At 35.0% G+C, this 142001-nt stretch overlaps 1 protein-coding gene across 2 annotated transcripts; it reads right to left on the bottom strand.

The window, feature by feature from the left end:
• Window positions 1–21751: 21751 nt before the first annotated feature.
• On the bottom strand, window positions 21752–82386 carry LOC118187114 (uncharacterized). 2 transcript variants are annotated; one of them, XM_035357311.2, is made up of 11 exons: window positions 82237–82386; window positions 77339–77485; window positions 67673–67723; window positions 64567–64636; window positions 55987–56119; window positions 50711–50795; window positions 46381–46654; window positions 40261–40407; window positions 37756–40108; window positions 37565–37633; window positions 21752–22025 (listed from the first exon to the last, which is right to left on the bottom strand). In XM_035357311.2, the coding sequence occupies exons 2-11, from the start codon at window positions 77473–77475 to the stop codon at window positions 21961–21963; spliced, it is 3384 nt and encodes a 1127-aa protein (XP_035213202.2). In that variant the 5' UTR covers window positions 77476–77485; window positions 82237–82386; the 3' UTR covers window positions 21752–21960. The 2 variants fall into 2 exon arrangements, with proteins under 2 accessions (XP_035213202.2, XP_035213201.2); XM_035357310.2 differs by lacking the exon at window positions 82237–82386 and adding an exon at window positions 81839–82226.
• Window positions 82387–142001: the final 59615 nt, after the last annotated feature.

Below are 142001 nucleotides of genomic sequence, written 5' to 3'. Positions count from 1 at the left end.
ATGAAAATTGAACCTTCATAACGATTTAAAATTCTACCAGGACAATGACCCCAAGCACACTGCTTTGAACGTTAGACTCTGGCTGCTGTATAACTATCCTGAAATAATAAAAACACCACCACAATCTCCAGACTTAAATCCCATAGAGAATATTTGGCAAGAATTGGAATCAAGAATTCGCAAACACACCATTTCTTCAAAACAACAATTAAAATCGGTGCTTCAAGAAGAATGGGGTAAAATCACTCCAGAAATCACAAAAAAATTAATCGAATCCATTCCAAGAAGATTAAATCATGTTTTAAAAGTAAAAGGAAATCCAACAAAATATTAAAACCTTTTAAAAAGTAAAAGTTTTGGATAAATATTTGATGGAAAAGTAAGTGTCCCATCATTTATGTGAGCCATTTTTTGCTCCGTTCTAAACAATTATATTTTCATTAAATTAATATTTTAATATTTTGAGAAAATGTATGTTATGTAATAATTGTTACTAAATTTAAGTATGAAACACATCCTCAAAAATTTTTTACATGTTTTCTTAATTTATTTTACTACAGTTTCCTTTTGTAAAGCACAAGTGTCCCATCACTTTTGTGAGACACTGTATACATATATATATTTAAAGCTGGGACATGAGCCAAACTGTCAACGTCCTGTTTGCTTAAAAACATTGTGAAAATGAACTTTCTCAGTTTTAGACAATTCAATTTAAATGAAGTAGTTAAAGTAAAGTAGCAGACGATAATATGGTGAAGGTAAGAATTTACTCTTAAAAATATTTTAAAAGAAAAGAAGAAAGAAGTTAAAAAAAAAAAATGTTAAAAATTTGAATAATATCTATAATTAAAAAAATAGATTCTCGTATAGTATTAATAAATATTTATTACGCATCATTGAGAGAAAAAATTTCATATAATTAATTCTCCGCAAAAATTTATTTGACATTTGAGGTTAAAAGTAGCTGTGGCAGTTCACCGTAACAAAATCGATAAACCGCATTTTTCGTTATTATCGCTCAAGAAAAAGATGCCAAATTTCAAAACGCGCCAATATGTAAATTCGTGTACAGTGAACTCTCGCTACAACGATACCCGATACAACAACTCCCTCTACTACAATAATGTTTTGTGGTCCCGGTGATTTTGCATATAAACTAATTTTAATCTCCCCTCAATATTGCTATATTCTCTAGAACAATAAACCTCTGTAAAACGATTTTTTCAATCTAAATTTCAGTATTATTTTCTTCCTTTATAATAATATTTTGATTTTCAAATGCTTTTTTTTTTCATTTTCTTTTGTTATTTTTTCCGTCTATTAAGACTCATTGTGGATATTCAACTTATCCCTGAATAAATAGCTATTGTTCAGATTTCAAAACAGATGAAGACCACCCTTTTGGGAATTGGAGTGGGTGAGGGGGGTGAAGTGTAAATGTATGCCTAGTCTCATTTCCCAGTAAGCTTTGGAATTCTAATAAGGTTTAAGGACATCTAGACCTGTCTGGTCACCTTGTCACAGAACAAGTGCCCTTTGTTAGAGGAACAGGGGGAGATGGAGGCGGGGTGTTGTTAAGTGACGTACTGAAAAGTGAGTTCAAAGGTTGTTTTATAGTCTTTAACGATTTTGAGTTCTACGCGAAACATTTGGTTTAAACTTTTCTTTCTTTCACGCGATATTGTTCCCTAAGATGGCAGGGCGAAAGCAACTATCTTTTCGAGATAAACTGAACGTTATCAATGATATTGATGAGGGAATGAAGCAGATTGATGCGGCTAAAAAACATGGATTATCGCAATCTACAGTTGCAACGTTCCTAAAGAAGAGAAAGCAAATCGAAGATGCTGTAACTTCAAATGAAATTAACCCAGAGCGAAAACGACTGAAAGTTGCGACAAATGAAAACATCGATGCTGCTGTTTTAAAATGGTTTCAAGAGATGAGAGCAACAAATGTCCCAATAAATAGGCCTTTATTATGTGCAAAAGCACGGAAGTTTGCAGCAATGCTAGGGAACGAAACTTTCAAAGCTAGCAATGGTTGGTTAATGCGTTTTCGAGATCGTCATGGAATAACTTTCCAAGAAGTTCACGGAGAGAAAAAGTCAGCCCCGATAAACGACGCAAATGAATGGCGGCAAAACAAGATGAAAGAAATCTTAGAAAAGTATGCTCCAGAAGACATTTATAATGCAGATGAAGCTGGGCTGTTTTTATAACTCCTACCCGATCGAACATTGGCATTCAAGGGTGAAAAGTGTTATGGAGGGAAGAAATCAAAGCAGAGACTGACTGTTCTGTGTACAAATAGCACAGGAACGCATAGAATACAACCTCTCGTCATTGGTAAATCATTGAAGCCAAAGTGCTTTAAGAACGTGAAAAGTCTTCCCGTGGAGTAAAAAGCAAATAAGAAGGCTTGGATGACGTCTAAATTTTTTTCCGAATGGTTACAGAAGTTAGACAATGAAATGAAGAAGAGAAAAAAAAAAAAAATCGTTTTGTTGATAGGTAACTGCGGTGCTCACACGTCATTTCCAAAGCTACAAAATATCGAAATCGCTTTTTTCCCTGCCAATTGCACTTCAATTTTACAGCCTCTTGATATGGGCATAATTAAGTGCTTCAAAGAATATTACAGAAAACGGTTGGTGGACTCCATACTTGTAAACTTTGAAAATAAAGTAGAAGACCCTTTCAAAGCTATAAATGTCAAGGAAGCGTGTGACAATATTGCTGGAAGTTGGTGGGAAGTAACAGAAAAAACCATTCGGAATTGCTGGAAAAAGGCCGGTCTTTGTGTTATGGAAGATAAGAAATCTGATAATGATGAAAATTCCATAGACAATGATCTCTCAATGATCAAGAATGTGTTTTGCACATCAAAAAATCCGTATCCCAACTTGAGGAAACAAGCGGTAAAAAGTTTGGAATTAGTATAGAAGACTAACAGCAGATCATGATCTTATGGTTTTCGCAGGAGTTACTGATGAAGATATTCTCTCTGAAATTACTGATGAGATAGGAAACAATGATGAAGATGATGATGATATTGATGATGATGATAATACAGGTCCATCGCAGTCCTTATTGTCATCCCAGGAAGCTCTTCAATCTGTGAATTCTCTACGGACATTTTTTTCAAGCCTTCCGTCGACAAATGAAGAACATTTTCGTGCACTAGACTCAATGTATACAGTATTGGTGAACTTAACAGTTAAAAAAATCAATAAACAAACAAAAATATTAGATTATTTTCAATAAAAAAATGTTTTCAGGTATGTGAATATTTCTGTGCTTATTTTCTGAATTTATCTTATTTATTTATTTTTTTAGTATTTAAACCACTATTATTAGTATTTTACAAATTAATTTCTTCTAAATATAGACTTAAAAGTAGTATGTTATGCACCTTAAACTAATAATAATAAAAAAAAACTCTCATTAAATGCTCAAAATATGTGGGCAATATGCCTCTCTACAACAATATATTTATTTGGTCCCTAAACTATTGTTGTAACCAGGTTTCACTGTATATCTTAGAAAATTTTAACAAAAAAACTCTAATTTTTTGCAGGTATGCTTAGAACTACATCGACAAGATGATGGTAAAAATTTTATGGGTTATAATTCAAAATTTTCTTCGAAAAATTTATAAATTTTTTTTAAATAAAAATTTTAAAAATAAAACAAAAAAAATGGGTGAATTTTATTTGGAATCAGCCTAAATTTCGAAATATTAAAGGAAAAATCAAAAAAATTTTAATAAGATATTAATAAATATTTGCCAAATTCAATTAACATTTTTTTTCCGCAATGGCAGCTTGTGAACAATTACAAATGTAACCCAGTCCATTAATCTATACAAGGCCGGATGTGGCGGTCTCTTTATTATGGAGGCACTTAATAGGTGGGCCACCATCGCCTTTCTTATGAAGGGGACGGACAGTTATAACCATGCCTTCTCCGGGATTCGAACCTAGATCCTTCGGCATCGCAGTCAGCTTCCCTGACCACTACACCGACTGGGCGGCAATTCAATTAATATTGAGGAGCTAAAATTTCGAGAGTTAATTTTTTAAAAACTATTCGTACGATTTTTACAAAACTTGGCAGTCTGGCATAATTAGTATCGAAATACGGGAAAAAATTGATGTTTTATTTCAGAAAAAGTCCGATTTTATGTCAAAATATCTATGCTAGAATAGTCCTATATATAAATGTAATATATATATAAGTCGTGCTTTCGAGACGTTAAAAACACAATTTGAATTTTGTCAGTCGGCCCAGTAGAACTGGGAGCTATAGAACTGTCCCATTTTTTTTTTCGCAGTGTACAGCCTATGTATAATATAAACAAAGCACCTGCTCTTTCCTCTAAAATCTGAGTTTCTACATATTTAGAAGAAGCATCATCTGTATAATTTTTTTTTTTCTTTTTGTGGCGATTTTTTTTTTTGCAGTTTAACCCTATATAGCTGATACCCATATTTCTGTAGTGTATACCTTATTTCTATACTCAAATAGCTCAAAACTGAAGTATTACTGGACATTCTTTGCTGTTCAGAAGCTAGTGTTTGAGATTATGCTTTATAAAGTTACTTTGCACTTAACACATAAAGCTCGGGATTAATTATCATAACGTATACCATCAGATCAAGGAGATGTGATTAAATTACTACGTTAATTCATAATAAAAATAAATGCAAAATATATATTAAATTGAATTGAAAATGAAGTTATAATACTTTATTATTTAAATAAATTTTATGATCGTTCATAGTATGAAATTTTTCGAAACAGTCCCCAAAGTATAGTGAAGGGGTTTGTTTTTCTTCCGAATCCGAGCTACGACATCGTCCAGCCTATTTAGGACTTTGTAAGAACCATACCAAGGTGAATGTAGTGTAGGAGAGAATCCTTTGCGTCGAATCTGATTCCACAACCACACCTTCTCACTTTCGTTGAATCGGTGTCCTGTAGTTCTCATGTCATATCGGGTCTTCACCTTCTGCATCGCCGCTCTCGTGCAAAAATATGCATCGCTTGAAACCGTGCCTGGAGATCTTGAATGTACTCCTCAGGCGATGAAGGCGCATCCGGAGGGCAACCAAACTAGAGATCACAACCGAAGAATATCTGGAATAGGCAATAGCCGGTAGTCTCGAGGAGAGCACTGCGATAGGCCAGTGAAAACGGAGAAAACTTCTCGTCTCAGTCTCCTTTAACGTTTCTTTAATAAGAAACATCACAGTCAAATAGGACTGATTTAACATACTTTAACCTATCAAATGAAATAAAACTGAAAAGGATTTTTTAAATTATAGCTTCTCTCTTCCTTTAAAAAGGAACTTTCTTAGGCGCTTAACAGCGTCATTTTTGGCATTTAAAAACCGCATTGAATAGCGGTCGAAAATGAAACTTCTCCCTCCCAGCTGATCACTGGCAAAACTCAGGGATAAATAGAAGGGCTAGCTCATTTCTTTGTTCGACTCCTCGCCGACGCGAGCCTAGTGGGGGGACGTAACAGGCAATAATCTGACGTCACTGTGATGCCACCTGTCCTGATTTCCCGCGTTTAAAACAGTATTTTCATTGAGCTGCGAGACGATTTTCTAGAGGTTACATATCCCAAATTAATTTTAATAATATATATATCTGTTTTCTAATAATGTATATATTTAAAATAATTTATATATATGTAATTTTAGTCAGTTTTTATTTTAAATTCTATATTGTAAAGTATCGTTTACGTAGTATGGCTTTTTGCGCTGCAGTAACGTGCCGTAGCACTTACAGAAGTATGAAAGGATGAGATATTTTATTTCATGGGACCAAAGGATCCAAATGAGAGTTTGCTTTTGAAGAAAGTATGGATACAAAAATGTCAAAGAGAAGATTCTATTAATGTGAAGAGCGGAAAAATTCGCAGCGAACATTTTCTATGCAGTGTTTATGAAGATGATATGAAAAATCGCTTGTTTGGATAGCCACAAAAAAAAAAAAAAAAAAAAAAAAAAAAACTGTTGGAATGGAATGCTGTGCCGAAAGTAAATTATGATGACAATAATGAATCAAATTTTAATGATTTTGAAATAAAACTCACAAATGAAAATGTAGATCATCCTGAATGTTTAAGGATAAACAAGAATGCATTGATAATTTGAAGAACAAAATAATATCCTTAGAAAATTGTATTAAATTGTATTAAAGTATTGAAAAATAGAGAAAAGAACAATTTTAGAATGTTTGTTCGGCGACAAAGAAGGTGGACGACATCTAGACAGAAATTGGTATCAGAAATTAAAATCTCAAATAGCGAAATTTGGGGGGGGGGGAGCACAAATCGGAGAATTTGGAAAAATGTCTAAAGCCTATTTTTATAAAGACGCAGATTAATGCATTACTGAAAAAATTACTGAAAAAGAAGAAAAAAATCAGGTGGACTAGTGAAAATATTTCACGTAGCATCGTCATAAGAGCTCTGTCATCTTAAAGCTATGATTTTTGGAAAGAAAAAAATGGAATATCTTTACCTAGTATTATCAAATTAAAGAAATGGTGTTTATTTTATTTTTTAGTGTTTTCTAAATTTTAGTGTAGTCCAAGAATTCAAAGTAATGTTCTGACACTAAAGACGGAAAGAGGCGAATATTTGTATTCTGTAGAAAAAATATGCGTTCTCAGTTTCGACGAAATGCATATAGATTGAAAACTCTGCTATGACTCTAAACTGGACTAAGTTGGTTCTTTTCAAAATGTGCAGTTTGTTTGAATCAGAGTCTCATTTCGCGCTCTGCCTCAAATTACTGAGAAACCGCGTTTTTAGATAGAGGATTTGTTTTAGAAGATGTAACTGTTTGAAATTTTGATATTATTAAAGAGGTTTTAAACAGAGATTGAGAAGAAATCAAATTGTGTCACAAACTAAAACCAAATTATTTAATTTCAAGGGAAAACCAAATTATTTCTCTCAAGGGAAACGAGAGACAAAAAGTCGCTCCAGAGAAAACATTATTTTCAAAAAGTACCGCAAAAGGTATACTCTACCCCACAGGAAATCAGAAAGCATCTGACTTCTATGAGTTAATCGATAATATCTTCGGTATTATGTGTATGTGTGTATTTAATTATGGCAAAGCACACTAGGGCTATCTGCCTAAGGGGAGGGATGCCTTCGTGGAGGACTTCCTAAGGAAAACTGGCTCGTATACACGTTACACATGGGGAAAAATACGAAAACACCCATGCAGCCAGCTCGTTCGCGGGATTCGAACCTCGGACCGAACTACCAGTGTTCAGCGACTTTACCGCTCGGCCGCTGGTGGGCCTCTTCGGTATTATGAATAGTATCAAAATAGTACCAACAAGAATAACAAGTATTTAACAAACTAATTTTGTAAAGTACTTGTTAAAGTTATTCTTATTGTATCCTTTGTAACTAATTATTGATTAAATTTTGTGCTAGATTAGCATTCTAGATAAAATATAATAGTATAAAACATCAAAGTAATTGGCATAAGAAAACCTGCTTCCTTTACTCACACTTTTGAAAAATTAAATAACTGTTTTAGGTACTCTGAATAAAGCTATTTTGTCAAAATTAAGGTAACAATCTTATATACATTTATTTAATTGTAATATAGATATAAGTATAAATTACAAAATTATTTAAAAAATATCTGTTATATTGAATCGGAAAAGAATTATAACAATGTAAAATTTACAATTAGGCAAAAAATCAAACGTAGGTTAGCAGAAATGTTGCCATATATGTCATATATGTTTAAACCTATGTCGATGTAAAGTTGTTTTTTGAGTAAATTTAAATAGCTGCTATCTTAGAAGCAGCATAAAAATTCTCTCAGTTAGTATGCAAATAAAGAAATGATTAGAAATAAACGTGCATTAAATAAAAAAACCTGCAAATAAAAATAAGAAAAACCACGGAACTTTATGTTAAAAGAGTAGCACATTTTACCTATTATTTTAAAATTGAGTAAGCATTATTAAATTTTTAATGGTTCAGTCTAAAATGCATAAAGCAGTAACATTGCCTCTTCCAAATTATAGCTATCTTTCACACACAGCTCATTTTAAACGCTGGTTCAAAAACGCTAATTTCCAAGCTGTGAATTATATTGGCGCGCTCAGTGTCATCATGGCTACGTCATCACTTCTCACTTTCTGTTTCAGGGGGAAAAGCTCTATGAGCTAGCCCTCCTCTTTTAAGTCCTGGGCAAAACTACTTTTTCGACCTGTAAACAGGTTCCCCCCTCCCTCCCACCTCGAAGAACGCGCATCGGAATTCCCCTGCGTATTCTTCATCTGACGTATGCAAAGAAAATGATTATCAAGGTTCAAGGAAACTTCACCTTTTATTTTTCTAGTCAAAATTTTTATGGCTGCCCCTATCTAAATTATTCTGGCTCTTTTTCGGCGCAAAATTAAGACCTTCTGAGTTTTTTGCCTTTTTTGACTCAGTGTGAAGGCACTTACTCCAAGTCATTCGGCTTATCAAAATTTTTACCCTATTTGACAATCCCCTCTTTCGGATGATTTAATTTCCTTTGAAGATGTGGAGGTAAAGGCGTAATTGCCTATGAACTCCGTAAATTGCACTTCCTTGATCCTTTATCCTTTCTCGTCCCAGTCCTGCAGGCTTCAGGAAACCACCAATGAGAGATTATTAAGGATGGTTCGATTAAACCTTTTTACCATGCCGTCTGACTGGGGTTGTAAAGGTGTCGTTTGGGTTTCGTCGATACCGTGTAGCTTGCAGAATTCTTTAATTAATGGCAGATAAAACTTCTTTCTTGTTCGGAATGTATCTGAAGAACTCCGAACCTGAAAATTGAATGCTGTATCATTACCTCTACTACCGTGATAGCCTCTTGATCACGAATAGGGTACACTACATGCCACTTACTGACGTAATCAATGATAACCAAGATGCATTTATTGCCATCAGTAGTTCATGGGAGATGTCCCAAAATGTCAAAGGCGATATGTTTAAAAGGCGCTCTTACATTATAACGTTGCAGCTTCCCTCGGCTGCGTTTCTTTGGTCCTTTTCGGCCCACACAGGCATCGCAAGATTGGCCCCATTTTTTAACGTCATCCTTGCATCTTCTTGAATTCTGTGTAGCGTTTTCATTATTCTGAAGTAGTCTCTGTAATTATTTAAAGATGTCCGGAATACTGAAAGTATGAGCTGCCATCGAATACCTTTTCATCATTCGATGCGAAATTCCGGTACAAGACGCCGTTTGCAATATGGAATGAATCTCCAGAGAGCCCAATATTGTTTTGTTGTAGGACTATAGACCGAAATATCCTGCCAGGTAGACTTCCTGCTTAAAGATTCTATTAAATCTATTATGGATTTAATGTCGCCGTCTGCCAACTGGTTTTTCCTTACTTCTTCGTCACTCCATGGGTCTCGATCAGCCGATGTTGAAGTTGTAACGTGTTGTGCGAGCTCCTGTTTCCCTTCGACCCCAGAATAATATCGGAAACTTTCTGGGCAGGGTCTTCTAGACAGGGCATCGGCGTTTCCATGTGATGACCCCTTTCGATGACAGATAGTGATATCATAATTCTGAAGTCTCTGTATCCACCTGGCTATTTGATCCACGGGATTCTTGAAGTTTAGCAGCCAGGTCAATGAGCGCAGTAGGAATTTTCTTCCGTAGAATTAATGATAGAAATTTGTACGGTGAACAACTATTTCCTGTGGACACAGTAATTCCTTTTCGGTTTAGATAGACACTTTCTTCAATATGCCACAACAAGTTCTTGATCGTCTATTTCTTGGGGCAAAACAGCACCGACGTTATCATCTTTTCTTTATATATATATAAGCAGCTAAAGTGTGTGTCGCCGATAGTTTATTGTTGCCACTCGGAAAAATGAGCGCGGAAATTAACGTTTCCGCAGTTTCTAATTAATATCTCGGCCGATTAAAGTCGTACGAAGATGAGAACGGTATCGATGGATTCGAAGAATTTTTTGGAATCCGAGGACACGCGTCTCGGATTTCATCTCGGCGCCGTTCCGTAGATATCTGAGAAAAAAGAATTTGACACGTAGCCAAATCCCTCTAATAGGGAAAACCCAAGAAAGAAATAGAAAATGTAGGGGAAAATTAGTTTTTAACTAATATCTTGGCTAATTAAAGTCCCAAGAAGATGCGAATGGTCAAAATGGCTTGCCTAGGACCTGCGGAATCTAACGGTTTCGGAGATGATGTTACTTCACCCCATATATATATGCGACCTAAGTGTCTGTTTTCGCCGATAGTTTATTGGTTGCTTGCATAATTGTACTAGCCAATGGGGTAAAGTTGCCACGGCACATGGTTGCCGTTTCAATTGAGACGTAGACAATTTTCCGTAAAACTTGCCTTTGCTATGACCATCAATAAGTCTCAGGGCCAAACGCTTAAGCGTGTTGGCATTTTTTTACCTGAGCCTTCATTTGGACACGGTCAACTTTATGTTGCCTGTTCAAGAGTTCGTGAAAGAACGGACATAAAATTAAAAATAATGGATGGTCCTCTGCAAGGCGAGCTTTAAAATGATGGAAAGATCTACACAAGAAATGTTGTGTACAAAGAGATCTTTGACGTGTGAATTAACATTTCATTATTTAAATCACCTCAATCAGTAGAGCTAGCGATAGGCTCTTAAGAAATGTACTGCCAGTGGTTTCCTTCATTGCAATCTAAGCAATTAAGTAAGTAGAAGGGGGAAACCCCGTGGGCCAGCAAGCAAAGGGGCGTCCTCGCCGCCTGCCCTGGGTAATTCAGTTTACATTAGCAGGCATCTTTGCACAAATCATTTTAATTACAATTTATAATATCTAGAACAGCGGTCATTTCGTATGACCGCCAGGCTTTCTAGTTGTTTATATCCGTGTCAAAAATAAATGGTATGTCGAATTGAGGATACGTCAGGATTGGAGCAGACGTTAAAGCCTCCTTTGCTCTGTTAAATGCATCCTCACATTCTTTTGTCCACAAGAACTTTTGCTTGCTTTCTGTCAGCTAATGAAGGGGGTCTTGCGATGGAAGAAACATTCTTTACAAGCCTCTTGTAGTAGGTACAAAGCCCTAGGAAACGTTTCAGCTGATGGGCATTTTCGGGGCGTCTCCAGTCTTTAACTGCTGATATTTTTTCTGCATCCGTACTTACACCTCCGGCAGAGATGACATGCGACTCCGGCGAGATAAGTCATTTCCTAATTGAATAGTTTACATTTAACGGGACCCAATTTTAAATTGGCTTCTTTTAGCTTCTGAAGCAACCTTTTAAGATTTTCTAAACGTTCTTCAAAACTCTTCCCAACGATCCAGGTACGTCAGACAGGCTTCGTAGGAAAGTCCTCTAAGGGGCGTCTGAATGTTGCCAGCGCATTACACAATCCAAACGGCATCACTTTGAACTGCCAAAGTCCTTGTCCGGTAGTAAAAGCTGTCTTTTTTCGATCATCAGCATATATCTATATCTGCCAATATCCACTCTTTAAATCAAGCGTCGAAAACCACTTGCTTCCAGAAAGAGACAGCAACTATTTTTTTGTTTGTTGCACTTCCAATTTATGAAACTATGCTCTGCTACCAAATGTTGGTTTGCGATTGGCATATAAATAATATTCTCTAAAGAATTATCTAACCTTACCGAATTCTACAAAACCATAACAAACTCTCCATATGCCAGATACATTTTTAACTCATTCTTTTTACAATTTAAGAAAATGTCAATGTTGCCAAAATATTAAAACTTAAAACTTCGTTAAAAGTCAGGATGCTTTGTAGCCATGAGATTTTGAATTGCTGATAGTCCCACAAAAACAGGCTGTAATCAAATGTGCATTGCAAATGCTGGACATTTATTTCTTTGAAGGAATATAAAACATTTTGTTTGACTTAGGGTATGAATCTTCCTTATAAACATGTTCATCAAACTTTTATTGTTATACCTTATATGACAGGATTCAAAAGGATGAGCAACTGTATTCAGCATAACTGAAGTAATTCTTATTACAGTTAAAAATATTAAATAATAATTACTTTAATATTAATTTATTTTAATAACAATTCACAAGACTTACAGAGACCTTGCATGCATAAATTACTTTCTGATTGTTTTGCTGATTAAAGAAAATAATCTTATGAAAAATTTGAGTATTCAAGTTGCATTGTGATTTTCAATAAACATACTTGCCAACTTTGGAAAATAGGAATAAGCTAAATTTTATGTGCTTAGGAGGTGAGCTTTCAAGCAACATATATATAAGGAAGTTTTATTTTTTAAAATAAAAAAGCATTAGAGTGAATATGTAAATATGCATTATTGTTTAATAACTTCTTGTAAATTAATTTTTTTATGTAACTTGTTTTAAAAACTGTTACTAAGGTATTCAAACAGAAGGCAGAATTTTGAAATAATGATAGATTTAAAAAAGAAACCAAATTTCTGAATGCAACTTGTATCTTTAAGAAATTATATTTTCTAACCTTTGATATGATAATAGGTATGCATTTGAATACAACTAAGAAAAAAAGGATTTTTAAGCAAATAAATCAAATTAAAATGCTTGAAAATATTAAAAGTTGTTATTCATAAAAACAGCAATTAAAAAATAATATGGAAAGCTGTATATCTTGTGAGAAATACATGACAGTTAGCAGATATAAATAAATTCTTATTTCCATAATTGGAATATCAGTTTAGTTTATCATTATGTTTCTTTATTATGAATGAGTTTTTGGTAGGTAAATTGTGGCTGTGCAATTTGTAAATAAAAACTGTTCTTTTTTTTTTAAATTTTTCCTGAGACTTTTACGAGTTGGACCCTTCTTATCTTTAAGATAAGATGGTTCACTAAATTTTGGTAAACTATAGTCAGAATCTGTTTTCGTGTGTCTAACATTATTTTGAAAAATTGATGGTCAATCAAGTGTCACTGACATCCCACCTCAGGCTAAAAATTTTCTGTGAACCTGAGGCAGAAACTTTAGGTTGAGTTTAAATTATAAGAAACATATGAAAACACATTAGGAGATGGATTGGATTATTTAATTTAAGAAATGCACAGAATTATTATCAGCTAAAATTATATCTTAGTTTTGATTAAAAGAATGGCAAATCTCATACCATTTTCAAGTGTACCTATTCACCAACTTTTTTAGAAGCCTTTTTGACTGACAGATTTTAAAGGTCCCCACTGCAGCAGACACTACATATGTTTATTTTTTCTTTTCCTGGAGCTCAAATTTGACCCAAAAATGTAGAAATCCATCAACCTGTATTAATCCCCATACAATCTGGGTTGGCATATTCATTTTACAATATTTCCAACCAGCTTTTCGATAAGTGATGGATTTTAAAAGTTTAAGTACACAAACAGCTACAACTTGCCATTCGATTACAATATTCAGTTGCTAACATTAAAAATGAGCAAATTCAGTAGCATTTATAGTATTACAAAAATCAATGCCAATATCGCTGTTTTCTTGAAATCTAAAACTCCCCAAAAAGCAATCAAGAGAGACAGTTATATTCAATGATGCATTAGAAGCCTGTGAAACATTCAGTAAAAGAATAAACAATAAGTATGTCTGATGACTGGGAATAATTTTTATTGTCCCCATTATATTCTGTACTAGCTGCTACGCAGCCAGCCTTAGTCTGGCTTTTAAATGTACAGTAAAAATGCCTAAAGGGAACACCAAACATTAAATTTAAAACCTGCACAGTATTTTACTCTGCAGAATAACTTTATAAAAAAAAGTATCACATATTAAAAAATTTACAATGAAATAAGCAATATCACTTAAGACAAATATTAATTATCCTAATAAATAAATTAACCAAATTTCCGTTGCAAAATCTTAAGAATTCAAATGCTATAAAGGGAACTAAAAACTTTGTTTCCTAAAAAAAAAAAAAAAAAAAAAAAAAAAAAAAAACTTTTTATATAATTAAAACATAATATAAAAAAATTACAATGAAATAAGCAATAAATCTCAGATTTTCAAGAGAAAACAGTCAGCACCCCAGTATCCAAAGCAATGAATTAAAAACTGTTGCCCAAACCACATTTCTAAAAGAATGAAATATATCATCAGAAAGCAATAATCAATCAAAATTGTGCTTTGTGGATGATATTGATTCAAAATATACAAACCTCTTTGCCATTAGCCAATAAAGAGAGAGCGAGAAAAAAAGGAAATTCTTTCTGTTGTGCCACGCGAGACACACGCACATCAGAATAAGAAGATTGCGATGTGCATGTTGCGTGTTCAAAAATAATAATTAAAAAAAAAAAAAAATAAGCAGCATGAAATAAGCAATATCACTTAATACAAATATTAATTATCCTAATAAATAAATTAACCAACTTCCTATTGAAAAAAAAAAAAAAAAAAAAAAAGCTAAATTTTTCAGTATTTTAAAAACAGTGAAATCAGCAATAAATATTTTATCTCATATTTTCAACAGTCAGCAGTCCAGGATACAAAGCATTGAATGAAAAACTGTTGCCAAAACCACATTTCTAAAAGAATGAAACTCAAAATGACGCGATTTCATCTAAAAAAAAAAAAAAAAAAAAAAAAAAAAAAATCTGATTCATATTTTGAAAAAATTGCTTCGAGGTACACTGGCTCTTGTCTAGATGCACCTACTGATCTTTGTAGCCCTGGGTCTATTAGCTTATGTGCAGCACAAACGAAAGATACACACACAGAGACAGACTCTTTCTTTTATTATATGCAGAGATTTAAAATTTTTCACAGATTCACCTTATTTTAAATAAATGCTTATGTCATGTATCTGGCAGCGGTGAGCCAATCAGCTGCCTGGCAGAGCCCAGCAAGTGAGAGAGATAACAGTTGCATATTAGCCTCAGAGGAGGCAGGTGGTAGGTTAATTATGTTGTAGGAGCGAGGTAGTGCTCCGAGTTTGCCATTATTCTTTAAATGTTAATTTTTTTTACCATTATTCTTTGAAAGTTAATTTTTAATAAATGTTGGTGTCGTTTTCCTTATGGTGCCTTATTAATCCGTAAGGTCATCACAGCACGCTCTCTTTCGAGAACCAGAGCTAACGAAGCCGACTGGATTTTGGAGAAAAGGTGAGAAATTTTTGTTGTAACTTTAAGGAAAATTTCTTCTAAATATGTTTAAAGGAGTAGTTAAAAGTGATTTGATTTCGGTGTTGAAGGAACTAGGTGAAGAAGCCGATTCTAGTTTAAAAGTTGTAGAATTAAAAGATAAGCTTTTAAGTTCTAAAGAATATTTGAAAGATAAAGATTTTGTCATTGAATTTCTTAATACTACGGTTGAAGAAAGGAAAAAGTCAGAAGAAATTGTGAAATTGCGTCTAATGCAAATTGAAAGTAGCAACATATCTAGTAATAACGTAGAAAATACACTTTCATTAGATAAGCTTTTGAAAGCTGTACAGGCATCGATTTCTGTACCTAAAAACGGTGAAGCATGGAACTTATTTTTTGATTCCATAGAAAGGGCTTTTAAGCATAAGAACGTACCAAATGAGTTTAAGTCTGAAATTTTACTTAAACTGATAGGTGATAAATCTTCTAATATTCTAGTATATATTAAAGATGATGATTTGAAAGATTATGAAGAAATTAAATCTTTAATTCTTAAGGAATATGAACCATCGCCAATTATATGTTTAGAAAATTTTCGCCAAGCTCAAAGGTTGACGGGGAAAACTCATTTGCAGTTCGCCTCTCGTTTAAGATCATGTTGGATCCATTATTGTAAAAGTAGAAACGTCAGTGATTTTGAGTCTTTAATTAACTTAATAATTTCTGACAAACTTTTTCAAACATTGGATAGTGATTTAGCGTGCCATGTTGCAGTTCGACAAGGTGAAAGTTGGTTCCGTCCAGAAGAACTAGCGAAGGAATGCGACACTTATTTCATCGCAAAAGTTAAATCTTTTGATGACATAAGAGGTGAAAAACGCGCTAATTTTCGTGATTCATACAAAAAAAACTCTAAATATATTCCACCAGCGCTAAGAAAAGATTTAGTGGTAGATGAACAGAAACATTCGTTTAAACCGCGAGAATGTTACGTGTGTAGTAGCAGTTTACATTTGGCTAAGGATTGCCCGAACAGGCGAAATAAATTTGAGAGGTCCAATAAACAGAACGATAATATCCCGGTCAAACCGAAAGTTAACACTTCAACTAAACCGAAGGACAGTGCGGTTGTTACAAATGTAAATTCTAAACATTTACAAAAACCCGAGTGATGGAAAAGATTACTATTTACATTGCAGGGAAGCAAGTAGAAGCTATAAAAGATTCAGGTACGGAAATACCAATTTTGAACACTACATTAATTCCTGATTTAAAAATAGAAAGTAAGGGTAAAATCATTTTAAGTTCCGCATTTGGCGACGTCATAGAGGCAACGTTAGCAACTATTCCCATTTATTACAAAAAACCAAACAGTTGTATATATTCGCGCGTAGACGCTCTTTTCGCGTTGACAGATAAGCTAAATGTTCAATGTTTAATTACACCAGATGTATGGGATCGCATATTTGAAGACGACAATGAATCAACAGTCTTCCCCGAGACGAAACCAGAAACTCATAAACAAAAACAACTTGAGGTTGGCGCCGTTGAACTGTCAAATGTAAATCTTTTTTATAGCTCAGTTGCGAATCAGAATGATGAAAGACTAAACAGTTATTCGGAATCGAATAAATTTAAGGTCGATCAGAGAAACTGCCAAACGTTAATAAATTCTTTTAAGGACGCAGAAGTAGGGAAGAATAATTTCTTTTTACAGGACGAATTATTATTTCATAAAGAAAACATTTGTGGGGAAAACATACAACAGTTAGTTTTGCCCGAGAATTATCGAAATAAAGTCCTTCAATTAGCTCATGATTCCATATTCGGAAATCATTTAGGTATGAGGAAAACTAAAGAAAGAATTAAGCTTTCATTTTATTGGCCGAACATATCCAAAGATGTAGAAAATTATTGTAGAACATGCGAAAGATGTCAATTAAAAAGTCCGGAAAGACAATCGGATAAAATTCCGATTACTCCTATTGTTCGCGCACCATATCCCTTTCATACAGTAAATATAGATATTATTGGTGAAATTTCACCTCCTTCAGGAAGGAAACATAAATATTGTTTGTGTTTGATAGATAATCATTCAAAATGGCCAGAAGTCATACCTTTAAAAAGTCTTTCTGCTAAAGCTACTTGTGAGGCTCTTTTAGATATTTTTATGAGAACCGGTATTTCAGAAATAATTTGTAGTGATCAAGGCACTAATTTTACCTCACAATTAACTCAAGAATTCGAAAAAAGGTTAGGAACTCATCCTCGTTTTTCGACACCTGGTTACCCAGCATCAAATGGCTCAGTGGAAAAATGGAATCGGGTATTTAAACAAATGTTACATCATGTAATTCGCACAGATCCTGTTAATTGGGACAAGCACATACCTTATTTACTTTTTGCGTATTGTGAAGTTCCAAATTGCACTACCGGTGTATCTCCATTTATGCTTATGTACGGTCGTGAAGCTAGAGGTCCCTTAGCTGTGTTAAAATCATCATGGTCCGGTGAAATACCATTACCTCTTAATCTGAGTAATTCAGCAGTTGATTATCTGCAAGAATTAAAGATAAATTTAGAGAAAGCATCTGATCTCGCTTCTATATCTGCCGCGGAAAAACAAGAAGCTTATGCATATTATTTTAACCGTCGCAAAAGTTTGAAAGAATTTAAAAAAGGTGATCTAGTATATTTACTTATACCAGACTCTAGCAACAAGCTATATGCTAGGTGGACAGGTCCAGGTGAAATTGTTGAAAGAGTGAATCCTCATTCTTACAAAGTTAAATTACCCGATGGGAGTGTGAGGCATGTTCATGTGAACAAAATAAGAAAATTTTATGTTCGAGCACAAACTGTGGGAGTGATATTTGAAGATGATTCTGAGTTTGGGGAAATTCATACCACTCCAAATAAAGGAGATTGCGCAGTAACTAGAAGGAACATCGAGGTGGATATTAGTCATTTAGAGGATAGCAAACAAAAGGAATTATACGAGCTCTTACTCAAGCACATCGCGTTATTTTCTAGTGAGATCCAAATAACCAGCGTTGGTGAACATAGAATTCGGTTGTTACCTGGAGCTGAAAGAAAAAAGCCATATATCTATAAGATCCCAGAATCTTTGAAACCTGAAGTAGATAAACAGATCGAGGAATTGGAGAGCTTGGGTCTTATTGAGCCAAGTGAAGCTGAAATAGCATACCCAGTCGTATGTGTTGCCAAGAAAGACGGAAGTATGAGGTTATGTATTGATTTCAGGTTGTTGAATCAAGTAACCAAGCCTGTTGATTTTCCAATGGAGAATGTGACTGATCTAATCAATAAAATTGGACACGCGAATGTTATCACCTGTTTAGATGTCTTGAAAGGTTACTGGAAAATACCTTTAGAAGAAGAAAGTCGTGATTTAACATCATTCAAGACACATCGTTCCCAGTATCGTTGGAAAGTGATGCCTTTTGGATTAAAAAATGCAGCTTCTACTTTTCAGCGAGTGATGAATGATGCCTTAAGAAAACATAGTGATTTTTGCAAAGCATATATTGATGATATTGCTATCTTTTCACCAGATTGGAATTCGCATCTCAAACATTTAGATGCTGTGCTAACTACATTAAGTGATCTCAGGTTTACGGTGAACATGAAGAAATGTGTTTTTGCACGTTCGGAGATCAAGTATTTAGGACATATAATAGGAGCTGGAAGACATCAACCTGATCCTGAAAAATTACAAGCCATTGAAATTATAAAAAGTCCTAAAACAAAGACTGCTCTAAAGAGTGCATTAGGCTTATTCAACTATTATCGTGATTACATAAAGAATTATGCAGAAATAGCTCGCCCATTGAAACGAAAAAGAAAATTCCTGAGAGAATTCCATGGACTGATGTTAAGGAATCAGCATTTCAAGAACTGAAACGTCGACTGTGTGAAGCACCAAAACTGTACACTCCAGAACCAGAAAAACCTTACACCATACAGTGTGATGCTAGTTCATATGGTGTTGGTGCTTGCTTGTCACAACGAGACAGCAAAGGCAGTTTGCATCATTTCAGCTTTGCCAGTCAAAAACTTTTGAAAACTCAGCAGAACTGGTCAACTATTGAACGCGAGGCTTATGCCATTGTGTGGTCATTAAAAAAGTTCGAGTGTTGGGTGTTTGGATCGAATATCGAGCTGATCACAGACCATAATCCATTATTATATTTGTATAAGTCGGCACCGCATTCAGCCAAATTACAGAGGTGGGCAATGGCACTTCAGCGCTATAATATTCAGATTTCTCATTGCCCTGGTGCACAATTAAAAAATGCAGGTGGTCTTTCAAGACTAGTGGGTGAATGAAATAGGTGTGAACTAAGTATGAACTAATATGTTTTAAAGCTTTGCATTAGGTACTTTCTTTTGTTCCGGAATTGTACGAGAGCTACTTTCCATCTGTTTTGAAAATCAAATTACTGGTTTCCATTTAATATTGCATTATAATAGTGTGTTTTGAAATAGTATTGCATATATGTTTTATTACAGAACTCCGGTATTGTATCAAGCCATCTGTTCATCTGTTGTGAGATGAATGTTTATTGCATTTATTTCAAAGTATGTTATTACATCATGTATACATGTTCATATATTTTGAATTAATTTGGTATGTGGAGTATACAATTTAAGTTTGTATTTGCTGGTTCAGTTTTCAGATTCTGCTTCGCTTTGGCGTAGCACAATCTTACCGGGGGGGGGTGTCATGTATCTGGCAGCGGTGAGCCAATCAGCTGCCTGGCAGAGCCCAGCAAGTGAGAGAGATAACAGTTGCATATTAGCCTCAGAGGAGGCAGGTGGTAGGTTAATTATGTTGTAGGAGCGAGGTAGTGCTCCGAGTTTGCCATTATTCTTTAAATGTTAATTTTTTTTACCATTATTCTTTGAAAGTTAATTTTTAATAAATGTTGGTGTCGTTTTCCTTATGGTGCCTTATTCATCCGTAAGGTCATCACAGCTTATTTACTCTTCCATTTACAATACTTGAAATACTGTAATATGTTTTCATATTACAGTAATGAACTACAGTACACACCCGATTATCCGTGGAATTGGGTGGCGCGGCCGCCGCGGTTAATCCGAAAAAAGCTAAAAACGGGTGTAGCAAATAAGAAAACAGTCATTCAAACTTTGAAAAATTGTTTTATGTACAATAAAACTTAAAATAAACAGCAAGAAATTTTTAACTAACGCTTAATATATTCTCCCCATGAAGTCCAATTTCTCGAATTCCATGTCGCTGCTTAAAACAAGTCAACCAGCCAGAAGACGCATCAAAATTTCCTTTCAGGCCTAACAACTCAAAAAAGGTTTTTGCCTTCACTGCAATGATAGGACCATTTACAGGAGTACCCTCTTTTCGAACTTGAGCTAACCACTCTGTCAATGCCATGTCTAGCTCATCAAAGGTAAGAACCCTTCAAAGTTTTTCGCGTTTTCATTGCGGAAGCACTGTTCGACATGGATGCAAAGTTCACCAGTTTGTCTTTTTGCTTTACAATGTCATACATCGTTGTTTCTGCGATTCTGTAATCCAATTCCATCTGCTGCCTTGTAGCTACTTTGGAAACTAATTCCAGTTTTTGCGCAATCGTCAACACAACCTTCTTTCGTTTTCCTGACATTTTAAATCAGACGAAATCGGTAACGAAAAACACAAAACCAAAAAGCACAAGCACTGAACTCAATAAAAGATAAGAAATTAACTCCAACCGGTTCGCAAGCATATCAAGCTTAAACTAACAATGGCGAGTGGGAGGAAGTGGACGTGTCAGTAAGATTAAGACAAGAGAGGGCGGCGGAGCGGGCACTGCAAGGGTGAGTAAGAAATCAATTACTCATCAGAGGGGAAGGTTCCGAGAAGGCCTAGGATATTTTTGCCATAAACAAGCAAGTTTAACGTTTAATGCATATTTAACGTTTCTCTCAGTTTTGTGAACATTTTTATTTTCTTTGCTTTACGCTTGTAAAAAAAAAACTTTGTGCAGCATACACGAATAATCGGGAGTCTACTGTATATTAAATGTTTGATTTTGAATTAAAATTGTATAAATTACCTTAAAAAATAAATATTTATTTCAATTTCAGTGTTAGTTTGTTCCTAATGCTTTCAATAATAATAATAAAAATAATAATAATAAAAAAAAAAAAAGATGAGGAATTAACCACTTGCGCTATGGCTAAACTTCATGGTTGTGGTTCCGTGCACTACAATATAACAAGCGGTTATTAAGTGTCTCATTTACGCTGCTCTGCGTCTGCAATCCAGAGCTGTTACTCGAGAAATAAACAATCTCATTGTTACGAGACGTGTGCACCATGTTATTCTCATTTTTACGATAAATGCCTATCGCTGTGATGTTCACGTCGCTCGCGATTTGAGCATCTCAACGTGCGTGGCACGTCTTTTTAGTGCAAGTGGTTAAAGGGGGAAAAAAAAATTAAGTCAAAAATACCATACACTCAAAATGAATATTGTTCAATTTAAGTTCATGAATTATTCTCCTCTTGATGGACACAGACTGTTATTGAAAGAGAAAAAGATAATAGAAAGTATTAAACCAAAATATAATCACATTACAGAATTAAAGCAGTGTAAAAATATTTTTATATCATTATTATAACATTAATAAATTCTGCTACATTTGACACATGATGCTACAACTTGGCAATCATGTCAGTGAAAATTCACACAAAACAAGATATTCTTCAGAGTTCCTGCCTCAATAAAACGTATATGAAAAATACAATTGTGCTATTTACATTCTAATTACATATAATACATATCTGTCTGTTAAACATCATCCTCTGAAAACCTTTTAGGAATATTCAATGATTTTCTTGACCGTAAATTATAACCTAGAACGATATGACATAAATACAATTAGAAACATGATTTATTCATTTCAAATACATATTTAGATGTATTGTACCCCTTTCTTATTAAAATCATTTCATTACTCACACATGAGTAAGCGGCAAGTTTAACATATGATTTACGTATTGCAAATTATGATATCACTTTTAAGCTTCTCTACTAAAGTAATAAATAATAACTAAATCCAATATCAATCCTAAAATACTAGTTAAAAATTATGCTAAAATGAAACTATTATGCAATTTTTAAATTTATTTTTTAACTTTTTACAAAAATATTTTTATAATCACATTCTTAACGAAATTTGTAACTTTTACAAACAATTATTATATCAGTGTTTCGTTTGTATTGTTCATCAAGACTTTTCAGTTGCATTCTCAGTTTCACAAAATAACTGATAATTTTTCTGATCAGCACATTTCAGGTCAAGAGTTTTCTTCGAATTTGTAGTGCTTTTCTAGATTCAATTGATGTTAACATATAACCACTTTTTTCCATACCACTCTCATTGTTAGTTTACGCAGTTCTTTTAACACTTTTTATAATAATGACAGACATATATCAGATGAAAGTATGAGTTGAAAGTCTTTATTCCAGACTTGTCCGGATTTCGGCGATTCCGGATTATCGGCTTTTCCGAATTATAGACCATCAGTTTAAATCTGGTAAGATGGTATGCAGAAACTATAAAACTAAAAATATGAAACCGTAATTTATGAAATAAAGAGCAATTATGATCTAAAGGCTATCAAAATTTACAAAAAAAAAATATTTATTTGTTTACTTTATTAAACATTTCTTTCAAAGCGCGCATGCGTCAAGTATACATTACGCATAGTCGAAATTAGAAAATTGCAACCAGAAAACTATTTGATGTGTATTCGTGATATTTATAATGACGAGGAATTTTATTTAAATCATATCAAAGACGGAGTACATCGAGATGAAATACTACATTTAGTAAGGAATTATAAGCTGAATAAAATAAAAACATCTGCCCTGAAGATAAGGATAGTGCTGACAGATCAACTTCCAGTTCATTGCGCGCCACGTCGTCCCCCTCGCAAAGCAGCGTGAAATTGATAAACATATTTCGGAATGGTTAGAGAATCAAAGGATATGCCTTTATCCATTTTTTGCAGCAATTCCACTTTTTGTTTTATGGACATCGAAACATGCTTTCGCTTTGTAGATCCTTTGGTAGCTCCAGACTCGGAAATTCTTTTTGACATAGTCGAAAGTTCAAGCTTACTTTTATAAAATTGCTCTAACAGTCTGCAAAAAATAATAAGCTGGATCCAATCAGAAGAGTAAGGAACAACGCAATCAGCAACATTAACTGAAATAGATGATTAGATAATTTTAGCTTAGCTTATACCGTCCGTTATACATTAAACGCGCATGCGTAAACGTATAAAGTTACGCGGAAAGTTTGTAACTTTGAGGTCCGGATAATAGTTCATTCCGGATTAAAGACTTTTGTACTATAGTTAGTTTTTACAAACATTGTTTTCACCTGATATAAAATACTAGTTAAAAATTTTAAAAATGAATCTTCATACTAATATCTGAAATAAAAGCTACAGTTTGCAGTTCTTTTGTAGTTTTAGTTTCAAGCTATGAAACTTAAAAATAGCATTTTTTAGTTTCATAGTTTGAAACAATTCTTGAAGAGTACCTTCAAGGTTTTTTGATTTTCCATCTTTTTTGGCACTTCCTTGAGGTATTTGCATTTTTTTTATTAGTTGTCTAATTGTAATTACAATTGTAAATTGCAGAATATTTGAGAAAATGCCAGTTTAAATATAATACTTTTCTAGCTGCAATTACCAAGAACATCAAGATCTTTTAACAATTTATTAATTTCTTTCAGGTTTAGATCTTTTTGCTTAGGCATTTTCCACATGCTACAAGTTAAGCACACAACAAATTTTAAAAAATGCTTTTTCCAGTGATTTATTCAATTTCAGAACTCATGATTCCAGCCAGCAGAAAGATTATTCTCAGTTTGTTTAGTCGATCTGTCACTTCATAACTACAAGAATCACATATGCTTTATTTGCGTTTTCTTCAGCCTAGAGTTATCATTCCCTTTCCATTCAAATACTATTAATGCATGATATAGCTAGGCAGTATTCATGAATTATTTGAGAGCTCTCTATGAACATAATATATGTATTACAAAGGGAAAATTCTAGAGGATTATTTTTGTTAACATTAAGATTAGAAAATTTTGTTGCTTTATGGTCCAGTATGGACAAAACACTCTGAAAACATAAGTCGCATGGGTACAGGCACAAGGGGATTGAAAACGTTTAGTCAAACACAGAAGAATTACAGAACTGAAATGATGATTTTTTTCCCATTGGTTAGTATATATTTGTTTTGGTTTCTGAAAATTTTAACATAACAAGGAACTGATTTTATAAAACATTGAGTTTAATAAGTGACAGGTGCTGTATTCAAGAAGGAATCCAGATTTAACAATTATTACTGTTTAATTAACAGTGAATTAAACAATTCATTACTAAGTTATATATTATAGCATGCAAATTAATTAGGACAAAGTGATTTTTTCACAGAATTTTAAGTTGGTTGCCGGCTGGCACCATCAGGTCCCTCAAAGCAGGTTTATCTGCCTTAATGTCATGTGGATGCCAGCTTTTGACTACTTAGAACTGGTTTAGACACTATATTAGGATTATGGCACCTTTTTTAAACTTATTTCTGTAATAATAGGAAGTTATTTTTACTTACTTTTTAAATATGTGTTAAAATTTTGCATTTGTTCATCTTAGCATACTAAAAATGGATATAATGCCTAAAAAGAGAGCAGAATATCCCAGTCACATATCCATGACTGTAAGAAATATTGCTTCTGTTATAAAGTATTTCTCCCACTTTCCTAGCGTCCTTTGTGGTGCAGTGGTTCTGCATGCTGGGCCGGTATTCCAGAGGTCCGTGGTTCGATTCCCGGCGAAGGCGGTTGCATATTTTTCATCTCTCTGGCTTCCAAAAAATCCTAATGACTCTACAAGTTGGTCTCTTTGCCGAGAATCAAAACACTGACCTCTGGAATATTGGCCCAGTGTGCAGAACCACTATACCACGAAGGATGCTAGGAAAGTGGGAGAAATACCTTAGACTGTGACTGGTGTTGGAAAATTTAGTGCTTCTTGAAGTCTAAGCAGATGCAATGAAAATGGATCATTTTCTCCAGAAAAGGAAGGGAAAGGAAAGCGACTCAAAATCTGACTGATTCCTACTCCAAAATAGCATAATTAATCCAACAGAAATTAGCAAAGACTTTAAAAGAGATCTATTGTCTATTGGTATAGATATTCATCCTCCAAATATGTGGCACAAACTTCTCACTGCAGGTCAGAAGGAAAGAAAGGCAATTAAAACAATTTTTGGCATGTCAAATGATTGTTGTGGGTCAAAAGATTCAAATCTTGAGCCATAAATGACTTGGAAAAGGTCATTTTTTGTATGAGATTCAATTACATGTTCTTGATTACACATCTAACGTAAGACAAAGCAAGGGTGAATTAATAAGACCTCAACATATTCAACAAACCATAAAACAGCCTCAAAAACAAATATTCTGGGGCTTTCTCACTGCAGATGGCACTGGAAGTCTGGTTCTTGTTGATAGAATGATGAATTCATCGAAGTATACAGAAATTTTAAAAACCTATGATTGTGCCATTTTTTGGAAACCTTAGCAGGGACATTTCAATATGACTTGGAGCCATGCCACAACTTGAAATCTGTCATAAGGTTCATGTCAGAAAATAAAATTACTGCTCTAAATCGACTTAGAAATTTACCAGACTTAAGACAATACCTTGCAAACTACCTGTGCAGGTCATGCCAAACCTTTTCCTTCTAACTGTTGAGCTTTAGACCAGCTTACAACAAGAAGTGACTAATCACAGCAAAGCAAACACAACATTCAGTCTATGATTTCACTGAGTCAGCTGTATATTAACCATCTCTAATAAATAATTATATGAGTCATGAATAATTGCATTGTCCCAATTAATTTGCAAACTATAATATTTATATATATATTTAAATTAAATAACTATTTACTATAATTTCTCATATATTTTGCTCCCAAGCTTTTTAGTGTCAGAATTTTAAATTCTGAAAATTAAAAAATATTTGCATAATTTTCTCCTTTCTCAGTGCATTCAGAGAACAAGTTCCGGTTGATCTTTACACTATGGTAACCTGGCGATTTTTTGGCGACCAACTCTCCTACAGCAACCCTCTATTTTTTTTTTTCCCGCCGCCATTTTGTCTTCACGAAGTAAAGACATGTTTCTTTTCTTTTTATCTACTGAACACTTCTTCCAACAATCTACTAGCCGAATTACACTTATGCTAGAAATTTTATCTAACAAAACTGCTTCATCATGACAAATATTCACTGCAAAATTGGGAAAAAGTGCACAATACCATACTCCTTACGCGTTTTTCAAAATAACACATACACATAAACCATGTACACGCCGACTTACTTTTACTTAAAAAAACATCCCAGAATTACACAAAAATGGCATTGCGCACACTCTTCACTATATTCATGTACACTGCTTTTTTCTCATAAATTAGAAAAATTTCACGAAAATACATGACAATTTTCTGAATCTTTAAACCCGGTAAAAAGAACATATATGAAATTACCTATCGCGAAAAAGTTTATACCCTTTCCAAATATGAACATTTCCACATATAAAATAAATAAAATATCCAAAAACTTTTACTTCTAAATCATCTATTATATTATACACGTCACCAACGAATTCATACCGCAAGCATTACAAATACTTAGTGTCAAATATTTAAATTGTTTCCATGCACGTTTACTTCAACTTAAACGTATACCAAATTCCTACAAACATAAAATTCACAAAATAACTATCATTTAATTAAAATATCAGTAAACCATGTACACGTCGACTTATTTTTACTTAAAAAAACATCCCAGAATTGCACAAAAATGGCATTGCGCACACTCTTCACTATATCCATGTACACTGTTTTTTTCTCATAAATTAGAAAAATTTCACGAAAATGCATAACAATTTTCTGAATCTTTAAACCCGGTAAAAAGAACATATATGAAATTACCTGATCGCGAAAAAGTACATACCCTTTCCAAATATGAACATTTCCCCGTATAAAATAAATAAAATATCCAAAAACTTTTACCTCTACATTATCTATTATATTACAAACGTCACTAATTCATACCTTTACTTCATTACAAATGGTTACAAATACTTAGTGTCAAATATTTAAATTATTTCCATGCACGTTTACACAAATTACTTTACCTTCCACCTTACATTTAGAACAATGCATAAAAATAATATCCTCAAATAATTAAAAATACTAACTTACCTATTCTTCTTCAGAATCTTGATTACGTGTCCGATAAACTTTTCTTATTTCTGTTTCAGGATCTTTAAAATCATACTTATAGTTCACACCAAGGTACCGGGTAAAATAAATAACTTAATAAAACATCTTTACTTCTATCTCGCACAACCTTAAAGAAACACTTATTACTACGCCTTTCAATCCCACTAAATACCCATTTCGAATTTACTTTAGTTAGGGCCATGGGATCCAAAAATTAACGAACACTGTTTCACACAACACAGAATAAAGGGAAATACAAAATTTCCAGATTTTTTCCCGATTTCCCCCCTTTTCCGATTAAAGAAACGTAATTCGTCCATTAATATCACATGACATATCACATGATCGCTCATTTCCCTCACACAAAATAATGTGTAATCGGAACTGAGTACTGCTCACATTATTACCACCCTCACACAAAATAATGCGTAATTGGAACTGAGTACTGCTCACATTAATTACCAAAGTCCCAGGTAGTAACCTTTATCGCCTCCAAAATGTCGCCAAACTACCAGTTACCATATTGTAAAGATCAGCCCAAGTTCCCTTAAATTTCGATATGGATGCATCCACATAATGATTGTTTTTGTCTTATTGATTGTTTTGTAACAAAGACAAACTCTTGAAAACTAAAAGGTCACACCAAACTTCTTCCTTCTAACTATTGAACTTTATGCCAGTTTAATACAAGAAGTGACCAATTATAGCAAAGTAACATGACATTCAGTCTATGATTCACTTTACAAGTCATCTGCACATTAACCTTTTGTAATAAAGAACTAGATAATTCATGAATAATGGACGATTTGAGGTCTAAGAAGTAGCAGAGACAGCAAGAAGAGGTGAAGTTAGAAGTGAAAATTAAAATGAGTTATTAGATCACGTTAATATTACCAAGTACAGTCAAAAGTCGTTAATCCGGACTCGTCGGGACTTCGGCGATTCCGGATTATAGATCACCAGTTTAAATCTGGTAGGATGGCATGCAGAAATTACAAAATTAAAAATATGAAACCGTAATTTATGAAATAAAGAACAATTATGATCTAAAGGGTATCAAAATTTACAAAAAGAAAAAGCTTAATATTTATTGTTTACTTTATTAAACATTTCTTTCAATGTAAGTCGTTTAAGTTGCTTCGTTTCATGTGATAATACTTTCTCTTTAATTCTATTAAACAGATATAATTTCTTGTTTAGTTACAAAGTTCCGCTATTCAAGTCCTGTAATTGCTGTGCCGAGAATACCGACTAACTTGTCAATCGAAATTTTTTCATTTTCAATAACCTCTGTTTCACTTTCTTCACTATCGAAAGTGAATTATAATGGCGAGGAACTTGATTTAAATCATATCAAAGACAGAGTACATCAAGATGAAATACTACACTTAGTAAGGAATTATAAGCCAAATAAAATAAAAACATCTGCCTTGAAGATAAGAATAGTGCTGACAGATCAACTTCCAATTCATTGTGCGCCGCGGCGTTCCCCCGCCGAGCAGCGTGAAATTGATAAACAGATTTCGGATTTCGAAACATACTTTTGCTTTAGATCCTTTACATATTAGCAAATACATATCGGAAATTCTATTTGATATAATCAAAAGCTCAAGCTTACTTTTATAAAATTGTTCTAACAATCTGCAAAAAATAATAAGCCGGATCCAATTCGAAGATTAAGGAACAACGCAATCTGCAACATTAATTGAATTAGATAATTTTAGCTTAGCTTATACCGTCCGTTATACATTAAACGCGCAAGTGTAAACGTTTTATGCGCACGCGCATATTCGCAGCCGTAAAAGTCTTACGCGCACACGTAAACGCCTATGCATTGACGCATGCACAGAAAGTTTGTAGCTTTGAGGTCCGGATTATAGATCATTTCGGATTATGGGTGTACGAATTAACGACTTTTGACTATACTATTATTGAGGTTTCTTTGAAAGAAATAATAAAGTAAAAGATAAGTGAAATAGGTGAGTAAAAGATAAGTGAAAAGGTTAAAGATAAGTGAAATAATATTTTGATAGTTATCTGTAGTTAATCCATGACTACTTTTCATATGCTATGTTCTTATTGCAATGGCAAACTTTGGAAATTAAATTATTCACATAATTTTCCATCAGACAATAAAATTAACAATAATAATTACAACAATGAGGAAAATACACAAGGAAATAGGGTATACATTGTGCATATATGTACAGGGTGATTATATTTAAAGTTTAAGTTTCAAAACGCTATAAAAAAAAGAACCACTGATGAAAATGATGTGAAATTTGAAAGGAATGTTATTGAAGAAGGCGGAAAGCGTATGGCAGAAGAAAAAATTTAGGTTCAAAAGTTAGCAATAGATGGCGCTGTAAGCGGCAGAATCACGATGAGAAACGAGAAATGATTCGTAAAACAACGGCTAAGGTGGAAGTTACACATTAAAAAGCATTGACAAATTAGAATTGTTGAATAATTTTATTTGCATGACTGTACATATGACATCGAAAGGGACAAATTGGTTTCAAGAGTTTTGTGGCGACTTACCGCATAAGAACCATTCATCAAAGAAGATCGGAACTGTCGTGAGACTGGCGCAAAACATGTTCAATATGGTGTCCACTGTTGTGTGCAACAAGTTGAAAGCGACAAACAGCATGTTCCACAACGGATCGCAGTGTCTCCGGGGTGATGTTCAGAATGTGTTTCGAAATGCGTGCCTTTAATTCCGCTAAATTTGCAATTGGAGCACGGAACACAACATCCTTCAGATATCCCCACAACCAGAAATCACACGGAGTAAGATCAGGCGATCAGGATGGCCAGGCTGTAGGGAAATGACGGATGATAATTTAAGCATTTCCGAAATGGCACATCAGCAGCTGCTTCACAGGATGTGCAATGTGCGGAGGAGCGCCATCTTGCATAAAAATGATTTCACCCAGACATCCACGCTGTTGCAGAGCTGGAATCACGTGGTTGTGCAAAAGAGATGCATACCTCTGACCAGTGAAGGTCGCGGTAACAGGACCGGAAGCACCCGTCTGCTCGAAAAAATATGGTTGTAGGATGAATGATGCCGTAAAGCCACACCATACCGTGACCTTTTCAGGATGAAGTGGTACGGGATGCGTTGCCAGTGGATTTTCTGTTGCCCATATTCGACAATTCTGGGTATTCACATATCCTGTCAGATGGAAATGGGCTTCATCTGTCCACAAAATTTTCCACGGCCATTCATTATTCACTTCTATGCGAGTCAGGAATTCTAACGCAAACGTCTCCCTAGCTTTCAGGTCAGACGGAAGCAACTCCTGCACATGGCCAATTTTGTATGGATAGCATTGCAGGATGTTTCGTACAATTTTCAGCACCGTGCTCGTAGGCCTGTCCAATGTTCGGGCAATTCCTCGTGCACTGCACGGTTGCACACCACCGGCCGACCCCTCCTGTAATGCTGTGGCCACTTCTTCAACTACTGTCGAATGCACTCGTTTTCTCCCTCTACCAGATTGCACATCAAATGAACCTGTTGTTTCGAATTTTTGCATCATTTTCTTTAGACCTATGACACTCATTGGACCAACGCCTTCCTTTATACCCTTCAGTGTCCTGAATTTTTGCAGAACTACTCTTGCACAATCATCATTCTTGTAATACAGCTTTACCAGCAGAGCGCGGTCCTGCAGTGAAACACCCATGGCGAACGTCTGAGACGTGAAATGAGGAACAGCCTGGTACCTGGCGGCTTTATAACACTGAAATTTAACTAACATTTTAATTTACGTCTTCTTCCGCTTGCAGCGCCATCTGTTGCAAACTTTTGAAACTAAATTTTTTCTTCTGCCATACGCTTTCCACCTTCTTCAATAACATTCCTTTTAAATTTGACATCATTTTCATGAGTGGTTCTTTTTTTATAGCGTTTTGAAACTTTAATTATAATCATCCTGTATATATATATATATGCAAAGCAAAAAAAAAAAAAAAAAAAAAATGTATGACAAAGGATTAACTTTAAAATCTGGTTTTTAAATTTCTTATTTAATTTGCTTATTTGCCCTTTTCGCCCTAAAAATAGTAACTTGCTCACAAGAAATATCTCTAAACTGCATCATTTCAAAATGAATCCTTCTCAAAATTCTTACATAATGACACAGGTACTCATATAATACTTTACTTAATGATAATTTTTGAACTAAATCCTTAATGCCCAGTAAGGATAAAGCTGAACCAAAACTGACTCATTCTGTACTAGGTCTTCATATAAAACACTAGGCATTTCTTTTGACTTAATTCTCTTCCTTGTTTCAAATGAATTAAAGGTGTGAAAAGAAGCACATTATAATTATAAAGAAAAGACACATTGCCTAGCACCAGTTAGTATGTCCGTACCAAAAAAAACTGTTTTTTCAAGAATAAAAATGTGTTAAATCAGCTATAGTTGCTGCTGCATCTTTACACCTCCACATCACCGACTTTTAAATCATTACACACACTTGTGTGCAAAATTAAGATAATTCACAAATTATGTCTATTTTTACAAAAAGTATTAAACCAAAGTATTTATGCTACCGAAGAATTATGCAAATATATGCAAGCGTGCATATCAGGAGCTGTGACCGTGGAGGAGATATAAGTGTACATGGTTTTTTTCGGTGATTTTTGTGCTCATATTCCTTCATGACATTCACCATGTTTCTCTCAAGAGTTAGATAAATTTTGTAAGGTATCAGGTAAAATGAATAGCTATGAATGTATGGATGATGGAATGAGATGGAGAACTGTTGGTAGACTGGAGACAGGCGAATCATAAGTGCAGGTAGCTAAAGAGCCCAGCGTTGTCTGCAGTTGGAAATAGGTTCAAGACACTATTTCCATATAGAGAAGACATGGACAAGGTAGACCAAGATCCATGATAATCAATGAGCATCTTGTCACTTTCAGCACAGTGACATGGCTGCTACAGTTTCACTGCTCTTATATGACAGGGTTCATAGCCACATTTTAGTTAAAAAAATAAGCACCTATAAACACTTTTCAAGCACATTTTAAGAAAAAAAAAATTAAGCACCTGTCTAATTACATTATACACAACTGCATAACCTTAAAAATTAGACTTGTAATTTAAAATATGAGAAATGCAGTATTTATTAAGAGAGAATAAGCATTACCTCAACCACGGAAAATAATTACTTTTTTTTAAATTTTAAATAACAGTTCAATTTACAGAACTATTTTACAATGAGAGAAAAAACACTATGCAGAACTAAACTATATTACAAGATTTAATGATGAAATTTCAGTTCAAAATACAGAAAATAAATAATAATAGGGCATATTTATTGTATTTGCTTGGAACCTAATAATAAATACAATTTATATTGATATTTAAATAATTTAAATCTAAATTCTGAACATTTTCTAATTTTTCATTGTATATCAGTTTTCCCTTAACAGATATTGCAAGCAAAGTAATTTAAGTAAAAAAGAGGAACATTTCTGAAATCAGAAGACAGAAATTTGCTTCATGCAGTCATCCTTTAACAGTAAAAGCTTAACTAACCCGCATACTTGGAAATTGGCGAATATTCGGACAGTCAAGCGTAACTTGAAAAAGGGGAGCGGAGGGGGGTAGACTGTAGCCGCTCTTTAGATTTTTCCGCTAAATAAATGCTTTTGACATTTCGATATGTGCATCAAATAAAAATAAACAAATGGAACTGAAAAATATTCTGCTTAACAAGCACAGTAAAACTCTTTTAAGTGTTTATAAACAAATCTCGGACAGAACATCAAAATTAATTATCTCTGCAAAATATCGCAAACTTTATTGCACAATACGTGTGCCGTAATTCTTCCCTACGTGATATTACGCAATTGGAATCAACAGCTGCTGGTATTGGAAGAATAAAGAACTAAATAACTGGGGTGTTTTTCATTCTAATTTTCAACAGACGGTGTTAAATTTCCGGAATAGAATTATTCTTCGCTCGGGTTGGTAAACCGCAGAACGTTTAGTCTCCAGATTGGAAAGTGACAAAAAAAAAAAAAAAAAAAAAAAAAAGTCTGTTGCTTGTTTTGCAGCGAACTGTAACAGTTTCAATATTCGAGATTTTGCGGAGAAAGGGAAGAACCTCCCAATCTTCGTACTGTATAATGTATTGGCCAAAAAAATGAAATTATTTTGACTATTCAATTGCTTTCCCTTTATTTAAGCCATTCTGAATATTATTCCTTAGAAAGCTAATCTGTGTGAAAGCACAACCATTTTTGGAAGTTTACTATACTTTAGCAGTTACTGCAACTATGTTATTATAAACATTCATACATATGCTCATAATATAAGCATAATGATCATAATAAACATGAATATGAACTGACCATGTGGAACGAGAATGCAAATTATTAAGGTCTTGATAGAAATTCACACGTGTGTAGTATTTGGTTGGGAGGAAAAGAATGCCGAATGTACCGGAATTTTCTACTGCTTTCGCAATTCTTTGACCAATAGAACAACGGGTAGCTGTCTGTACTCTTCCTGCACACCAAAGGTTATGCTAATGCAGAGAAAGGGGGAAAAGCTATTTCTGGGAATATGATTCACCATCTGACATTCCATATTAGGAAGAAAAGTTGTTTTAGTTTCGGCTTTGGTACGGGGGAAAAATAGCGCGTTCATTAAAAAAAAAAAAAAAAAAAAAAAAAAGAGCACTAAAAGCAAAAAATAAGCACTAAAAACAAAAAATAAGGGCTTTAAAGAAAAAGTAAGCACCTATAAGGACCTTTATATTTTATTTTCAAGTATAAGGACTTATAAGCACTTATAAGGACCACTACGAACCCTGTTGTATGAGCAGTATGTTGCCACTAAAACCTGAGTTTCATGAGGTCTACAGTTGCCTGAAGGCAGGGCTATATGTCAAAAGATCCACTGTTTGCGTCCTGTTCACTGCAGCCCACAAGAAAGTACGTTTAGCATAGTGCAGACAATATGCGCCTTGGACCAGCCTTCAGTGAAGCACCATGCTTTTTGCAGACAAGTCAAGATTCAGCCAGGACACTGATTCCCTGTGTATCTGTATTTGGAGAGAGTCCAGAACACAATAACATCCCTCTCTTATCAGGGAAAAGAATCATTACAGTGGTGGAGATGTAGAGGTTTGAGCAGGCATTTGCTGGACAGCTGTCCACCCCTGCATGCATTTGACAAAGGCTCCCTTACTGCTATGAGATATAGAAAGGAGATCTTAAAAGCCCTGCTCATAAGATCTCCTTTCTATATCTATATCTCATATTGTCCTGGATTCCTGTTAATGGATGACAATATTCATCCACATAGGGATCAGTTGGTTGACAATTATCTGGAAAGTGATATATTCACTGCTGGGAATGGTACATCTTTTTCCCTGTTATAAATGTATATTCACACCAAATTTAATTAAAATCTGTCCATTAGTTTTTCAGAAATCAATCAGGTGCAAATTTTCTTAATTCTACATATGAGTATATACATTCATATTTATTATGTATTGCAGTTTTGTATAAAAATTATACAGTATATTATAGTGATACTGTAATATAGTTATACAGTACAAAGTCCATAGTCCGGACTCGTTGGGACTTCGGCGATTCTGGATTAGGGGTTTTCCCGGATTATAGATCATCAATTTAAATCTGGTAAGATGGCATGCAGAAATTATACAATTAAAAATATGAAATCATAATTTATGAAATAAAGAACAATTATGATCTAAAGGGTATCAAAATTTACATAAAAAAGCTTAATATTTATTTGTTTACTTTATTAAGCATTACTTTCAATGTAAGTTGTTTAAGATGCTTCCACAAAAAGTTCCTTTTTCTTGTGTCATATATAGTGGACTTTCCAATGCCATACTTCTCACATAATTTTGAGACGGATAGGCCTTTATCCATTTTTTGCAGCAATTCCACTTTTTGTTTGATGGACATCGAAACATGCCTTCACTTTGTAGATCCTTTGGCAGCTCCAGAATTGGAAACTCTTTTTGACATAATCAAAAGTTCAAGCTTAATTTTTATAAAATTGTTCTAACAGTCTGCAAAACATAATAAGCCGGATCCAATTAGAAGATTAAGGAACAGCGCAATCTGCAACATTAACTGAAATGCCTTAGATAATTTTAGCCTAGCTTATACCGTCCATTATACATTAAACGTGCACGAGTAAACATATTATGCGTTTACGTATGTGCATAAAGTTTGTAGCTTTGAGGTCCAGATGGACGTCCGGATTACAGACTTTGTACTGTACTATTTATTATGTATTGCATATTATTATTATTATTATATATATATATATATATATACACACACCACACTTCCTAGTTAATTTTCCTCCTTTTCTTTACTGATTTTACAGTTCAAAAATCAAGAGAGGAAAATTGTGTGAATAATTTAAATTCTGAAGAACAATGTTACAGTAAGAACATAACAAATAAAAAGGAATCATGGATAAACTATACATAACTGTAAGAATGTTATTTTTTTAAAAGATACCTATATTCTAATAAGAATACATAGTTATACTAACATCACAATACCTAATAATATATCTACATTTTTACTTCCCTGTAACTTGAATCTTCCTCATTCTTACTGCTGTTTCTGCTACTTCTTAAGCCTCAATTATTATAATTATAAAGGTGAATGGGCAGCTGACTCAGCAAAATTGAAGACTGAATTTCAGTTCGAGCTTGCTTCATTCTGAATGGTTTCATTCTTTTATTATGCCTGCATAAATTTCAACAGTTAGAAGGAAAAGGTTTGATGCAACATTTGCAGGTAAGTTGCAAGGGTTTGTCTTTGTCAGTAAGACAAAAACAATCACTGGATGAATCCACTTTAAAATTTAGAGAAGCTCATTCTCCTAATACATTGAGAAAAGGGAAAAATTACATAAATATTTATAAAATTTTCATAACTTTGTACTAAAATGCCAGGGGGAAAATGTGCGAGGAAATTTGAAAATACTTCATTTCCTGCAGTACCAAATATCAATCAATTTTTCAATTTTTCAAATTGCAAGGGAAAAATAGCAATTATACCCTCCTTTACAAAATTATACTGACATAGAGAATTAATAGAATTTACATTTAACCAAAATGAACTTCTTATGATTGTGTTATGATGTCATGCTTATCCACTATTGGTGCTAAATCACACAGCTTGCTGACAATGTATGCATGTTAAAATAATATTACAATTTTCTCATTTAATAAATTTTTTGAAAATTTTAAAATATTCTAGTTAGTTGAATGCTGTCGTGCTTTTACCGTATCTTTAAGAGATGCACTAAAGCAGTCCTTTCCAATCCTTTCTTTCATGTTAGTATTTTGTACATGAGTTGTGCTGTTCTTATATAAAATACACCTAACAGATATCTGTCAAGACCGCAAATGGTTAGAACAAGTTTTTATAAAACTTTAAAAAGCTTAAATTTACATCTACATTAGTCTCGGACACAGTTGAATAATTAAATCAAGATATTTAATTACAACAACGAGCAGATACAATTACAGGTGGCAATTAAGAATGAATGAATAGGTCACAAAACAGTTACTATATCATTTTAGCATTTTATGAAATCCAAACCTGCTAAACAGTTGCAGTTACTTGGGCAATACATTATGTGAATACATGTCTTTTGATATTTTTGTTTCAGAGAATATATATGCATAAATATGCAAGATGGAATACCAGTTTTTGAAATACCAGTTTTATATTTCAAAAGTTTCAATCCCAGAAGAGATTAATTATTTGCAAGAAGTCAAAGAAATCTTACCCAAACTTCATTGTACATTTTAGAAGTCCTTTTTTAACCTTTTACACATTAAATATGATTACAATAACCGGTATATTAATTGCAAATAATATTTTGATTAATCATAAATAAAATAAGTCCTATAGTTTATTATAAATTACCAGCAATGAATTCAAGTTTTTCTTTTAATTTCTTGAAAACTATGTTTAATTTATATCTAGAAATATTCAAGTACGCAGAACATGAAAAAACAATAAATAAATTATAATCCACATAGAGACTTACGAGAAGAATTAGATTTTCCTGCAATGTCAGCACTTTCTCTCAGGTTGTTTTTGAGTAATACTTGCGTACCTTAACAAATAAAAACAGATATACACATTTCAGTTAAAACTTTTTGGGTAGAAATTTGAGATCTAAAATTACCACTAAATTTAAAAAATGGCTATGATTATGACATAAAACATCATACATACCATTTAGTTCAAGCCATTTTTTTCCCCTAATATTTTTTGAATTCTTCCTACCCTTTACTAAGGAAAAATCACATTCAGCTGAATCACCAATATTTGTTATAGAATCAGAATAACAGTTATGAGAATCATTTATTTGTGATATACCACTCATATCAAATAATGAACCATCAGAGCTAGCATCGGAAATAACTGCTAAGGGGGAATGGCAACTAACAGTACTAACTGATGAATCATGTGTACTCTCATCAGTATAAACAGATAAATTTTGAGAGTTAGCAGTAGTATCTGTCTGAGATGCAACTTTTCCAGAATAACTTGACAAGTGTAAATTAGCTTTTGCTATTATATTTGAAACCGGTGTGCTAGTTATAAAACAAGAATTCAGTGATATATTCCTGTCATTAAGATTGTTCATTTCTGAAGTCACATCTGACAAAGATTTTGAAACAGAAAAAGTAGACTCAGAAGTTTTATTCATGTTTTGTGAAGCTGATTCATTAAAGCTTTCACATTCAGAAAATTCTGAATCATTTGATTGTAAACTATGAAAATCAGATTCATCTGTAAAGACAGTTTCCGTATGTCTGTAAGCCATTTTTGCTGAAGTTGAACACTGGGAATTAATTCCTTCTCTTGAATCACAAATTTTATTACTGGTAGTAATATTATCTTGTCCATGTAACGTATAATTATAACTGTTTGCATTTGCTTCAGAATTATTCAATGGTAATTTCTGAAAATCATTCAGTCTATTCAATGATAAAGAGTCATTCCTTTTATAAAGATAATTATTTTCAGATACAGGAATTTCATGTGCTATCTTCCTTCTCCTAATCAAGCCATCTGTAGATTTTGATGAGAAATAATTATTTTCAATTGGAACTTGCACAGCTTTCAAGAAGTGAAAATTTTGTTCAGAAGTGGTTTGAAATTCAGAACACTGTAAGATATCAGATGGAGATTTTGGCTGCTGAGATGATGCAATACAGTTATAATTAGCTTCATCAACTTTTTGACCAAGATTTATCCTCACATCTTTTAAAGAAACTTCTGATACATCTGAAAACAAACTATTGCACTTTTTAGAAGAGGTCATGTTGTCAGCATTGTAGCTAGTTATGTTTGTAAGAGTTTCATTATTTACAGATAAATGGCTAAAATTTGTACATGAATTGAAATAATTCTTTTGTTTTTCAACAAGAAAATTTTTGGATTTTTGCTGTAAATTGCAACAATTACAATGATATGAATTTTCTTGAACAAGATTGTTTGGTGAATATGGTACGATTTGGTTAGCATAATTAGATGCATTATCACAATTTTCACAGTTTCCACTATTTTTTTCAATAACAGGTGAAAGTACTGGCATATCTGAAAATTCAGATAAATCATTTTGGATTTTATCTCTTGAGTATGAAACAGCATAGCTTGATAAACTTGTACAATATTCACAGTTTTTATTGCACATATCAATAGAAGGAGCTAATACTGGAATGGCTGACAACTGAGAAAATCCATTTCTTCTCCACATACTACAGTTTACAGAAGGAAAAGATAAATTTGATTGTTTTTGTGTGAAGGTATTAGGATTATTTTTAGAACAGCTTTCAATAGATAATAAGCTGGCCATTTCAGTTAGTGTTTCACTTTCAGAAATATGTATCTGCGATTCTGTTGGCTTATTTTCAGATGCATTAGCATCAGATGTATACTTTTCTTCCAACTGATGTTCACTATCTTTAATTTCAATGTCACTATATCCACTATTATTTGAAATAGCCTTACTTCTTGGTAAATCATTCAAAAATTCTTTATTTATATTTTCTGTATTTTTTCCAATTTGCATTTGTCTAGAACCATTATCTGTATTATTTTCCTTTTCATAAGTTATATCTGAATTTTCTAAACTCCTGTTATTAGAAGGGCATTTAACATCACTTATTGAATTTTCTTTTGATATGGTTAATAACTTTTTCTTCTTTTTTCTTCCTTTTTTATTTACAGAGCAATTAGAAGGGCATTTAACATCACTTATTGAATTTTCTTTTGATATAGTTAATAATTTTTTCTTCTTTTTTCTTCTTTTTTTATTTACAGAGCACTTTATTCTTTTAGTGCTACACAATATACTGCAATTATTTGGATTCATAAGGCCATTCAGTTTATCAAAACATTTCCCTTTCAATGATTCAGAGGCACTGTTCAGTTTTCTCTTCTTGCTATTTTTACAGTCCTTACTGTTAATCACATTTAGCATCAATATTTTTGAATAATCCATAAGATCCTTATCCTTGATATCTGGACTACCTATGTGTTGGTCTATTTCCATAAAACCTTCATCAGTTTGTGTACCCTGTAAAAATTATTACAGATCAATAATTCTGTTCAGATAGATAATAATTTACACATAATACAGACAGTTTTGCATGAACATACTAATAAGAGATTGTTAATAAAATTATAGTTAATTTTTTTCAACTTCTTTAATTTATTACTTATTCTTACCTTGGTTTTTACCTTAGGCACCTTGAATTTCAATGCTTCATCATGAAAATTCACAGAATTATTAACAAGAGAATATGAAATATCTTTAACTGTAGGATGTTCAGTCTGCTTCTTTATTTCAGCACAAAAGTTATTGTTCAATATATTCTGCATAAAATGAGTTTCAAATTAAACATATGTACACACACATACTTAGAAAATTTATATATATGAAATATATTTTGTTTAACTCCACAAAATATGTGATTTCAGCTTTAGTTATAAAAATTAAAACAAAAACATATAAAAATATTATTAATAAAACACATTTCACACACAGGAAAATTTCTTTTGGAAATTAATTTAATAAACTACAAATATAACAGGCTAAGTTAGAATTTTAAACAATTTTTTTTTCTAGCATATATCCTTTACTTTATATCTGAAACTAATCAATGTATATGAAATAATTTACAATAAACAATAAATTTTACATTTCTATTAGAAATATGCATTGCCTTCAAAATACTCCAAAATTTAATGAAATAAAGCACTCCATACTTTTGTATGCACTAACAAGAAAAAAAAAAAAAAAAAAAAAAAAAAAAATTGGAATTTCTAACTTTCTGAATAGTAAGACATTTAAGGCTTTGATGTACAGGTAGAGTAAAAAGTTTCACGTTTATTTAATTTTTCTTACACAGTATCTTCATTAGATAATGAAATGAAATGGAGATCAATAATATAAGTATAAAAAAACATAAAACACATGATCCTGAATTAATTTTTTTTGTTTGACAGTCTGTTTAATTAATTAAAATTAATTTCAGAATTTTACATTATTATTTTTTTTTTTTTTTTTGCATTTTCATATAAAGAAATGCATATAACCAAAAGAATATGAAGGAAGTGGTTAGCATGTAGCGTAGCTGCACCACAGGTCCAGGGTTCGATCTCTGGGCTCGGCAAGGTTGACTCAGCCTTGCATCCCTTGAATGGGTTGATAAAATGAGTACCAAGCTTGCTTGGGGACTAAACACTGGGGGGTCCTGCGACAAGCTACCACTTGCCCAAGGTCAATAAACCAAATTTTGGGGCACTGCAGGCCATGGTCTACTAAGGGCTGTTGTGCCACTGAGTTTAGTTTAGAAAGAATATGTAAAAATGAAATATTTGATGAACAAATGTGATTATTCAGTACTTTTAAAATTTTACTTTTAGGAAATATGCTAGAAATACTTAAAATACACCATAGATATGAAAACAAAATTTTCAGACTAAAAAGTCAGTACTATTAAGACAACTAGCATACTAATTCATTAGTTTTTATTAAAGAACATTCAACAGTTCATTTAAAACAAAACTACAATTAATATAGGAAAACATCGTATTGAAGACACTCATTTTATTCTACTGTACAGCTACCATTTATGCATTAACTGATACTTGTGATTTCATTAGGCAGCTATTAGCTCATATTTTTCAGACTAATTATTGTAGCTCATAATCATAGCCATCTTGTGTTGATCATACATTTAATTTTGTTCTATTTGCCTTTTCTTCCTTTATTTTCCAGAATTTCATAATTAAATCTCTCTGGAATTATTCAAAAATAAAATTATAAAAACAATCAGGAAATTGAGGAAATTTCACATTAATTGCTGCAAATGAATCATTAAGAATAAAAAAACAGAACTGATGAAGCAAGTTCACATTTATGATTGCCTTTCGATAATTTTACTGTTGGCATCTGTACGGTCATCCACGAGTGTAAATGAGAGTAAAAAATTTTGCTTTTTACATGCTATCATTAATGCCACTAAGGAAATGATGATACAAATCAGTTGATATCACAAATGGCCTGCATCTCCCCCATAAACTCAGATGAATGCAGTATCAGTACCATCAGCAATTTTAAGTTTCTACAGCCTTTTCATATTTTGGCAAATGAAACTACTTTATATATGTTATTTTTATTTATTTAGAATACTGTATTTATTATATTACTTTTCATTTCTGTGTTATTTTAATTTATTGTACTTTAGGCTTTGTCTTAGGTATTACAGTAATACCTCTGTATCTGTGGATAATTTTTAAGACATACAGTGGATACATAAAACCACAGATAATAGAGAATGCTATATCAAACAAAGATCACCAGCAGCCAAGCGGGAAAAATCGATGAACACTGTTAATTTGGTCCAAGATTCAAATTTCGGTGAGCAGATTGACTGCACAGATAGTTTCATGGTTTTTCCCATGCATAACCTGTATACAAGTCAATCCCCCCTTTAAAGTCCTACACAAAAGCATTCCTTCCTTTAAGCAGACAACCTTTTAGTGCTTTGCCATAATGAATAAACCAACCAGCTATGTAAAAGAAGGCCACCCAGTCAGTCACCCAGCCAGTGGTTAGGGGACCTGGTGCGGTACTAAAGTGCCCGGGTTCAAATCCCGGAGAAAGCATGCATGTTTGTAAATGTACAATGTCTTTGAGGCATGGGGCACTCTAAATATATTGAGAGCCAAAAGTCCTCTTGTGTGCTTTGGTGGTACTAAAATAGTTAATAACAGCTTGTTTCAATGGTTATATTTAGGATTTAGACATAGGCTTTCTGGCATATATTTTGAAACTTGAAAGGGCCCTTCTTCCCGCCCTGGCATCATCAAGTGTGAATAACAAACTACAGATACTCAATTTGCAAAGCTTATAGTTATAATAAATGAAACACGTATGACAAGTTATTAATAATTGCTCCAGTTGAAACTTGCATTAGTATGTATGCTAGGTGCTTGGCTATTTACGAAAAATACATTTAAAGTAAACAAACATAGCAAAATGGACTTCACAGCAGAAGGTATTCTATGCATTATTATTTGCTGAATTCAAAACTGTGATCTTGGTGTAACATGCATTTCATCATGTATAAAACCAGGGATGTTATAATAAGATACTGATAAATGTAAGACTTGTGAAATGGAACAAACTGTTAAGAAATGCCTACAGTATTATGCCTAAGCATAGAAAACATTCAAAGAGAAATGTGTTTGAGGACAATGCGGTGATAATTCACATAACCTTTTACAGAGGTCTAAGGAAATACATTAGATAAGCAGTGATGAACTCACTGCTGTAGGAAACAAAAACCTATGTTTACAGGCTGCAAAATTCAATCTATCCCATGAACAAACAAAAGAAGTAATCATTTGGTGTGGCCATAATGCCAAAAATGGAAGAGGATGAATTCCAGAGAACTGCATATTTCTCCGATGAAGCTAGATGTCATGTTAGTGGAACGTTGATTAGACAGACTGTCAGATATGGGAAAAATCCCTATGTAGTTTCTGAAACTGAATGTGACTCTTCAAAAGTGAATATGTGGTGTTATGAAAAACAGGATCATACGTTCATTCTTTGTTGTTGAATAGATTTAGGCAAATTACCTTGTCACACTGGATTTTCTTTTTGCGTAAGCTTCTTCGAAGTATAATTTTTCATTGGGATGGAGCCCAACTATATATTGAAAATATTAATAAGTTTATCTGGATGATGGATTGGATGGGATTAAGCATTTCTTGGCTGGCCTTGATTGGTCACCTGAACTTTTCTCACTACATTATTTTTTTTTCTTTTGGACTACCTTAAGAATCTTATGTATTGCATGCCTTGCAGAACCTAAACAATGTGAAAACCAGAATTCATCAGGGAATAAGCAGTATCATGCCTACTAGGCTATTTAACACTGGATAGAGTTGAAGGTATAGGTTAGATATCTGACATGCTGTTAAGGATGTCCATATAGAAGTGCACTGGTATTGTTAATGCCAGTGATGAAGCCAATCTCTCATTTAGTGATGTGTAATGAGCAGTTATTGTGCATCCGGATACACCTTCATTTTAGTCAAACAGATTTTAGGAGAAGGACTTCTTCTTTTAACTTATATAAGCGGGACTTCACAGTTTCGTTTGAAGTACCAGAACCCTTAAATTTTTTTTGATAATTAATAGTAATTACTTCATAGCTCATTGCCCTTTTAAGTTATGAAATATTTCACAATAATGTTCTAGTTTAGGTACAGGAAATTTGTATTGATTTAATGAATTAAATAACTAATTTAAGGCTCTACTCTTATATGCGCCCTAAGGTTGCCAAATGCGGCGATATGTGTTGTGTGCTGGATTTGGGCACGACTGTGTGTTTTGTTCTATGATGATTTTGGGGTCGATGTTGGTTTCTGTGGCAACCCTTTTTACGTGGAAACTTGGATTTGCTAGTTGGTTCATGTGGTAATTAAGTGATTTATGACGTGTTGCCAAATTTTAGTCGCATGCCTGGTACAACTATTTTTTCGGGTGGCTGGAAATTCGACAAGTATTTAGGAGAAAAAGGCTTTCAACCTTTATTTGTGAAACATATCAATTTTGTGGATAGTGAGTCTGGCTGTCATATAAATATGATAGAGATTACATGGCGACGTTGCCGACTTAGAATCGGAAATGCGATTTGGAGTTTTATTTTGTGGTTTATAAATTTTTCATCGTTGTTCTGAAACGGGAGAAGATGCTTTTAACAAATTTGTGGTGAAATTGTTTTGGTATTGTTTGAAATTGGTATTTCTGCTGTTCAAAGAAGCATTTATTTATGGTAAGTGCATTTTGTTTTATTCTTGTTCTTATTTAGTAGAATGTTAGGTTCATTGTTTTATTAATATGAATTTCTGTCATTATTGTTTTTTTATTGTTTGAAATTTATTTTAGTTTATTTTGTTGATTAGTGCGCAATGCCTAGATTGTGCAATTCGTAGATATTTTTGAAAGTTTAAACAGAACGCTGTATATGTGGTTTTGAAAGTTTAAACAGAACGCTGTTATGTGGTATATTTTAATTTATTGTACTTTAGGCTTTGTCTTAGGTATTACAGTAATACCTCTGTATCTGTGGATAATTTTTAAGACATACAGTGGATACATAAAACCACAGATAATAGAGAATGCTATATCAAACAAAGATCACCAGCAGCCAAGCGGGAAAAATCGATGAACACTGTTAATTTGGTCCAAGATTCAAATTTCGGTGAGCAGATTGACTGCATAGATAGTTTCATGGTTTTTCCCATGCATAACCTGTATACAAGTCAATCCCCCCTTTAAAGTCCTACACAAAAGCATGAATTGTACACAAAGCTTGAAATTTATGTTGTTATGTTAAGTAAGATATTAAAGTGAGGTGCACGTAGTTTGCAGATTCCTTTGCTGCCTAGATTGTGCAATTCGTAGATTTTTTTTAAAGTTCAAACAGAAAGCTGTATACATGGTATTCTTTGAAATTTATTGTTGTTATGTTAATTTATTTAAGCTAGGTGTGCATAGTTCGTTGATTCCTTCACTGTATAGATTGTGCAATTCTGTGATTTTTTTTTAAACACTATTTTTTTTTTTTTTTTTTTTTTTTTTTTTAAGTTAAAACATATATATTACTGTGTACAGGGAATGTTGTCAAATATTTTTGGTTAGAAACTTTATGTTTTTGCTATCTAAATTTTTTGTTTCAGAATTTTAGCTTAAATTGTGTGTTCAAAACGTGGTTTTTGTGTGTGCGAAAATTGTGTTTTTGCAGACATTTTAGGCTAAAAGTTTGAAATGTAGAAAAAAAATTTAGGTAGTAATATGACGGCGTGAAGTTTCTCGCCAAAAATGTTTGGTGAGAAATTTGTCGCCGTATTTGGTGACCTTAGGGCGCATATAAGAGTAGTTCCTAATTTAATATTTAAATCTTACATTCATAACTTTATAAATGTTAAACAAATAGAAAAAAAAATGTAATAAATTAGCCAACATCTGAATTCTTTGATAATTACTTTATAAAATCTTTGAATTAATCTTTCAGATTTATGAAACACTTATTCATTTACTAAATGTTTGTTTTTATTTGCTACCTGCTTAATAATTATTACTGTCTTAATATAAATATTGAATGTTGCTTTACATTCAAAAATTTGGTTTAAAATATTTAGAATACAGACACAAAATTTAAAAACTGTGAAAAATTCAGGTTTGAAAGCTAGCATTCACAATTTTCCTCTTCATAATTATATTATGCAATAAATTTTGGGTAAAATTTTATAATATCTATGACTTACTTGTAACAATTCTTTATAAAAAGAATTTGGGAATTTTCCCTCCAATAACTGTTTGGTAGTGTTCTGTAAGCTCATTTTACTTGTGTCTATATTAAAGATTGATAGTAAATTTATTACATTAGATGGAGGTTTGATTTTCTCAGCTATAGTTGTAATGGCTACTTTTCCAACTTCACTTTCAAAAAATATTTTCAATCTTCTGAACAACATGATAATTTTCAGATATATCACAGGCTCTGATATGCTTTCAATACTTTCTTTACATAATACATGTCTGAAATCAAAGAAATTTTCATTAGTGTAGATCAGTTATTAATTGCAAATAAAAATTTAAAATATATGCATACTGTTAACAAATTGCTAAAATTTACATAAGAGTAGAAAAGTCATGCATTAAATATTATTGTATTTAGTTCATGTATTAAAATGATATGATTCTGTATTAAAAATAAATAAGATTCTTAATGATGGCCAATTTATTATTTCATGCTGATTCAGTGTTACAGAGCTAGAAGAGGACTAAATTTGTTATACTACAACAATACTCAATACAGATACTAAATTTGAAATGATTCAGTAACTGTCAAGCATTATCAAATGATTTCATGCAAATAAAAGTATTTTAACTTCAAACTTGGACAAAGCTAATTTGAATGCAGATGGGGATAGATATATATACATACTGAATGTCTGCCAAGTAATATATTTTGTAAAGGTATCTTTAAATGAAACATTCAGTTACAGATCATTTAAATTTTTAGTTGTTCTATTTTATAGAATTCCATTATAGAGGATACTTGGTTTTGTATACTTATATGGACAGCAAAAAATATTCATAAAATTGAAGTTTATAAACAGGAATGGTATTAACAGATTATAAAATTTTGGGGACAACTGCTACAGATCCTAAATTGGAAATAAAAATGTTGAGTTTATAGCATGAATTCAGATTCATAAAAATCGAGTATCAATGAACTTATTTTACTTCAAAATGGCAATGCAATAACTATACTATCAATTAAAGCAATTAATTTCTTCTTGATATTTTTATAGAGAAATATACATAAAACAATTGTACATAAAAAGAAAATAAGCATGAAAACAGTAGCATGCCATCAATGGACTAAAAGGTCTTTTAAGTTAGTCCTCTAACAATTTAGGCAGTAACACACTTTCTCAAGTAAATTTTTACTTAAAATTCAAAAGCATTAAAATGAACTTCATTTCATATCTTTTTAAAATTATGCAACATTAGAGTATAGTTAGAATTTCACATGAATTAGATTCACTTCAGTTTTGCCAGCTTAAGGACAACTTACTTGGTCTTATAATTGTTTTAGACATGCTGTTAATTGCCAATAGTAGGTCATAAGAAATTTCAATGGCTGATAATTCATTTAAGCAAACTAAATTTAATTTTTAGGATTGTGTTTTAGTGTGTGCTCGTGAAAGTTTTCTAATGATACATGGAAATAATTCAAAATAAAATATATTGATGCAGTGACTCCAAAGAAAGTGGTAAATAAAAGATTATAAAGAAAAAAAGAAAAGTAATAATTTAATTATAAAGAAAGTGGTAAAAAGAATGAATTCCCAAACAAGAAATAATTATAAAAAATATGCAAGGAAGCTATGAGCCTGTTTTATAATAATTAATTGATCAGTTGTTGCCATTATTACAAACTTATGGCCTTTACTGCCTTCCATCATTATATTTTCGAAAGGAACAGGAAATAATTACAAAAGTTAGTTGCAAACTTATATGTTCTCATCTATATGAAAATGAAACATATATGTAATTGAAAAGTGAAATACTAATACAATTTCAAAATAATGAATGATATGCAAATTAAGAAAATAATCTATTTTGCTGGCCTCACATTCTTTCTGAGATAGTTCTAAGGCAAGTTTAGTCTGTGCTATTTAATCAATAAAAATTAACATGAGTGCATTAATTCTAACAAAAAATGTTAATACTAGAAAACAATGCAGTACAAAGTTCGAGATCCAGAATGATCAAAATTTTAATGATTCCAGATTTTATATCATCAGTTTTTAAATCTAGTAAAAGGGCATGTAGACATGGCAGCATTGGGGCTCATTTACCGCTCAGGTCAGATTGAAAAGTGCCAACTTACTCCTTGCCTCTACAGGGCTGGTGGCAGAGCTGGTACAAACTGGATGGAAAATTTTAGAATTTAGAGCACAAAGCAGCAAAAATTAAAGATGGCACAGATTTTAGAATTTAGGAAAGGCACTAGTCAGCAGAATTTAGGGACAGGAAAATTTTTAGAATTTAAGACACTCAAAGTGGTAAAACACATAGCACCATCCCTGTCCTTCCTCCCACAACCCCTCAAGGTTCAAAAGTGTGATCTTGGCCAACATCAACAGGAATTTAAACAATGTATTTTTGATAGCCTAGCCAGCATATGTTTGAAAATTATATGTAGGAGTCTTGGTTAGGAGAAAAATCACATTTATTGCACCCCTGCATCCTTAAAATTTCCATTCCTACACTTGGGAAGATTTGTTTATTTTATATTATTTATTTATTTTGGTTGGTGATGTGGTGGTCCAGATATTAGATCATTCCAGATTTTGAACTTTGCACTGTAGATACAGTTTTTGAAAGTTCAGCACTTTTGAGAATATATTAATATTATTAATTCTTTTCTTAATTCATCTGGATTGTTAAGAACATACAATTCTCTGGATACATTTTAATGTGTTCCAAAGCTGAAAGTTGGTTATCATACATTTTTTTTAATGAATTTTAATTTGACACCCCTTCTAGTTGTTTACCCAAGGCAAGTGCCTTACTTGCTTCATTCTTGTCGTGATTTTGATCATAAGAATAATTCTTCATTTTATTAATCAACAACTATCTCATTAGCACAATTCTTGTTTTAACTTGGGCTTTTAACATTTGCTATTTATAGAAAGATTTCACTTTTATGACGGATAGTTGAGGATGAATGAAAAATTTAATTTCTTTTTATTTCTTGTCAGTCTGGTCAATGAGAAAATCAAAGTTACAATTAGCACAAAGGGCATAAATTAAATTTGATACTATATAAAAACCTGATGGTAATTTTTTTTTGCACTACGTTGATTTTTTAAAATTTTCTACTAAATTTGTTTTTGCTTAAGTTTTACCAGTTCATTACATAACTTAAATGAACCAAGAGCATAAAGAAGATTATGTTAAAAAACAAAAACCCTAATTTTATTTCCTGGTTTTCCCACCTTTATGCAACATTCTGAGGACAGATTATTCAGGTTTTGATTAAATCTAAATGATCACCCATCATTTCAACCACAGAAGAGTTAATTTTTGGAATTATTTCCTTCAAAAAAGAGTTTGATTAAAACTGCAACCATCAGGGATCTAAGATATGAATTCCTAACTAATCTGCTATAAAAAATGTGATTAAAACTCGTTTTACAACAAATGAAATAAAACAAAATTGATAGACTTAGTAATAATTTACACTTAAATTCAGGAAAATCAATTCTTTAACAGAGGTTCTATATACAGATTTACACAATGTATACACACACACACAAACAAACAAACAAATCTGAAAGGTTTCAGATTTTAAATTACGTCCAAAGGGTTTTTTTTTAAATCTTGTGTGTTACCATTATTTCTTAAATATAATGTTCTTTGCACTTAAAATTCAGTTCAGTAGCAATGTTGCAAAATAATTTTAAAATGAGTATATCTTTAGAATTTCCGATATACAGCTCCTCGCACTGGAGACAAAAAGGTCCCCCCCTCCCCCGTAGAGTGTTGAAACCCTTGAAATTGTTAATCAAAAATTCGTTAAAGTTTTACAAAATATGAAATCAATAATAAAACAAATTCCAAATTTCAAATTTGATCTTCCACACGCCCATATTCGTAGGAGGATTAAGTCATTCAAAATTCGATGGCTCTACGTACCGTTGTTTTATCACAATGCGAGAAATATACATACATTTATGCAGATTTTCCATTATTTAATTTCTTCAAATATAATGCAAGACTCTAACATTTGGTGGCAATAGTTTGAAAAGTGATACAAACATTCATAGTGAACCAACGCAAAATCGCGAAACGAAAACAATAGTCCTTCCAGGACAAAGCCCCTTTAATTTAAAAAAAAAAAAAAAAAAAAAATAGTAAAATAATGTAAAGAAAATGCAAATTTTATTCTGCAATTAAAATATTCAAAATTCAAATGTTTTAAAATTATTTTTTTCATCCATTCAGCATATAAATAAATATTAAAATCCATTTTTCGTTCTTCCGCTGAGTTTTAGATAAATATAACTCAATTCTTACTTTAAAATGATACTGTAACAGGGACGTTCTTTCTTTCTTAAATTCTTTATTAAGAGAAGAGCATTATACACAATTTCACTGTCACCTATAAATGGCAAATAAAATACAGTTAATACCTTGATTACAAAAATACTTTCATGCAATATAAACTTATACAAGACAAAAAAATATATTTATCAGTAGTAAGGTGATAATGAAATGAGTTATATTATAAAACAAAATATTAAAAATATACAGAGGAATTATATTTATCCAAATTGCTTGAATCAGAAGACTTTTATCACCCTCCCCCAATAATTAATAGCCAGAATTTAAATTACACTGCTGTGAAAAGGTTAAACTGTCTATCACATTCTGATGATCTGTAGTTCATTTATTAAAAATAAAATTAAGGGGCTGCAAAAATGGTGGATTTTAAATCAAATTAAGAGAACTGAATAAAATAATTCTCATATATAATATTTCTTTTAGTGTTCCTTGAAATTCTGTTAATATCCTAAAACAGTTCAGATACCTGCTGTAAATTAAAGGCTAAAGATAGAAATAAAATGTAACTGAGACTTAAAAATTAATAGAAATTTGTACAAAAGCATTAGTTAACATAAATTACAATGTTTGGCAGTTGATCATTTGCAAAACACTGAAATTAAAATAAAATTCATGGAAATTCGAAAATGATAGAGAAGAAAAGTCATCTTTTGTGGGAAATTTTTTTCTTTAATATGGTGTATGTTTGGAGAGATAGGCATACCTAACATGTTGATTTTACAGATTTTACACCAAAGTGTTGATTAAGTCTTCCAGAATTGCATGGTACTCTTCTAAAAGTGCAATTTTCAGCTCCTGAAGGATCCGGGAAAGAATTTGGCGGCCAAAGGCCTCCCACGCATGCTGAATCGGGTCCAAGTCGGGTGAATAAAGTGGCCAATCCATTCGAGTGTTAGCTTCTGTTTACAAGGATTCAGACACCATATATGCTCGATGAGGCCAAGCATTGTCATCCATTAGCAAAAACTCTGTGCCAACAGCATCCCTAAACAGTCTAATTAGGGTTTCCAATATCTTGTCCACATATATCTCTGAGTGGTTATAGAACCTCATTGAAAGATATGCACCTCAGCGTGGCCATTTCTCATGTCCCCCCCTCAAACCGCGGCAGCGAAAATGGAATATTTCACGGACAGACAAGAGCAAGTTGCATGTTCCTTCTTCTCTCCAGATCAAAACATGTGTTGAATCACTGTTCAGATTACATCTGGACTCATTGGTAAATAACGTTCGGGCAGTCATCTTGGCTCCATTGAACATGACGAAGGCACCAGTTTAAATGAGCTTCTTTGGAAGCCGGAGCGAGTGGTACACAAGTCATTGGTTTTCTCCTGCACAGTGCAAACTCATTAAGTGCTTTGTGCAGCCGTAGAATAGCAATTTCGAGTTCTTGTGGTAGCCTGAAGGTCTAAAACCGAATCTCTTGCAGTTTCTTCGAGTCAACAATGACAGAAAATGGTCTTCTGATACAGTTATTGACCTTGATTGCCCTTGACCATGCTGTTTATCAACTGATCCAGTGCTTAAAAAGTGGCTCCTGATATGACACTTTGTTTTGACCTTTCTCGAATCTACCAATTATTTGCCACTTTTGACCTTCACTTAAATGATGCCTTTGAGCCATAACTACTGAACCATATTCACTTTAAACAACATTATAGAATGGAATTTGAACATGCATCCATTGCGTACCACATTGTCAATCACTGAATTTGCACAAATCTGGTGCAAATGTATATGTGGAAGTGCAAATTTGTGTTCAGTTGAATTTAATTAATATAAATAATTACGGCATTGGGCACTAGTTGCAACATTAATTTAGTGAGCATATTTTTTTCTCATTATCCTTTAATTTTGATGATCAGTGTATAAGAGCCCCTTGATGCCTTCAGGGAAAACGTTTTAGAAGAAATTGACTCATACCCATGTTATAAATGGGAAAAACCACAAAATTTCCCAAGCAGTCAGACCATTGCAAGGATCTGAACCTACATTAAACTACTCGTGTTCAGTGATTTTACCACTCAGCTACTATTTGAGAGACCCATGATTTTATTTTTATATGACAAGACTATTATAAACAGCTAAAAATATTTTTTTTTTTTATTTTAATACATTTGATCAAAACAATTTTTGTTTCATGCTTTATTTTTAGTTAAGAAAATTCAGAAAGGTTGTAAATCATTGCCTTTGACCACAGAAAAATTTTTCTTTCTAATGTGGCATAAGGTTACGTTCAATTCATTTCAAATTTTGTTTGATACAGAAATCTGATCTCACCACCACTTAAAAATTGTGGATCTACTAACAATGAAAGACTAAACCTTTTTTAAATAAAAAATCCACCATTGTTACCAGTCATATGACAGTTAAAGTGTTGAAGAGCACTTTAATAATTTTTGAAATATTTCCGAATTCCTGCAAATTAAGTTCAAATTCCAAAGCATATCATTTGAAAGACTACTTTTTGGTACAGCTGATGATATAAAGACGAAAATCAAGAGATGCTCAGTTTGATCATTAAACACGAAGCTGTGAAAAAATAAATATACACTATTTGAATGATTACTTTGTGTAGAAAGCCCAAAACTAATGCGTATGTGTTAAATAAAATCTAACTTAGCTTCAAAAAGCATTAAAATATTTAATATTAATTTTTCTAATTTTAGAGTTTTATTGAAAATCTATGTCAAATTGAGGCTACTGTTTTACTTAATTTTAAACATATAAAATTATGCATACAAAAATGCTTAAATAAATATAGTATATATATATATAACATTTGCAGCCACAAATAACTTACCACACCATTTATGCCTGTTCCAAACCATTTATATTTTTGATAGCTTTGTAATAAGAAGAGAAGTAACATACAGCAGCCTAGTTATGGCGAGAAGCAGAAGTGAAGTGTGTTGCGTTCAGGATGAAATCTTAACTCAGAAGGAGTTAGTTTCAATTTTGATATCATTTTGAATGGCTAATTAATAAAGCTCTAAAATGATTACTGGCTATTTGAGTTTTAGTATGCAGAAACTTTACATAACTAGCATTATGTAACTGTTACATGATATGGATTAATCTGGATATGTGCAGTCCAGAGAGGTTTATTATAAGCAAATGTTATATTTAGAATAAAACCTGTTAATACTAAAATTAAAATTGTGTTTTAAAGGGTTATTGTAAATTTAAAGTAGAATTCTGATTTACACATTTTGTATTTTATACATGGGTAAGATAAAAAACTGTAAATACTATTACAGGTTTTGCATGTTTGTAAATAATTTTAGTAAAATTATACGGTACAAAGTCCGAGATCCGGACAGGTCGGGACTTCCGCGATTCCGGATTTTCCTGGATATTAGATCATCAGTTTAAATCTAGTAAGATGGCATATAGAAATTATAAAATTGAAAATATGAAATCGTAATTTATGAAATAATGACGCATTTATGATTTAAAAGGTATCAAAATTTACAAAAACGAAGGCTTAATAGTTATTCGTTTCAGTTACAAAGTTCCATTGTTGAAGTCCTGTAATTGTGTCGAGAATTAAGAGTAACTTGTCAATCAAAATTTTTTTCATTTTCAGTAACTTCTCTGTCACTTTCTTCACTATCGGTAGCAGTATTTTCTGGATCTAGAACCACACTACAGATTTCACCATCCATCGATTGATAATTGAGAAGCACTGTCATCACAATGAAAAACTTCTTTTATATCATCTTCATTTATTACAGCTTGTCCACATTTCTTTACAGAATCCGTTAATTGGAAAATTTCACCTTCGGTTAACGATATCCGGAAAACTTTAAAATTAGCCTTTAAAATCTTAAAATTTTTGGCGGCCAGGAAAAAATTGTATAAGCCTGAAAAGAGCATTAGTTCTTAAGTTTTTAGTTCAGAGGTGACTTCAGAGTGTTGAGAGATCAAGGGAGCTTCACTCTTTGGATGCACTTTGCATTGTGTTATGTTTAACATTATTAGAAATTTGAAGTAGTAACTACTGATTGTGCTCTGTTGTACTGAGAAGAACTGTATGAGTACTTTTGTGGAAAGTTCTAGAACTGTAAAGCGTTTCTGTTGTGAAAATAAATTTTATCAAGCTATCATCAGTACTGTGCTCATTCAATCCATTATGAGCTAGCAAACATGCAAAAATATGTAAGATATAAAAAAAATATGATGGAAATTTATTAACAAATTAAACTTAATTGGAACAATTTTGACAATGGCCTTAAAATTTCTAATTTTATATGAAAGCACAACCCCCTTCAAAGCATTTGAAGTTTCCTTTCAGTAACTGCACTGCTGTAGACTTTTGCTCTATCGCTGCTCAGGATTTAAAGAAAGCATTCCGAGGTTATAAACAGTATTGCAACTAACCCTGCATACTCTTTTGTCACTTTGCCTTCCTGCCGGCAACCTGTCACTTAGCCTCTGCAAGCTATTATTTATTAGTTAAGATGCAATTACACATCTGAATTGTTGGGCATATTTATTAAAAAAAAAAGGCATCCAAAAATAAATGATGTTTAACTAAGCTGGTCTTGCTTCTACCAAAATTCCATCCACTACACATCAGTTTCCTGTCACTTAATAGCAGTTTTTCTCGGACATGAATAAAAAGAAATTGGTTTCTTTTTATTCATGTTCAAATGAATATTATAAAAGTTCTATCGACATACCAACAAAAAATATTACATCTTTTAGAGCTGGCAGGATATTTAAATCTATGTAGCTGATCCCAATGGAAAAGCATCTGCAAGTTCAAAACTGTTTCAAAAGGAAAGAATGATTAGTAGATCCATTAGAAAGTAACAGCTTTCATGCACATTTAGTATCAGCGATAAAGTGACAACTGGGAAAAGGAAACTGGACATCAACACATGATTTTCAGTTTTAAATTTCTTTTTTCCTTTTGAATTCTAAGTGTTGCTAATACTACTTATTACTACTAATTATATAGTAGGTAAGTTTGAATGTTATAGAAATAAGATAACCACACCCATGAAGATTAATAGCCAAGATTACTTCATTACAAGCAGATCTAGATCACATTCCTAGCTGAGGAAAATATATTAAAGGAGTCTAATTAAATTGTTGATGTTAACATTGTCTAAAAACTTCAGCAATATAAATAATAGGTTTTAGGTGGGATATAAAAAAGCAGTTTTTACCAAATTAGTATTTTGAGTGAAAAAATAAATTTGATAATAATATAAATTTACCAGGTAATATTTTGATGGCTGTTAAAATTTTATCCATCCACTGTGAAGTTGCATTTCCATCACTTAAAATAAGACCAACAAATATCAAACAGTGTAGGACTTTAGCACAAAAAAAATTCATTTCAGAAGAAACCTAAAAATAATTTCAGTTAATTAGTTAAGCATAATCAATTTGGTTTACATGAGAGTAAAGTATTTCAAAATAAATTATATGAGCAAATTGAATTTATGGATATTCATAGCAAAATTACTAAATTTAAGAGTTCTGTTACCAAATCAAATTCAGCATTCAAAACTTGCAAAAATTCCACAAATACAGTATTCAAAGTTATGTGTGCTCAGTTAAAACCCTACACACTGATAAATTTGTTATTTCCCTAAAGTCTAAAATTATCTTTATGTGCATAAAAACTATGTCTCAAAAAGTATGGAATAAAATTTAGTGCATTTACTTAATATGATACATAGCACCATAACCCAAAACACAAACTAAAACTTGATGAGGAATGCATGCAACATAAAACTAGATCATGAAACTTCAGCTGATATAATATGGAATAAGAATACCTTGGAAAAAATGAATACTTTTGATATCAATAGGCAGTTGGATTTCTATAACTTATATATATTAAAACATTTCTCTGTGGTTGATGTCTTGAGAAGTTAACTCCCTGAAGAAGATGTCTTGAGAAATGTAAAATCCATTTGTTTTTATTTTTAAAAATTGTTTTAATTAAAAAAAAAAGTGTTTTATTTCTCGAGTTTTTTAAAGTTATTATTTATTCATTCAAGTTCATTTTTGCTCAGCTTTGCTTTAGCCTTAACTTTCGCCCCTTTCTGTTTGTATGACTGCATTTTTTAAAACTTTGCTTTTAATTTTAATTTAAATTTACCACAGGATTATTAAATTTTTAAGGATTTTTTTCCACTAGTCAGTTTATGCAGTAATTGTTTGCACTTTATTACCATTTCTTTCTCGTCTTAATTTGCCTAACTGAATATAATATTTGAATTTGTTTCGAATTAATTAAAAATTATTACCATTGAATTAGTATGGCTTTCTCACATGATTTAGCCTCAGGTTTATTTGAACTTACTATTTTTATTATATTATACTACATATAAGCAATAATTTAAAATACTATTGGAGACAGATATTAAATCATACTATACACATACTTGGAAGTTATGATGGCACACTGTAGATTCATCATGATGAAGCTGCAAATATGGCTAAATTAATACAGTACAAAGTCTGAGATCCGGACGTCCTCAAAACCGGCAACAACTTTTTTTTTTTTAAATGCTTTACACATGCGCATTTGATTTTTTTCCCTCGCAGATAAAACATGCGGACAGTCCCGATTCTTAACTTCTCTCTAGAACTAAATAAATACCTCATTGAAGGCGTAATGATTTAGCATAAATTTGTGTGATCAAATATAATTTATCTCCGTAGCTGCGAATCTGCTTGGTATTACATCCGAAACCAAAACATTCTAAATAGAAATGTCATTGATTTTATACCTATTAATATTTTATATCCTTGATGCCAACCTAGTGAATCATTATCTATTATATTTTGCTTTCATCACTACATGTTTATCAATACATGACAACATGAGTAATGACTCAAGCAATTTTTTTTTTTATATTAGTACAAAGATTATGGTAATCTATTATATTATGTTGACATTTCATTTGGCATTGATTACACATTTAAGTTAAAAGCGCTAAGAAATATTGACAAGGAAAAATTTAACAAAAATTTCTTTCCATATGCTAAAAATAGATTTTGTTAATGATACTCATAGACCAAAAGATTACATTTAGTGCTATTTGAATTAAGAATAACTCATTTGTTTTTCATATAAACCCAGAACCAGCGCCAGAGCTCATATGGCCATACCGGGTGGCAGAATTTAGGGAAGACAAGATTTTTGGAATTTAGAGAAGCACCGGGCAACAAAATTAAAAGGTGAAAATAATTTTAGAATTTAGGGAAAGCACTGAGATCCAAAATTTAGGGACACAAAAATTTAGAATTTAGGGAGGAGCTTGGTAGTCAAATTTAGGACATGCTGAAATTGCATCAGGTGGTAAGATATCTAGCGCCGGCTCTCGATAAGCCTTAAGTATATGTGAGAATTTTTTATTCAGGATTAAGATAAGCCTTAAGCATGTGTAAGAAATAGACGTTAAATATAATACATAACTAATAACAATTACGCTTAATTCTGTAAGTGCGCGATAGAAGCAAGACAAATTTTAGCAGAGCAACTTGTCTTTCGTCCCCAATCTCATGATACAATGTATAGCGAACACTATTAAGATGGGCTAAAATTATACTTTACAGATTCGAAGGAATTTCAGCCAATACAGCAGATTGCACTATTCCTCAACTTTCTGATCTGACCCAGCTTAATTATTTTTTGCAGACTGTTTTTAACTACAGCAATTTGATGAAAATTAAAGTATCAAGTTTTAATCATGTTGAAAAGAGTTTCTAATTCTAAAGCTGCAAATAGGATCTACAAAGTGAAAGCATGTTTCAATGTCCATTAAACAAAAAGTGGAATTGCTGCAAAAAATGGATAAAGGTATATCCGTCTCAAAATTATGCAAAGAGTATGGCACTGGAAAGTCAACTGTGTATGACACAAGAAAACAGAAAAATAAACTTTTTGAACTTTTTGTGGATTCTGACACCCCATTTGCAACAAATAACAGAAAAATTATTCATTATGCTGAATAATTTTTGATTGACAAGCATTTTGCATTCTTTATTCAGATAATTGGTGCTTTTTTCTAAGCTTTAGCCCTTAGAAATGAATGGAAAGGATAGTCTCGGCGAGTTTTATGTCGACGACCTGTCAGATTGTCTTGACTGCCGTTCAGCAAGTAGTACTGATGACGAAAGTGATAGCAGTAGTATAGCCATTCGAAAGCGATGTCTTGTACCACTAATATACAGTGATTCAGAAGATGAGGACATGAATAATAATGTTGAAGACAACAATGATACATGGTCAACGAACAACAAGAGTATAATTTTGGAACCTTTTGAAGGCAGCTCTGGCGTAAAAATTATGCCAAGTTCCTCCGAAAGCGTAATGGATATTGTGAATTTATTCATTGGAAGTGACCTGATTGAGCACTTCGTAAGGGAGTCTAATAGATATCATTATCAAATTGTGGAAAAATATAGAATTACATCAAAAACGAAAAAATGGAAAGACGTCACGGTGACTGAAATGAAGAAATTTTTAGGCCTGATCATTCTCATGGGACAAGTAAAGAAGGACGTTCTCTACGTTATTGGTCTACAGACCCATCTATAGAAACATCGTTCTCCTTGAAGGTTATGAGCAGGAACAGATTTTTACAAATAATGCAAAGCTGGCATTTTTGTAATAATAACGATATTTCTCCCAATTCGCATAGGCTGGTGAAGGTCCAGCCTGTCATTGATTATTTCAAGGAAAAATTTAACAATGTATATAAACCAGATCGACAATTGTCTCTAGATGAATGTTTAATGCCGTGGAGAGGTAGACTGTCAATCAAAACATATAATTTAGCAAAAATTACAAAATATGGAATACTGGTTAGAGTGCTGTCTGAAGCTCGTACAGGATACGTATAAAACTTTTGTGTGTATGTCGCTGATGGAAAAAAATTAGAAGAGACAGTATTATCGGTCATTGGACCGTATAAGAACATGTGGCACCATATATATCAAGATAATTATTATAATAGTGTCAACATAGCTAAAAAATTTTTTTAAATAAATTGCGAGTGTGCGGGACGTTTCGAAAGAACAGAGGTCTTCCTAACAAATATTTCAAACGGTCAAGCTTTCAAGAGGCCAACATCAATTTCTTAGAAATGGCCATATTTTATTACAAGTATGGAATAATGGAAAAAGGAATGTAAACATGATATTGACAATACATTCTGCACAAATGGCGGGATCTAGAAACAGAAGCAGGACATCAGATTGCCCCATACAGAAGCCTATTTCAATAATAAATTATAATAAATATATGAAGGGCGTAGATCGTGAAGATCAATATCTGTCCTATTACTCCATTTTTAGGAAACAAAAAATGGACGAAATGTGTCGTAATGTTCTTCATCAATTGTGCACTTTTTAACTCCTTTAAAATATATACAACTCTGAATGAACAGAAGATTACATATAAAAATTTTCTGCATAAAGCGGCACTTTCATTGATAGACGACTGAGAAACTGAAGAACACGGTAAGGATGTACCTAATTCCGAACCCACAAGAACCACATCTCGATTTGATCACCCCGTAAGATTGGCAAATTTCGGAAAGCATAAACTAGTAAATATAGTGACCAGCGGTCAATGTATAAAACCCCTACGACAATGCAGAGTTTGTGCAAGTAAAAAAAAAAAACTAAGCAGAACAGGTTTCGCTTGTAAATACTGCAACGTCCCACTACACAAAGGTGACTGTTTCGATTGCTATCATAGTTTAAAAAAATATTAAACAACTTCTTTTTTCGACAAATATTGTTATATGGATTATAATATATTTTATGTAAATAATAAACTGAAAATGATTGTAATAGATAAAATAAATATTGTTTAACACTAATATGATTAAAGTAAAAGATTTTATAAAATTTTGTTACCCTACAATAACACGAAGCGTACAATTTTACCAGAGTTTAAGAAAAGCGCATATATTCCCGCGCGTCAGTCTAGGCCGAAACCGAGCCAGTGTCTCAGATGATCTGCGACTGAGTGGGCGGTGAAAGGGCATAGTATGTTAGAACCACTACTGGTTGGTAAAGTGTTAAGAGCAAAGCTGAAGTGCGTAGTTATGCAAGATGGAAGCATGCAAAGGGAAAAGTTTGGTTTGCGATTTGGTGATTGGTCAAGAGGCATCTGCATTAAGGGTTATGTAAGATCACATGATTAATTTGAATGACTCAGTTTAGACTTACAGCACTATTTTTAGGACAGATAGATGAAGTTCCCAAATGAAATAGAAAATAAAAGAGGTTATTAGAGAATTAAATTTAGAAGTTTGCTTTCATATTTTTTGTCTTACACATTCCCCCTTTCAAAAGAAAAAGGCGAAGCGATAGAGAAGCCTTTTTGAGAGAAAAAACATTAGAGTAGCGAAACATGAGATATATAATTTTGAAACATACAAAATATAATGTTAGCTTTCGAACAATAAAATTATAATACGTAAAATTTTGAGTTCAATAATAATTTTTAAAGTCCTCTGAAGATTTGAGTCCAATCTGTAGAAATGTCTTTTTTCTGGAACATTCACATCACAATTTTGATATTTCAGGGAAGGAGTTTCCAAAACTTTTTTCCACACCAAATCACAATTATAAAGATTTTATATACCCATTAGTTATTACGAATGATCATAAATCTTAATTTTTACACCAATTTTCACATTTATAAGAAATACTTTATCTTTTGAAACAGCATGATTGAAATTGTGGTTTTTACTTTTATTACTACATTTTACAATTTTGACATTTTACACAAACTGGAAGACCCCACGGCTTTCTCCTAGTACACACATCCAGCTATTTGGGCAAATCCCCTTTAAACAGACTCATGTATTAAATTTTCATGAGTGCTTAATGAACTGCGCTACAACATTCCATTATATTTTAGCTTGTGCCATTAGCATTTGACCCATCAATGGCACGCCCTTGCTGCAAAGATGTCTGAGCCATTCAGTTATCACTTTGTTGTGATCTTCACTTCAGCGGAACGGACGACCAGTCCAGCGCTTCATCCGTAAGCGCTGGGGATCAAAAGTGGATTAATCGAAGACCGGTTGGTAAGCGCTGGGGAGCAAACGTCGATTAATCGACGGCCGGTCGGTAAAGTGTTAACTGTGCTAATATGTAATTCCGCTGGCTTTCTTTCTATCTCAACAATATCAAAATCTTCTGTGGAAAGGAGTGCCAAGTACACCAAGTGTGGACTGAAGTGACAAGTGATTGTGGCCACAAATATCAATTGCAAATAAAAATGGAATTAAAACTGCTGTGACTGCCAAGTTCTTTAGATACTACGCAATCAAAATTCTTCTTCAATATGGATCTAAGCATGCATTGACATTGCTCCGCCTTTTCCTTGTGCTCTTATTATTTCATATATATATACATTTTCGGGTACTTGCTATGAGATCGTCTTTCACATCTATGAATTTAAATAATATGAGTGAATTTCAATTCACATCAGTAACAGAAACAGCAAAATGACATAATAATTTAAAATGAATGGAAAGAAAACTGAATTAAAAAAGAAAATTAAATTACAGAATTAGAGCTACGTCATTATAAGAACAGGGTAACAAAAAAATAGATTATTTTGCACTTGTGAACTGCTGAATTAAAAAAATGAGAAAATTTAATCTAATTCTGCTGAACTTTAATCAGAACTACATTAAATGTTGATCTGAAATTTCAAAAATGATACAGTTCTACCATATAAATTTAAATGCATTGTAAATGGCATCAGGGTAAAGCATGATTTTAGAAATGGTGGATTTTCAGTAGAGTTGGTATGTTTCTTCCATGGCTGCAAAATCAGATGTAATAGTCCCCCCCTTTTATTTCATATTATTATTATTATATTTTACTCATATATAACACTATGCAATTTACATATTTTTATTACATGTATATTCGGCCTCATTTGTAAGCATGCAAAAACTTTCTTTGATAATATCTATGTGTTTTTTTAACACTTGCTCTGAAATATTTTCTTATGCTGAACGGAGATGCTTTTGCTAAGGGCTACCAATTACAGGAAAGAGGAGCTTTTAGATAAAGAAAAGGCATAATAAATATTATATAAGGAAGAGTAGATTTAAAAAATTGAAATATTCTTAAGAACTACTACTTACAAATTAAAGAAAACAATTATGAAATTTTACACTGCAGCAATCATTTTCTTACTGAGCCAACATGTTTCAGGTAAAAACTCAATGTAATATTAAATCAGTAAATGAATAAGAATTCCACCACAATTTTCACTGTATTTTTAGAGGTACATTAATACTCACATGAATTTAGTACAAATTATTTTTCTTTCTTGTATTTAAAAAAATCACAGAAAAATTTTGAAATTTCTGTCATTAAGATACAGTCAAAAGTCATTAATCCGGACTCGTCGGGACTTCGGCGATTCCGGATTATCGATTTTTCCGGATTATAGATCATCAGTTTAAATCTGGTATGATGGCATGCAGAAATTATAAAATTAAAACCATGAAACCGTAATTTATGAAATAAAGAACAATTATGATCTAAAGGGCATCAAAATTTACAAAAAAAAGCTTAATATTTATTTGTTTACTTTATTAAACATTTCTTTCAATAAGTTGTTTAAGTTGCTTCGTTTTTTATGTGATAATACATTCTCTTTAATTCTATAAACAGACATAATTTCTTGTTCAGTTACAAAGTTCCGCTGTTCAAGTCCTATAATTGCTGTGTCGAGAATACCGACTAATTTGTCAATTGAAATTTTTTCGTTTTCAATAACCTCTGTCACTTTTTTCGCTATCGGAAGCGAATTATAATGATGAGGAATTTGATTTAAATCATATTAAAGATGGAGTACATTGAGATGAAATACTACATTTAGTAAGGAATTATAAGCCAAATAAAATAAAAATATCTGCCCTGAAGATAAGGCTAGTGCTGACAGATCAACTTCCAATTCATTGCGCGCGGCGGCGTTAAAGATAAACAAAGTTTTGATAAACAAATGTTAAAGTTTAGATAAACAAAGGATATGCCTTTATCCATTTTTTGCAGCAATTCCACTTTTTGTTTAATAGACTTCGAAACACACTTTCGCTTTGTAGATCCTTTACATATTAGTAAATATATATCAGAAATTCTATTTGACATAATCGAAAGTTCAAGCTTACTTTTATAAAATTGCTCTAACAGACTGCAAAAAATAATAAGCCGAATCCAATTCGAAGATTAAGGAACAGTGCAATCTGCAACATTAACTGAATTAGATAATTTTAGCTTAGCTTATACCGTCCATTATACATTAAACGCGCATTCCTAAACGTATTTTTCGCACGCCTATTCGCAGACGTAAAGGTCTTATTGCGCATGCGCAGAAAGTTTGTAGCTTTGAGGTCCAGATTATGGGTTTCCGAATTAACGACTTTTGACTGTACTTATTTTTTATTTGAAATTAAACTGCTATTCAGATAGTGAAACTAAAAAGTCAGTAGTATTTCTTAACTTTTATATTCACAATCTAATACATAAAAAGATTTGCAGTAAATTCTTCATAATCACATGCAGTGTTTTTTTCTGGTTTCATGGATATTTACGGATTATGAGATTTTAATAATTCCTGATTTAAGAATTATTAACACTATATTTTCTTAAAATGCTTTTGATAACAAACAGAAAAAGATTTAACATTTTCCATATAAAGTAATAATAATATAAACCAGTCTTTCAATATTACAAGTAGAAAATAAGTTATTCAGATAAATACAGGTATGCATAAGGGAAAAAAATTAATTTCTTGCCATTTTCCAACGAACTTTCCACCAAAGATTCATATAAAAATAATGAAGAACTCGAAATAAATTTTCAGCTCTGTAACATTAAAAGAAAAACAAAAACATTAAATTAAAAAATATCAAATAATTAAAAAAAATAATAATGTTATACAAAATTTAACTTTCAGAGATTTTATACAAATACTTAATTTTTACAAACCTTAATCCATTTAGTTCTCCCAACATTAGAATGGCAGTTTTACTAATCACAGTTCACAGAAGCTTTTGTTATGATATAACAGTTTTGTAATTCATTACAATATAATAGTTTTGAAATACACAGCAATAAAATTAGACAAAAAAATTATGAATTAAGAATTTTAAGATTACCACTACAGATGATGTGTAAAATGCCACAAATTTGATGTACATACCATGAAGAAGAAATTTATAAAGCAAACATAATAATTCTACAAAGTTCCTGTTAGGTTAGGTTAGCTTATTTGAATAAGAGGGGGGAAAAAAACAAAAAAAAACATTAGGGTTATCTGCAGCGGAGACAAGAATGCATTCAAGAAGTACTTTTTAATAGAAACTGGCTCATATTCACATTACACATGAGGTAAACTACAAAAATCAACCATGCAACCAACTTATTTGTTTGAGATTGAACCCAGGTTGAACTCCCAACCATTCAGTGCACTTAAGAGCTCTTAAGAGCAACTGTATTGGTACTGTTTATAAGCTATTTCCTGTCAATCTTAGTATGCTTTATTAATCAATCCATTGAAAGTTTTAATTACTTTAACTACTGGTAATCAGTAAGGAAAATACTGCCAAGCCATGATACATTGTTAATATGAATTACTGGAGACATTTTGTGTATTGGCTACAGTTAACAAGCAGCAACTCATACTGCCAAGTGACAATCTCAACAACCTCTAATCTGCTAAAATCTCTCACTGCACTATATAAAACTATTCTTCAAGTTGCCTATCTGGCAGATCTTTTGCTAATACATCTACACTTACAGAGTCAAAAATCACACAGATTCAGATCCTTTGAGTATAGTAACTATCTGTATGAGGAAAGAGAAAGACCTTCCTTACCTTGTAGAGACATTAGGTATTTTGGAAGCAGAAGATGTGAAAAATGAATAATGCCCTGACTGGGACTCGAACCACGGACCTCTCAAATACGTGCCGAACATGCTAACACCACTACACCATGAAGGAATGCTAAGAAGGTGGGAGAAATACCTTATATACCCCCTTTTAAAGGGTGACTGGGGATTAGAGGATCCATTCTCCAAATCCCAGTGGTGGAGAATCATCATCCACCACCTTTCCTAGTTCAGGCACCACTGTAGAGACATTAGGTATGTTGGAAGCAGAAGACATGAAAAATGCCCAATGCCCCTGCCGGGACTCAAACCATGGACCTCTTGAATAAGTGTCGAGCGTGCTGACCACTACACAACAAAGGCATTCTAAGAAGGCGGGAGAATAACCTTACAACCTCAGCAAATTTTTCAGAACAATTGCGCCACAGCATATTTGATATGGGGGCAATGCTGTCTTCTGCATTAATACATCTATTCAAAAATGTCTATGAAATTGTAAGTCTGGAATTATACAACTCAGTGTAGAAGTTTCTCCACATAAATGACAAAAAAAAAAATTATTACTTTACTGCACAGATATACCTGCAGAATGATTCTGCGCCAGTTTATCAAACCATTTTTTAGAAGAAAAAAATTTCTTCATAACAGGTTCCTTAAATCTTACAAATTATACTGGCAGTCAATTTTGTAAAGGCAGATTCTGTTTCCCCCCCTTGTCCACATAGAAAGTTTGAAAACTTAGTAAAATTTCCTTTTTCTCTGCCCAAATGTTCAACATTCAAAGACAAACACTGGGGAAGGGACGGGGGGAAAAGAATTCAAATTCATAAAAAAAAAAAAAAAAAAAAAAAAAAAAAAAACATAGTTCAAAAAATCAAAGCAGAAACTAACACAGTTCTAGAGTACACTTTTCAGGACCAATGAAAAATTCATAAAAATGAGTAGGTGATTAAATAGACACTGCTGGCCATCCAAAATGCAAAAGAAGAAGGACAAGATATATCAAGGCCAAATTTATTTCAGAGATTACACATAGCATCAATGTTATTAGATTTGAAATACAGCTTTTTTTGAGATGAGGAAGATGGGAAAATCAGCAATAAATGTTGCCTGCATGTTTGTCAACAACTGCTGATACACACTGTGACATTACGTGAAAGAGACTTTAGATGCCATACTGGGTAATGCCAGTCCACGTTGCCTCCATATGTAGTTCATTTGGTGTACCTGCAGGTGAGGCATGCCAGGCTAGGCATTCTCTAATCATTGACCAGACATGTTTGATGGGTGATAGATATAGAGAATGGGTAGCTAGGACAGGACAACACTGCAATATGGTGGGCTAAGAAGAAAGCTTGAATATTGCGAGCAACATGTGGTCGCACACTGTCCATTTAAAATGTGGCCACAGGCAAGATCTGAATATAAGGAAGGAGATGAGGCTGCAAAACTTTGAGATATAGCATTTACTGGTAAGCATATTGATAATGCATACTAAGAGATGCAGAAAAGAAATTCAGTATCACCCACACTGCAACACTGGGTGCAGGACCAGTATGACAATGCACAACACAACAGTCGAACAGCCTCTCTCTAGGCTGTCTCCGAACTCTAATCTGACCATCGTAGTACCGCAGGCAGAAGCTTGATTTATCTGGAAACACAATGTCATGCTATTCAGACGCCCATTCAGAGCATTACTGCAAATGCAAAACGCTTATGATTTAAAGGTGTGCAATGAAATGGATGCCTAACAATGTCAAATTGTTTGTCCATGCAGAGACCGATTATTGTATTACATACTACATTTTTGTAATATAGTTGGGGATGTGGTAGTGTGCTCCGTCATACATGTTTCATGCCATTTGGTTGCTTCCTTCATTGTGTTGCATTCTGTACAGCCAGCAGATAAAACTGGAAGTTCATATAAACATAAGTCCACTGTATATCAAATATAGATGCTTTTCCTTTCATAAGACTCATTCAAATATTATATAAAAATATAATTACCTGCTGAAATCTTTTTTATCTAAAACAGCTTTAAATTCAACTTCAATATTTCTAAACAAAGAAAGAGGAAAAAAAAAAATCTTTAACAATAAAAATGTATTACTACATATTTCCAAATATAAAACAATACATATATATGGTGAGAGGTATGATTTTGTTGCAATGATTCAGCCATAACTGAAAACTCATGTATAAGCCAAATTTAAAACTTTGTTATGAATTGCCAAAAGTGAGACTAATTGATCATTTAACTTAATTAAAACTGTCATATAAGTGGAAGGTAACTGCCAATTCATCTTCAGCTTCTATTAAAAACAAAATGGGTATCAGCATTATAGAAAGAAAGGTCACTTTCAGTACCAATAGTTTCTTTCTTATTTTTCCAGCTTAAGAACATGCATATAATTTGGCCCTTTGGCAAAAGAATGGCAACTTTTATTTTGTTTTCAGTTGCAGTAACCCTTCCTAAATAATTACATTTCCTTCCCTGTGGTTTCGTTTTTGTTCTTATAACTAAAATACAATTCTTCATTTTGGCAATATAGTGAAAGATGCACAGTAGAAAGGGATTACATATTCTACTAGTTTTAAACCACAAGTATTACTTTTGCTAAGCAATGCTATAGATAGAAGATGGTTTTTACTCAAAAGCAGTTGCTACTGGCAGAGGCTTTTCACTTAACAGTATCGACCAAGCAGTTAAAAAATTCTGTTGTCATTCCTTTGTTTCGATTGATTAGCTATAAAATTGTATTTCTTTTACAGAAATTCAACTTTCGTGTTGTTACTCCTTCTATCAATAAAATTCACAGTTTCATACTTAAAAGACCACATGCCAGATATGAGCTCCTGGTATATACAGGATTCCTTGACAAAGTGGTTTAATTTACATAAATCAAACTAAGACAGCCTAAAAATTTTGCACTAAGGAAATGAGCATATGTTAGGAAAAAGGAAATGGCATAATTTCTAGTAAATAAGCCACCCTAGCCTATACACCACACACATGATAATTGACTAAAACAAAATGAAAGTTCATCGAATAAGCAGCACTGCCGTACGCCATAGCAAAAGCAAAGCATTCCAAAACATGGCACTTAATATTCATTTATTCAGTAACTTCCTGCCATATTGATTAAATCATCATCGATAATAGTTACAACATAAATATAATCAGTAATATATAAATAAATAAGGAAGAAACATCTTACCTTGAACTTGCCGAAAGCAAACTCTGATGATTTCTAATAGATATTAGTTTTATGGGTTTGGTAAACTTTGTTTATCACCATAAATTAACATATTATGGAGGGGGGGGGAAGTAAATTAGATAAACAAACAAAATTTTTCAATTAAATTAAACTATGTTTATTTATACAAAATCTTCAAAATCCAACTCATCGATGTCAGAATTAAATAAATTTAACAAATGATCATCAAGGTCAATTTCATCATTCTGTTCTAAATCCACTTCTTTCAACATCACTATCTTCACTTTCATTTTCGATAATTTCCGATTTAATAAAAGCTGATACGATGGTATCAGCTTGGACTGATTGCCATGCTTTATCGACCCCTGAGGTAGCCTCCTCATACGAAGCTGTTCTCATTTGTTCGGAACTCGTGCAGGAATGGAGTCTGCTTTGCATCCATTCTTTCCACTGCTTTCACTGTTCATGCTTGAAAATTTTATTGATAGTGAGATTTAATGGCTGTAAAATTTTTGTAAGCCTACCTGATATCATTGAGACATAAGTGCTAAGTGTTTTTACTTCAGATCTTACTGTATCCGCTAAATGGGATCGCTTTGAATCGAGAACGACGAGTCCTCAGGGTTCGAAAAAAGCACCTTTCCTTTTTCAATAAATTTTTCCCAACCAAAACAACATCACTTCTTCACACATCCATCCTTTTTCATTGGTGCAAATAATAACTCCTTTAGGGAAGTTTCCTTTCGGAAATTTTTTTTCTTTTGAAAATTATCAAAGGGGTTAACTTCTCTCCATTGGTGGCACAACCCAAAACACAAGTAAAAGAAGCCTTTTCACTCCTGGTTATTAACACAAATAGCTTTTCACCTATTGAATGAACAGTTCTGCTTGGAGGGCAGTCAAAAGTAACGTGCAATTCATCCATATTAAATATTTGCCCTCTTTTCAAATTTTGTTCTTTAATTTTCTTAGATGTGTACTCTAAAAAAGCTATTTTTTTTAAGCCAGTCCACGGGAAGCTTTTGTCCAAGTGTTGTTTTGGTCCTGACAGATAATTTCTTTTGCTTCATGAACCTGAAACACCAATTAGGTCCTCCAACAAAATTTTTAATACCCATTTGTTTAGCAATTACCTTTGCTTGAAGGCGAATTCAAACTGTTGATACTGATAATCCACTTTCTCTCTGCTCTACTGTCCATCTCTCTAAATTGCCTTCCATAAGAGGCCAGGCTATGACACCAGTTTGATGAGATCTTTTATTCTTAGGTATTCTTGTTTGGACTTCGACCACCGAATGCATCACCCATCAACTTGAATTTCTTTAGTCGCAGCACAAGTTGCAATTTCGATCGCTTTCTTCACTGACGAAAGTTTAAAAAGCCAGCTGTATAACTTTTTCTTCGAGTGGAAGCCATAATAATAATAATATTTTTAAAGCACTAATGATAACGCAAGCTACAAGCCAGTAAAAACGTGCAAGAATGAACACAGCATTTAGCAAGTAAATGTAGCTGTTTCCATTAAAACATAAAGTCATAGGAAAATGCAGACAAAACCATGGAGTTTAGCAGAAACTACATGCATTACAATGTCTTTATAGAGAGTGCCACCTACTTTAATTAGGCGAGTTTGAACTTGCCCTGCCTTAGCACAATCTGAGGTTAGAATATTGCAGCGAATTCTTACAGTTTCGCTTATGTATAACTTATGATCTCAACTAGAGAAGTTTTAAGGACAGAGGAAAAATTAAAATTCCCTCAGATACACCATTCCAGCAGATACACTGCAGACCTAAGTTTTCAACTTTTAAACACGCATAAGCCATGGCTTATCTACCCGAATTTACGGTATATAAATCCGCCATTGCCCAACACTATTAGTCAGAAAAATCCCATTTTTTTTTCACTTTTTCAGCAGCTAAATTATTCAAAAAACATCTTCCATTGGTGAATTAGATTATTTAGAGGCATTTCACATTCATAAAAATCTTTCAGTTCTCGTTAATGATCTCATTTCCAATTCATATTTACCCTCAGCTTTTAAGAAAATAATAAGTTTTCATTTTTCATCAATAGACAGTGCCAGCAGTTTGATCCTTTCTCTCACTGTTACTGCCTGAGCATGGGCTTCTTTTTCATTATTTGCACTTCTGCAGCTGAAGAAGCAGGTTCGAAGTTTCAACCTTCAAAACTAATACTGCAAATTTAAGAATATTACTAATTGATTCTTGTTGCCTTAACACTCTAATGATCATTATTCAAGAGGTTATGTTAACTCAGATCTGGGTAGAAGTATCACCTATTTTCCTGTTTAGCTGCTGATGGGCTCTTAATGTATATTAGGACTAAATAAAATAAAAATATTAAGTCAATTACTAAACACATGTTATTGTTTATAACAATCAAATTATTTGTAAATCATTTTGAACTTGTATGCAAGCCAATATCCAGATTTCAGTAGCAAAATATCTGCTAAAAATCTATGACTTATATACAGTATTATTATTATTTTTTTTGATTAAAAAATTCAAAATATATTCCTATTGAATACATAAATTTTTACTCCCACGGATCATTAACATTTAGAATTTATCACCCAATAACATTTGATTACATAAAACAGCTTTTTTCTTTGTTTTGTTTTCAAAGACTAAATGAAAGACTTGAATAAAAATGGTATAATTACATGAACACTTTTAACAAAATGTCACATTCATCAACAATATAAAAAATGATGAGAAACTGAAGATATTTTAATTGTACACAATACCACAATTGTACGCAATAAAAGATTTATCAAATCCTGTCAGGAGTATATCTTTGTAAAGAAACGAGAGAAAATACAGTTTCAGGAATATATATACTATATGGAAATGCTTAGTTCATGTAATGAGCACATTGTTGCAGTATACTAGCTCTAGATGAATTAGTAAAAATATTTTCATCCTTGTCCTCATCAGATACTCAATGCTGTGAACCTTTTCAGAATGAGTATAACAAGTTAATAAAATATGAATCATGTAAAAAAAAAAAAAAAAAAAAAAAAGAGTATTTAGAAAGTATCAAACATGTCATTTTTTTAGTGAATATCATATTCCGCTCTTTGAGAATGCCTTCTCTTTCAGTACTGCTAGATTTAGAAGTTACCTAAACTAATAGAAATCTCTCATAATATGGATAATTAAATTCAATCATATTGTAGTTGGTATTATTATCTATATTGTATTTCAGTTGGTGTTGTATTTATGTTAAATAATTTTCTAAATAAATGTTATCTAATTTTCAGCCTGTGTGAAGGACAGAATACTCCTAAGTTTCTCCAATACCTGAAAGTAAAATGTGTCTAGCAAATAATGAGCATATTTGCAAGACTGAAACACACCTACAAACTGCTAACATGTATTTGCTTCTATGGTGTTGTCTAAACAGGTTTTTTAATAATGACATATAATGGTTTTCAACAAAATATTAATTTTTTTGTTCTAATGTGCAACTGATGGTAGTATATATAAGGAACCATAAATAGGAAATGTGGTGCAAATGCAATGCATGATGTGTAACATTAAAGAATTTAAAACTAATTTTATGCAAAATTTGCATAAATATTCTCTATTTACTTTGCTTTTATATTTATATCCTTAACAATTCTCCCCCGCAACTGCAATATACTAAAAAAGAGAGCAATATTTATATTTTTATTATAGAAATTGTACTTTTAGATCATCGGTCTCTCAACAAACAGAAGGATATTAATTATAAATACAAACTACTGAAATTTAACAATTTGTTTTCATTCCTTACTCTTTGTTACAGATTTATCAAACTTGGTTAATTTTTTTTAACAAGTTTAAAAGTTTTAAACTATTTGAGACTTTTCTGTCACAAATGCTCTACACTACACAGTACATGCCATTTAGCAAGCTGAGTTTAGAAATAAAAGTATGTGTAGCTAGTCTGATGTCCTAGACACTTTGAGAGTATTAACTGAACTTTTCCCAAAATTCAAACTATATTTTTAGGAAAAAAGCTGAAAATAATTTTTTCTAAAATTCTAAACTAATATTATATAATAGCTTGGTTCCCTCTATTAGCTCTCTAGGTTTCTAGGTAATAAAAAAAGTCACCAAAATACATGTCTGACTTTAAGATTTCAACAGAGATGAGGAGGAGCTGCCTACCTTGTAAAAGGTGGGATGAGCTGACCTTCTCTTAAAATGCCCTAATAAAACCCAGGCGAAGTTCTTAGGAGTTTGTTGTGCAGTTACACTTATCCATTATAGGCTCTATATCAGATTGTTTGGCAATAGTGCAATATGATAGTTTTACAAGTTTCTCATCTAATTTTTCAGGGGCATTCTAAAATACTTTAGTTACTTAAGCTTTTCAATTAGTTGAATGCCAAATAGTCAGGCTTTTACTGTATTTTAATTGAAGAAACAAATTATTATTAGTATTACATTAATGAAGACATTTAACATTTTCTGAATATGTGTGAGGTTTCATTTTAAAGTAAGCATGAATAGTGAATCTCTGCCAACTCTTTGCTTTTAGATGAATTCATTCTTATGAATCAATAAATATATACAGTGGTTTCCAAAACAGGAACAAACAGGAAACCAAATGGTAACACACAGAGTATGCAAACAAACTGGATGAAACTTGATACAGTCAAAGTCTGAGATACGAACTCATCAGGACTTTGGTGATTTCAGATTTGGAATTTTTCTGGGTGTTAGACATCAGTTTAAATTTAATAAGATAACATGTACAAATTATAAAATTAAAAATATGAAGTAGTAGCTTATGAAAAAATTTAATATTTATAACCTTTAAAGGAATGAAAATTGACGACCCCCATTTATTTGTTTGTTTTATTAAACATTTCTTTCATTGAAGTTGTTGAAAATGTTTCATTTTTTGTGCTAATACTTTTTTTTAAATTCTACATAAAGGCATAATTTCTTGTTCAGTCATAAAGTTCCATTCTCCAAGTTCTGTAATTGCCAAGTCGAGAACTTCCACTAAATTGTCAATCAAAATTTTTTCATTATGAATAACCTCTCTGCCACTTTCTTCACTATCGATAGTGATATTTTCTGGATTTAGAGCCATACTGCACATTTCGTTTATTTGACTGATGATAAAATTTCTGTTACATCATTTTTATTAATTACCACCTCTCCACAAATTCCAGTAATTGGAAAATTTTGCTTTTTATTTGTGATATCTGAAAACCTTGAAATTCATGGGCATCACCATAAAGCTTGGCTAGTATTTACTAAAGATATGTTGTGCCACAAAATTTTGTCTTGCTTCTATTGCACTTTGATGAAATTAAAGTTGTATTGCATTAGTTTAGTTATAATACTTACACCTTTCTTCTTCATATGCTTATCTGAGTCCTGAATAAATAAATTCTCTCTGATACTTAAAGGCCAGCAAGAGATAATTTGCAGTCTAGTGCAGTCTCTGTGTGTTCGAAATTCTGAAACTTTTATAGCTCAGTGCCTTCCTTAATTTATAATTATTTTGCTTTACCTTGATTTTGCTGCTTAGTGCTTCTCTAAATTGTAAAAATTTTCCCTACCCTAAACTCAACCACCCAGTTCGGCGGCATCAGTTCTGGACGACTATTCTACGCTCCGAGAGTCATCAGCAGTTTGTGGGCCGCCAGATGTCACTGCTCGTGAAAAACAGATCTGCCTGACATCCCACATTCTCTGAGAACAGAAGTCGTTGAAAGCACGGGTAAAAGTGTTGCCCCATCGTCGATCAGGCTTGTCTAGTTGACGTTCTAAGTGGATAATGGCTTTGTATGTGTTTTCGCTGCTAATTTTTTCCTATTTAAACGAAGAATACAGTCATAGATCTCTGAATCGGCAGCAAATTTATAGAAAATATGTTGATGCTTTTGCTCTGCCAGAAGATGTTTTCATTACATACTTCAGATTGCCAACATTTATAGTTATTTCAATTTGCGATGACCTGAGAGAGCATTTAGAGCCACATTCAGAAAAGAACACAATTTGTGCTGAAAGAAAGGTTATTTATAACTTTCTCTGAAATTATAGATATATATTGTAATTATGTAGTTTAAACATGTAGAAGATAATAAATATTTATTTAGCACATAATCCTTCTTCTGTTAATAAAAATACAAACATCCGAGAAGTGTCTACTCAATTTATGTATAGCAAGAATTAAGATTATTTTAAAATATGACAGTGGAAAACCTTATGAACAATATTGTGATCACAATAAGGAATGTAGTTCATTATTATGCGAAATTCTCACTACTGTAAAATAAAAATGAAAAAAAAAAAAAAAAAAAATTATAAAACTATCAAATAGTTTTTTCAGTAGTAGTACTACTACTAGTGTGATACCTTTAAAAATAATTTTTAGCGCAAATGGCCTTAATCCAGAAGGGCTATTAATTTTGTTTTGACATTTTGTGGCATTTCACTTTTCAAATTGTTGCCACCAAATATTATTGCACTGTATTATATTTAAAGAAATTAAATAATGAAGAATCTGCAAAACTGTATGAATGTTTCTTGTACTGATAAAACAACGGTACCTAGAGCCATCAAATTTTGCATAACGTATGTCTGCACCCAAATATGGGTATCTGGAAGCCCGAATTTGGAACTGGAAATTTGTTTTATTATCTACTTCATATTTTGTAAAGCATTTATGAGTGTTTGATTAAGAAACTCAATCATTTCAAAGAGAGCAATGGCAACACTGTACGGGGAAAGAAAAAAGAAAAGAGGAAAAAAACATTTTCATCTCATCTTTTGACTTCATGTGGGTAGCATATGCAAAGAATTTATTTATTCACAATATCTCAAATGCTAAGCAACTTACACGATAAATAAATAGGAACACAGAAATAGAACATAAAGAAAAATGAGTTGTATAGCATTAACAAATCCAAAATTTTTGTTCTAGCACTTTTTTATAACTGCTAGTAGTGTTTTTAATAAAATTTCACATACAGAAATCATAATATCTACTGAACATAGGGATTAAATTTAGCAAAATCCTTACTTGCCATTAATTTTGCAAATAATGCATTTATTCATCTTCATTTTATATAAAGCACAAAAATTACTTTAAATAATGATATATTTCTGGTCTTATAATTCAATTTTAAAACATACACTTGTGAAAATTTGCCTTTAACCCTCTCGGAATTATGTACAGAAAATTCCGTATAGAATGGTGACTTTCGTATTCATTACACATAAAAATTTCTGCCAGCTTTAAAGGTATTCAATTTCGAGTTGAATGTATATTGAAAGAAAAGGAATCATGGTAAAAAGTGGGAGAGTTGTTTTTTAATTATAATCAAGAAAATACCATTTACTCATGACATTTTGAGGAACTTTGAAATTTCAGGGTTAAACCCGTAATGCTCGGAGGGAAAAGGAAGAAGTTGCAATGATTCAGGAATTCAGTATGTTGCTGTATGCAAAGAAAGCAGTTGTTTTGAATATATTCTTAAAATAGCCACAAAATTTTCAGCAATGCAAAAAAAGTAAAAAAAAAAAATATATATATATATATATATTTGTAAATAAGTTTACTAATTAATTTTTGGGATTAATACTTAATTAGAATGTGAAATAGGTATGTAATAATTGTACAAGTATAAACTTTTTTGGTATTTTCTCATTATGCACCTGCCACGCATTTTGACAGTACTACTGTAACAATATGTGCGAGCATTTAATTATTCTTTTATACATGCACACACAGTCTCCAGAATATGCATCATTGACTCTCTGCATGTATTTGGCTTCTCTTTAACAGGAGCCAAAACATGTGGTAGGTTCATAACAGAAGAGTACCAGTTTTTTACTCCAAATTTAAATCATCTTTTTTTTTTTTTTCTGTAAAGATTCACTAAACGGTGTCAAAGGCTAGTTGTGCTAATAAATACCAAAAATTATTTCCTTTTATACTAAAACATTTTGATGCATTTTTTTCGCCCTCAAAATATTTCACTCTCATTTATCTCTCTACGTTTCACTTGTATGGGCTCTTTTTTTCGTCATCAAAAAATTATAATAGCCAGGTTTTTATAAATCTTGGTAAAGTAACACACTTTTAAGGTAAGTGTGTTTTAGCACTCGCTTATGAGTGAACAATCCAAATTTCATGTAAAAATTAAAAAGAGAAAAAAATGTAAAAATGCCGAGAAACTTGACCTTCCAAGACTTCTCTAATTTGTAAAGCCTTTGGTGCTAAGTTTTGCAGATTATCTTATTGAATTATATTTAGTATATTAATTAGGATTAATTCAACATCCTATATTCATGTATTTTATTATTGTTGATTTATAACAGAATTTCTCCCAACATCATTAATTATACTGAACTCTAACAATTTACCAATATTTTTACTCTAGAGTTGAGAAGAAAATGTTAAGAAGAATGTGAATACTTACATATCTATATACTTTATATCTTCTGTACAATAAACATCAGGAAATGATAGCAACAACTTCTCTATTGCTACCTCAACCCAAGGAAAAAGCTTCTTGATCTCTTTCAATTTAAAAAAATTTACTTCTTTCATTTCCATATTTCTGTAACTAAATTAAAATTTTCTTTAGAAAAGTTTTACTTCCATAATCAACAAAAACAGACAACTTGCCAAAAAAAAAAGAGCCTCTACTGTTATATGTGCCTAATTTCGTCAAATGTGGCGATGTGTTCTGCGCTGGTTTTTGGCACGATTGCGTGTTGTATGGCAACCCTGTTGAAGTTGAAAAATCTTTTCCTGGAGTGGTTTAACTGCTAATTGGTTTGAGTCGTGCATGTTTTGAAATGGCCTATGTTGCACTGATAGATGTGATGGGAAGATTTCAGTCGCGCATTTTAAATTCTGTGGAAAGTAAATTTAGTATTAAAAGGTATGTTGTTGGAGTTGTTAACGAGGTTCACGGGTATGTTTATGAGGATTGAAGTGTATTTTTGGAATTTCTGTGTAACTTTTAAAATGGAGTGCGAAATGTGGAGCTGCTATGAGAACTCGGATGAAGAAGGGCGTTTCTGATACTTTTTTTCTGGATTTGCAATCAAATGGTTCAGCAGAGTTTAAAATTTGGATTGTGGTTTTGATGTAGTAAGCTAAATTTGCAGGAAGTTTTTATCGTTGCTTTTGAAATTTTGAATCTCAGAAAGACATGTGATACAGCAAAATTGTGGCACTTTTGTTCAGAGACGTTGTGCGACTGGCGAAATTTTATTCAGGAATGTATTACGGAAAGTGCATTTTATTTTACTGTTTTTATTTTGTAGAATGTTATGTTCACTGTTTTTTTACTACGGATTTTTGTTGTTACTGTTGTTTCTTGAACTGTTTGTAATTTAGTTTAGTTTATTTGGTTGATTTGTGCACAATGCCTAGATTGTGCAATTTGTAGATGTTTTTTTAAGTTTAAACAGGATGCTGTGTACATAGTATTCTTTGAAATTTATTGTTGCTATGTTAATTTATTAAAGCGAGTTGTGCGCAATTCTTAGATTCGTTCGCTGCCTAGATTTTTTTTTAAGCTAAAATATATCGCTGAGTACATGGATTCTTGTAAAATATTTTTGGTTAGAAACTTTATGTTTTTGCTATCTAAATTTTTTGTTAAATTGTATGTTCAAAACATGGTTTTCGCATGTGTGAAAACCACGTTTTTGGAGGCATTTTAGGCTTAAAGTTCGAAATGTACAAAAAATTTAGATAGTAATATGGCAGCATGGAGTTTCTTACCAAAAATAGTTGGTGACCTGAGCGCGCATATAAGAGTAGTTCCATAAAGACAAAGAAGACATATGATTATACTTAATATACATATTTCATAACAAAATTCAACAATGAAAAGAAAATACATGAACTAAAAAATTTACTTTACAGTTACTTACAATCAAACATTCATACAAAATTTATACATATTCAAAAGCTTTCACTTAAGTTACCCAAGTTTCCATTTAACTATTTTTCTCTTACTGTTGCAATAAAACAGAAGATATTATTCACTATATGAATTGGAATAAAATATATACTGGTACTACGCTTAAGGAATTCTGATAATGCATATAAAATCTATCTGTGCAGTGTCATGTTATACAAATGTACTTATTCACTTATTTTGAAGAATATTCTGCCATCAAAAGAAAATGCATTTAAACTAAAATCTTAAATAATAATAATGATGATCTCATAAAAATACGTACAATTTATTTCTTCTCATTTGTTCATGTTAGTGTAAATTATCAGACAGCTGAAAAAAATGAAATCGGTTGGCTCATTTAGTATAAATCTACTACAGTCAAAAGTCTTTAATCCGGACGTCCATAATCCGGAATGATCTATAATCTGGACCTCAAAACTACAAACTTTCTGCGCATGCGTAAACGCATAATACGTTTACGCATGTGCATAATACCTTTACACATGCGCATAATACGTTTACGCATGCAAGTTTAATGTATAACAGATCGTATAAGCTAAGCTAAAAGTATCTATTTCAGTTAATGTTGCAGATTGCGTTGTTCCTTACTCTTCTGATTGGATCCGGCTTATTATTTTTTGCTGACTGTTAGAGCAATTTTATAAAAGTAAGCTTGAACTTTCGATTATGTCAAAAATAATTTCCGATTCTGGAGCTGCCAAAGGATCTACAAAGCGAAAGCATGTTTTGATGTCCATCTAACAAAAAGTGGATAAAGGTATATCCTTTGTTTCTCTAACCATTCCGAAATCTGTTTATGAATTTCACGCTGCTCTGCGGCTGGGGGGGGGGATGTCACGGCGCACAATGAACTGGAAGTTGATCTATCCTTATCTTCAGAGCAGATGTTTTTATTTTATTCGGCTTATAATTCTTTACTAAATGTAGTATTTTATCTTGATGTACTCAGTCTTTGATATGATTTAAATCAAATTCCTCGTCATTATAAATATCACGAATACACATCAAATAGTTTTCTGGTTGCAATTTTCTAATTGCGTAATGTATGCTTTACGCATATGTGCGTTGAAAGAAATGTTTAATAAAGTAAACAAATAAATATTAAACTTTTTTTTTGTAAATTTTGATACCCTTTAGATCATAATTGCTCTTTATTTCATAAATTATGGTTTCATATTTTTAATTTTATAATTTCTGCATGCCATCTTACCAGATTTAAATTGAGGATATATAATCCGGATTAAAGACTTTTGACTGTAGCAGACTATATAGGTACTATGGCATTTATCAATGGAGATATATCAAGGTTTCAGCACATCAACAAATTATAAAAATGTTAATATCAGCCTATTTCTTCTTATAAAATGTTTATTCTCTTATTATTTAGAAACACAGTAGCATCTAGTGAGCTGCAAAGACAATCAAAAAGCCATTTTGCACAAAATGAACCATGAACTGGCACCTTTTAAACTTAACTATATAGAGGGAAAGCACTCAGGCATATATGAATACCAGATGCACCTGGGTTTTGTTTATTAACTATTTATACAGATTTATAAATTTTCAGCATCAGTCATGTAGCTTATGCTCAGATAACAACTGAATTTTTACGACACATTTTAATAAGTTCATATCGATGGCTATTTAAATTTAGAGTCATAGTAATAAATATAATAAATAAATAGCAAAGAGAAACTAATCACAGTATTATACATAATGATCTTCAAAGGCAGTTATGAAATACCAAGTCACTAGAAGTGCTGAATACTCTGTAATGTCAAGGATGTAACATATATGCATGCTTATCCCACAATTATATGAATATATTCAGATAGTTATTAAAACCTGGACTTGTTGCAATGTATTTCAGATGGTTCTCATGTTGAAAATTTGTATGATAAAATTAAATTTATTTTGATATTTCTTCTACCCTAAGGTAACTTAGTTCCTTTATTATAAAGTGTTACTTATAACAAATATGAAATAGTTTTATACTTTCTGAATTGTTCTGTATATTATTTACAAAATTAAAATAAATTTTATATCAGTGGAACCATGTCAAAATGATGCATTCATGTTTTAAAGAAATGAAATTTTCAATTCTATATATCTTACATATTAATTTCATACAATATATAATCTTGTCTCAGACTAAAAGAAACAAAAATATTACATTAAAAACATATAACCACGAAATGCAAAAACTAACATCTGATGGGATACATAATACCTTTGGTTTCATTATTCAAGCATATTATCTCCAGTTGAAGCCCCTAATTCAACTCAACTATCACTAAATTGCTTTCATAATATGCTACTGATATCGACACTGTGATCTTCTATAAGCATCATTCCTGTGACATTCTTACAACAGATCGAAAATCATCATGAACATGATACTAAGGAAGGCGTTCCCACACCACTGTGAACTGCATTTGCCTGAGATGACAGTATCTTATGAGAATTATATAGCAATACAAAAAAGCAGGAAAATAAATATTATGTAGCAAATGCTTTATGCAATACCATTTACGTCCAATTCCCTCCTTCCCCAAGATATGCTACGTAAAGAAGATGTTTATAAGGCCTATAATTCATATTTACATACTGATACTTGCTCCAAGCAAGAGCTTGAAAGAGGTAGGATATTATCTACTGCTGAATAGTATCTTCATTTAAAAATGGAAATTTTCGATGCAAGATTATTACAGCTAACAATGATATATAGATGATTGTTTTGCTGAGATTGCTAAATTATAAGAACAAGTGTGCAAAATTTTCGGTTAATTACCCTCCATATAATTACTTTAAGTCGAAGTCCATAATTCATAAGCAAAATGCACCTTGTACCAAAAAAAAAAAAAAAAAAAAAAAAAAAAGCAATTAACTTTTTACATTTGCATTAAATTAATACGCAGTCCATATAAGGTACCTGACTAAAATATAATAGAAATAATAAATAAAAACATAATTAAATACCTTCACAAATCTCTTTTTCCTGATAAAAATATTTATACCGTTTTTAAATGCTGAAAATTTTTAGTAGTTCAGGACTCCAAAATACCATACCAAATAAAATTACTTATCTGAGAGTTAAAAATTAAGGATTCGAGCCCTAAATAGAATCTGCTACAGTTTTAGGAAGTATGTAAATATTATTTTATTGTTATAACACAAATAACTTAATTTCAGTGTAGATATAACTTATAGGGTTATTCGGAAGAAATCATGAGCACTTTTTCGTAAACTACATGGAATTGGAAACTGACATTTGTTATCAGTTCACATAACATCCATTCAAATTAACAATTAGTCACAAAAAAGAAAACATCAAGTATTTCACATCAAAGTAAAACATGTGACTTAACTTCTCTTACCGGTGTTTACAAGCACCAACATGTGCGTTAGAGCTGGAGCAAACCGCATGTATTCGTTATTGAGTAACGGGTACATCGGTTGACTCGAAGTACCGATTCGGTACTCACAAATTCATTTCGTTACTCGCATCTCTTCGTTACTCGCATCTGTCGTACGATGCGGTTTGTTCGAGTACGAATGATGCGGTTTCTATGCGAATACGAATCATGCGGTTGCTGTTCGAATACGAATGATACGGTTGCGTCACAATGCGCTCATATTTTTCATAGATAATTTTGAATTTTTTTGGGCATCGGGCAAACTCTTGTTTACATTATGTGCTTTAGTTGAAATACTATTTAGTTGTTGATATTTAAGAAAATGAGCAATTTTGGAGCGTGCCATAGTCAGATTTTATTGATTTGAAATATTTATATACTGTACTTAGGTATTGTTTATATAAGAATATGTAGGTTAATATAGGTTCGTTACTTCCTTGTATCAAATAAAATGGCAGTAATTATTGTAATCGAGAAAACTTTTGGGTATCATATTTTAACGGAAATATCCGTTTTTGACGATTACGGAATCCATGTGAATTATTTTTTGGGCTGACGCCTGTACGTACGAACACAATGAAAGACTCTCTCTCTCTCTCTTTTTTTTTTTTTTTTTTTTTCAAAAAACTTATTGTTAAATGTAATCCCATTTACTCTAAGCTGATACTTATGACTAATGATTATGACCCTAAGTTGATACTTGAAAGGGATTTTTTTCGTGATGTGTAAGTACGTATGTATGCATTTTGCATATCTCAAAAACGGTTAGTTATAGAACGTTGAAATTTTGTATATGGGTCCGTTATAACATCTAGATGTGCACCCCCCTTTTTATTGCAATCGGTAATACTACCAAACGTAAATATGTATATATATATCAAATAAATTATAATTAAATGTAAAGTACATATATATATGTCCTTATAATTAAATGTAAAGTACACACACATATATATAAATATAAAATAAAAGCCAAGTAAGGCGAAAATAAAAGCCTTGGCTTTTATTTTATTTAATTATCACTAAATAAGTTACTTGACTTTTATTTTTGCAATCATTGGTTGTAGTCAGGACTTAATTTTTAAAATTAGAAGTGCTGGAGCTCTATGGAAGGCCATCAGGAAAGATGAATAAATAAATAAATAAATAAATAAATAAATAAAATAACTATTACAATAATAAAATAATTAGCAACTAGAATATTAAATGATTATTATTATAATTCAATAAAAATTTAAAGACAAATGAAAATTTAATTAATTCTTAAATTAATGATGAATAACTAAGTAATGAAATAAAATACCAGACATCGTCTTGTTTGGGGGCTGTAGCTAAAATTACAATTTAAGAACTAAGCCGAGCATTAGATAAATTTAGGCTTTTGATGAGCAAATAATGTACTGTTTACCAGAGTATAGATAGAAATTTGGTTATGTAGGCCATTCTTCTAAAACGACGTTTCGTAGCTACCTTCGACCACCAATTCCCTTTTTTTTTTTTTTTCCAGTTTCGGTTTATTCGGTTACAGTAAAGCACACTAGTCTATTGCCTACGGGGAGGGAGGCCTTCGTGTAGGATTTTTTAAAGGGAACTGACTCATATGCAAGTTACACACGGGAATAACAATGAAAACGCCCGTGCAGCTAGCCGTTAGCCGGGAATTGAACCCCGGACCGAACTGTTAGTGCTCAGCGACTTTACCGCTCGAGCTCTGGTGGGCTCTTTTTTTTTCATTCGCTGTTTGAAAAACGGGTGTTCACTTTAGATAAAGTAAGCACCTGTTTACTTTAATTAAAATGGGTTAGACGATATGACTCTTCCTACAGTAATCTCACTTAGCTTTTGATTTCTAATATTGATTCAATGTTTTCTGTAGACAAAGTATTCTGATTAGAATAATAGATTTCAAACATGTTCAAAAGTTGTGTATCTGAATATAATTAGGTTTTTATAACGTAGGGCACATTTTATTAGTTTCACATAGTTCTAAAGCAATTGAACCACAGCATTGCTGTTTTGAAAGAAAGTAAAAATGTGAGAAATGTATAATGAACATTAATATACAGGCTTTATTAAAAGTAGTCAGCCTTTTAAAACGTGACCGTCTATGCTTTTAGAGGATTTTTGAAGCTCTGTGTATTTGCTCTGGCATCTTAAAAAAATGATGTTCAATATCAACGTATGTTTATGTTCTCAAAAATACAGGTTTCTTTCAGAAAGCGACCTCTTAGAAGTCGTCAATAAATGATTCAGTATAGTTATTTTCTAATAGACTATAGAATAAATTTATTTTAACATCAATTTAAAAATGGCTGCTTGTACTAAGAGTTAAGAGCAATAAGACTCTAATTTTTCTTTCGCAATTAGCTATCATGCCAGCTGAATTGTTTTCTGCATAACCTTTATTGTGTATAATTGAAATATTTAGCTATGCATTCAACAAATATACAACAAATGTAAGACAAATCATTAAAAAAATTAAAATTTGGAACATTAATGATAATTTTTTGTTATACATAAAATATTATTAATGAATGATGAATTTATATCATATTATATATAAATCAAAATTTAAACTCCTATTCCTTTATAATAAATTGAAGAAAAGCTATAAAGTGAATTAATTTTTAAAAACAAAACGAAAATTAAAAAAAAAAAATTTCGTATACCTAGAATCCAAAAATGACGAATACTGAATTTTACGACTCATGTGTGTATGGGTGTATTTAATTATGGCAAGGCACACTATGGCTATCTGCCTAAGGGGGATGCCTTCGTGGAGGACTTTCTAAGGTAAACTGGCTCGTATACACGTTACACATGAGGAAAACCACGAAAACACCCATGTAGCCGGACCGTTCGCGGGATTCGAACGTCGGACCGAAATACCAGTGTTCAACGACTTTACCGCTCGGCCGCTGGTGGGCCGTTTTACGACTCATATAAAAATAAATGCATATTCATATTGTAACAGACATTTTGTTAGAAGTCTAGCATATGTATAGTTATTTGTGATCTTTTAAAACTGTCGTAACATGATGCATATTTATCATTATCGTGAACCAAAACAGTATGCTTTACATCCTTACAAATGTACGTGATAGATTTTAATATTTATTTCTGCATATACTTACGTTTCCCAAAGACACGAAAGCAAGTCAAGCAGATTTTTGTTGTATTAAGCAGACTTAAGTTCTCTGTTAGCTAGTGTAACATAATTTCGGATGTTAGTGTAACATAATTTCGGATTCTATGAGCCTTCCAGAATTATTAGCAAAATAGTGGTCTTTACAAAGTGTTTTTATAAGCAAACAGCAGATGTACACTGAGCAGTGATCAACTGATATATTTCTTAAATGATTTGGTTTAGTTGATTATGACAAAACACACTGGGGCTATGTGCCTAAAAGGAAAAATGCCTTCGTAGAGCACTTTCTTAGGAAAGCTGGCTCGTATGGTACGTGGTAAGCTGGCTTGTAAGCTGGTACGGGAAAAAAACCACGAAACGCTTATGAAGCCAACCCGTTTGCCTGAGATCGAACTCAGGTCGGAATTACCAGTGTTCAGCGATTTTACCGCTCGACCGCTGGTGGGCCATTTCTTAAATGAATAAAGGTTTACTCATAGCATTATGAAATAACACTGATTGAAATATTTAGTGCTTCACTATTATCTCTAATAAAGTAACATAAAACTTTCCTTACCTTTTATAGATTTCTAAATTTCTTTTAAGTTCTTATTCGTACTTAACCTATACATTTGCGAATGTTTTTATTGATTTTATTGTTAAGTGTAAAAAGCAAGTTGATATTTATAATATAGCATTCCTTGTCTCAACAAATAACAGTCTCAACAAGGAGTTTTTGGAGAGGGGATGAATCGGGGAAATTTCACCTTTTCGTCATTAGCGGTTCTGATGAAGGGAATGGGGGAAGCAGCAAACAAAATAACGAATAACGGACAAATAACGCAAGCTAATCTTTAATGCGGTCTCCCAGTTTCTGTATTTGTATTTGGGAAAGTTTTATGGTCATTATGAAAAAGTGAAAATTTGATATGGATTCCGCATGACTTCCTTCTATGACTATTTAAATTATGCTTATTTTTTCTGCACTTCATTTAAACTTATTTCCTCGAATTATTCTAACTCAATTAAGCGATACCCGAAGGCAAGGCAAGTTGCAAATGCCATCAAACATTGCAAATTTTGAAACTAAATTTCCCGGTCAATCTTTGTCCTACGGGACTCAAACTTCTTGTATTTTTATTTTTTCATAACAAGTATAAAACTTTGCCAGATATAAATAGAGAAACCAGAAGACGACATTAAAAGTTAGATTTCATAATTTGTCCAAAATTAATTCTTTTTTAAATTTAACATTGACAAAATATGAATATTTTCGTCATTTAAAATACTTCTGTATTTTTGTTGCACCGTATTTAAACTTGCTTCTTCGAGTTATTGACATTAAATTACATTAATTCCGTTATGTATTAGAAAATAATTATAGCAAATCATCTAATTACGACATCTCTAATAGGTCACTTTCTAAGAAATCTGTATTTTTGAGAACATAAACAAACATTGGTAGTGAACATCACCTTTTTAAGACCACGACATGTAAAATCCTCTAAAAAGCATGAATGGTTGCATTTAAAGAGGACCCATTGCTTTTATTAAGAATGTAACATTAATGTTAATTATACATGTTTTTGGTGTGTGTGTGCCAAAATAGTGATACCGTGGTTCTGTTGCTTTAGAAATGTGTGAAATTAAAAAAATGGATACCATATAACAAAAATGTTATATTTAAATACGGCACCTTCTGAACACGTCTGAAATTCATTCTTCTGCTGAGCATAATTCGTCTGCATAAAATAATGAATAGTATTAGAAATCAAAAGCTAAGTCGAAGTAGAAACAGCCATCTCTTCTAAACCATTTTAATTGAAGTAAACAGACGTTCGTCTTATCGTAAAGTAAACACCTATTTTTCAAACAGCGGATAAAACGGGAAAGAGGGAATTGGTGGGGAAAAGGCAGCGAACGAAATGACACTTTTCGGAGCTGGAATGAAATGAGAAAGGACGAAAAGGTACTAAGCCAATAAGACAAGGTCTGGTATTTTACTTTATAATTTAACTATTCATCATAAATTTAAGAATTATTTTAATTTTTATTTGTCTTTACATTTTTGTTAAATTTTACTTATAAGTATTTTATATTTCAGTTGCTAATTATTATGTCACTTTAATTATTCATTATTTTAATCACTATTTTTTATTATTTTAATTAATAAGTTTTTTACTAAGTAATTTTTTATTATTTTAATTACTAATTGATGTTATTATTGTAATATTTATTTTATTTATTTATTTTTTATTTTATTTTTTCCTATTTTCCTGACGGCTTTCCGTAGGCGCTTCTGACTTCTGACTTTTGTGATACCACAAAAAGAGGTGAATTATTTCCATCCAAAAATACGACGTAAAACTCCCTATCGTATAGGGCCGTATACCGATAAAGTAGGCTCAGGATACGAATACCGATGGATTTTACCGAAAGTAACGAGTACTGGTTCACCGAGTAACGAATGCATACGTGTGCACAATTTCTCGTTACTTCTACAGCACTATTAGAAATGGGAGACAGACATAAAAGTAAGCTGACCGAGGAGGCATCAACCGCTAGACGTTTTGACCTCTAAGTTGGTGCTGTGCTCTGAGGCCTTTGGCTGGAAATAGAAGAATAAGCGCTTTTGCTCGACTTAGATTAGTATATAAGTAAAACAAACATGAAAATGTCATTTGCTATATGGAAGATGCATAATAAAGTTGAAACTTAATAAACATAGATGAAGTAAATTATATATCAAGAAATTGTATTCTTGCGATGAAGACTTAAAAATTATTTGCCAAGTATAATTGCGCTAATACTAGAATAATGAAAATGCGTTGAGAGTAATAAATAAGTCGTAAGGTACACGAAGTCGTATTCCCGCTTTGGAGATTTCAAAACAAAAGTCCTAATACTTTCCCATTTAAATCAAGTCTTTAGTCTAATATCTGTTGCTTTGATGAGATTTATTAACTATGTGCAGGGAGAAAAGCGAGGTTATTGCCCTTTTGGCCTGCGTTGGCGACGTCTAATTTGCAGGGTTATGATGAATAGTAGGAGGACGCTTGAATGGATGCACATTCAAGCGTCAAACTCGCAAACTATGATCCATTGTTAGATCATAGTTTGCGAGTTGTGATATATGATGACATTCTGAATTTTGTACACTTCTGAAGAAATTTTGCGCGGTCATCAGTAAATAAATAATCTTGGGCATGAGGAAATTTTAAATCCTGATGTATCTGTTGATTTCTGACAAACCACGATGAATTTGTTAGGCTTTTAAGGATTTTATTTTGGAGGACGATGATCTTGTCACGATAATATTTTGGCGCGGTGGTCTAACACGGAGCTGCATAAAAAGTATTGGCGGAATTAGAGCTAGATATAAAGTTCTCTTAATATTGAGATTCAATTTTGATTTTCTCCCTATTGAACTGTAGATCGACATAAAGGCGGCGTTGGCGTTGTTTAAAGCATATGCCACATGATCTTAATTGTTCATCTAGAATGACTCCTAGATATTTTGTTGAACTGACAACTGGAAGTGAACAGTTATCTATTGTAATGTTAATATTAACAAGCTGATTTTTACAATACTTTCTAAATAGGACTATATTGCTCTTGCTGGTGTTTATTTTGAATTTCCATAACTTTCACTAGAGATGTAGGGACTTGATTCCAAAATGTAAATTTTCGATGGCATGTTGTGGTTTGCATGAACATGGCATAATAATGGTATCGTCAGCATATTTGGCTGTTTTACACAAAAGTGGTTCTGGGACATTATTTATATACAAATTAAAAAAAGTCGGTGCAAGTACCGATCCTTGAGTGACTCCAGCTTTGAGATATTTTCTTTTTGACAATTCTTGTCCTACTCTGACCCGAAAAGTTCGATTTTTTATATATGAACTGATTAATCTGATAATTCCCTGAGGTATTCTTAATGAAATCCTCCTGTAAATTAAACCGGTATGCCAGGTCCGATCAAAAGCTTTTTATATATCTAAAAAGCAGGCAGCTATGCATGATTTATTAGCAAAGCCTGCTCCTATTGTTTCAATGACATTTAAATTTGCGTAGTAGTTGAATGTCCGTGTCTGAAGCAGAACTGGTTGTTTCTGATGATATTATTTTTCGAAATATAATTTTTGAGTTGTACCTGGATAACGTTTTCAAAGATATTGTCCAGACATGGTAATTAGCTTATTGGGAGATAGTTGGTAGGATTTTTAGGATCTTTGTTGGGTTTGGGGAAGGTGATAATAATTGCGTGCTTCCATTGCTGTGGAAAGTACGATTTTCTTATACATGCATTAATGATATTCACAATGAGAATATTGCATTTGCGTGGAAGTTCTTTGATAGCTTTATTTGAAATTCCATCATAGACGTGTGCTTCTTTTATATTTAGATTTTTGATGATTTGAATTTTTTGAGGTGAGGTGAGCAAAATAATTTGATCGTTATGATTTTCTAAGTACTGCTTGACTTCTAAATTGATTTCGTCATAATGCTGTGGGTCTTCGATCATATGCCGAATAAATATTTGTTTTAAAACATCTGGGAAACACATTTGCCATATACTCTTTGGTATAAGTAAAAATCCTTTCCTTCGTTCAATATAATGGATATTGAACCTTGTAGGAAGAACAAAGCTAAATTTTCAGAATGAACAAAATACTTTTATTTGAATTTTAAAACAGAACGAAAAAAATAAATGCTGCAGCTCTTAACTATCAAAATTTTAAACTCTTAACTACTATTGTTAAAACTCTTACAACTATTAAAATACTAAAATCTTAAACTCTCCAAACAAAATATATCAAAAAAAAAATCTTCCGAATCCCTTCTTACTGCCACACTGTAAAATGCAACTCCTTATCCTATTATTTATATTTCACGTTCTCTTTAAGTCACGATCTTTACAAGTCACGATCTTTACAAGTCATGATCTTTACAAGTCCCCCCACAAGAAGCACATTCGTCACCGTAGAGACAATGCTGCTCAGAGTTCATTGAGAGAGAGAGTTAACTGCTAACCTTGACAAAGCATCAGCATTCCCATGTGAACTTCTTTTGCGGTATGTCACAGTCATGTTACACCGTTGTAACGCTAAGGCCCAACGAGACAGTTTAGCACCATGAGGCGCGCTTTGGGTCAAGTAGGTAAGGGGATTGTGATCAGACACAATCTGCACTTTGGCACCGAAAATCCACGTGTCAAATTTTTTCAAGGCTTCGATGACACAAAATGTTTCTCGTTCGATGGTTGACCATCGTTGTTGACAGGGCGTTAGTTTCTTGCTGAAAAATGCTATGGGCATTTCTTTGCCATGTTCGTCGTTTTGAGCAAAACACGCTCCAATTGCGAAAGCAGATGCATCCCTATAGAGTTGAAAGGGCTTGCTGATGTCCGGAGTATGCAGAGATGGCATTTTAATCAACTCTTCTTTAAATTTGTTGGAAGCTGCTTCTTTTTCAGAGTCCCATGGAATATTATTTGGAACACTCTTCTTTGTAAGGTTTGTTAGAGGTAAAACAATCTCAGAAAATTTGGAATATAATCCTTATAGTAGCTTGCTAGCCCTAAAAGACTTCTGACTTCTTTTTTAGTGGATGGCTTAGACAGATTTCTGATGACTTCTACTTTCTCAGGATCTGGAGGGTGAGTGCCAGAACCTATTACGTGTCCTAGAAACTTCATGTGACTCTTTCCGAAATCACATTTTTCTAGATTTGCGGTTAGACCTGCGTTTCTCAGTGTCTGAAACACTTAGTTGATGTGATAGAGGTGGCCATCCCAAGTTTCAGAAAATATTGCCACATCATCAATATATGAACGGCAGTAGTTCTTATGGTTTGCAAGCACCTTATCCATCGATTTTTTGAAGGTACTTCCAGCATTTTTCAAACCGAAAGGGAGAACTTTCCATTGGTAATGGCCGGAATGAGTGATAAATGCTGTGTAGGGTTAACTTCTTCTTTCATAGGAATTTGCCAATATCCCTTGGTTAAATCGAGAACTGTTATGAATTTGGCTTTCCCTATTTCGAATAGTAAATCTTTAGCAATCTTCATCGGATGGGCGTCCGGAACTGTGAAGCTATTTAAAAGCCTGAAGTCTATGCACAGTCTAACGCCGCCATTCTTTTTTTGCAACACATACTATAGGATGTGCCCAGTCACTATCACTGGGTTCTATAAGATCCCATTCTAACAGTTCTTTAACTTGACGATCGACTTCCTCTTGAAATGCCCCCAGGGGGAATGCGATTCATACCAGTAGTCTTTTGTCTTTTGCATGCGCGAGAGCCTTGTGAAATTCAAAGCGACTTAATTGGCCCATCTCAAAAAGAACGTCGGGTGCCGTCCAGTACTATCTGAGTTTATCGTGGTCAATTAGCGGTCATTTGCTGGTCGCAATCCCGTGTGGAGTTAGACCTTGTCGTGGTCTGGGGGCTCCCTCGCAAGAGGGTTTAAAGCAACTCCACCCGCAAAGTAGCAGTTCCGATGAGAACCCCAGGGTACCGGTTCTGTGAACAGCAGCCAACGTGTAAGTTGGGCCCATAACGGTTCATACGGTGGTCCCTTAGGAAGATAGGACACAACCCCTACACCCCACGTACGCAGTACAGGCACAAAGTACGATGGCGGGCAAACGTTCCAAAGATTCTAAGAGATCTGATGATCCAGATAGCGAAGGGCTATCAGAGAATCAAAACTTCAACAGCGGAGGGCTGTCGGAAAAGGAACCTAACACGGAGCAGAGCAGACCAGAAGGTCCTGACAAAGACAATTTGTCGGTCAAAGCTCCAAAAACAGCTAGGTCACATAAACAGAAAGGACACAAAAGCTCAAAAGAGCATGACATTGATCCGGTGGATCTGTCGTCTATGCAGAAAGCACATGAGTGCTTGATAAATCTAGAAGGACTGTTAGCCAAAGAGGCCTTTCCTAGGAAATTAGTCAACAAAATTAGAGATGAGTTTGTAGGATTATTAGATCTAGTGACTAGGCAAAATTTAAAAATAGCGCAACTGGAAGGACAGTTGGAACAGACGCAGCACTTAGAGGATTACGTCCAAGGACTAATCACACTGGAGAAAAAGACTTTTGCCGAAGTTGCCAGAACAAGATCCAGATCGAGAAATAAGAGCAGACGAGAGATGAAAAGATCGGTGTCAAGAAAGAGAGAGGAAGGTCAGGAACATGTCCTATTGGTATATCCCACCAAGGACAAAGAATGTACCTCAGACGAACTAAAAGAAAAGTTAGTGCAGTCAATTAACCCGACTAAACTAAAGATAGGGATCAAAAGGGTCAAGAAGATAAACAAAGGAGGCTTGCTCATAGAAGTACCTAACAAAGATGACCTAGCTGTCCTAGAGGACGCCATCAAAGAAAACAGGAAAACAAAAGATAACATGGAGACCAGAATTCCAGCCAAGTGGAAACCTAGAGTTATCATATATAACGTGAACTCTGAAATTGAGAAGGATGAAGTGACAAAGTTAATTAGGAAACAAAATGAGAAACTGGAAAATGGAGAAATAGAAGCTCTTTTCCCTATAAGAGCCAAATACGGCCAACACTGGGTATTATCAGTAGACCCAGCAACTTTCCAGACGATGACAAATATGGAGAAAGTCAATATCAAATGGTCTCGACTAAGAGTTAAAGAATACCTCAAAGTATCCCGTTGTGCAAAATGCTTGGGATTCAATCACGGTACGAAGAACTGTACGAGTCAAAGGGTCGGTGCAGGTTGCGGAGACCACGATCATGAAATGAAGGAATGTAAAGCAAAAGAGAAGAAATGCATAAACTGCGCGATGGCAAATACCAAATTAAATGCAGGTTTCAATCCGAACCATGACGCCAGAAGTACAAAATGCCCATGCTATGAAAGAGAGTTAGAAAAAGTCATAAGTAGAACCGACTATGGACTGTGAAATCTTACTAATAAATTTACAGCACTCCAGGAGTGCGACAGAAAAAATGAAGATTAAATTAGCACAAAATGACAGAATAAAAATAGCATGTGTGCAAGAACCGTACATCGTGAAAAACAAGATGTACAGTCGGTCACAAAAGTATTCGAACACCGGTACCCTATCAGAAAATGACAAGATGGCGTTTTTTTTTCTTTCTCTCTGTGTGTCGTGTTATTCCATCCTAGGTTTTCTTCTCCCCCCATCTTGGAAAAAACTGGAAAAAATTGGTTACGATCTCTTTTTGAATGGGGAGATGCCATTTTGAGAAAAAGCTGACGACCCTATCTTGGAGAAGGAACATGACCTCTCTACACACCCTTTCACTCTCTCTCTCTCTCTCTGAATTGGGAAGCCATTTTGGGAAAAAGCAGACGACCCTATCTTGGAGAATGGAAATGAACGCCTCTCCCTCTCTCTTTGAAATGGAAAGCCATTTTGGGACCCTCTATTCTTGGGGAGGGAGAAAACTGAAGTCTGCACTTCGCTGTCTCTGAATGCGGAAAGCCCATTTGGGAAAAGCGGACCCTCTTCTTCTGATCTTGGAGAACTGGAAATGAACGCTCTACACGATCTCTCTTTGAATTCAGAAGGTATTTTGGAACCTTCTAATGTTGGAAAACTGAAATGAACGCCCTACGCATTCTTTCTCTCTCTCTCTTTGACATGAGTAGGCATTTTGGAGGATTCTCCACCACCATCCTAACCTTGGAAAACTGAAATGAACGCTCTACACCTTCTCTCTCTCTCTCTCTTTCTCTGAAATGGGTAGTCATTTGAAAACTCCCTAACTTTGGAAAAAAACAGAAATGAACGCTCTACACCATCTCTCTTTGAAAATGGGGGGTGTCATTTTGAGACCTCCCACCCCTAAACTTGAAAAAAAAACTGAAATGAACGCTCTACATTTTCTCTCTTTGGACATGGGTAGCCCTTTGGGGACCCTCTCCTCTTGGTAGAAGAAAAAGAACTGAAGTGAAGGCTCTACACAATCTCTCTTGGAATGGGATCCATATTTCGGGAAACGTGGATCACCTCATGCTGGAAAACTGAAGTGAACCACCAAGATTGGACTCTATATAATATTTTTTTTAATTGACATCATGACCCTCCTCCAATTTGTTATTAAAAAAATTGTTTTTTTTTTGTTTGTTTTGGTTTTTATCCCATTTCCGATGTGATTTCAGAAATGCAATTCCATAACAGTTCAATTTCATTCAAGGTCGTGACGATGAGATATTGCGTTTTCGGGGGAACGACATAGTTTTGAAAAGGTCTTAGAATATATTTCTTATATTTCATCCTGTCGCTGACTTTAAAACTTCTTTCCTTCAGATTGGGGGACGATGATTCGTAATAGGCGAGAGGAGCGGCTGTTGTCTGAACAATATGAACTTCGTCCTCAGCCGTCGTTCTCACTCCAAACGTAAAATATCGTTTCGTGAGAAAAATATTCTTCCACCGAAAACTCGTGCGCGGATCCGTATATCGCCGGTCTGTTTGAATGGGCTGTCTCAAAGCTCGATCCATCCGATTCCAAGAGAAGGGAGATTCCTCTTTCGTTTGTTGCGATTCGAATAAATTTCTGTATATATTCTGAACGAGCAGATTGGAGGATTCGACATCTTGGTTGAAAGAAACGATCGCTTGATGAGGTGGTAAATGCGGAATAAATGTCGCACAATGACACGCCAAAAAGATTTTCAAGTTGGAGATTTGCTTTAGCGTCTTCAAATCCTCCCCGTTCGAAATCCGTTGAGTTGGAAAAACGTCTAATAGCGACATGGCTCCCAATGGAAAAGAAATGATCTCGCCCAGTACTCTCGCCTTTTTATATATATATAGACACACACAGACACACATAGAGGCTCTATGACGTCCGTTTTATTTGTTTTTTTGTTTTTTTCTCTCTCTCTCTCTCTTCTTTCCAAGATATCTTATCTCCATGACCTCTTTTTCTTTTCTTAAAAGATGAATGTGTGTGGGAATGAGGAAGTGAAAGTAATAATTTAATAAACAAAAAATTATCCAACCATGACCTTCTTTTTTTTTCAAAGTCACCCTTTCCAATCCAAGGACGTCCAGAGATAGAGGAAGCAGGGAGAGAGGAGGAGGGAAGAGAAGTTCACTCTCTCTTTCTCATTATAAATAAAAGGGGAGAGCCCCAAAGTCGTATTTTTGTCCAAGTGGATCATGAGGAGGCATCCCCAGCTCACTACGTGTATTCCTTTCAAATATGAATATGTTGATCTTTCCTTTTATATCATTCAAGGAGTCGTTTACCTGAAAGCCTCCGATTTTTCAAAATGCGCGGGTTATCATACCGTGAGGAGTTGTCAAAAGATGCGGGACGAATTTTTGTCCGACGAAAACGTGTTGATGGCTCGTGACATTCCACCTTTGGATGCACAAATTTTGTTAATGAAACGAGCCAAATATTTTTACACGTCCCACTTTCTAACCGTCTCGCAAATGAATAGGATTATGGATCGTCTTGAGAAGACAAAAAGGGATTCTCGTTCATTTTAGTGAATGGTTGCATAAATGTCTGCACGAACCTCTCTCGATCGAGAAGACTGGGAAGAATACCTATTATATTCTTCTCGAGGACTCTCCTCCTTCGTCTCATCTTAAGGAGGCTACGACTTTTGAAAAAATCCTCGAGCAAGAAAAAATAGAATGGTGGAACAACTACCCCATCCCTCTCCCCGAGCATCAAGAGGAGCCTGTTCAGAAGAAAAAGAAAAAACCTTTCCAAAAGCCTATCCTCATCCTCCTCGATAATGATGGGGATGAGCAGAAGCCTGTTCAGATTCCTCTCCGTTTGTCAAAACCCGTCGAGGATGAAAAACCTCTCCCTTTCTCAAGACCCCTTGAGGAAGAGAGACCCCTCGAGAAGGAGAGATCTCTCCCATTGTCAAACCTCCTCGAAGATGAAAAACCTCTCCCTTTCTCAAGAACCCTCGAGAAGGAGGGACCTCTTCCTTTATCAAACCCCCTCGAAGATGAAAAACCTCTCCATTTATCAAGACCCCTCGAAAATGAGGAACCTCTCAATTTGTCAAAACCCCTCGAGGATAAGGGAACCAAAACTTCTCTCTCTTTCGAAGAGGAGGGACCTCTCAATTTGTCAAGACCCCTCGAGAATAAGGGAACCGAAAATCCTCTCCCTTTCTCAAGACTTCTCGAGGAGGAGGAGGAGGAGAGACCGCTCCATGTCTCAAGACAGGACCCCCCTCTATCTCTTGAGGATCCGAGGGAAACGATTCCTATTGAAAAACCATCTATCGACGATCCCCAGAAAAGGTCTTTGGAGGAGATTAGACTTCCATGCAGAAAACGAATCTGCCACAATCATCATCATCATCATCATAATAATAATAATAATATACCCCCTTCTCAACAACAGAATCCTACAACATTTGCAGATAAATGCATTCAAACCAATCCCTTTATAGTAACCCTTTTGATTGGAGAACCCGCGCATTAGCCTCGAAAAAAAAATGAGATTCTAGACTGTTTCTATGACCAGAATGTTAAGCCAATAGATAGGTCTAGCTCAGAATTTTTCTTTTTAAAAGAAAATAAATAAATAATCCAAAGACTATTCGTAAATATAAATGGTAAAGTCTCGAGTCGGCTGGAAAAAAATTTTCAGAGCTGAGAAAAATTCTTCAACTCAAAAAAAAAAAAAAAAAACTTTTTGTTAATTTTTATCATGTCTTAGACATGATAAAAATTAACGACTCCCTTCCCTTTTCGTCTGGGAATGTTGTCTCACTCTTTTAAAAAACAAATCGTGATTCATTCATGGAATGATTGCCATTAGAGAAAGGATGAGTCATGATCTATTTTTAGAAAGGGTGAAACATCCTTCCCAGACAAAAAGGGAGGGTCATTAATTTTTATCATGTCTAAGACATGATAAAAATTAACCAAATTTTTTTTTTTTTTTCATTAGAGAATTTTTATCTCAGCTCTGAGAAATTTTTTTCTCCCAGCCGATTCGAGACTTTACCATTTTTTTAAGAATGATTTCTCCCTGATCTATTATTTCAAAATTCCAAGTTTCGCTTCAGAACCATCTGTGCTGTTGAAGAAGTAACGTGATATATGTATTTTTTTAATGAGTTCTGTCAAGATTGAATTGTGCAGGATCGACCTTGCGAATTTCTTCTCTGTGTCTTTAAATAATAATGATACCGAACCGCTTTTTGTAGAGCGCAATGGAAAAAACCTTTTGTATAGTTAGGACAATTCATGTATTCGATCCCATTGTATTTGAGAATCTCTTGCGTCGATCCCGAAATGCAATAAATGGATCTTTGCAACCATTTCTCTAAAAACCGCCGTTTCATTTCTCCTCGCACCCAAATCATGGAAAAGGGTTCCGTCAACATCGTTAACACCCATGGAAAATAACTGTACGGAATTTCTCCTTCGTACCACGACAAGCCGTGATAATAATCACTCGCCCACACAGCGGTTCGTTTTTCTTTCTCGGTGAGCATTTGCCATGGAAACGGGGGTTTAAAAACAAATACCCCTCGAGAAGTACCGTCCAATGTGACGTAAGCCAATTCTTTCACAATAAAGGCTCCTTGAGAATCGTAGAAACCTTCAAAGTCGAGCACGAGTTCCATGTTTTTTATTTCTTTTTCTTTCCAAGGTGACCTTTATTATTATTATTATGATGATGGATGTGTATTGAGATACGCACGATATTATTCAAAAACAAATATATATACGAATGTGACCTTTCCCAGAATTCATACGACCTGTCACGTGCAACCTTCTCTCTCTCTATAAAAGAGGAGACGGCGAGAGAACGCTATCCATTTTTTCCTTCAGGACACACAGCGAGAGAGAGAGAGAGAGAGAGAGAATTTTGTTTTCTTTTTTCCTCAATTGAAGAAGATGGACATTTTGAGTGCCAAACCTCTCAAAGATTCCTACATTGTTCTGGACATGGAATACTTTCACTGTTATGATCCAAAGACGGGAGATATATGTTTCGTCTTGAAAGAACTGGGCTACATCACTTGCGATATAACCTTATGCGGATCCATGATTTTTCTCCCTCCTGTCCATTACGATGACTTATCGTCCCGCAATCAAGCTGCGGTCAACCAGACTACAAATAACCGACACGGCCTGCAATGGACCGAGGGTCGTCTTTCCTACGAGCATCTTCCTACGATCCTGAAAATACTGACCGAAAATGTGGAGGCGATCTACGTCAATGGATACGATAAAGCCGAATTTTTCAGCAAGCTCTGCCAGCGATCCGTTTACGGTTTTACATCCCAGGGAAAACAGAGTGGCGGAACAAGTCGAAACGCACGCGACACCAATATTTCCAAAACATGATTCATTGTGCCGAGAACAAGGTGAGAAATATTCGATACCATTTGATGGAGGGTAGTTACGTTTTCCGGAAATTACATTGTTACCCCTCCGAGAGCAAAGCTGTCGAAGACGAAGAGGAGGCGGAAGAATCTCCCCAGGAGAACTCGTGCGACGATGAGGAGGAGGAGGAGGAGGATGAACTTTCTAATAATAATAAATGTCTAAGTTGGGATGCTTTAGAGACCCAAGAATATTGGTCTCAACCCTTATCTCACCTAGACCTGAAAGAGGATCCTCAAGTGTACTCTTTGTGGTCCTCTTCTAACATTTGGTCTTGGAGAGAACCCTTAAATGTTCATGAATGAAATGGTATGTAAATCCCTAGAGAAAAAAATAAAAAAAAGTTCCATTTTTTGTAATATGTTGATTTCTTTCCAATCCCATTTCTTTTCCATAACTCCACCCCAATCGACGAGAAGAAGGAGAATTTTCCAAGTTACACAAGACGAATCTTCCAAGTTACACAAGACGTAGAAAGATTTCACAAGGATTTATAAATCACACGCTTCCACATGATATATGTATAGAGAGAAAAAGACCCTCTGTTCTCTAGCCAATACGTCAAGACTTCCCTAAACTAAGAGAGATCATGAGTACCGAGGAAACCTTAGCAGAGCAAGTGGAAAGACTTTCAAAGAGATTAGAAGAGTTAAGACGGGATAGATTTACAGTTCCGCCGACTAAAGAGGAAACTATCATCGATTTCAACAAACCGCTGTACTTTCATCCCCTACCCCAAAGAGTGGACTCGCCGTTGAACAGTTCCAATGAGAAACAAAATGTCACTTATTTGAATAGCCAATTTCAACACATTAATATTTCATAAGTATTTTTTTTCTTTTTTTCCCTAAAGCGTAGGGAGATCGGATCAGTAGTTTTTCCCTTTCCATCGTCGAAAAAGATTAGGAGGAAAAATCTTTCTGATCTCTCTCAGAAAAACTTTTCAGCCTTTAAAAAAAAAAAAAAACTTTTTGTTAATTTTTATCATGTTTTAGACATGATAAAAATTAACTCTACCCCCCTTTTGTCTGGGAATGTTGTCTCACACTTTCTAAAAATAGACCATCACTCCTCCTTTCCTAAAGAATAGAATTCCAAGAATGGGATCTGGTCTATTTTTAGAAACGGTGAGACCCTATTCCCAGACAAAAGGCGGGTAGAGTTAATTTTTATCATGTCTAAAGTTCAGGGTCCATCCATCTTCTTATGTGAAACGGTGACCCTGACGAGATCGAGATAAACAAGTCCTGTGAGTTGTTTTGTAATCTTGACGCGATCCAAGAAAGACTTTTTTTTTTTGAAATAGGCGTAGGGGGGGAGAGAAAATGTTCTCACGACCCTCAGATATCTTTTCATAAATATATTTTTTATCAAAGTGTTTCTTTCATTCCGATCCTTTTAAGAGGTTGGAATGACCCTGACATTTAGATGGGGTCGCGATCCCGACAGATGTCGCGCGAGTATAAAAGCGTGTGTCCTCCGCGAGATTTCTTCAGAGAACAGAAGAAGACGTGAACTGAGCTGGTAAGTCCCTTTGGTCCTATGAATATGGTTATCTATAAAATCGATTTGATTCTTTGTTTTTTTTAATAATCATAATAATCATAACTTCATTTAAAAAGACCTTTGAAACTTTGAAACTTCTTAACCCTTTGAAAAGAAAATGTCTCTTTCAAGACGACGACTCTAAAACGTTTTATTGTTTTTTTTCCTTTCTAGATCTTCCCTGTTATACATATATACCTTTTCGATTCTTTTTTTCGTGGTTGTGGGAGACATCACCGTATTCATCGCCATGGCGTGTTCAGAACACTTTATCGTGCTCGATCTAGAGTGTTTCCAGTCCTACAACCACAAGAAGGGTGAATTTACCTACATTTTAAAAGAATTGGGCTATGCGACAAAAGATTTTTTGACCGTGGGATCGTTGACGTTTGCTCCTCCTCAACCCTTCCACCAACTGAGTGACAAAAACCAAAAGACGAATGCCTGGCTGACGAGAAACTGGCACGGACTTCGTTGGAACGAGGGTCATATTCCCTACAACCATTTAGAACGCATTCTCCAATCGCTCACTCACAGCTTCTCCACGATTTATGTGGTGGGATGCCAGAAAGCTAAATTCTTTCCTAAAGCCTTGGATTATCAAAAACCCGTGACGGAAATTTATGTGCCAGATGGAATCATTTGGAAGTATCGGGAAAAATGTGAACGACATCATCAAAGGAGGAAATATTTCCATTGTGCCGAAAACAAAGTGCGCAACTATCGATGGCATATTACGGAAGGAGATTTTCATATCAATCACGTCTATCCAGACGGAACGGAGAAAGTGGAGAGGATTCAGGAGGAAGCAGACAATCCTCTGCAAGCTTTTGATAAGGCCTACGATCAGTTAGAGAAGGATCCGTCCCCAAAAGCGTACGATAACCTCATCCAGAAATGGGATAATCTGTCCTGTTTCCAAGTGATGGAACATCCGGATGAGCATACGCCTTTCCACTTGATGGGCTCTTCTACTTCTTCTTTATCGTCAACTTCCTCCAATAACTCGAGGAAGACGGAGGGTTGGGGAGACATACCTGAAAATATTCCCCATTACGATCCAGCAGCCTGTTGGGACGAACCTTCCAAAGAATCTCCAGAAACCCCCAAAATATCTTCAGAGGATCCAAAGACAAAATCCACTGAGTGTTGGGACGATGAACGGACGACTCATGCTCCAAAATCCACTAAGACTATGTCCACTGAGTGTTGGGACAATGAACTGACGACCCATGCTCCAAAATCTACTGAGACTATGTCCACTGAGTGTTGGGACGATGAAACCGAAAAGACGACAGAGAATTGGGATGACCGTTCTCAAAAGTATTTGAATTGATATATACATAAACTCAGGAGAAAAAAAAAAGAAAAGATTTTTAGAAATAAGTAGGGAAAGGTTCTCCGCTTTCCCTATATTTATGGAAATGGACTGAGAAGAGAGAGAGACGAATCAGGAGACCAAAAAAATGGGTCTTGGAAGGAATGAGTGCAAATGCATTCGATTCCTTCCGAGACCCATTTTTTTGGGTCCCTCTCTCATCCAATCTTGGAAAAGAACTTTGTCCTATTTTTCTAGGTCCATTCAAAAAGAAATGAATCTATCCATAAATTTTCTTAAAAGAAAAAAACAAAAAGATCCTTTACCTCTTGACGGTCCAAAGTCGAGAATCTTGGAAAAAGTGATCCACTCTCCATCCAGTCAAGCTTCTCTGTAGAAAATCTAGTAGGTGCATCTGCATTCTTGAACACCCGGCAGTTATTATTGGACGCGAAATGTCGAATGCTGAAATAGTTAACAGTGAGTCCATTCTTAAAGAAACGGGGATGTTTTATCCATCCAGTCGAGTGCGGAAAAATTTCTGAGAGCCGGAGAAAAATTTCTCTGGTTGGAAAAAAAAAAAAAAATACCCCCCTTTTAGTCTGAAAATTGATGTCTTCAATTTTTCAAAAATTGAAGACATCAATTTTCAAATTTTCAGACTAAAAAGGGGGTAATTTATTTTTCTAATTGCATCCAATGTAAGATCCAAGTCACGGTTTGTGTTTTCAAAAAATTGAAGACATCAATTTTTAGACTAAGAGGGTTTTTTTTTTTTTTTTTTTTTTCATATCTAACTTTGAGCCACAGAAATTTTTTCCGGCTCTCAGAAACTTTTCCCAGCCGACTCGATGTGAATAAAACTTTACTGTTTTTTAAGAATGTTATTTAATGGATCGATTTCAACCTATCGAGTTTCGCTTGAGTTCCGGCCGTGCTGTGGGCCCACCTGGATACAAGTTTTCCCCTTTTGGAATAGAATAAAACTTTACTGTTTTTTAAGAATGTTATTTAATGGATCGATTTCAACCTATCGAGTTTCGCTTGAGTTTTAGATGTGAATAAAACTTTACTGTTTTTTAAGAATGTTATTTAATGGATCGATTTCAACCTATCGAGTTTCGCTTGAGTTCCGGCCGTGCTGTGGGCCCACCTGGATACAAGTTTTCCCCTTTTGGAATAGAATTTCCGTCAAGGTAGGCTACGTTTCCTCTTTTCGCATTTTTCATGTGATTTCATTTGTATTACAATATACTGAATACGGGCGTTCGAACTGATATCTAGGCTATTTCTATACAAATGGAGCTCGATCCAAGAAAGAAATGATGTCTTTTTTTTATTTTGTGGACTGCCAATTTGTATTGGAATATACTGAAAACGGGCGTTTGAGTCGGTTTTCAGTATATTTCAATACAAATAGAGCTCGATCCTAGAACGAAATGATGTCTTCTTTTTTATTTTGTGGACTGCAAATTTGTATTGGAATATACTGAAAACGGGTGTTTGAGTCGGTTTTCAGTATATTTCAATACAAATGGAGCTCGATCCAAGAAAGAAATGATGTCTTTTTTTTATTTTGTGGACTGCCAATTTGTATTGGAATATACTGTAAACGGGTGTTTGAGTCGGTTTTCAGTATATTTCAATACAAATGGAGCTCGATCCAAGAAAGGAATGATGTCTTTTTTTTATTTTGTGGACTGCCAATTTGTATTGGAATATACTGAAAACGGGTGTTTGAGTCGGTTTTCAGTATATTTCAATACAAATGGAGCTCGATCCGAGAAAGAAATGATGTCTTTTTTTTATTTTGTGGACTGCCAATTTCTATTGGAATATACTGAAAACGGGTGTTTGAGTCGGTTTTCAGTATATTTCAATACAAATACAGCTCGATCCAAGAAAGAAATGATGTCTTTTTTTATTTTGTGGACTGCCAATTTGTATTGAAACTTGTACTGAAAACGGTTGTTTGAGTCGGTTTTCAGTATATTTCAATACAAATAGAGCTCGATCCAAGAAAGAAATGATGTCTTTTTTTTATTTTGTGGACTGCCAATTTGCATTGGAATATACTGAAAACGGGTGTTTGAGTCGGTTTTCAGTATATTTCAATACAAATAGAGCTCGATCCAAGAAAGAAATGATGTCTTTTTTAATTTTGTGGATTGCCAATTTTGTATTGGAATATACTGAAAACGGGTGTTCACGTCGGTTTTCAGTATATTCCAATACAAATGGAGCTCGATCCAAGAAAAAAATGATTTTTTTTTTTATTTTGTGGACAGCCAATTTTGTATTGGAATATACTGAAAACGGGCGTTCACGTCGGTTTTCAGCATATTCTAATACAAATGGAGCTCCATCCAAGAAAAAAATGATGTCTTTTTTTTATGTTGTGGACTGCCCAATTTTGTATTGGAATATACTGAAAACGGGCGTTCGAGTCGGTTTTCAGTATATTCAAATACAAATGGAGCTCCATCCAAGAAAAAAATGATGGCTTTTTTTTATTTTGTGGACTGCCAATTTGTATTGGAATATACTGAAAACGGGTGTTTGAGTCGCTTTTCAGTATATTTCAATACAAATGGAGCTCGATCCAAGAAAGAAATGATGTCTTTTTTTTTATTTTGTGGACTGCCAATTTGTATTGGAATATACTGAAAACGGGTGTTTGAGTCGGTTTTCAGTATATTTCAATACAAATGGAGCTCGATCCGAGAAAGAAATGATGTCTTTTTTTTATTTTGTGGACTGCCAATTTGTATTGGACTATACTGAAAACGGGTGTTTGAGTCGGTTTTCAGTATATTTCAATACAAATAGAGCTCGATCCAAGAAAGAAATGATGTCTTTTTTTATTTTGTGGACTGCCAATTTGTATTGAAACTTGTGCTGAAAACGGTTGTTTGAGTCGGTTTTCAGTATATTTCAATACAAATAGAGCTCGATCCAAGAAAGAAATGATGTCTTTTTTTTATTTTGTGGACTGCCAATTTGCATTGGAATATACTGAAAACGGGTGTTTGAGTCGGTTTTCAGTATATTTCAATACAAATAGAGCTCGATCCAAGAAAGAAATGATGTCTTTTTTAATTTTGTGGATTGCCAATTTTGAATTGGAATATACTGTAAACGGGTGTTGACGTCGGTTTTCAGTATATTCCAATACAAATGGAGCTCGATCCAAGAAAAAAATGATGTCTTTTTTTTATTTTGTGGACAGCCAATTTTGTATTGGAATATACTGAAAACGGGCGTTCACGTCGGTTTTCAGCATATTCTAATACAAATGGAGCTCCATCCAAGAAAAAAATGATGTCTTTTTTTTATGTTGTGGACTGCCCAATTTTGTATTGGAATATACTGAAAACGGGCGTTCGAGTCGGTTTTCAGTATATTCAAATTCAAATGGAGCTCCATCCAAGAAAAAAATGATGTCTTTTTTTATGTTGTGGACAATCAATTTTGTATTGGAATATACTGAAAACGGGCGTTCGAGTCCTTTTTCCGACTATTTCTATACACATTCCACTATATTAAAATGACGTCATCGTTGAGTCCAAACAGAGTCGTCCCCGGACAGAGTCGTCTCCGGACAAAGTCGTCCCCGGACAATTTTATACCGAATTTGTATAGAAATATACTTAAAATGGGCTTGAAGGGGGGCGCTTTCTAGTATATTCCTATATACATTCGGTTGCATTCAGAAACAAAAAGAATGTCTTTTTGAATGGACAGGATGACTATGGATCTCTTTCTCTCTCTCTCTCTCTCCCAAGATTGGATGAGAGCGTGCCTCCTATTTGTATTGTAATATACTGAAAACGGGCTTTCGAGTCAATTTCTAGACTATTTCTATACAAATGGAGCTCTATTTACGAAAAAAATTATTTCTTTTTTATTGTGTGGACAGCCCTATTTGTATTGCAATATACTGAAAACAGGCGTTCGAGTCAGTTTCTAAACTCTTCCTATACAAATTCCACCATCTATATAGAAATGATGTCATCGTTGAGTCCAAACAAAGTCGTCCCCGGACCATCTCGATGACCGAATATGTATAGAAATAGTCTGAAAATGGGCTTGAGGGCCGGTTTCTGGACGATTCATCTACAAATTCAGCCGCATCCAGAAAAACAAAAATACATAATTTCTTTTTGGGTGGACAGGAGATGATAAATTTCTTTTCTCTCTCTCTCTCTCTCTCCCAAGACTGGAGGAGAGAGTGGCCCAAAAAAATGGGTCTCGGAAGGAATCGAATGCATTTTGAAATGCACTCATTTCTTCCAAGTCCCATTTTTTGGTCTCCTGATTCAACTCTCCAGTCTATGGAATAGGGAAAGCGGAGAACGTTTCCCCTTCCTTAAGCGACTGGAGACCATAGCGCATCATCATCATCATCATCATCACCATCGTCCTCTTTCTCATACTTTTCAACGAAGGCTTGATGTCTCTGGATGATTTTGGGGAGATGATGGATCCCGAATTGAGTGATGAAAAAGAGAGGACTCTTTTTCCTTTCTTGTTCGTCTTGCACAGTCTCTCGGAGGGTGATATACGTTTCCCCGTCCTCTTCAATTTTCGTCAGAGGTCTCATGAATATTTTACACATCCAAGGGAAGAGCGACTTGTTATGCAGGGATTTCGAAGCCACGAAGGCCGCTTCATTCGAAGTGAGGACAATCTGGTTCGGATGACCCCATTCTTTGGAGTAGTTGTCCAAATCGCCTAGTCGAAGAAAATGGTGTCGATTAGGAAAAAAGACTTGGAGAACATTCGTCGTATGCGAGACGTTCGTAGGCAAGAGAGTCAAGATATCTTTGGTATTCCAGTACAGGAATCCTAGATCCACATACGCGTGCACGTAATAGTCATCGTTATATTCCAGTTTGAGCAGCATGGCTTTTGTATTTTTTTTCCGTTCTCAAGGCGAAACACTCGTCTGATATGAACAAGAGCTCGCTGGCGATCCGTTTATATAGACTCCTCAGAGAGAGAGGGAGAGGGGGGGGGAGGAACAAGGTTGATGAATTCTAAAATAAAAAAAAATGATAAAACATGAGCGTTTGTAAAGATCATAGAGAGATGATTATAAAGTTGTTTTATTTTTTATTTTCTCAAAAGAAAAAACCAAAAGGGTCCCATTCCATACGACATGGCCTTTGAGAAGGTGACGGGGTCATGTGTCTACAAAGTTGATAAACTCTAGAATAAAAAAAAGCTTTCATCACGTAGCTTTCGAGAAGAAAATGACAGGGGTCTCTAGGAGAAGGTCATAGGTAGTATACAAAGGATGGTTGTTTTTTTCGTTCCTCTCAATCCCATGACTTTTGAGAAGGTGACGAGGTGTCCTTTAGGAGAAAAAAATAGAAGGCCATAGAGAGAAAGGTAGACAAAGTTGATTTTTTTTTCTAGAAGTCAACCGTCACGTCGCCCATCACGTGGTCTTCTCGTATATATAGAGAGGCGAGTGGAAGACAGACTCTATTTCCCAGAGAGAAAGACTGCTGTGCGTAGCTGTATTTCTACTCAAGATGATGATCCGCGTCTTATATAATGAGTTTGTGAGCATTCGTTGTTATGTGGATGACGGAAGATTGTTTTGGAACGCTACGGACATTTTGCCTCTGATTCATACTTCCAGTAAAAGAACCTGGGACATTCTCTCCGTGTTTTTCGACGAACACCACGTCTTCAGGAAAATAAAAGATCTCGAAAGTCTCGGCAGTTCTTAAGAGGGATATGTCCTCTCCAGCGAAGAAATGTTACATCTGGCCGAAAAGAATCGTAAAAATAATCAGCTTCTGGCCTGGGTGTATAGCATTTTAACTCAGCCGCTGGTTCGAGTTGTACCCAATCAACCCGTTTACCGACTGCTTTATCCGGGGGAGAGATTTCCCTTCATCACCCTCTTTAATCTGGGAGTGCGCTACATACCGCCTCATCCAGGCATGACGGACTCTTCTACTTACCCTAAACAATATGCCAGCGCTTATTGCCAGACAGACCCCCGTCAAGAAAAGGTCGTCGAGACTCAAACGGATCCTCTGGTGGTCTCTTTAAATATCACTAAAGTCATCACCTTCTAAAAAAAACAACCACCACCACCCAAAAAAAAATTTGCTCCTCCTCCAAATTTTTTTTTTATCTTCTCGAAAGAAAAAAAAAGAAACTTTTCCATCTAGCCTCTTTCTTTCAATCCCTCTTAAGAGAGAGAGGGAGGAGAAAAGAAAGAGAGTTCTGAGGAGGCAAAAGAAATGGGTCTGGAAGGAAACGGGTGCATTGCGAGAAAAAGAGGGTCCTCTTTTCTTTTCTCGAAATGCACTCTTTTCCTTCCAGACCCATTTTTTTTATCACTTCTTCAAGCCAATCTTGGAAAGGGGGGGGATACAATAAATTGTGCGTAAAGTCCATTTCGATCAAGACTGGATTTTTTTTTGAAAAGAAAACATAATGTTATATATAGATAGCTAAATCTTTATCATCATATTCTTTAAGAATTTCTTAGCCATTTGTCAAAGAAGGGGACTATAATTGAAGAATTTATGAATTTGGGAACATGTCACCCATGGCAAATCTAAAATCTTGGAAGTGGATACTGGAAAGCCCCGCTCTGATTATAATTCTGAGTTCTAGCATGGGACATTTTTTAGATCAATAAGCTAAACTATTTTTCTAGTCTCATATTCTCTCGTAACTAGGGTTTCAGATTTGGGTAGAGAGAGACACTGTTCTGAACAGAAACGTTGAATGCTTTTATAGAAAATTGAAGAGTTGAAAGTGAAAGTCGAAAAACGAAATGGGATCGGCTAGGAAAAATTTCTCAGAGCTCTGAAAAAAATTCTAAGATGTAAAAAAAAAAAAAAACTTTTTGTTAATTTTTATCATGTCTTCTAGACATGATAAAAATTAACTCACCCCCTTTTGTCTGGGAATGTTGTCTCCCACTTTCTAAAAATAGACCATGACTCATCCTTTTAAAGAATAGAATTCAAAGAGAAGACTGGGTTCTGGTCTATTTTTAGAAACGGTGAGACAACATACCCAGACAAAAGGGTGGTGAGTTAATTTTTATCATGTCTAGAAGACATGATAAAAATTAACAAAAAGTTTTTTTTTTTTTTTTTTTTTTTTTTTTTTTTACATCTCAGAAGTTTTTTCTGAGCTCTGAAAATATTTTGCCAGCCGATCTCATTTCGTTTTTTGACTTTCACTTTCAATTCTTCTCTTTTCTATAAAAGCATTCCACGTTTCTGTTCAGAACACTGTGGGCTGTTGAAAAGGCAACACGCCTCCCTATCTACCCTAATCGAGAATCCTGACCCAGGTGTCCCCCGCTTCACGCTACCCATCTCCACCCATTTCGACCCCGTCACCTTCTCAAAGGCCATATCGTATGGAATGGGACCCTTTTGGTTTTCTTCTTTTGAGAAAATAAAAAATAAAACAACTTTATAATCATCTCTCTATGACCTTTACAAACACTCATGTTTTATCATTTTTTTTTATTTTAGAATTCATCAACCTTGTTCCTCCCCCCTCTCCCTCTCTCTCTGAGGAGTCTATACAAACGGATCGCCAGCGAGCTCTTGTTCATATCAGACGAGTGTTTCGCCTTGAGAACGAAAAAAAAATACAAAAGCCATGCTGCTCAAACTGGAATATAACGATGACTATTACGTGCACGCGTATGTGGATCTAGGATTCCTGTACTGGAATGCCAAAGATATCTTGACTCTCTTGCCTACGAACGTCTCGCATACGACGAGTGTTCTCCAAGTCTTTTTTCCTAATCGACACCATTTTCTTCGACTAGGCGATTTGGACAACTACTCCAAAGAATGGGGTCATCCGAACCAGATTGTCCTCACTTCGAATGAAGCGGCCTTCGTCGCTTCGAAATCCCTGCATAACAAGTCGCTCTTCCCTTGGATGTGTAAAATATTCATGAGACCTCTGACGAAAATTGAGGAGGACGGGGAAACGTATATCACCCTCCGAGAGACTGTGCAAGACGAACAAGAAAGGAAAAAGAGTCCTCTCTTTTTCATCACTCAATTCGGGATCCATCATCTCCCCAAAATCATCCAGAGACATCAAGCCTTCGTTGAAAAGTATGAGAAAGAGGACGATGGTGATGATGATGATGATGATGATGCGCTATGGTCTCCAGTCGCTTAAGGAAGGGGAAACGTTCTCCGCTTTCCCTATTCCATAGACTGGAGAGTTGAATCAGGAGACCAAAAAATGGGTCTTGGAAGAAATGAGTGCATTTCAAAATGCATTCGATTCCTTCCGAGACCCATTTTTTTGGGCCACTCTCTCCTCCAGTCTCGGGAGAGTGAGAGAGAAAGAGAAAAGAAATTTATCATCTCCTGTCCACCCAAAAAGAAATTATGTATTTTTGTTTTTCTGGATGCGGCTGAATTTGTAGATGAATCGTCCAGAAACCGGCCCTCAAGCCCATTTTCAGACTATTTCTATACATATTCGGTCATCAAGATGGTCCGGGGACGACTTTGTTTGGACTCAATGATGACATCATTTCTATATAGATGGTGGAATTTGTATAGGAAGAGTTTAGAAACTGACTCGAACGCCTGTTTTCAGTATATTGCAATACAAATAGGGCTGTCCACATAATAAAAAAGAAATAATTTTTTTCGTAAATAGAGCTCCATTTGTATAGAAATAGTCTAGAAATTGACTCGAAAGCCCGTTTTCAGTATATTACAATACAAATAGGAGGCACTCTCTCATCCAATCTTGGGAGAGAGAGAGAGAGAGAGATCCGGTTTCCATAGTCATCCTGTCCATTCAAAATGACATTCTTTTTGTTTCTGAATGCAACCGAATGTATATAGGAATATACTAGAAAGCGCCCCCCCTCCAAGCCCATTTTAAGTATATTTCTATACAAATTCGGTATAAAATTGTCCGGGGACGACTCTGTTTGGACTCAACGATGACGTCATTTTAATATAGTGGAATGTGTATAGAAATAGTCGGAAAAAGGACTCGAACGCCCGTTTTCAGTATATTCCAATACAAAATTGATTGTCCACAACATAAAAAAAAGACATCATTTTTTTCTTGGATGGAGCTCCATTTGTATTAGAATATGCTGAAAACCGACGTGAACGCCCGTTTTCAGTATATTCCAATACAAAATTGGCTGTCCACAAAATAAAAAAAAAGACATCATTTTTTTCTTGGATCGAGCTCCATTTGTATTAGAATATACTGAAAACCGACGTGAACGCCCGTTTTCAGTATATTCCAATACAAAATTGGCTGTCTACAAAATAAAAAAAAGACATCATCTTTTTCTTGGATCGAGCTCCACTTGTATTGGAATATACTGAAACCCGACGTGAACACCCGTTTTCAGTATATTCCAATACAAAATTGGCAATCCACAAAATTAAAAAAGACATCATTTCTTTCTTGGATCGAGCTCTATTTGTATTGAAATATACTGAAAACCGACTCAAACACCCGTTTTCAGTATATTCCAATACAAATTGGCAGTCCACAAAATAAAAAAAGACATCATTTCTTTCTTGGATCGAGCTCTATTTGTATTGAAATATACTGAAAACCGACTCAAACACCCGTTTTCAGTATATTCCAATACAAATTGGCAGTCCACAAAATAAAAAAAAAGACATCATTTCTTTCTTGGATCGAGCTCCATTTGTATTGAAATATACTGAAAACCGACTCAAACACCCGTTTTCAGTATATTCCAATACAAATTGGCAGTCCACAAAATAAAAAAAAAAAAGACATCATTTCTTTCTTGGATCGAGCTCCATTTGTATTGAAATATACTGAAAACCGACTCAAACACCCGTTTTCAGTATATTCCAACACAAATTGGCAGTCCACAAAATAAAAAAAAAAGACATCATTTCTTTCTTGGATCGAGCTCCATTTGTATCGAAATATACTGAAAACCGACTCAAACTCCCGTTTTCAGTATATTCCAATACAAATTGGCAGTCCACAAAATAAAAAAAAAGACATCATTTCTTTCTTGGATCGAGCTCTATTTGTATTGAAATATACTGAAAACCGACTCAAACACCCGTGTTCAGAATATTCCAATACAAATTGGCAGTCCACAAAATAAAAAAAAAGACATCATTTCTTTCTTGGATCGAGCTCCATTTGTATAGAAATAGCCTAGAAATCAGTTCGAACGCCCGTATTCAGTATATTGTAATAGAAATGAAATGACATGAAAAATGCAAAAAGAGGAAAAGTAGCCTACCTTGACGGAAATTCTATTCCAAAAGGGGAAAACGTGTATCCAGGTGGGCCCACAGCACGGCCGGAACTCAAGCGAAACTCGATAGGTTGAAATCGATCCATTAAATAACATTCTTAAAAAACAGTAAAGTTTTATTCACATCTAAAACTCAAGCGAAACTCGATAGGTTGAAATCGATCCATTAAATAACATTCTTAAAAAACAGTAAAGTTTTATTCTATTCCAAAAGGAGAAAACTTGTATCCAGTGGGCCCACAGCACGGCCGGAACTCAAGCGCAACTCGATAGGTTGAAATCGATCCATTAAATAACATTCTTAAAAAACAGTAAAGTTTTATTCACATCGAGTCGGCTGGGAAAAGTTTCTGGGAGCCGGAAAAAAATTCTGTGGCTCAAAGTTAGATATGAAAAAAAAAAAAAAAAAAAAAAAAAATACCCCCCTTTTAGTCTAAAAATTGATGTCTTCAATTTTTTGAAAACACAAACCGTGACTTGGATCTTACATTGGATGCAATTAGAAAAATAAATTACCCCCCTTTTTAGTCTGAAAATTTGAAAATTGATGTCTTCAATTTTTGAAAAATTGAAGACATCAATTTTCAGACTAAAAGGGGGGTATTTTTTTTTTTTTTTTTTTTTTTTTTTCAACCAGAGAAATTTTTCTCCGGCTCTCAGAAATTTTTCCGCACTCGACTGGATGAATAAAACATCCCCGTTTCTTTAAGAATGGGCTCACTGTTAACTATTTCAGCATTCGACATTTCGCGTCCAATAATAACTGCCGGGTGTTCAAGAATGCAGATGCACCTACTAGATTTTCTACAGAGAAGCTTGACTGGATGGAGAGTGGATCACGTTTTCCAAGATTCTCGACTTTGGACCGTCAAGAGGTAAAGGATCTTTTTGTTTTTTTCTTTTAAGAAAATTTATGGATAGATTCATTTCTTTTTGAATGGACCTAGAAAAATAGGACAAAGTTCTTTTCCAAGATTGGATGAGAGAGGGACCCAAAAAAATGGGTCTCGGAAGGAATCGAATGCATTTGCACTCATTCCTTCCAGGACCCATTTTTTTGGTCTCCTGATTCGTCTCTCTCTCTTCTCAGTCCATTTCCATAAATATAGGGAAAGCGGAGAACCTTTCCCTACTTATTTCTAAAAATCTTTTCTTTTTTTTTCCTCCTGAGTTTATGTATATATCAATTCAAATACTTTTGAGAACGGTCATCCCAATTCTCTGTCGTCTTTTCGGTTTCATCGTCCCAACACTCAGTGGACATAGTCTCAGTAGATTTTGGAGCATGGGTCGTCAGTTCATTGTCCCACCATTCAGTGGACATAGTCTCAGTAGATTTTGGAGCATGAGTCGTCCGTTCATTGTCCCAACATTCAGTGGACATAGTCTTAGTGGATTTTGGAGCATGAGTCGTCCGTTCATCGTCCCAACACTCAGTGGATTTTGTCTTTGGATCCTCTGAAGATATTTTGGGGGTCTCAGGAGATTCTTTGGAAGGTTCGTCCCAACAGGCTGCTGGATCATAATGGGGAATATTTTCAGGTATGTCTCCCCAATCCTCCGTCTTCCTCGAGTTATTGCAGGAAGTTGACGACAAAGAAGAAGTAGAAGAGCCCATCAAGTGAAAGGCGTATGCTCATCCGGGTGTTCCATCACTTGGAAACAGGACAGATTATCCCATTTCTGGATGAGGTTATCGTACGCTTTTGGGGACGGATCCTTCTCTAACTGATCGTAGGCCTTATCAAAAGCTTGCAGAGGATTGTCTGCTTCCTCCTGAATCCTCTCCTCTTTCTCCGTTCCGTCTGGATAGACGTGATTGATATGAAAATCTCCTTCCGTAATATGCCATCGATAGTTGCGCACTTTGTTTTCGGCACAATGGAAATATTTCCTCCTTTGATGATGTCGGGCACATTTTTCCCGATACTTCCAAATGATTCCATCTGGCACATAAATTTCCGTCACGGGTTTTTGATAATCCAAGGCTTTAGCAAAGAATTTAGCTTTCTGGCATCCCACCACATAAATCGTGGAGAAGCTGTGAGTGAGCGATTGGAGAATGCGTCCTAAATGGTTGTAGGGAATATGACCCTCGTTCCAACGAAGTCCGTGACGGTTTCTCGTCAGCCAGGCATTCGTCTTTTGGTTTTTGTCACTCAGTTGGTGGAAGGGTTGAGGAGGAGCAAACGTCAACGATCCCACGGTCAAAAAATCTTTTGTCGCATAGCCCAATTTTTTTAAAACGTAGGTAAATTCACCCTTCTTGTGGTTGTAGGACTGGAAACCCTCTAGATCGAACACGATAAAGTTTTCTGAACACGCCATGGCGATGAATACGGTGATGTCTCCCACAACCACGAAAAAAAGAATCGAAAAGGTATATATGTATAACAGGGAAGATCTAGAAAGGAAAAAAAAACAATAAAACGTTTTAGAGTCGTCGTCTTGAAAGAGACATTTTCTTTTCAATGGGTTAAGAAGTTTCAAAGTTTCAAAGGTCTTTTTAAATGAAGTTATGATTATTATGATTATTAAAAAAAAACTAAGAATCAAATCGATTTTATAGATAACCATATTCATAGGACCAAAGGGACTTACCAGCTCAGTTCACGTCTTCTTCTGTTCTCTGAAGAAATCTCGCGGAGGACACACGCTTTTATACTCGCGCGACATCTGTCGGGATCGCGACCCCATCTAAATGTCAGGGTCATTCCAACCTCTTAAAAGGATCGGAATGAAAGAAACACTTTGATAAAAAATATATTTATGAAAAGATATCTGAGGGTCGTGAGAAAATTTTCTCTCCCCCCTACGCCTATTTCAAAAAAAAAATAAAAAGTCTTTCTTGGATCGCGTCAAGATTACAAAACAACTCACAGGACTTGTTTATCTCGATCTCGTCAGGGTCACCGTTTCACATAAGAAGATGGATGGACCCTGAACTTTAGACATGATAAAAATTAACTCTACCCGCCTTTTGTCTGGGAATAGGGCCTCACCGTTTCTAAAAATAGACCAGATCCCATTCTTGGAATTCTATTCTTTAGGAAAGGAGGAGTGATGGTCTATTTTTAGAAAGTGTGAGACAACATTCCCAGACAAAAGGGGGTAGAGTTAATTTTTATCATGTCTAAAACATGATAAAAATTAACAAAAAGTTTTTTTTTTTTTTTTTTAAGGCTGAAACTTTTTTTGAAAGAGATCAGAAAGATTTTTCCTCCCAATCTTTTTCGACGATGAAAAGGGAAAAACTACTGATCCGATCTCCCTACGCTTTAGGGAAAAAAACAAAAAAATACTTATGAAATATTCATGTGTTGAAATTGGCTATTCAAATAAGTGACATTTTGTTTCTCATTGGAGTCCACTCGTCTCATTCTTTGGGGTAGGGGATGAAAGTACAGCGGTTTGTTGAAATCGATGATAATTTCCTCTCTAGTCGGCGGAACTGTAAATCTATCCCGTCTTAACTCTTCTAATCTCTTTGAAAGTCTTTCCACTTGCTCTGCTAAGGTTTCCTCGGTACTCATGATCTCTCTTAGTTTAGGGAAGTCTTGACGTATTGGCTAGAGAACAGAGGGTCTTTTTCTCTCTATACATATATCATGTGGAAGCGTGTGATTTATAAATCCTTGTGAAATCTTTCTACGTCTTGTGTAACTTGGAAGATTCGTCTTGTGTAACTTGGAAAATTCTTCTTCTTCTCGTCGATTGGGGTGGAGTTATGGAAAAGAAATGGGATTGGAAAGAAATCAAAATATTACAAAAAAAAGGAAATTTTTTTAATTTTTTTTCTCTAGGGATTCACATACCATTTCATTCATGAACATTCAAGGGTTCTCTCCAAGACCAAATTTTAGAAGAGGACCACAAAGAGTACACTTGAGGATCCTCTTTCAGGTCTAGGTGAGATAAGGGTTGAGACCAATATTCTTGGGTCTCTAAAGCATTCCAACTTAGACATTTATTATTAATAGAAAGTTCATCCTCCTCCTCCTCCTCCTCATCGTCGCACGAGTTCTCCTGGGGAGATTCTTCCGCCTCCTCTTCGTCTTCGACAGCTTTGCTCTCGGAGGGGTAACAATGTAATTTCCGGAAAACGTAACTACCCTCCATCAAATGGTATCGAATATTTCTCACCTTGTTCTCGGCACAATGAATCATCTTTTGGAAATATTGGTGTCGCGTGCGTTTCGACTTGTTCCGCCACTCTGTTTTCCCTGGGATGTAAAACCGTAAACGGATCGCTGGCAGAGCTTGCTGAAAAATTCGGCTTTATCGTATCCATTGACGTAGATCGCCTCCACATTTTCGGTCAGTATTTTCAGGATCGTAGGAAGATGCTCGTAGGAAAGACGACCCTCGGTCCATTGCAGGCCGTGTCGGTTATTTGTAGTCTGGTTGACCACAGCTTGATTGCGGGACGATAAGTCATCGTAATGGACAGGAGGGAGAAAAATCATGGATCCGCATAAGGTTATATCGCAAGTGATGTAGCCCAGTTCTTTCAAGACGAAACATATATCTCCCGTCTTTGGATCATAACAGTGAAAGTATTCCATGTCCAGAACAATGTAGGAATCTTTGAGAGGTTTGGCACTCAAAATGTCCATCTTCTTCAATTGAGGAAAAATGAAAACAAAATTCTCTCTCTCTCTCTCTCGCTGTGTGTCCTGAAGGAAAAAATGGATAGCGTTCTCTCGCCGTCTCCTCTTTTATAGAGAGAGAGAAGGTTGCACGTGACAGGTCGTATGAATTCTGGGAAAGGTCACATTCGTATATATATTTGTTTTTGAATAATATCGTGCGTATCTCAATACACATCCATAATAATAATAATAATAATAAAGGTCACCTTGGAAAGAAAAAGAAATAAAAAACATGGAACTCGTGCTCGACTTTGAAGGTTTCTACGATTCTCAAGGAGCCTTTATTGTGAAAGAATTGGCTTACGTCACATTGGACGGTACTTCTCGAGGGGTATTTGTTTTTAAACCCCCGTTTCCATGGCAAATGCTCACCGAGAAAGAAAAACGAACCGCTGTGTGGGCGAGTGATTATTATCACGGCTTGTCGTGGTACGAAGGAGAAATTCCGTACAGTTATTTTCCATGGGTGTTAACGATGTTGACGGAACCCTTTTCCATGATTTGGGTGCGAGGAGAAATAAAACGGCGGTTTTTAGAGAAATGGTTGCAAAGATCCATTTATTGCATTTCGGGATCGACGCAAGAGATTCTCAAATACAATGGGATCGAATACATGAATTGTCCTAACCATACAAAAGGTTTTTTCCATTGCGCTCTACAAAAAGCGGTTCGGTATCATTATTATTTAAAGACACAGAGAAGAAATTCGCAAGGTCGATCCTGCACAATTCAATCTTGACAGAACTCATTAAAAAAATACATATATCAAGGTTACTTCTTCAACAGCACAGATGGTTCTGAAGCGAAACTTGGAATTTTGAAATAATAGATCAGGGAGAAATCATTCTTAAAAAAATGGTAAAGTCTCGAATCGGCTGGGAGAAAAAAATTTCTCAGAGCTGAGATAAAAATTCTCTAATGAAAAAAAAAAACTTTTGGTTAATTTTTATCATGTCTTAGACATGATAAAAATTAATGACCCTCCCTTTTTGTCTGGGAAGGATGTTTCACCCTTTCTAAAAATAGACCATGACTCATCCTTTCTCTAATGGCAATCATTCCATGAATGAATCACGATTTGTTTTTTAAAACAGTGAGACAACATTCCCAGACGAAAAGGGAAGGGGGTCGTTAATTTTTATCATGTCTAAGACATGATAAAAATTAACAAAAAGTTTTTTTTTTTTTTTTTTGAGTTGAAGAATTTTTCTCAGCTCTGAAAATTTTTTTCCAGCCGACTCGAGACTTTACCATTTATATTTACGAATAGTCTTTGGATTATTTATTTATTTTCTTTTAAAAAGAAAAATTCTGAGCTAGACCTATCTATTGGCTTAACATTCTGGTCATAGAAACAGTCTAGAATCTCATTTTTTTTTCGAGGCTAATGCGCGGGTTCTCCAATCAAAAGGGTTACTATAAAGGGATTGGTTTGAATGCATTTATCTGCAAATGTTGTAGGATTCTGTTGTTGAGAAGGGGGTATATTATTATTATTATTATTATGATGATGATGATGATTGTGGCAGATTCGTTTTCTGCATGGAAGTCTAATCTCCTCCAAAGACCTTTTCTGGGGATCGTCGATAGATGGTTTTTCAATAGGAATCGTTTCCCTCGGATCCTCAAGAGATAGAGGGGGGTCCTGTCTTGAGACATGGAGCGGTCTCTCCTCCTCCTCCTCCTGGAGAAGTCTTGAGAAAGGGAGAGGATTTTCGGTTCCCTTATTCTCGAGGGGTCTTGACAAATTGAGAGGTCCCTCCTCTTCGAAAGAGAGAGAAGTTTTGGTTCCCTTATCCTCGAGGGGTTTTGACAAATCGAGAGGTCCCTCATTTTCGAGGGGTCTTGATAAATGGAGAGGTTTTTCATCTTCGAGGGGGTTTGATAAAGGAAGAGGTCCCTCCTTCTCGAGGGGTCTTGAGAAAGGGAGAGGTTTTTCATCTTCGAGGAGGTTTGACAATGGGAGAGATCTCTCCTTCTCGAGGGGTCTCTCTTCCTCAAGGGGTCTTGAGAAAGGGAGAGGTTTTTCATCCTCGACGGGTTTTGACAAACGGAAAGGAATCTGAACAGGCTTCTCCTCATCCCCATCATTATCGAGGAGGATGAGGATCGGCTTTTGGAAAGGTTTTTTCTTTTTCTTCTGAACAGGCTCCTCTTGATGCTCGGGGAGAGGGATGGGGTAGTTGTTCCACCATTCTATTTTTTCTTGCTCGAGGATTTTTTCAAAAGTCGTAGCCTCCTTAAGATGAGACGAAGGAGGAGAGTCCTCGAGAAGAATATAATAGGTATTCTTCCCAGTCTTCTCGATCGAGAGAGGTTCGTGCAGACATTTATGCAACCATTCACTAAAATGAACGAGAATCCCTTTTTGTCTTCCCAAGACGATCCATAATCCTATTCATTTGCGAGACGGTTAGAAAGTGGGACGTGTAAAAATATTTGGCTCGTTTCATTAACAAAATTTGTGCATCCAAAGGTGGAATGTCACGAGCCATCAACACGTTTTCGTCGGACAAAAATTCGTCCCGCATCTTTTGACAACTCCCCACGGTATGATAACCCGCGCATTTTGAAAAATCGGAGGCTTTCAGGTAAACGACTCCTTGGATGATATAAAAGGAAAGATCAACATATTCATATTTGAAAGGAATACACGTAGTGAGCTGAGGATGCCTCCTCATGATCCACTTGGACAAAAATACGACTTTGGGGCTCTCCCCTTTTATTTATAAAGAGAAAGAGAGTGTGACCTTCTCTTTCCTCCTCCTCTCTTCCTGCTTCCTCTATCTCTGGACGTCCTTGGATTGGAAAGGGTGACTTTGAAAAAAAAAAGAAGGTCATGGTTGGATAATTTTTTGTTTATTAAATTATTACTTTCACTTCCTCATTCCCACACACATTCATCTTTTAAGAAAAGAAAAAGAGGTCATGGAGATAAGATTTCTTGGAAAGAAGAGAGAGAGAGAGAGACAAACAAAAAAAAACAAATAAAACGGACGTCATAGAGCCTCTATGTGTGTCTGTGTGTGTCTATATATATATAAAAAGGCGAGAGTACTGGGCGAGATCATTTCTTTTCCATTGGGAGCCATGTCGCTATTAGACGTTTTTCCAACTCAACGGATTTCGAACGGGGAGGATTTGAAGACGCTAAAGCAAATCTCCAACTTGAAAATGTTTTTGGCGTGTCATTGTGCGACGTTTATTCCGCATTTACCACCTCATCAAGCGATCGTTTCTTTCAACCAAGATGTCGAATCCTCCAACCTGCTCGTTCAGAATATATAAGGAAATTTATTCAAATCGCAACAAACGAAAGAGGAATCTCCCTTCTCTTGGAATCGGATGGATCGAGCTTTGAGACAGCCCATTCAAACAGACCGGCGATATACGGATCCGCGCACGAGTTTTCGGTGGAAGAATATTTTTCTCACGAAACGATATTTTACGTTTGGTGTGAGAACGACGGCTGAGGACGAAGTTCATATTGTTCAGACAACAGCCGCTCCTCTCGCCTATTACGAATCATCGTCCCCCAATCTGAAGGAAAGAAGTTTTAAAGTCAGCGACAGGATGAAATATAAGAAATATATTCTAAGACCTTTTCAAAACTATGTCGTTCCCCCGAAAACGCAATATCTCATCGTCACGACCCAGAAGAGACTCTTTCTTGTCGATCGGTGCTCGTACTCGCTTTGGAAACAATTGAAAAAGGAGATTTCTTTCCAATCGCCGATGGTGTTTCAAGAAGAAGAGAACCCACCGCCACCTTTACCCATCCCTTCCTTAGATGATAAGAGGAGCTGGACCAAACCGTCATGGCCCGAAACAAAATCGACCCGGCAACGGAATGAAATTGAAGTCATCACGATTGAAGATGAGGAGGAAGAAAAAAAATTACCTCTTAAAAAACGGTCGACTTACCGGAACCTACCTGGCGTGCAAGATCCGCTTCAGAATCCAGAAGCTTCTTCTTCTTCTTCCCCGACTTGTTCAAACAGGCAGCCTCTTTCGGACTCCTCACAGACAGAACCTCTTCCAGTATCCTCTTCTTCTTCTTCTTCTCCTCCAACCTGTCTAGACATCGTAGAGGCAGAATGTCAGACGGGTCCACAAGCTTCAAAAAGTCCCGACATCGTAGAGGTAGAATGTCAGCCGGGTCCACAAGTTCCAACGGGTCCAGAAATCATGGAGGCAGAATCACAGCCGGGTTCACAAGTTCCAACGGGTCCAGAAATCATGGAGGCAGAATCACAGCCGGGTTCACAAGTTCCAACGGGTCCAGAAATCATGGACGTAGAATCACAGCCGGGTCCAGACATCCTAGATCCCTCCACTCATCCCAAAGAGACTCCAAGTGTTTCAAGACAGCCTTGTGAGGATCCAGCCCTTCCCGTATGGAATGATTATATGGACTTACAAAATTTGATGCAACAGGAAGGAGAAGAAAATAATCATACGAATGGGTGGGTCAAAGACTGTTTAGATCATTTAACCTTGAATGAAATTGAACTGTTATGGAATTGCATTTCTGAAATCACATCGGAAATGGGATAAAAACCAAAACAAAAAAAACAATTTTTTTAATAACAAATTGGAGGAGGGTCATGATGTCAATTAAAAAAAAATATTATATAGAGTCCAATCTTGGTGGTTCACTTCAGTTTTCCAGCATGAGGTGATCCACGTTTCCCGAAATATGGATCCCATTCCAAGAGAGATTGTGTAGAGCCTTCACTTCAGTTCTTTTTCTTCTACCAAGAGGAGAGGGTCCCCAAAGGGCTACCCATGTCCAAAGAGAGAAAATGTAGAGCGTTCATTTCAGTTTTTTTTCAAGTTTAGGGGAGGGAGGTCTCAAAATGACACCCCCCATTTTCAAAGAGAGATGGTGTAGAGCGTTCATTTCTGTTTTTTCCAAAGTTAGGGAGTTTTCAAATGACTACCCATTTCAGAGAAAGAGAGAGAGAGAGAAGGTGTAGAGCGTTCATTTCAGTTTTCCAAGGTTAGGATGGTGGTGGAGAATCCTCCAAAATGGCTACTCATGTCAAAGAGAAAGAGAGAGAGAGAGAGAGAATGCGTAGAGCGTTCATTTCAGTTTTCCAACATTAGAAGGTTCCAAAATACCTTCTAAATTCAAAGAGAGATCGTGTAGAGCGTTCATTTCCAGTTCTCCAAGATCAGAAGAAGAGGGTCCGCTTTTCCCAAAAGGGCTTTCCGCATTCAGAGACAGCGAAGTGCAGACTTCAGTTTTCTCCCTCCCCAAGAATAGAGGGTCCCAAAATAACTTTCCATTTCAAAGAGAGAGGGAGAAGCGTTCATTTCCATTCTCCAAGATAGGGTCATCTGCTTTTTCCCAAAATGGCTTCCCAATTCAAAGAGAGAGAGAGAGAGAGAGAGAGAGTGAAAGGGTGTGTAGAGCGGTCATGTTCCTTCTCCAAGATAGGGTCGTCAGCTTTTTATCAAAATGGCATCTCCCCATTCAAAAAGAGATCGTAACCAATTTTTTCCAGTTTTTTCCAAGATGGGGGGGGAGAAGAAAACCTAGGATGGAATAACACGACACACAGAGAGAAAGAAAAAAAACGCCATCTTGTCATTTTGTGATAGGGTACCGGTGTTCGAATACTTTTGTGACCGACTGTCTGATTATACTGGGAGAACCATGAAATCGGAAAAGCGATGGGTTTCACAGTTAACGATGCAGTCGAAGACAGACTGGGAAAGAGAGATCCTTTTATTAGCTGAGAAGCAGATTGCCCTGAAAATCCGTCACTCTGACCATATAATTTCTCCATAGACTCTTTGAACGGTATTCAGGAGACATCCTCCATGAGGGAAAAAAATCTCCCCTTCCCCTTCTAAATCGACTGGAAAGAGAATGAGGTGGAAGAGATCCATCCACGAGAGATCATACTCTTGAACGTCAGACAAATATGAAGTCGAATAGCTTAAACAAAAAGTGCTTGAAAAGTCATCGAGTCTCGAAAATCTAGGTCTCTCTCTCTGAAGGAAATGAGAAAATGGGAATCTGCGTTTTTCTTCCTCAACGGCTGACATTCATCTGAAGTGACACTCGAAATGCTTAAATAGATAAACGAGAGTCCACTCTTAAAAAAATGGCGCTGTGTCGTCAATTGGAGAATCGAGTCGGCTGGGAAAATATTTTGAGAGCCAGGAAAAATAATTTTCTAATTCTAAAAAAAAAAAAAAAAAAAAAAACTTTTGGTTAATTTTTATCATGTCTTAAGACATGATAAAAATTAACTACCTTCCCCTTTTGTCTGGGAATGTTGTCTCACCGTTTCTAAAAATAGACCATCACTCATCCTTTCTAAAAAGAATAAAATTCCAAGAATGGGTTCTGGTCTATTTTTAGAAACGGAGATACAACATTCCCAGACAAAAGGAGGGTAGAGTTAATTTTTATCATGTCTAGAAGACATGATAAAAATTAACCAAAAGTGTTTTTTTTTTTTTTTTAGAGTTAGAGAATTTTTTTCCCGGCTCTCAAAATTTTTTCCCAGCCGACTCGATTCTCCAATTGACGACACAGCGCCATTTGTTTAAGAATAAACTCTCGCTTATCCATTTAAGCATTCCCAGTTTGGCTTTAGATGAGTGTCAGCCGTTGAAGAAGAAGCATCCTGTCACTTGGGAGAGACATATTTTGAGGCGTCAACATGTTGTGTGGACCGTTGAGATCGATTTTTCTCTTCCCATTGTGTGGACATTGTTGAGAGTTTTGTGAAGCTTTGAAAGAATGGAGGGGTTTTGATGGAGAATATTTCTTTTTATTAAATTTTTAAAAAAAGATTTAAGAGTGACATTTTATAACAGGTTTTACATGGAAAGAAGGTTTTTCTTCTAGTTTGACGACTTGTTTTTCTTGGGAGATGTTTCTATTGGAAAGGTGGAAGGAAAGACGATTCCCACATTGAAGAAGGTTCATGAGAAACTCGTACGGATCTTGGTTCTCTGTTCGAGCCGATATATCATACGGAATCCGGGACATGTTTTGCAATCGCTCCAGTTCCTCCTCGTATTTTTGCTTGCTCGCCAATTTCATGCGGGGACGAAACTGGTCCAGAATATACAATCCCTGGGGTTGAGTCACTCGAGAAAAAGCGACATATTGCTGAAATCGATTAAAAGGTCCGTGCATGTAAATTGCGATCGACGGAAAGGTGGCTCCTTGGGCTTTATGAGCCGTGATCGCTTCGGCTAACATCAAAGGAAACTGTTCGCGATAAAATGCGAGTCTTTTCGTCGAACAGGTGTCAATACGAATGGAGACGCGATCGATAGGAGCTAGACTATTCGAAAATTGCAGCCAGACACGCGTCACAACTCCGTCTTCATCCTGGTCTATTTGGTGTAGTGTTCCAATCGCTCCATTCATCCATCCTTTGGATCTGTCGAGCGTTTTAGTCAATTGATATCGCGCTCCTCTTTGTAAATGGAGGACGGATTCGAGATTCGCCATCTGAGATCGATGTAAATGTCGACTCCGTTTCATCTTCCTCTTCCGCAATTTTTCGCTCTCGGAATAAATCACGTCTTGAGCCAGACACGAACAGTACGTCCCTCGGGATTGGAGACGTTTCATATAATATTTCTCTGCATCCTTGCTCGAAAAACAGAGAATAATAGCTTCGCGAGGAATTTCGTCGAAACTGCGAACGCGGGACTGGAAAAATGCCACATCATCCGGTTCTAAAAAGTGATTTCTCGTTAAACGATCGAGTCTCTCCTCGTAATCCAGAGAGAATCGCATACATTCGACTAGTTCATAGTAGAGCGTGGATTGAGGCGTCCACCACCCTTCAGAATAAAAAATGGGCGTGTCGCGAATCGGTTGGAGCTGCTGCAAATCTCCGAATTTAATCATATGCACATTCCCAAACGGCTTATCCGGCACATGACACAATTGTCGAAGTTGCTGGTCGAGGCGCGAAAATAAATTGGATCCGATCGTGGAAACGTCATCCAGAATCACCATCCGTAAAGGAGCATACAGGGGTCTGTAATAGTCTAAAGTCTCTTGGGTCAGAGGTCGAACAAAAGTCCCGTTCATTTGAAGACGCAGGGCATGATGCAAAGTATCTCCCGTAATGTAGACCGCTCCTTGAGCACTGAGTGCGAGTTTGAGAACCGAGCACGCCTCGCTAAAAAGAGGCGTTCGAATCAGAGTTTGGTATAAAGCTTGGATCAGGAAAGATTTACCCGTTCCGGCAGATCCTTGCACAATAATATCCAGAGGAGGGGGACGTTTCGATTCAGGTAACGCGTAATAAGTGTACAAACGGACGAGAACGTAGATCAGGAAATTGTATTGCTCTTTATTACATTGTCGAATACATTTTTGATAGGCTTCTTCGGACCACATATCCTTATACTGCAAATTCGTATAGCTTTCCCACTGCTTGGGAGGAAGATGTTTCTTTCGCGGTCGGGAGTTCTTTTTAAGAACAGCATAACGTTCCCTTTGAAGTATTCGTTCTCGCTCTCGATTAGCTGAATTGCTTCGCCAGCGTCGTTTCTGTTCACGCATTCTTTCCCTAAGACGTTCTCTACTGGATAGGCTCATCGTGACACCACTCAAAAAAGGTGAAGTGTGTGTATGAAAATCACTTCCTTTATTTTATATATATATATATATACTTTTTGAGGAGGGGGGGGTGTGAAATGACCTCGTCTCGAAACGAACCAATAGCACTTCGAGAAGACTTGGAACGAGATAGGTTTCTTAGAGAGAGAGAGGGACACAAAAAATATATAAAAAATCAGAATGATTTATCCGTCGACCTCTGGTCTAAAAGTAAACAAACAAAATTTGAAAAGGTCAAGGTGAACTCACTGAATTCATCTTAGAAATCAGATAGGAAAAAAAAATGAGGGTACCCATGTTTCCTCTTCAACAACATAGACTCATCTAAAACGAAACTCGGAATGCTTACACAAACAAACAAGAATCCATTCTTAAATAAAAATGGGGACATCTTGTCGATCGAGTCGGCTGGAAAAAATTTCTGTTACTCTGAAAAAAAAAAGAAAAAAAAAACTTTTGGTTAATTTTTATTATGTCTTCTAGACATGATAAAAATTAATGAACCCCCTTTTTGTCTGGGAAGGATGTCTCACTCTTTCTAAAAATAGACCATCACTCACCCTTTCTAATAGCAACAATTCCAAGAATGAGTCATGGTTTGTTTTTTTCGAATGGGTGAGACATCCTTCCCAGACAAAAAGAGGGGACAGTTAATTTTTATCATGTCTATAAGACATGATAAAAATTAACCAAAAGTTTTTTTTTTTTTTTTTTTTTTTTTTTTTTTTTTACTCAGAAATTTTTTTCAGAGCTCTGAGAATTTTTTTCCCAGTCGACTTGGCTGGACAAAACATCTCCGGATTCTTTCTGGAATGGACTCTATGATCTATTTAAACATTTCGAGTTCCGAGTTTCGCTTCAGTTGAGTGTGAGCCGTTCAAGAAGAAGAAACCATCCTGTGACTGGATAGAGAGAACTATTCCTTTTTCCATTCACCCGTTGTGTTGAACCGTTCAGATATTTGCTTTTATTAATATTTTTTTCTAACCCACCCGTCTTTAAACAATGGAATAGTTTGAAAGGGTCAACCCATTTTATAGATATCAACCTCATACCCTCATCTCAACGCGTCTCGAGTGGGAGGAAGGAAGGAGCAGGCGACGAGAACTAAGCATGTCTGTTTATCGAGTAGACGCATCGGGGAAAGAACGATACCCGACCGACCCCCAACATCCTCATTACGAATTATACGTTACGGATCCTGAAGGAAATCCTATCTTGGCTCGAGACGAAAACGGTCATGAGTATTACGCGGTAGATTTAAACGGAAACCAATACATTTTAGCTCCTCGACGGTATGCCCGAACGGCTTTTGGACGAGAATAATACCCGAAATTTCGAAATGGGGACGAGTATTCGCTTTATACGTCTGTTTTATTCGCTTATGCCAAAGACGAATCGGGGCATGAAATGTATCCTAAAAAGGCGGATGGAGTCGAATATTGTTTAACGGCCGGCGATCGAATTCGTTATGCTCGCGATGCTTGGGGAAACGAGTTTTATCCTCGAAGAGCGGATCAGCAAACGGAATACCTCTGTGAAGAAGTGGCATATGCGAAAAGAGCCGACGGATCCGAAACGTATCCTAAATTTTATATCTACACTTCTGGTTAAGATCTCTCTCTCTATCGAAAGAGAAGAAAATAATAAAAAGTGTGTTACTGTAATGGAGGATTCTGACGCGGAACCTGTTTCGTATTCCATTTGGTGTGTGAAATGCCGAGCCAAGACCGATACGGTCGACGTCCACTATAGCATGTCGAAAAATCGACGGCCGATGGTCACGGGAAAATGTCAGGCGTGTGGAACCAAGAAACAACAGTTTATTACAAATGCTTCCGTTCCACCTGGAATTCAGTTCCTGGATGAGGAGGAAGAAAAAGGAAAATGTTCCGAGTAAGAAGAAACCAGTATATTCAAATCAAAAATTGAAAAAAGATGGATCTTACTATTATCTGCTCTCCTAAAGCGGGTGGTTCACCTTTACAGTTTGGCATACAAACGGATTCGCATAATCCGGTTCCAAGACTCGTGAATTTTCCTCAACCGGCAACTCCACCCTTAGATACTTCTTCTTTGAATGAGTTTTCTAGCATTATGAGAGAATATCTAAACGTCGTGAAAGAATTGATTCTTCCCCTGCATCGAAATGTTGAAGAAAAGAGCTCTGAATGTGGAAGCAAGGACACGGATCCAAAGCCAAACTCGGAGGGTTGAAAGGGATAGGTGAAAGTCCATTATTAAAAAAAAACAATGGTCATGTCATGTCGATCGAGTCAGCTAGAAAAAATTCTCTAGATGAGATTGAAAAAAAAAAAAACTTTTGGTTAATTTTTATCATGTCTTACAGACATGATAAAAATTAACTCTCTCTTCTTTTTGTCTGGGAAGGATGTCTCACCCTTTCTAAAAATAGACCATCACTCACCCTTTCTCAAGGCAATTATTCCAAGAATGAGTCATGATCTATTTTTAGAAACGGTGAGACAACATTCCCAGACAAAAGGGGGAGATAGTTAAAAAAAATTAACAAAAAGTTTTTTTTTTTTTTCACTCAGAAAAATTTTTTCCAGAGCTCTGAGAATTTGTTTTCCCAGTCGACTCGATGATCCAAACAACAAGACATCCAAAATTGTTTCTAGAAGAAACTCTCGCTTCTCTATTTAAACCCCTCGCGTTTCCAACTTCAGATCCGTGTGTGCTGTGCACTCAACCTAGATACGCGCTTTTCCTCCCTCCTGGAAAGAGCCTTTTTTTTCTGAGCTCTTAGCATTTTTTCTCAGCTTCATTTCCATTCTCCAGGTTTCTGTCTCCTCCTTTCCGTTAACACTGCAAAATTTCTAAATTTCTCATCACTCGGAGCTTGGAAATCTGTCATCAAAAAAACATGACATAGCTCTGCTTTCAAGGAGTCAATTTAGATTCGTCAGGATCATGGCTGATTTTCCATGACGGCTCTACAACCGCAATATTAGAGTTTGAAAGGAATAAGGTAAAAAAGTTCGTCCTAGATATCCAACGAAACGTAAAAAGAGCGACGAGGATCTAAAAAAGCTACGACCCTTTCGAGAAGGGGAGGGAGCAATGGATATTCAGGTGAATCCACAGCATGGACTGCACGAAAATGAAACGGCTTCCGCAGATAACAGAATGTTCGATGTCTCTCGTCGATCAAGTCAGCTGGTAAAATTTTCTAAGAGCTGAGAAAAATGTTCGCATAGCTTCACAGAAATTCTTTCCAGGAGGGAGAAGTGTGTATCCAGGTCGAATTCACAGCACAGACTGAACTGAAGTTGGAAACACGAGTGGTTTAAATAGAGAAGGGAGAGTTCCTTCTAGAAACAATTTGGATCTGTCTTGTTTGGATCATCGAGTCGGCTGGGAAAAAATTCTCAGAGCTTTGGAAAAAATTTCTGAGTAATGGAAAAAAAAACTTTTTGTTAATTTTTATCATGTCTTCTAGACATGATAAAAATTAACTCTCTCTTCTTTTTGTCTGGGAAGGATGTCTCACCGTTTCGAAAAACAAACCGTGACTCATTCTTGGAATAATTGCCATGAGAACGATGAGTTTTGGTTTCGTTTTCGAAACGGTGAGACATCCTTCCTTGAGAAAAAGAGGGGACAGTTAATTTTTATAGAGGGAGTTATGAGGGACCCTATCTATGTATAGCTCTCTATATGAATCGGAAGCGTCAACAGGACGGTCCACCGAAAACAATCTATCCTATCTTTCTCAGAGCAGAGTGGAAGAAAGGCCAAGATGCGTGGACTCATTGGAAGCAAAATTCGAGTGGTTTAAATAGATAAGTGAGAAAAGATTTTGAGAGGTGTTGTTTTATGGATGGAGCTGACTGGGAAAAAAATTGGCAAAGCTCAGAGAAAAATTTCCTGAATTGAAAAAAAAAAAAAAAAATTTGGTTAATTTTTATCATGTTTTCAGACATGATAAAAATTAACTCTCTCTTCTTTTTGTCTGGGAATGATGTCTCACCGTTTCGAAAAATAGACCATCACTCATCATCCTTTCTAAAATAATAGAATTTCAAGAATGGGATATGTTCTATTTTTCGAAACGGTGAGACATCATTCCCAGACAAAAAGAAGAGAGAGTTAATTTTTATCATGTCTATAAGACATGATAAAAATTAACCAAAAGTTTTTTTTTTTTTTTTTTTTATAACTCAAAATTTTTTTCCAAAGGACTGAGAAATTTTTCCCAGTCGACTCACTCATCCAAACTAGACATCTAAAATTGTTTCTAGAAGGAGCTCTTATTTTTTTCTATTTAAGGAACTCGAGTTTCGGCTTCCCATCAGTCTGTACTGTGCATTCAACCTGGATACCCATTTTTTGGAGATAGGGGGAAACTTTCGCAGTTTTTTTTCTGAAACTCTCTATGGATCAGAGAATCTCACACATATCCTCCTCCGTGGATCGAAATGGACTGACCGCCACATCTGTTTTAGATAATAGTTTTGAATTTTCCACCTCCTCCCCAAGATTGGACTATCTCAATATTTTTTTTAAAGAAAAACAAAATTATTTTTTATGATTATTCTACAATTTTTAGTTTACCCCCTCCGACTCTTTAAGAAGAATAAAAACATAAAGCACATTGAAACAGTTCCGATAAATTTTGAAACTGAAAGTCCATCTCCTTGTTCTCCACGGGACTAAAATATGTTTCCCCGGTCTGAGAATCTTCTTGGATTTGAAGAGGTTCTCTCATCACACTCTGAAGCCAGGTCGAAAAGAGGAGAGCGTCTGGACCCAAATCGTTGAGTAGTCTTTCCAGGGAATCGAAGGTGATAAAAGGGGTATGGCGGAGAATCCGGCTGGGGCGGTCCGACGTATCGATCCAGAGATACGTCGTTAAGGATCGGTAAGGGCGAAAAGGGGCTCGAGAGATCCATTGCTGAAGGGTCCGTTGACCTTTCGGACTCATCCAAGTCCCTTGCTGGGAAAGGCAAGTTACGAGTTCCGATCCTCGAAAATAGAGCGTGCCCGACCCCAAGTAAAACGTGAGGGGAATTGTCTTGGCGAACCGGAAACGAATCGCAAGGGAAAAAGACTCTCGCCGTAACCACTCCATGGCGTTTGGTTTTCTCTCTCTCTCTCTCTCCTGAGATCATCTCTCTCTTGAGGACGAGATGGAAAAAACGAAAAGACAACTTTTCTCTTGGCTTCTTTTATATATAGGAAGAGAGAGGGGGGAGGGTTCTCCAAAAGACTCATGGGAAATTTCTTCTTCTTCTTCTTCTTCTTCTTTTTGGGGTAGGTGGGAGGAACTCGTTTTTTTTGGGCGGAGAGAATGCGTCGGATGACATCCCTAGACATTTAAAAAAAGAATAGATAGGATGGGTTCTTCAAGTGGGAAATGCGGGGTGGCTAGAGGATCTTATTTTAAAGAATATTATTACCATTCTTCGAGGGTGAGACGTCTTACCATTAAGTCAGGTAATCCGAGATGATGAGCATTCCTTTTGACATGCCTCATATGTTTTCTAATAGTTATGTAACATAAATTTTCCAGGCTAAGAATACGTGGTTCAACAGCATAATTGAGTAACCGCATATTTTCCTCTTCCAATTTTCCATTTTTTCGCCAGTGTTCTAAAACTGTTTTGGGATCGCAACACCGGACATTTGCACCAGCAAGCAACAACATATCCACGATGAGTTTGCATCGTAATTGACAGGCATAGTGTAAAGGGGTAAAACCAAAAATATCATGTTTGTTCATGTCGCATCCAAGAAGAATCAGTTGCCGAACGATATCATCCATGGGGAACAAAATAGCGAAATGTAAAGCATTTCTTTTCGTGCCTCTGTGTTCATAAAAAACGGGTGGTTTCGCGTTTATTATTAATTTTGTGAATATCCATTGATGAAAACTGTTAGAAAAACTCATATTGAATTCAACTCTATTAAATTTACGCGTAGCTTCTTTGATAGATAGGTAGGAGATATCCTTAAATTCTTCACTGGACGGGGTTCTTGAGAAGAGAGGGTAGAACCATGTTGGAGAGCACACACTCATTCTAAAAGGAAACACGGATTGAACTAAAGCGAAATTCGGAATGCTTAAATAGATGAGAGATAGTCCGTTCTTAAAAAATTGGATGGTTTTGTCCATCGAGTTGGCTGGGAAAAATTTCTGAAAGCCAAGAAAAAAATTTCTAAACCTTGAAAAAAAAAAAAAAAAAAAAAAAACTTTTGGTTAATTTTTATCATGTCTTCCAGACATGATAAAATTAATTACTCCCTTTTTGTCTGAGAATGATGTCTCATCCTTTCGAATATGTTTCTAAAAATAAATTTTCAAGAAAGAAATGAGTCGTTCTATTTTTAGAAGCATATCGAGACAACAGGTTATCAACATCATTTGAAAAAGAGGGTATAGTTAATTTTTATCATGTCTAAAGACATGATAAAAATTAACAAAAAGGTTTTTTTTTTTTTTTTTTTTTAAAGGTTGAAAATTTTTCTGAGAGAAATATTTTCCCCAACGACTTATCTTTTTTACTCCTACCTACTTTCATTCCCCCCCTCTCACTCTTTCTCTATATAAACGATTCGGCTCATTTTCTTGAGCAGATAGGTCGAGAACAGATGGCTACGGGAGACTTAATCATGACGTGTGAAGACGATGATGAACCCTGTTTGGACTTGCAACCTTCTTCGCCTTTATATGAATGTGTTTCTTCGGAGAATGAGTATATCACGTCGTGGTCTGATATATCGCCAACTCCTTCTCCTCCACCTGTCCGCCGTAGGATCAAAAAGAAGAAACCTAATCCAATTCGTGATACTCCTTCTCTGAATTTCAATCCGCCGTTATCGCCCATTTCGTCTTCTTCCTCTCATTATTCAGAAATAATGGACCAATCCTCTCCACCACGCATGCGTTCCACAATCGAAGAAGATCTTCCCTCCTCATCTCATTCTACTTCTTCTACTAAAAAAAGAAATATCGAACTGAAATTCATCCGAGTGTCATAGGTGTGCTGGCCATCTCGTCTGATGGATACACTCTGACAAACAGTGTCCGGTTTGCCTCTAGAGACATGAAAACGTATCGACCGCATACCAAATGGATTCAGCAATTGAATGAGGATCTGCGAAAACTTTATATTCAAAGACTGTATGTCGCGAATGAACATTGTCGAAAAAAAATTTATCAATTGCTCCGTGTTGAATCTGTATGGACAGTAAGCTATAAACCTTCTCGTCGTCCACAGCAATGTGAGTATTGTGGAACGAAATATTGTCATCGATTTATGGCTATGATCGCCCTGCAACAAATAGTGAAATATGGTGTCAATAAATATATTCATTGAAGAACCAAATGAAGTGTCTTTTTTTATAGATGATGATTAGTATTTTGTCCAACCTCCTCTGTGTTCTATGACAGATGCAATTCGTCGAGGCATGGACGCGATTAATGTTTCAAAATAAGTTTCTTTCAAACTATAAAAAGCATCGCGGACCAAGTCCCATAATTCCAATCGGTTTCGAGCTACCCGATTCGCTAATCGATGTTCTAATTCCGCCCAAACATTTTCGACGGGATTCAAATCAGCTCCTTTAGGAGGCCAGTCTTCGACCATAGGAATTTCATGTTCTCGAATCCATTGTGTGACGCGTAAACTCGTATGGATCGGAGAGAGATCGTGCATGAACAAGAGACGGTGTTCGGTGATCAAAGGGTTTAAAGAAACATCGGGAGATTGACTATGATCGAGAAGCACCGGCTCTAAAATATTAGAGAGGTAATAGTCGGCATTTAAATGCTGGATCCCGATTCGACGGATTTGGTTGGGAAATTTTCCGCTCATGCACATCCAGACACTGAGATTAAAACGACCGGAACGTTGACGGCCTTCTAACGCAGAAGAAAAATAACGTTCGTCTTGATAACGCAGGACCTGTCGAGGCCGCCATACGCGAATAGGACCGTACCCGATCGAACTGAATACTTTCTCGTCGGAAAATATAATCCGGGACCAATCGTCGACCGTCCATTCCGCACGTTGAGAAGCAAAGTCGTAGCGTCGTTGACGAAGAATCTTCCGCAAATAATCTTTTCGGACGGGGATGCGCGACACTAATCCTTTTTCTTTTAATCGTCGACGAACCGTTTGAGCGGTGCAAGGCACTTGTAATCGACGACCAATATCCGTCGCGGGTAAAAAGGGATCACCCGTCGACATTTCAAAAATACGTTGATCCATTTCTTGGGTCGTGGCTCGAGGTCGGCCGGATTTGTGTTTGGTTTGATAGTTCTCCTCATTTTCCGAGGAGCGGGAGATCCAATATTGAACTGTGGAAGGAGCGACATTCAAGTGTCGAGCAATTTGACGAACCGTTTGCCCTCGTTCATAATACGAACGACGAATTTCCCGTCTTATTTCAATAGGTGTATACGGCATGATAAGAATAAGAATAATACAAGTAGGATCTTGGTTACCATGTTCCTTGATTTCATTTCAACGTGTCACGGTCCCGATAAAATCGTAGCAGGTGTCAATGGTCAATTGCAGTGCACGGAATGTGGTCAAATTCAAGATGCGTATGCTTTTATTTTACAAGCGTCCTTTCCTGATGACAGTGATCCGTTCTTATCAGCTCGTCTAGCTCGAGAATATGCGAATTGGACGGAAGATTTGAACGTACCCTGCACATTTCCTCTCATAGGGATTCCTGGTATTTTACCGATCCGTAATGTTTCCGTCACGTTACGTATTTTATTAAACGGGATTCGATTATTACAATGCGTGAATGCCCCTTTTCGATCCCAGGCCGAACCTTTTGAATCGTATGAATCGCTCGAACGGTTCATGATCGAATACATGGACGAATATGCCCAGCATATTGAAAAAATCGCCAACGAAGAGAATCACTCCCAAGTCGATAAAGCGGCTCTGCACGCTCTTTTCACCAACATGAAATCGCTCATGGAAAATGTCCATCAAGACGAGGACCAACCTTTCAATTTCTTAAGTTATTATCACTAAGTCCTAGCTCCCTACGTAAAAATATGTGACGGCGACGATGCTTCGTTCCTTCTACCTCCTACTTCCAAGGATGTTGAAAAGGATCCCGCTTATCAATTATGTTTGGAAATGAAAGCCTCGAATCAAATTCGGGCTCGTTATTCTCCTTACACGACCCTATTTGATCTTGTGCACGTCATGATTTATTGCAATTTATGCCGGAACGAACTCAACGTGGTGGCGAATTTCGTGTTTGAGTTTGGAGTTCGCATTTGTCGTCGCCCCTTCTTCTTCAAAGAATCGTTCTTGACCCAGCAATTGCGAAAACTGGTCACTTCTCAAATTACGTACCATCGGAATACAGAATTCTACTACCTCCTTCGAGAGATTCAACAAGGCGGCACGTGCGATGCCTTATCACTAGAATTTATTGAAAAAATGAGTCGAATCGAAACCTTTTAGCGAAAGTGTTCCTAGGAAAAGCGGATGATCGAATAAAGCAGTTTGCGTTCAAACAAAATTTCCCCTACGTCCTGTTTGTTCCGAAAGAAGACGAAGAGACGACGAAAAAAGCCACCCAAATTGATGAGTACCTCGGATATCTTTTCGGGACCGGGTTTATTATTTCAAAGCTCAAAGGTAAAGGATTAGTGAAAGGTTCGATCGCGACGGGTAAGAAATTTTACCGTCTTGTACAGAAAGTGGCCTTGAAAATACGCGAATTTGAAAAATCCGACGAAGAAATTTTCTGGACGATGGAAATGGTGAAACTGTTCTTATGTTCCGACGGGTATATGGAAAAAGAATTGAGAATGTTACTCAATGTAGCGACGAAGGAATCTCAAGTTCCCTCTCGTCAAGAAATATGTCAAGGAGGAGGAGGAGGAAGAAGAAGAAACGAAGACGGCGAAGAGATGGATATGTCATAATCAAGTAAATCATTGGGAAAAATGGCAGACGCAGAGGAAGAAATCTGTGGAATTTGCCTGAAGGCCTTCAAAGAAACGAAACGCCATAAAGTCTACAATCTCGATTGTGAGCATTCCTTTCATATTAAATGTATAAAGAAATGGATTCGAGAGTATGGTAAAAAGAAATGCCCGACCTGTCGGACTCGTATCAGCCAGGATGATATGCTCTATTTCACCAGCGGAACATTGCAAATGGAACATTTAAGAATAGATTCGGATGAAGAGGAGGAGGAGGAAGAACCAGAGGTGGAAGAACCGCCAAGGCAACGACGAAGACGAAGACCCGAAGAAGAATTAGTCGATCTGGGAGGCCATGGTCTCATTTTTTCAGGGCCTAGTAGCAGTCAGACGAGACCCAGAAGACAGAGAAGAGAAGATTTAGTGGGAGATTATGCTTATATGGATACACCTAGACAAAGTTCACCTACCTCAGATGATGAAGAACGGGAAGTCAATCCTTATTTTGGTCGACCGAATGCATTTTGGAGAGAAATGAGACGACAAAGACGAAGTAGAAGGAATTAGATGATTCTTAAAATAAAAATAAATACAGTACGCAAAAATGGAAAAGTAAGACTCACGACTGGTGTATAATATTTTGTTATCAACACATCCATCTCCTATACATCGTTATATCAACAGATCTATTTCCAAATGGAAAAGTAAAACCGACCGACTGTTGAAAAATATTTCGCAAAAAAATTTGATAGTTTAAAAAAAAAAAAAAAAAAAAAAAAACTTTTTGTTAATTTTTATCATGTATTTTAGACATGATAAAAATTAACTGTACCTTCTTTTTTATTTTGAATGATGTCACCTTTTCTAAAAATAGATTTCTAAGAATGAATCATGCTTTTCTTGGAAATTTATACTTAGAAACATGTCTAGACAACATGTTGACATTATTCCAAACAAAAAGGAGGGTAGAGTTAATTTTTATCATGTCTAAGACATGATAAAAATTAACAAAAAGTTTTTTTTTTTTTTTTTTTTTTTTTTTTTTTTTACCACATTAGATTTTTTTAAGAAATATTTTCCACCAGTCGGACGGTTTTACTTTCTTTTTTTGGAGATGTTGATAACGATATATAAGTCGATATATAAGTTTCACTCACTGGGTTCTGATTCATTCGTTTTCGCCTTTGCTTTCACGAGATATCGAGACCGCTTCAGCATTTCGAAGGAAGCCCCTTTGATGTTATACTGTTTCTTCAATCGTCGCTTTAGATTAAATAAATACTGGTAATGATTTTTTCCAAATAGTTTGGATGGAGGAGCATTGAAAAAAAACTGGAATAACTTTATCTGATTTGGATCCTTATAGACTTCTAAAGATTTAGACGCAAACGCTTTTCGTTTCTCTGGATCATCGTTTAGATAGCCCAAGATGTGAATCATCCTCAATTCCGTTTCTAACAGTAATAAGACTATCAGCGACAGTTCATCTGTTTCATAATTGGAGAGACAGTGATTACGGATTTGATTCATCTGCTCTGCTGTAAAACGTTGGTGTTTTCGACGACGAGGTTTCTTGACCACCACCTCATCTGCAGAAGGTAAGAACCATTTTCGTCGAATAGCATTTAAAGCGTTTGAAATATATTTCGTGGAACGTTGTTTTTGATCGATAAGATATTGGTGATATTCTTGAAGTGTTTCGGTATGATTTAGATCTTTATGCATTTGTAAACACCAAGTTTCATATTGATTTTCATAAATAGAGTAGACTAATTTACTAGTTTTTGAGGGAGACATGATGCTTCTTTTATTTTTGGTATAATGAAGAACTCTTACTTATTTATAATTTTTTAATAGGTTTTTGAATCAAAAAAATATTTATAATAAGAAGAAGAAACAGTAGAAACAAAATGGCCGAATGTTGTCCAATTTGCTTAGACGAACTCATTGCCGAAGATGTAGAAACCATTTCTACTTTAACGTGTCAACATCAGTTCCACACGAAATGTATTGACATTTGGAGAGAAAAAGCATTGACGTGTCCTGTCTGCCGAGAACCGTTTGAAGATGCCCTGCAGAAATTAATTTCTATGTTTCTCCCTTTGCGACGTTCTTTTTTATATGATGTTATTTACGATTATGAAAACCGCATCAGGTTTTCAGACGATGAAGATGAGGCTGATTTAGATGATTTACTCATGTATGAATTATTGGGACCTTGGGAAACTTCTGAGGAGGAAGAGGAGGAGGAAACAGAATCAATCGAACCTGAGGAAGAAAACCAGAGTGAGGAAACTAATTGAGACTGGAAAAAGGAATCGAGACCATAGATGGATTTGAGTAAGTTAGCCGATGATGGATGTAGGGATTGGACTCGAACCGATGGAATGGATTGGGACTGATATTCATCCCATTTCTTTAATCCCATCCGAAGATTTAAAGCCAATGACTTTTTCATATATTCGGAAAGAAGGAATCGCCAGGTTTTGGGACGATACTTTCCAACAATCTCGAGAGCGTTTAACATGCTGAGATAGCATTCTTGAGCTGTCCGACACAGTTTCAAATGAAAGACAACATCCATTTCATTCTCGACTTGCTTCCACCATCTCCCAGTTTGATATTTCCTTGGGTACAGCACTTCATTGTGTGGATATATTTCAGCCTCATCTTCGATCCACGGTTTCATGGTACTGGAAGGAAGGTCGTAGGGATCGCCTAAATGATAATTCAGTAACTGACAATTAGATAAATTGAGATGAAGATGACTCGTGAAAACAATGAGACGATCGGCATAGGCTGGTTTGACCACCGAGTCTCCAAAATTCGGTTCGATCCAGATGAGAAGATCGCAATGCGTGCCGTCGCATTCGTAAGACGGATCTAACCCGCTGACGAACCAATCGTTGGAATCGTCGAGAAGAATATGAACCGTTTTATGATGTCGAACAAAAAGGGTTTCCAAATGATAGGATAAGAGGGAAGGATTCCTTCCTAAATTACCTAATACAACGGTCACGGGTGCGTCTTGACATTTCTTGAAAAGATCTTGAATGGAACCCATGCTGGTTGTTCCGCATACTTGATTCCCGAGACGAGTCAGAAAAGATCCCATGCTTCTTATTCTTTATTTTTTTAACGCAGCTCGCATATATTCTTGATCTTTCTGGAATTCCGATTCAGGATAAGGTGGCTTTTGAAGACTGGCATTCACTTCATTATGAAATTGAAACCAGACGTGGGCAAAGTCTTCGCCTAAAAACCGTTCTTTATACGTTTTGAGTTTGGATAAGTAATGATACACACAAATCCCGCATCGGAGAGTTCGATATAAAGATTCTGTCACAAAGTCTCTCCAAAGAGTTTTCGCGAGACGAATATCCTCGTCCTGCTCGTCCTGAACTGAAAACGCTTCGGCCATCCAATGTAAAAGCCGCCAGTAATAAGGACCAAAGACCAACGTGTTGTGGTAATTGATGTGATGAAAATAATCTTCGGCTGAAAAAGGTTGTGGGGATACGGAAATGCCGATCCGCGTCATCAAGTCTCGAATCGCCTGACTTTTCCCCTGGAGTAATTCAATCACCGCTTCGTCTAAAAAGAAAAAGTATTCGCTCTTCCATCGAATACGGTACAGGAGCGTTAAGACGCAGTACGTGGTCAATTTAAAGAGTTGAATCCAACTGTATTCGCCTACCCAAGCTCCAGGTCGTAGAAACGTCCGTCCCCATTTATCTTGGTTCATTAAATTGGCCATGAATAATAAATAGGTGACGACGACTTCATCTAATCGTTGTTGGGGCTCTTCTTTTTGGAAAGCGGTCGTAAAGTGGGTGACGTCAATACCCGGAGGAGGAGGTGGAGAAGAAGGGGTTTTGAAGTGTAAAAGTTCATGAATTTTATGAGCCACGAACGGTGAAACACGAGCCTGGCTTTCTTAGAGTTCGTTCGAAACGATCGGTTCATCTTCTAAATAAGTTCGTTTTAAACGTTTAAAGGTTTGAGCATCCATTCTCTTTACTTAAACCACCATTGACGAAAACGGCAATACCAATCTCCCACGTCTTTATTTTGCACCAAACTGCCGAGCAATTCCCCGAAAGTTGTAAAAATCGTCAGCTTGCGAATGTATCCAAAAGCCAGAAAGAGAAAAATGAGTCCGTTGATGAGGAGGAAAAGGAGAAAGAACCAGCTTTGTGTTAAAATGAGACAAAACAGGATCACGAAGGACGTATACGCTCCAGCGACTAAAAGCGTTCCTAATGTTAAGGAATCCATTTGTTTTTTTAATTCTTCTCTATTCTTGACCTAATGTCTCGTAATAAAGGGTCCGATACGTAATATTCTGGCAAGCATTATAAACGGGATGGTGGATAAAGAGAAATAATAAAATCCATAAGAGGATCGATACCATATTTTTGTTTTCTTTGTTCTGAGTCAGAAGAGAAGAGATAATAATAAAGTAACTCATATTAATTTAAAAAAATGGTTCGAAGGGATAAATCCAAATCTGATAAAGCGGAACGAAAATTGCTTCGAATGGAAGCAGCTCCTCCTAATCATGTAGGAGACCCAGTCGTTGACAACCCCCTTAACAATCTCCCTCCAAGCAATCCATCTAACCATCCTCCTCCAATCCATGACAATCCTCCTAATAATGATAATGTAGGCAATATTCCCATGGACGTGGATGAGGAAATAATTCGTCGGCATAGGCGAGATCTCCTGAATTACGAAGAATACTACCCCGATCGAATGAAATCAGATAAGCGCTATGCCAAATTGGCTGACGGAAATGAGATTTATGCTAAGAATCGACAAGGAGATGAATTTTATATGCTGGATCCCGATGGAAATATTGTGTTTGCAAAACAAATCTCTCCCATCACCGGTAAAATAACCCCTGTCTATGCCGTCGATCATCTGAACCGTTCTATTTTACCCGTCGACGCCCAAAACCGTCCCGTGTATGGATTTGATAGTGATGGGGAACCCATGTTTCCCATGGAAAACGGAAAAATGGTGTATCTGTTCTACGGAGGAAAAGAATGGTATCCGGAAAATCCTCAGACCAAAGAACAGATCTATGCTTTAGACGAGCACCATCGACCTTATTTTGCCAAAGACGAGCATCAAAAGCCTTACTATGCTCGAAAACTCGATGCCAATCAATTCCCTATCGAATATGCCCCTCTCGATTCCAACGGTCAACGGATCTATATTCCCTTAGAGAACAATAAATTCCAATACCCGTTTAATCTCGTCACAAAACGACCGCAGTTTGAACTCTCTCCGGATCAGGACGAAATGTATTTCCGAAACAATACGCTAGGCGAATATTATCCCGTCAACGAATTCAACGATGAAATTTACGCTCGAGATCGTTTGCACAATGAAATGCCGGCTAGGAACATCGATGGAACCCCTTATTACGCTAAGAGAGCGAGTGGGGACGAATACTATCCCAAGCAACTCAACGGTCTCGAAACGTATATTCGAATTGGAAATAGGGACGAACCGGCCTTAGATGCTTTAGGAGGAGGCATTTATGCGAAAGATGAAAACTTGGACGAATATTATCCGAGAATTTACCACGACGACAATGACGAATAAAGCAAAACGATTACCAAAGGATCTTCGATGGCAAAAGATGAGTATTATGTAGTCGACAATCTTGGAAATCAACGATATAGAAAGGATCGAAGGGAATTTGAAACATATATTACCACTGACGATCCCAGTCTACTGTATGCCCTAGACAAATATAAAGTTCCTCATTATGCTAAAAAACCCGTGTATATCGGTGGAGAAAAAAAATTTGAGGAGTATTATGAAAAAATCAATAACTTGCCTGTCTTTCTAAAGTACCAGGGTCGAGGAATTTATGCCAAAGAGCATTCCGGGGCCGAGATGTATCCCAAAGATTTGTTTGGGAACGACATGATTGCTCGAGATGCCGACGGGCGGTATTATTATGCTAAAGATGAGACAGGAAATGAAAAATATCCCTTGTTCGCCGACGATACGGAACACAAGCCCGAATACATGTCTTACGCCCTCGATAAAAACGGTATTCCGTTCTATCCTATCAATTCTCAGGGTAAACCCATCTATCCTAAAAATGCTACAGGCGATGAATTTTATCAAATCCTTCACCCTTTCACTCAGCAAGTCATCTTTGGAAGAGATACCGATCAGAACCAAGTGTATGCGCGGAAAGCGGATGGAGGCGAAATTTACCCGGACAGCGGTCAATTCGCCATGACGAGGCTGAAAGAATTCTTTTATGCTCATGATAAGAACGGGGTCATTATTTACCCGGTCGATCAACACGGCAACGAACGATATTTAGTGACGGACAAAGGATCGTACGATCAATTGATGAAAGATCCGGCCGTGAAACGATACGCCAAAGATGCAGACAATAATGAAATCTATCCGGAAATCATTCATGCCGATAAGCGCATTACCCAAAATTCTTTAGGAAACCGGTACGCTCAAAATAAATTGGGTGAATATTACTACCCGGTCGATCGATACAATAACGAGTACATTGTCCAGTTCAAGAAAGTGAGTGAGGAACAAATCTTTGCGAGTGGATACCCCATCACGTGTGATCAAATCATCATTGTTCCCAATTTAAATGACAAGCCCTGGACGCCTGCGTTTATACGAGACCCTAGAATTGAACCCGAAAATTTGATAGGCTACTTGTACCGATCGCATTCGAAACCGATGGATTATTTGACCAATTTGAGATCTAAACGCGCTTCTCGACACGGGTTCCAACCCTATAAAGTTATATATAATAACTCGGAGGGTAAAGTGGTCGAGAAAGTGGAAAGCGGTCTTCC

The sequence above is a fragment of the Stegodyphus dumicola genome, chromosome 6 (genome assembly GCF_044657685.1).
Source record: "Stegodyphus dumicola isolate Sdum_Otavi_A_Nest chromosome 6, ASM4465768v1".
Classification (NCBI taxonomy): Eukaryota; Metazoa; Arthropoda; class Arachnida; order Araneae; family Eresidae; genus Stegodyphus; species Stegodyphus dumicola.
Note: the sequence above shows the minus strand (reverse complement) of the source record. Positions and strands in the feature narration are given on the sequence as shown.

Excerpts from the sequence above, each read along its gene's own strand:
- LOC118187114 (XM_035357311.2), bottom strand. The coding sequence starts at position 77,475 with ATGGAAATGAAAGAAGTAAATTTTTTTAAATTGAAAGAGATCAAGAAG. Across the intron at positions 40,408-46,380 it reads TTTATAAAGAATTGTTACAA|AATATATTGAACAATAACTT; the intron begins GTAAGTCATAGA and ends CATTTTATGCAG. Across the intron at positions 40,109-40,260 it reads TGCCTAAGGTAAAAACCAAG|GGTACACAAACTGATGAAGG; the intron begins GTAAGAATAAGT and ends TAATTTTTACAG.